At 35.1% G+C, this 137547-nt stretch overlaps 6 protein-coding genes across 6 annotated transcripts; 2 read left to right on the forward strand and 4 right to left on the reverse strand.

The window, feature by feature from the left end:
* Window positions 1-6550: 6550 nt before the first annotated feature.
* LOC117334165 (cerebellar degeneration-related protein 2-like) lies at window positions 6551-21866 on the reverse strand. The gene is made up of 4 exons (XM_033893642.1): window positions 21680-21866; window positions 8998-9110; window positions 8688-8836; window positions 6551-7775 (listed from the first exon to the last, which is right to left on the reverse strand). Exons 1-4 carry the CDS (start codon window positions 21741-21743, stop codon window positions 6752-6754), a joined length of 1350 nt encoding a protein of 449 aa, XP_033749533.1. The 5' UTR covers window positions 21744-21866; the 3' UTR covers window positions 6551-6751.
* Window positions 21867-29396: 7530 nt separating this feature from the next.
* LOC117334175 (H(+)/Cl(-) exchange transporter 7-like) lies at window positions 29397-55450 on the reverse strand. Its single transcript, XM_033893652.1, has 23 exons — window positions 55364-55450; window positions 53608-53724; window positions 51913-51975; window positions 51163-51295; window positions 50501-50616; window positions 49234-49377; window positions 48422-48505; window positions 47705-47863; window positions 47283-47393; window positions 46896-46950; window positions 46371-46431; window positions 45997-46135; window positions 42883-42976; window positions 40408-40577; window positions 39822-39873; window positions 37420-37547; window positions 36973-37058; window positions 36474-36603; window positions 35832-35909; window positions 35183-35275; window positions 32954-33037; window positions 31421-31501; window positions 29397-30781 (listed from the first exon to the last, which is right to left on the reverse strand). The coding sequence occupies exons 1-23, from the start codon at window positions 55415-55417 to the stop codon at window positions 30686-30688; spliced, it is 2328 nt and encodes a 775-aa protein (XP_033749543.1). The 5' UTR covers window positions 55418-55450; the 3' UTR covers window positions 29397-30685.
* A 103-nt stretch (window positions 55451-55553) lies between these two features.
* On the forward strand, window positions 55554-66498 carry LOC117334183 (DNA-directed RNA polymerase III subunit RPC5-like). Its single transcript, XM_033893664.1, is given in 17 exon segments — window positions 55554-55594; window positions 57862-58103; window positions 58360-58442; window positions 58606-58719; window positions 59374-59420; window positions 59422-59538; window positions 59722-59846; window positions 60237-60328; window positions 60600-60720; window positions 61088-61169; window positions 61471-61530; window positions 62241-62344; window positions 62785-62894; window positions 63295-63764; window positions 64442-64507; window positions 65206-65331; window positions 66097-66498. Coding segments are annotated over 17 exon segments (2052 nt in total). The 5' UTR covers window positions 55554-55561; the 3' UTR covers window positions 66157-66498.
* Window positions 66499-70690: 4192 nt separating this feature from the next.
* On the reverse strand, window positions 70691-78135 carry LOC117334189 (28 kDa heat- and acid-stable phosphoprotein-like). Its single transcript, XM_033893677.1, is given in 7 exon segments — window positions 70691-72557; window positions 73302-73456; window positions 75310-75344; window positions 75346-75435; window positions 75930-76028; window positions 76410-76546; window positions 78017-78135. Coding segments are annotated over 7 exon segments (558 nt in total). The 5' UTR covers window positions 78027-78135; the 3' UTR covers window positions 70691-72525.
* A 59-nt stretch (window positions 78136-78194) lies between these two features.
* On the forward strand, window positions 78195-83091 carry LOC117334198 (protein BUD31 homolog). Its single transcript, XM_033893686.1, has 4 exons — window positions 78195-78385; window positions 81104-81226; window positions 81591-81757; window positions 81911-83091. The coding sequence occupies exons 1-4, from the start codon at window positions 78292-78294 to the stop codon at window positions 81959-81961; spliced, it is 435 nt and encodes a 144-aa protein (XP_033749577.1). The 5' UTR covers window positions 78195-78291; the 3' UTR covers window positions 81962-83091.
* A 5119-nt stretch (window positions 83092-88210) lies between these two features.
* Window positions 88211-89042, reverse strand: LOC117334209 (acetylcholine receptor subunit delta-like). The gene has a single exon (XM_033893697.1). It carries the CDS (start codon window positions 88887-88889, stop codon window positions 88377-88379), a length of 513 nt encoding a protein of 170 aa, XP_033749588.1. The 5' UTR covers window positions 88890-89042; the 3' UTR covers window positions 88211-88376.
* Between the last annotated feature and the right edge of the window lie 48505 nt (window positions 89043-137547).

The raw sequence follows: 137547 nt of genomic DNA on the forward strand, positions 1-137547 counted from the left end.
CTACAATTGTTACATGTACTTACAAATGTACATATTGTTAATAAGTTAATCTAGATAATTAGAAAGTACAAGCATATTTGATACTTTGCCAAGGAATGAGTTTGACTATGACACACCGACCTACATACCTCTGAAGTATTATACAGGTCTCAGTACAACACCATTAGGAGAGTACAAAACACCAACAAGATATTAGCACCAATAATAACATAAAGCCAGACATTACTCAGCATACCAAACATTTTATTCATAAACATATAAAGTAACAAAACTGTTGACAGTAAGTAATACACTTTGTTGACCTATAAATAGTACTGTAATACTACAAAACGCTATTAAAGTTTTATTTCAACTTAAGGCCAATGACCTATAAGTATACAATTATACATATGACTGTCGATATTATTCTTATATGGAAAGAAAATATCATTTTAATATGTCCCTGCCTTTAGAGACAGTGAGTGAAGATAGGGGATTTGTTTGGTCTGCCCCATTTTCCCAGACATAACAGTAAAATATCAGTCTCACATTAATACAAGGCTGTATATATTTACCAATGAGATACAATGGTCACTATACCTAGGTATTATACATGTACAGTAATACTCAGTCTGATCAAGTGTTGGATTGATTTTGTTATCATTTCAGATCAGGTTATAAGATTTTTTCCTCGCTAGAACAGAACAGGTTATATTCTACCCTTATGCATGTAAATAATGTAGATATGGCAAATGTTTGTCTGGCACAAATACTAAGTCATAAAGTGGGAGGCAAATATTTACTAGCCGGAAGTACACAGCACAGTGCCACACGGCAGCACCACCTTATTTTCACAAGGGCAATGAGAACCATGAATGTCTATATAAGGACAAATCCTAGGTGTACAGTTAGTATTATACTTATATATCATAACAATGTTTCTAGTACAACATTAATCACATATTGCTTCACATTTTTATGGCAGTAAACAAACTCAAATCTATTGTGTAAACAATGTCTTGTCAAATTAACTAAATTACAACATTAAATGCCTGTACTTTTTCCTGATCCTCACATTTTTAATTTACAAATGTTAGGAAAAAATTCAAACATACTCAAGATTTGTTCACTAAGAATCAACGAGCACTTGTCTTTCAGATGTATGAGACACATATAAGCCTGTCACATTCTGTCAAGTTGCCAGTGGAAATTTGTATCATAATATTGATTTGGGTATGGACAATACATCACGCTTCAAACTCTAAACCAGAGAGTATCTCAACCATTAAATATTTGTCATTCATTATGCTTTCAGTTATCAACTTTATACATGTAAATTAAAAATCTGGACATACTTTCCTACATTTCAAATGTATATTAAACTACAATATAATTCAATCTTCAATGAATCAGGCAACAGCCAAGGTTGGTTTCTTATCTTGAAAAAAGAAACAATTTTAAGCAACAATCTTATAGATTCATAACATAATTGATGATAAATGTCTTATTACTAGTACATTAAACATGAAATTATCTGGAATACTGCATATCGCACCAATGTTTAATGCTTAGAAAAAATCTTTAATGATACATGTACATGTATTAAAGTACTTGGGTATAACATACTTCTTGTGACCTTTTCGTTTCAGACTAGTTCTTTCAATTCTGAGATAACCTATGTATACACTGACACAGCTCCAGACAAACAATATGTATACTATTATATTATGTATATTAATTTATTAAATGATGCTTTTTCCTACAAAAATCAAGAAATCTAATTGAATTTTCAAAATTAATCTAATAAAGGTTAAAAGACTAGTATTTGCCTGAAACTTTAATTTGGTTAAAAGCAAATAGTCTCCTTCCAATATGAGGTATAGAGAAATTATAAGGTACCTGGTATATACGTTATTCTACCACAGACATCCAGCCTAAAAATCTTAACCCCAAGTCATAAAGTAAGCCATGCATTTACATTGAACAGAGTCTGGACATTTCTGCCAAGTCCCTGGGTATCCCCTTAGGATCTAACAAAGATCTCCCTTCATTCCACTCTATCCGGTGGTAAAAGGATAAATCTGACAGTCGGGTGCTGAGAATGCGTGTTTCTTGTGGTAAAGTGAAACCAACATCAAGTGTGCAAGAATTATCTCCCTTGTCATTCCTACACCATTTTTTTCAGAATATTAACTAATTTCAGGGAATGCATTGGATCAATGTATAGATATGTGACTGACATTGCTAGGAAGTATTTATATGCCTCTTTATTTAAACCTATCAATAATTTGAGAAGCAATACTGCACCAGTAGCGTTTATCAATCTATTTGCAGAAAGGAAGTATAAATATTTTCACCAAGATTGATTTGAGTGGGTGTTCCAACTCCTCAAAACCAGGAAGATTAAGCCCTAGGTAATGTCAGCAGAATGAAATAGATTGATAACAGTAAAAACGTCAACATTATCACAGATTTATCACATTTGACAAACCATTCACACAGACCAGTTACAAACCAAGTAACATCTATAACACAGGAGTATATTATTATACACACAGCCAATACAGCATAAATAAATATTATAATGCTTCTTAAAGTTTTACTTTGATTCCAACAGTAACTAGGAGTCCTCTGGGCTTCAATTAAAGCCACTCAAGATATAATACTTAGCTATTTGTAAGCAAAGCAAAGATAGTATATGCGTAATGCAAAGTTGGCACCTGTATGTGGAATAACCAGAAAAATACTGTCGGGTTGTGACTAATTTTTCTCCAAAAAAGATTTTGTGAGCATAACTCTGGTTATTTCCACAGATATGCCAAGATTGAATAAATAACTACAGAATTACAGACATTCAGAATGAACAGCCACTACAAAAGTCAAACTTTACACAATTTGAATGAAAAATGTAGAAGTTGTCCTTATAAAGATTCTTTCTCTGATAAGACAGACTTTAGACACATCAGACATCAGACATCAGACACATCAGTTGATACCAGTAGACAGTTGTGTTGTGTTTTGGTGTGTGTTGGACAGACTTTAGGACAGACACATCAGTTGATACCAGTAGACAGTTGTGTTTTGTTTTGGGGTGTGTTGGACAGACTTTAGGACAGACACATCAGTTGATACCAGTAGACAGTTATGTTTTGGGGTGTGTTGGACAGACTTTAGGACAGACACATCAGTTGATACCAGGCAGTATACAGTTGTGTTGTGTTTTGGGGTGTGTTAGACTTTAGGACAGACACATCTGCCAAGTATACATGCAGTTGTGTTTTGGGATATCTGTCAAGTCCACTAATATCCTCAACAGCAATACATTAATGTAGCTATTATAAAATTGTTATTAACACAATGCTGTGAAGAATTAAAGAATACTGACATAATGCTCTAGTAAATACATACATGCTAGGATGCTTTGATTGTTTTGGCTCACAAAGTTACAGGTAAAAACAGTGAAAATGTACATTTAAATTTAAAAAATCGATGCCAGATACCTTAACACAATCAACACTGTTTGCTCAGTTTGTGACAACAGCATAGCAGTACTGTTTGTATATTTCTGTCTATTTCTCTCAAATAAACATAATAGCACTAAGAACTAAATAACACAAATAATTATTTGGTAGAGTGACACCACACTATTCAGAGGAGTGACACCACACTATTCAGAGGAGAGACACCACACTATTTCGTGGAGTGACACCACACTATTCAGAGGAGTGACACCACACTATTCAGAGGAGTGACACCACACTATTCAGAGGAGTGACACCACACTATTCAGAGGAGTGACACCACACTATTTGGTGGAGAGACACCACACTATTTGGTGGAGAGACACCACACTATTTGGTGGAGAGACACCATACTTTTTGGCAGAGTAACACATCACTATTTGGTTGAGTGACACCACACTATTCAGAGGAGTGACACCACACTATTCAGAGGAGTGACACCACACTATTCAGAGGAGTGACACCACACTATTCAGAGGAGTGACACCACACTATTTGGTGGAGAGACACCACACTATTTGGTGGAGAGACACCATACTTTTTGGCAGAGTAACACATCACTATTTGGTTGAGTGACACCACACTATTCAGAGGAGTGACACCACACTATTTGGTGGAGAAGCACCACACTATTCAGAGGAGTGACATCACACTATTTGGTGGAGAGACACCACACTATTTGGTGGAGTGACACCACACTATTTTTTAGTGGAGAGACACCACACTATTTAGAGGAGTGACACCACACTATTTGGTGGAGAGACACCACACTATTCAGAGGAGTGACCCCACACTATTTGGTGGAGAGACACCACACTATTTGGTGGAGTGACACCACACTATTTAGAGGAGTGACACCACACTATTTGGTGGAGAGACACCACACTATTTGGTGGAGAGACACCACACTATTCAGAGGACAGACACCACACTATTTCGTGGAGAGACACCACACTATTTCGTGGAGAGATGCCACACTATTCAGAGGAGTGACACCACACTATTTGGAGGAGTGACACCACACTATTTGGAGGAGTGACACCACACTATTCAGAGGAGTGACATCACACATTAAAATCCTTGTAAGCACTACAGTCATGCATTCTTCTATGGATCATTGCATAATTAATAAATATATAAAATTGACAGACAGTTCTATAGACATATAATCAGCTGGCAGTAAAATGTTCAGAGTACAAAATCACCCATAATACCATTCTTACTACAGCGTAAGAAATAGTCCAAAATATCATTACTGAATATCAACAGTCTTTGCATTGTAATGTGACTTTATACGCTATAGATGGATGGATGTCAGTGATTTTTGAGGAATGTAGTTATGATATACACTACAAACTATAATTATGAACAGTAAAATGTCAGAGTTTATCAGTATAATATCCTAGACACGTTGATCGTAGTCATGATTTCTGAGCCTATATAAATGCTAATACCAACACCATGCTGACTAGAACATACACTTAATGTTGCTTACTTTTACATACTTTGTTTTATAGTGATTTAAAGATGAATTTATGCATGTTGTCCACAAAAATGTAGGTAATGTATCTAGGTTACATGATAATAACTTGGACTTTAATTAAATGAAATAACCCACAGAGCTATTCTTCATTACAAACTTTTATATTTTGTTGACTATTAAAAAGTAAATTTTTCTTTAAAGTGTCACATATTCCCAGGACTAGATGATGAATGTTACAAGGATAGATAAAACACCAGCGGGTGACTGATGTGTATATAAAGTCTAATGTATTTCAGTCGAGGGACGAACAGCAAATCCCAGAGAGGTCAAGGTTAGAGCAATCAGTAACCCAAGATATATCAATATGATAAACAAAGAATCTTATACTGAATCCATTTCATATAAAACTTACAAAACAAGGTTAATTTTTTTTTCATTTCATTCTGCCTTTGTACGATTCTCCTGGACATTTCTTGCTAGTATTTGTTTAACCCACTAATTTCTTCATTTACTGTTTTCATTTTTTTAAACCTGATTTTAATCTAATATAGAGACATTTTGACTCAGAGTCTTTTCATTGGTGACAATACAATGTAAATGGAAGTCTATATGGTATACAGGTATTATGCCGTCATATTGTAATTTAGATAAACAGGTAAAAACTCTGTGGAACTTACAAATTCAGTGACACTGAGAACAGGATAGTTACTCAATAAATACATATTAATCTATTATTTTGTTCTTATGTCTTAAAACATGGGAAATTCAATAAAAAAGATCCAATGTTGTCGCAATCACCGATCTGTTAGAAATACAGCAGTTATATAAACATAACACTTTAAAAAAATTGTGTATGTATAATGATGATCTGTATTCAATTTTTTATGAGATTGAATTTTCACTAGACCACAACATCAGAGCTACACAAAGTATCGCCTAAGTTATACGTTGTAAACAGTCTATTTGGTGACATAAGATATAAACGACCTCTGATGTTGTAAAACATGTGTCGTGTAATGTCCTATTTCCCTAATATTTTGAAGGTGGGCTATTCCTTAAGTGTTGCAAAATTCTGCAGAAATATAAAAAAAAAATTGTTTGGCCCTGAAGCACCCAGGTATGTTTAATAATATCATAGACTAGAGAATTCTTAGGACCATACATAATTAGTATATTAATGATATTTAATAATTAATATTTCTACTACCTGTAATGGCTGCAAATCCTAGTACATTATTATATATATATAATGTTAAATATGTGTACCTGTGTACAAAGACCACTAAATTAAAGAGTAAACAATGATAATGATATGTACCTGTATACAAAGACCACTACATTAACGAGTAAACACAGGTAGAGCTAAGAAACCAGGTACATAAACTAATACAGTACTGCCACTGTACTCACCTGTTGGGAATATGTATTAGACATTTCTAATAGACAGAATCAGCTTGATTCAATAATGGACCCATTTACTCAAGAAAGTTGTTATGTTCAAGGAGCTCTAATTTTTGTAATTTTAGAGGACTAAATAAAAGCACAAAAAAAAGTACTGCAAAATTTATGACATGAATGCTTGTATTTTAATATCTGTGAAAAACATACCCTTTTTGCTTCAAAACCACACAAATTTTAACTATTGGAAAAAAACACCTTGACAACATTACTCCTGGCTACTACTCCTCCAAATGTACTGGTCAGACGTGTCATAATTAACCCTGTACAACCTGAGTGATCGGCAGGTTTTCTGTGACATGTTATACATTTAACTGACAGGACTTGTAGCTGGGGTAGAGTGTGATGATGGAAACTGTTCACCACCTTCCTCAATTCGAGATTTTTTCAATGTAGCAAAAATGTCACGGAATAATGATTTGTATTCTGGAGGACTTCCAAGTTCGTCAGCACATGTGGCCCCTCCGGAGGCAGTGTCACAGGTCTGTTTCTGTAGCTTCAGTAATGTCTGGACCTCCTTGTGGGAAACAGCCAGGTGACGATGAAGGGCTTCATCAAAGGTCTCTTCAGTACCCTCATACTCATGAAAACTTGATCGTTTCCTGCCCTGAAGTAAATCTTCATATTTCTCAAATAAATTCTGGTACTGATTTTCCAGTTCATTTAGTATGGACACACTGTGTGAGTCTGGTTCTTCTGGTGAGATGGGCTGGGAGTCTGGTGCAATCTTACTCACAGATTCCGTACTGCCGTACACACTTCCACCACCTCCCAGCCTCATGAGTTTCCCGGTATTCTTCACCTCTGGTTCATCATGTTCCACCTCAGCCTCGAGAGCTGACTTGGGTACAACTTTCTCCAAGGATTTACCACAAAGATGACAAACTTTGGCAGCATTCAATTTAACCTTCTGTAGTTCCTCTTCTAACCCTTCAGTTTCTTTCACTTTCTTATCCATATCTTTCACTTTATTTTCCAGAGATTCATTTTCCTCCCATAACAACTTCACTTCCGTCTCCAAATCTTCCCGTTTTCTGCGCTCGATCAGTTGCTGGGCCTTCAGCTGTTTGATTGTCTCCTGCAAGCCTTTAATTTCCACTTCATAAGGATTTAAAGGCAAGTTTTTAAACTGATCTGTGTAGGTCCAATGAATTTCACCATTGTATAAATTTTTAATGTAGTCCGTATTTTCACGCAAGTTTGCCAAACTAACAGCACGACGTGATTCCTGTTTTTGTTGTTTGTGCTCTCGTCTCCTCTCACTTTTTAGTTCATCAATTTTTTTCTGTAAGTCATCACATTTGTTTTCCATTGTATCCACTGTATCCATCAACCTGAGGAAATAGAAAAGTAATGTATAAGTAATTTTATCTAGTATCCGACTGACCAGCCTACATAACATAAAGCCCGGACAACTTAATATACAGGTCAGTGACTAGATTTATATAAAACTAATCACATACATTTTACATTTTATTATTACAATTCAACTTTCAGACCTAATTCAATTTAATAACATTATCGTAATTTAAAATGATTATCAGAAAACCAAAATTATGAAGGAATTTTGTAACATTATTTTTTCACAATAGCAATTAGACTCTTAAATCAAATTTAACCAGTAGTGGTTAGTAAAAAATAAAAATGTCACTACAGAACAAAATCAATTAATGAAATGATATATGTTCTTCCTCAGATTTCCCCCTTTACATAAAATCCTTAATTTTCACCAACCATGATACACTCTACCAAATCAGGGTGAAACTAAACAAAGTAAAAAATATGCAAACATTTTTTTTTAAATTATTAAACTGACTTGAAAAATTTCAATTTCTTCGAAAAAAATACATGTTCAAGATCTACTTATTACAGTATAATTATTGGTTGTTATTCCTACTATGCATTTCACAACAAGGACCAGAAGTTCTATAATTTAAAAACTCAATTGGATGTCACAATTGTGAGTTATCACAATGCAAGAGATGGGTTAAGGGAGACAACTCCACTGAAACTTAGTGATAGCAAGAAAAGTATTTTCCAGATCCAACAATTTTTTCATGACAAATTAATTACGTAGATTTTAAGTCTAAATCTACATTGTTAATAACAGTTCATATCATTATCTTTACAAAATTCCATCAGTATTCATGAATACAGAAGCAAAACTCATAGACTTAACTATAAAAGCTATATAAAGCAAATAGATCTATATATTATCATGTAGGTGTTAATTTTTACAGGCTTACTTCTCTATTCTTTGTTTGTCTGCCCGAGAATCAATAATAAGTCGTTGATTCTGTTTCTCCAGCTCCTGAGCATTCTTGTCCAATTCCTCATAAACACGCATTCGAGCATCACTGTTTTCACGCAGGGTCTCCAACTGTTTGTTCAGATACTGTAAATATCAAATAAATATATTATCAACAACATTAAAAAACAATTCTTTAAAACATATGAACCCAAATTTTACTGACAATGACTTAAAACAGTGTAGATCAGAGAGGACACAGTGTTACATGTTACAAAGGATTAATTAATATTAATTAGAACTAATACCTCATTCTCAAGGAGTTGGTCCTGGCTGGTTTGTTGAATCTGTAGGACATGGGTTTCTAATTCTCGATTTCTTTCCAGGAGAGCCTTCCCCAGTTCTGCAGCCAACTGCAGGTCTGAAATCATGATATAATTGAAATCTAATAACCATAACGCATTTAGAATGAAAATGTTTTCAAAGTTTTAGACTTCTTACCACACAACCCTGAGTGCAGTAGACAGATTTTAAAAATTTTGAATCATCAATGCACCATGGGATTTAGAAAATTTAATCATAAATATACTGAAACTTATTAAATTGTGTTACAAGCTTTAAATAATTTTTACATTCGAACTAATGAATCCTGTATGTCAAAGATGTTTACCAAATTACAATAAATGATACACTGAGGCTCTGCTCATCCCCGATTCAACTGTTATAACACATGTACCAGGTAATTCAATTAAATAACTTCCATTTAAATCTCAGTACATGCACTTCATGTACATCTTTCTCTATGCTTTTGTTTTTATTTATTTCATTTCTTTTGAATATAGACTATTTGAAGTAAATTAATTCATGACCAGGTAATTAGTTTAATATGTACTTAAAATCTGAGAAAGTTATATAGATTATAACAATTATAGCTAGCTTGTTGATGGAAATCGTATACCATCACGGTGTGGAAATTCTTTACAAATATTTACATGAATTATCTTCAGATGATTGTGAAGTTTGTGTGTTTTATGTCAAACTATGGGTACAATCATAAAAACATGAATTCAAACTTCAAACACGCTCCATCAACACCAAACCAATATTTCAGTTGGCAGTAAAGGTCAGAGGGCGCCATAACATGATGTTTGGGTACATTTCGGATCCTGTTCAAGGAAGCAAACCTGACCCAAAATCTTAAGACATTAGGCCAACTAGTCAACAGTCTAGCCTGGAGGCACTGATACGTCACGGTAAGCTGATGAATGGCTGACGACATCCTGTTGTGTGACCCCGACATGTTACTACTAATGAAACATTACATCATGAACTGTAAACTCAGTTATCTCAAACTTTCCTATCACAATCTAAAATCTCTAACTGTAGCTTTACTCTGTGCAGTCATTGACAAATTAAAGTAATGGATATAGCTTCCAGTTTCTTCTTCAGTGTGAATGTCAAATTGACATTTCCCCTGTCTATCAGGGCGGACTTTCCAAATTCCCTCCATAATCATGGGTACGGTTTTTCAGTACCTGAGGTGTGTGTATGTTTAAATTTTAGAATCTCCAAAATGGCTTAAGAGAAAATTTTTTTCTATATTTATTTTATTGTAATTAAGCAAAAGGATTGGTCACAAGTGATTCCATCTCATGAAGTCCTTTCCTTGATTACGTGTAGAGTTTTACCCTACTAGATCTATAAGTATAATCCCACAGGTTACATCAGACAAGGGCCAAGGAGGAAGAGCTAGGAGGAAGAGCAAGGAGAGAGGAAGAGCTAGGAGGAAGACATTTATAGCTGGTAATAATTGTGGAAGTGAAATAAAATCATGTACCCCCAACTTCCATGTGTTGGAGATGGACCCCGAGAGTTGACATTTGCAGATACATACATTATAAACTTATGGCTGGTAATTCTTTAAGAGAAACATTGGATGTATATAGCATGTACCATGTACCCTCCCTGATACATTCAACTTACACCCCACAGTCTACACAAGTCATGAGGAGTATTGTATGTACGTAATGTACCATGTACCCACCCTAAACACCCAATGTACACCCAGGGTCTAAATAGTGAGGAAGGGTATTGTATGTACCATGTACCCTCCCCAAAAGGGACTGCGGTAGCCGAGTGGTTAAGGTGTTCCGACATTTTATCACTAGCCCTCCACTTCTAGGTTGCGAGTTCGAAACCTATGTGGGGCAGTTGCCAGGTACTGACCGTAGGCCGGTGTTTTTTCTCCAGGTACTCCGGCTTTCTTCCACCTCCAAAACCTGGCACGTCCTTAAATGACCCTGGCTGTTAATAGGACGTTAAACAAAACAAACCTAACCAAACCAAACCAAACCAAACCCAAACATCCAATGTATACCCAGAGTCTAAATAGAGAGGCAGGGTATGTTATGTACCATGTACCCTCCCTAAACACCCAATGTACACCCAGGTTGTATATGTACCTTCCCTGATACATTCAATGTACAATGTACCCTCCCTAAACATCCAATGTACACCCAGGGTTCACACAGTAATGTAGGGTATTGTATGTACCATGTACCCTCCCTGATACATCCAATGTACACCCAGAGTCTAAATAGTGAGGCAGGGTACTGTATGTACCATGTACCCTCCCTGATACATTCAATATACACCCCACAGTCTACAAAGTCAGGAGGAGTATTGTATGTACATAATGTACCATATGTACCCTCCCTAAACACCTAATGTACACCCAGGGTCTAAATAGTGAGGAAGGGTATTGTATGTACCACATACCCTCCCTAAACACCCAATGTACACCCCTCTACACATCGTGACATGGAACATATTGATCCCAGGGTTTATTGTCTGTCGATTTACAACAGTACAAAAATTGGAAACTGGCATTAAATTAACCGCCATTGTATACACCAGACCTTATGTAAACACTGGCTCAGCAGCAATATAGGTTCTTTATTTACTAAATTATCATTCTCCAATATTTGATGTCATCATGTACGTGTAAATCAATGCCCTATTCTGTAGGATAAGAGAGTAACACAGAACTTATATGCTCCCACCATCTACAGGAGAGAGATTGATGGTACACCTACTGGTAACTTATCCTTCAGAGCTGTACCAAGCATTCACAACAACAGGATAGTGAAAAACAACAAGCAAGATCAAACTTGAACCGAAAACTCTCATATTATCCTGGTCCCTCATGCTTCCAGAATATTGAAATTATAAACAAAATCAAACTTTTATCATTTTAGTCCATACCTGATATGTCCAATTTCAAACTAGGGGAGATACATTAGCAATCTAATAATAGAATTCAGCTCCCTGATTCTTTGCCTATAAACATCAATTTACAGCCCCGATTAAGATATGCCCTTGGTCATCATAGTAACGGTACTTTAAGACTTTAAGATGCTATAACATTTGGATTTTTGATGATTCTGTTGGTTGAATGTCCCCTAAACCTTCATTAGAATAATGATTTTTATATTTTTCAGTTATGGTAAATCAGAATATGTTGGTTTACTTAGTTGTTTTCTTAATTACACTAGAAATATGAAAGATCATTTGGTATCTAACAGTTATATGGTAAAGTATTGGCATTATGTTCAAAATTCATTTTATTGCCATCCAGTAAATTATCACAAATCCATTAATTCTTTTTAATGCCATTAAGTTAATTATCACAAACAGATGATCTCCTTTTAGTGCCATGAAGTTAATTATCACCAATTTGTAAGTGCTAGTACACTAATTGTGACACCTGTTTTAATTAAGTCTAATACCATTGTCTATAGCCACTAATTAATCACAGTACCCACATTACACTTCCACTTCACCAATAAATCACAGTATAAGATTTCCAATTTAAATAACCTTTACACATTGACACCACACTAGTCAATAAAAGACAGTATAGGGCAGGCAGGGAAGGAGCTGGAGGGTCAGAAACAGTCTGGTCGATAACCAGTCTGACTGACCAAGCACCATCTCTGAAATCTTAAGGTCCCATCCTCAATGTATTTAGGTTCTTGGTATAGTTGCTTTATTTTGCAGGACTAATATATTGTGCTGCTTTCCAATTAGGGACTAGTTCACAGGGATTTAATTTAGCAAAAACTTCCAGATTGTTGAAAATTTTAGAGAAAATAGGTTAACATACCTATACATTATCTTTGAATAATATACAGTGTAGATATATGGGTATTTAATCTCACAGAATCTAGTAACTTGACATTGGCTATAGTGAAAATAAATCCACCTCAAAAATTTCCAACTATACAGTATACACCACATGTAAAGAGCTGAAATGCTGATGTCACTTTGATAAACATTTGAAGTGTGTGTAGTGTAAACATGGTGGATAAGGATTTTATCAGCAAACAACAATATAACAATCTATCCCGATCACACTGGCCATGAAGACATCACCGAAGACATCACGGTAGACCTTTCCTAAACCACTGTCTGTCTCCATAGGTATATAGATCTGAAACCTGTCCCCTTAACTTCCGAAGATAACACCCTGTCAGTCAGTCAGAGGTGACTTTTATACAACCTTCACACATCACAGATACATAGCCCGTTTAAGAATGTTACAGGGCATGCCTATTGAGGCGGGATGTACATTGAACATCTAAAATACAATTAGTACAGGACTTGGAATTCCAATTGTACTTAAATCACTCTCATGCTAGACAGTGGAATTTACCTGGTAAAAATGATCGTAATTCTACGCACTTTACTAAATTAGGGAATGACCCAGTGACCTGATCCACAAAACTTTAAAATAAAGGTCTACTAAAAGTTACCTTTTTGAAAACTAGGTATTATTTCTGTTTTACTGATGTTGTGGTAATGTCAACAAACATTTGAAAGGCAAATAACAAGATACAAAAAATGTACATGTAAATTGTCTCTGTGATTGATGGCTTAGGATATATAAAAACAACAAGGTGACCTAGATCTATATTAATCACCTAGTGTAATTTGTTTATTCTAAAAGAGGAACAGGATCATGATCATTACCACAACTTATACCACACCTGATGTAAATATAGGCCAACACATACAGTACCTGATATTAATATAGGCCAACACATAACACACCTAATATAAGTAAACCCACGCATACCAAACCTGATTGTGAATAGGCCTCACACATACCACACCTGATGTAAATATAGGCCCATACCTACCACACCTGATGTAAATATAGGCCCCACATACCACACCTGATGTAAATAGTCCCACACATACCACACCTGATGTAAATAGGCCCACACATACCACACCTGATGTAAATAGGCCCACACATACCACACCTGATGTAAATAATCCCACACATACCACACCTGATGTAAATATAGGCCCACACATACAACACCTGATGTAAATAGACCCACACATACCACACTTGATGTAAATAGCCCCACACATACCACACCTGATGTAAATAGGCCCACACATACCACACCTGATGTAAATAGTCCCACACATACCACACCTGATGTAAATAGGCCCACACATACCACACCTGATGTAAATATAGGCCCACACATACAACACCTGATGTAAATAGGCCCCACACATACCACACCTGATGTAAATAGGCCCATACATATCACACCTGATGTAAATAGGCCCCAAAAACCACACCTGATGTAAATAGGCCCATACATACCACACCTGATGTAAATAGGCCCATACATACCACACCTGATGTAAATAGACCCACACATACAACACCTGATGTAAATAGACCTACACATACCACACCTGATGTAAATAGGCCCCACATACAACACCTGATGTAAATAGACCCACACATACAACACCTGATGTAAATAGACCCACACATACCACACCTGATGTAAATAGGCCCCACATACAACACCTGATGTAAATAGGCCCATACATACCCCACCTGATGTAAATAGACCCACACATACCCCACCTGATGTAAATAAGCCCACACATACAACACCTGATGTAAATAGGCCCACACATACTACACCTGATATAAATAGGCCCACACATACTACACCTGATGTAAATATATGCCCACACAATACCACACCTGATGTAAATAGGCCCCACATATCACACCTGAAGTAAATAGGCCCACACATACAACACCTGATGTAAATAGGCCCACACATACCACACCTGATGTAAATAGGCCCACACATACAACACCTGATGTAAATAGCCCACAATACCACACCTGATGTAAATAGGCCCACACATACTACACCTGATGTAAATAGGCCCACACATACCACACTTGATGTAAATAGGCCCATGCATAACACACCTGATGTAAATAGACCCCACATACCACACCTGATGTAAATAGGCCCACACATACCACACCTGATGTAAATAGGCCCATGCATACCACACCTGATGTAAATAGACCCACACATACCACACCTGATGTAAATAAGCCTGCAAGTTATTACAGTATTAAAGTACACGCATTACCTTTGTTGCATCCCTCTCAGCCTCAAAAGTCTATAGGTCTACCAGAGTCTGGGCCCTTTTGTAACTTACCATGAGAGTATATAGGCCTATATATAGGTACCATATTCTGTGACCACTGTAACGGGACTTCAGTTAGCTTAGAAAGTTTAGGGACATTGTCCTGTCACTCGGACATACATAAACCATTTTTACTTCCATGTCTATTGCTACTCCTGTCACCTAAACATCAACATAGTGAACCATCAACAGTCAACAGGTTAGAGCTGTGTATATAAACTAGGGAAAGATAATAAATTTTGAGTTGACCTGAGTACAAGGAATATCAGGTAATGAACCTTAATTAGCATTCCGACATTCTGTAATAATCTTCTGCATAAAAGTTTATGTTTTTCTTTTACTAAAGACCCTTATAAAATATCCTCTTTATATGTTGTATTAACATAAATGTACTATTTACAAGAAAATATTTTATCTTAACTTAAATATTTTTGTTTCCGAACAAGATTCTCTTAATTTTTGAAAATGTAGATACATTGTGTATATGACACCACAGACTTACTAAGTCTAGTTGTGATATCAACATTTATGATTAAAATTGTATGTATTAATTTGTAACTGAGATACTATTGTTACTCTTCGAGAAATGTGAAGAAAGTCTAACCTCATACCTATCTTCATCATGAGATAAATATAGACATATTGTGACATATTTTGGCAGGATAGTTCATTAGTCACCAAACACAAGAAGCAACAGGCACAAATCGATAGTACTGGATGGAGAAATACATGCATAATTCATCTGCAATCTGTCCACCAGAAACATATACTGATTTAACATATGGCACAAGGAACTGGCGATATCATACAGAGTTTACTGAATACTGACCACCATACAGTAGTCGCTGAATACTGACCACAATACAGAGGTTACTGTATACTTACCACCATACAGAGGTCACTGAATACTGACCACCATACAGAGGTCACTGAATACTGACCACCATACAGAGGTCACTGAATACTTAGCACCCTACAGAGGTCACTGAATACTGACCACCATACAGAGGTCACTGAATACTGACCACCATACAGTAGTCACTGAATACTGACCACCATACAGAGGTCACTGAATAGTGACCACCATACAGAGGTCACTGAATACTTACCACCATACAGAGGTCACTGAATACTGACCACCATACAGGGGTCACCGAATACTGACCACCATACAGAGGATATTGAATACTGACCACCATACAGAGGTCACTGAATACTGACCACCATAGAGAGGTCACTGAATACTGACCACCATACAGAGGATATTGAATACTGACCACCATACAGAGGTCACTGAAAACTGACCACCATACAGAGGTCACTGAATACTGACCACCATACAGAGGTCACTGAATACTGACCACCATACAGAGGTCACTGAATACTGACCACCATACAGTAGTCACTGTATACTGACCACCATACAGAGGTCACTGAATACTGACCATGCCACAGAGTGGCCACTTAATACTGACCACCATACAGAGGCTATTGAATGCATAATTCAACTAAATCTGTCCACTAGAAAATTATGAATTTCCTTATGGCTAAAGGTATAGGGATCTAAAACTGAATACTCAATAAATCGGTCAAATCTGTACCATACACTTGAACAGGTGGTGATTTTATCACCTCAGTTGTTGGATTAGTACCTTAACAAACACTCGATCTTAATTTACAGAGGAAACTTGGGCTAACCTACATCTTTGTCAATGTCAAACTATCTATCAGTATAACAGCCCATTTGACAAATGACTGAGCAGATCTAGAGTCTTGTTGGGTTCCGACAACACAAACGGTTTTCGAATTTTACATTTTTTCAATTAAGTCAGGATGTATTATAAGCTTCAGGTATTATTGATTTATCAAAACTGATAAACATACATATTTTTAGTAATGGGTAGTCTTATTTATGCTCTGGAATCATAATTGCTCTAAATATAACTTAAATTACAATTTCTATATACCCGGTACTTATACTTATAGAGCAAATTATATGGGTGTTACTTAAATGTTGTGACTAAAGCTGTTAAGGTTGAAAGATGCGCTAAGATCTGAGTACACTAAAATAAGTACATCTACAGTAAGCTATGATGAAATTTCTATGACACTTGATATGTGGTTTTTGTACATGATTAATGAGTTCTGACCAACAGACATTGTGATACACCATTATATAATTATTAACATCTAGGGAGGTGAGTACAAAGATTTATCAACATAATTAAGTTAAGAAATCTTGAGATAGCAGGCCTATGAGGCCAGATAAATAGAGCCTCTTCAGGTTTTAAGTCATTAATGTTCTGAATTTTGAATAGAAATAAAAAGCAATGGAAAACTACTGATGATCTTAAAGAAATATACTTTCTTTTTAAAATGTAATAACTGGGAAATCCCCATGGTGCTATTTTTAGTGAGACACACAGACTGATGCAATGTTGCTAGCCATCGCTTACAACATTTCGGAGGTTGAATACTGATCATCATAATATGGAGGTTACTGAGTAAAGGCATATATATATATATATAACATTGAGGTTACTGAATACTGACCACCATATGGAGGTTACTGAATACTGACCACCATATGGAGTTTACTGAATACGGACCACCATATGGAGGTTACTGAATACTGACCACCATATGGAGGTTACTGAATACTGACCACCATATGGAGGTTACTGAATACTGACCACCATAGGGAGGTTTCTGAATACTGACCACAATATGGAGGTTAATAAATACTGACCACAATATGGAGGTTAATAAATACTGACCACAATATGGAGGTTACTGAATACTGACCACAATATGGAGGTTAATAAATACTGACCACCATAGAGAGGCTACTAAATACTGACCTACATATGGAAGTTACTGAATATACTGACCACCATATGGAAGTTACCAGGTACTGAATACTGACCACCATAAGGAAGTTACTGAATCTTGACCACCATATGGAAGTTATTTAATACTGACCACCATAAGGAAGTTACTGAATATTGACCATGATATGGGGGTCGTTGCATGAATATTGACCATAGTTATGTGGTAAAAGTCGATAGAGGTCTTTACTGATATGACATGGCTATTTCATTGCTCTTCAGCATAAGTAAGGCACTGTCTACGTGGTAATACAAGTTTCCATGATGAATATTGATAATTCTTCAACAATAATATCCATCCTCAATGGTCATTCATCTGAATAGCATGCATCATATAAGATTAGAAGTACCATAAATTGTTACCATACTGGTTAAGATTGATACAAGTACAAGATTTTATATCAGAAAGAACTTGTAATGAACTTGTACTTTCTGATATAGAATATTGTACTTGTATCAATCAACCTTCCCAAAACAAATACAAGTTAGAGTACCTGTCTATAAATATATATAGTATTGATAACATGCCAAGATAAAGCATTAATGGCGGTCATATATATATATATATATATACATACATACTTCTACTTGAGACTAACTTGTAAACCAATAATTGTCTATAATTAACATAAACAGTATCCTGTCCATATGATGGATTTATAGCTTACAGCTAGTGCTGTAGACTTGTAATTGTAGTGTAAAAATGGCTGATTTCATACATAAACGTATATGGTTTATAGTAAATACATTATACAGTTAGGGCTATAATGGAAAAACAATGTTTGAGGATATTCTTTTTCAATTAACGTTATTGATTTTCTTAGATCAAATAATATATCATAAATGTCTTAAATCTATATTGATATATATTTAGTATAGTACTGTTCAATGGAAGACAAAATAGCCAAATTGGCTGCTGATATATAAGGTAAAGCCTTGTGGAGATTTCATCATATAGATTTAGGTCAGTTGACTTGAGGCATCAGCTGTTTATTCCTATTAATTGTGATATTTAAACAACTCCAGGCCCCTATCTGGTAACGTGTGGCTATTAGACAAACAGAGCAAATTCTTTCCTCATACATCTGTGGAGGTCATACTGTAATGATGGGTCCGATATAAGTTTTTCATATATGTGTTACCATGGAAACAGATGTACAGTATATGGGTTAAACATGTAGATATTAGTGTTGTACATGTATAAGGAATCAGACCATCTTCATTATGACAGCCGACCTAGCTAGGTAACTTAGTAGTAACTACATTAACACCTCGACAGGACTGTAATTATAGAAACACGTCCCAGACAGACCAGTAGATGTTAATGGCTATGGTATGAGGGCTCTCTAAGCATATCTACACTATGTTATTTAGTATAAATGTGCTCCTCTCGGTATGTAGAGTTTACAGTTAGTTTTTACAAGGCGTCGTTATTTGATGTGACACACTAAAATAATGGTGAAAATATAAGGAAGACAAACTTAGATAGGAATCAAACACAGCTCCCAGATGTTTTGTAACAGCTCCCAGATGTTTTATAAGTTTAACATAAAGTGCCAATTGTTAGACTGTATTTAAGTGACAGAGATTGCATTTAACGAGTGACAGAAATTGTATCTAACGAGTGAGAGAAATTGTACTTAATGAGTGACAGAGACTGTATTTAACGAGTGACAGAAATTGTATTTAATGCGTGACAGACTGTATTTAATGAGTGAGAAATACTGTATTTAACGAGTGACAGAAATTGTATTTAACGAGTGACAGAGACTGTATTTAACGAGTGACAGAAATTGTATTTAATGCGTGAGACTGTATTTAACGAGTGACAGAAATTGTATTTAACGAGTGACAGAAATTGTATTTAACAAGTGACAAATTGTATTTAACGAGTGACAAAGACTGTATTTAACGAATGACAGAAATTGTATTTAACGAGTGACAGAAATTGTATTTAACAATTAATAGAAATTGTATTTAACAAGTGACAAATTGTATTTAACGAGTGACAAAGACTGTATTTAACGAATGACAGAAATTGTATTTAACAAGTGACAGAAATTGTATTTAACGATTAATAGAAATTGTATTTAACAAGTGACAAATTGTATTTAACGAGTGACAAAGACTGTATTTAACGAATGACAGAAATTGTATTTAACGAGTGACAGAAATTGTATTTAACGATTAATAGAGATTGTATTTAACGAGTGAGAGATACTGTATTTAACGAGTGAGAGATTGTATTTGATGAGTGACAGAGACTGTATTTAACAAGTTACAGAAATTGTATTTAATGAGAGACAGAGATTGTATTTAACAAGTGAGAGATACTGTATTTAACGAGTGAGAGATTGTATTTGATGAGTGACAGAGACTGTATTTAACAAGTTACAGAAATTGTATTTAATGAGAGACAGAGATTGTATTTAACAAGTGACAGAGATTGTATTTAACGGGTGACAGATTAATGAGAGACAGAGATTGTATTTAACAAGTGACAGAGATTGTATTTAACGAGTGACAGATTAATGAGAGACAGAGACTGTATTTGACAAGTGACATACTGAATTTATTTAGTGACAGAGATTGTTACAAGTGACCAAGGCTGTATTTAACACTATGTACAAGCCATTCCTTTTCCTTTCACAATTTTTTTTTTCACTTTTCTGTGAATTTGATTATCTATAAGTGTAGCTGATGTCATTTCTCTATCCATCACTTACAAGTCTGACATACTGATAATCATTTAGTGGTGTTTATTAATATCACTGTCTTAAACGTCATGATTGATCTCTCTCTCTTTAATTTTACTCTTTGTGTCATTTTTATGGTTAACTACATAGGTAAAAAAAAATATCTGGTAAGTCATATATAATCTCATAACAGATTATAGCAATACTCGAGCTTTGAGAAAATGGTTACATATTTATATATATATACATATTTAGATCTGTATTATACTAGTATAACTATTTATTCTCGATAGGGAAATCCATCTTCAGGATCACCGATTTGGAAACAACAATCAGATAATGAAACTGAATAACAAAATAACAATTTGTGTGGAAGAGTTCTAAAAATGTACAAGTATGTAGATGTGCATTTTTTGCTTGTCACTAGCTGTATGTAGTTACTAATACAATATGATGATTAGAGCATAAATTATGTATGTTCAGCTATTATATATTTTGTAAATATTTTGAACTGGTAAGAATTGCCACATGTCATCTTAAAACATGTACAGCTTACAACAGTTTCATAGTATCTAATACAAAACATGTTAAGAAAATCGATGACCCTGTCTAACTGTTGTGTGAGCGCCACAATATATCGAGATGCTCGGAATAGCTGGAGGGTGTCTCATACACTGTTTGTACACGTGGACCTAAAACTCCGAGCTCTACATGTTTACAATAAACTGCACATTACCGTCAAGAAACAGTTACGTCTGCTTATAAACGCAGTAGTGTGCTACACGTAAACACAACTTAGAGAATCTCTGTGAAATATGATTATTTATGATAATGAGCATGATGTTATATCGGTAACATACCGCTCTGGTACCACTCCCCATCCGCCTCTTCCTCCATCTCCCCGAGGATGTCCCCTGTCTGCATGTTACTGTCCCGGGGGTACTGTAATTCCCAGCCCCCGTGTCAGAGTAGCAGGATAAATCCGCAGCCGAGTTACACTCCTTCTCAGCACAACGTGGCACACTGTACCATAACACCAATATCTGACAGACAGCTACACCGCAGTCACATGATCGATCATGTGATTTGCTAGGCCAGAGCGCTCCGGCGCCGTTCTCGGCTTCTAACAGTACTTTCCTGTTCGACATTATTGAATTTCCCATTGACAACATAAGTACAACATAATTAAAAGATACATACGCTAATGGAATGGTTTACAGCCAAGTTAAAATTGTCAAGAATTGAATCCTACGGACATATTCGCAAAAATAAAAGATCGCGAAAATCAAGTATTTTACAGTAGGTATTTGCCATTGTCATTCGAGTGATTGTGACTTTTATTGGAATCATATTGGATTTATCTGCCGCGGGCATTTAGTATAATACATTACGCTCTAACGATGAGATACTTGGTTACAATTGATATGAAGGATAATGTGTTACTGTAGTATGTCACCGATCAATCACGCACCTGGATATTTCAGTGATTATTTCAAAACACGGACCATTTAAGTTATATTACAAATTATATACGTTTCCCATTTCCAATGGATGGCTTAGAGCAAATTTGGACCGAATCCTGTCATTGAAAAGAAGGATGATTTAAAAGAATTTCCTCTTTTAGTCACAATTTCCCTGGTGACTGACCCAGACCCATCATTTAGACAAACTGTTCATTCCCCCATGGATGCTTCAGTCGTAATTGGGAACAAATCCTATCGTTCCTACAGAAGGATTTCAAAATATTTGCCCTCCTAGCCCAATCCCTTGAGCAGAATCACTAAATCACCAATTGTGAAAAATTTATTCTTATTCCACCCAGAGACCTATATTAATTTTAGTATATAGGTCTCTGTTCCACCAAAAATGCTTCTGACAAGATCTTATCAAAATTCATTCCGTCCTTAAAGGACTTACCCGTATTTCCCCTATTGGGACTAATCCACCTTTTATGCAAATTTGTTCTTTCCCCTAAGTATGCTTCAGAACAAATTTTGTCAAAATACATTCAGTTGTTCATGACTAGAAGCAATTTTAGGACAAGTTGCTGGACGCCGTGACATGGTACATTTAAAGCTCATCCGTCCTTTTGAACCAGGTGAGCTCCCAGTAATAAATCGAATGACATTTGGTTGTCATGTGTACAACAAGGAGATCTCATGTTGTCATTCTTATTTTCTGAAATCCTTTGAAGTGACTGAAACATGACACCAAAACTATTTATACCAGGATTCTTTACAATTAAGTTGTGACTGATATATCTATCATTAAATTTACAACAAATCTCACAGTTTTTAAAGTAAACCATGAAAGGCATCTGCAAACATGAGCGAATTCCTGGTGTTTCGTAAGATGTAGTTTTTAAACGTTAATGCCCAGCAGGCGCGATCCAGGATTTCGAAGGGGGGGTTCCAGTAATTTAGTGATAATGTGAGCGGCATAGGTGCGAGCCGATTTTTTTTGGCGAGGGGTCTGGGGGCCGCCAAGGCGAAGCCCCCGGCGGAAAACGAATATAGCAAATTTGCAATCGTTCGGGATCGTTTTCTAGAGATCTAATGAAATGAATGTGAGCATGGAGGGTATAGATGTTCATTTGAATACTGAACGTAAATTTCTTTTATTTTTTTAAATTTTTTTTTTTCACTAGAAATATTTGAAAGACAGAGAAAACTTTTTATTTCTATAATAGAATGACTCTAAAGATTTTTTTTTATACATATCTTTTTAATTGTGGAATATCACTATATCACTTGAAAATAGTTGGAGCCCATTTCTAATTAAAAATTAATACATCATTCAGTTTCTATGATGGTATATTTAATTGATTAAACAAAAGACAAATATAACAATGATAAAAATGATAAAATGAATAATAGTAAGTGAAATAATAATTTTTATTTTCATTTTTCCAAAAAATTACTACAGACAATGCATATTTATTATAATCATGACAGTTTATCAAAGAGTAGACAAGTTCTTCAGCTTTGTTAGATGATGCAATGTATCATCCTAAAACATCAAACAAGACCACTGTAGTAATATATATACATGTATGACAGTATGGCACCAGAGTAAAACAGTATCGCAGAACACAGTTCAAGAAAAACCTATTTCATATCAAGTTTTTTAAGAATTTGTTGTAAAAAAAACAAAACAAATGCATCAAGAATTTCTGTCATGAAACAGACCCTGAAGATTGGTTTGTACTATTAGCCTTCTGTCATTGTGAGCTTCCTGTTAGTCGAGAGACATGCAGTGTAGTACAGTTTATGGCAAGCCAAGTTGTCATTTATTCGCAGAGCAATGTTGATCCAGTATTTTGACAAATTATATAAGATATCTTATATGTTTATGAGATATCTCATGTGCTTATAAGATATCTTATATGTTTATAAGATATCTTATTTAAAATTTAATAGATATCCTTATATAATATATAAGATATTTCATAAAAGATATAAGATATCTTATAAAGAAAAGTATCTTATTAAGAACGAGACTCTCGTGAGACCGGCAAAACCTAAAAGTTTGAGAATGACTGCTCCTTCTGTAAGGTAATTTCTGTTTCTTGGAAGCCAAGTGGAACATGCACAATCAACCCTCTTACGCGACAACGATAGGCACAGAACAGATGTTGTGTTCGAGCAAACATGAATATATGGCAATTATAAATCTGTTTCAAACCATTATATGTAGTTTCAGCTTCATCTTGGCTCCTTCATCGAATGGAGGAGAGTTCATTATCTCGGATTCAAATCTCGTTCTTTATAAGATATCTTATAATCGAATTATATAAGATATCTTATATATTTTCCTTTATAAGATCTTTTATATAATATATAAGATATCTCATATAATATATAAGATATCTTATTTAATTTTCTTTGTAAGATATCTTATATCTTTTATGAGATATCTTATATATTATATAAGATATCTTATAAAGAAAAGTATATAAGATATCTCTTATTATATAAGATATCTTATCAAGTTTATAAGATATCTTATATAATTTGGTAAAATCCTGGATCAACCTTGCTCCGTGAATAAATGACAACTTGGCTTGCCATAATATTTACAAGTGTGACTTATTAATGAGAACAGGCCCACGTTTCTTCAATGTTCCTTAACATAAAACTTAAATTTCTATAGGAAAAAACATTACAAACCTTAAGAAGGAACTCTTAGTTGAGGAACCTTAAATTCTGTAATGTTTTCCTATTACGTTAAGGAATTTTCTTAAGTATATTGATAAAACTGGCCCCTGATGGGTGAACAGAATCAAAATGTGATAGGACATTTCATTGTATTTTGACACTCTTCTTCAACAGTACATCTGGATGGATGATTCTATTTAACTACAGGTAGAATTCATTATGTTTGACTTGATAAAAATATGACAGCTGATATTTAACTACAGGGTTTGCGGGTTTGTGTTTCTCTGAGAAATGGACCAGTCTGTGCTATTGTGTCTATGTGCAAAATGCTTTACCTTAATTGCTCCGAATGACATGTGACAGGCCTCCTGTATGTTGCTCAGTGAGGAAGTCACCTACTACTACAAGGGGACCCCACCTCAAAATGACTCTAGCTGTTCACTGGGCAATAAAACCAGCAAACAAACAAACAGGTACAGCACACAACCAAGAGTTGTTGCCACATATCTATAATTTGACATTATTTGACAAAATGTTTGCAAAGAGCTGAGATCTTGATGAAGATATGAAATACTTGTTCAACTTGACACGAAACATGTTTTGAATACTATTTGTTTCTTATTTGATATCTTAAAAGCTCATACCAATAAACGATATCATATTCAATATTACCATGTATGTTAAGCAAATTGAATGTCCACAGTTTTTATTCCTTGGCAGTCAGTCATATGTATAGCACTCTATTGCACACAAAATATTGCATGACTATTAAAGCGATATTGTTCATAGTATGATGGTATAAGATGTATAAAGTCACAAAATCCAGTAGTAAACAATGTATCATACAACATATATAGATCCTGGTCTTTGTTGATAAATATATGACCAACAGCAAACATAAAATGCTAAAAATGTAAACATTAGGATTATTTTTTCTACTGAAAGCAAATATGTACTAATTATGGTAGTGTGTATGAATTGCAGTTTCTGAAGTATATTGTATAACACATTGGAATCAAAATTTGTGTCGTTATAACACTGTATTAACATTTTCTCATCTAGCATATAACATGACAAAAATTGTAGAAGTGCTAATTCATCGTATGATAATGGCACTTATATCTGTTAAAACTTCATAACGCAGAAAAGTCTTTGTACTATAGTAAGCATGTTATTTTATATAGAAAGCATGTGTCACAAATAAATAAGCATTTTGTTTGTACATTTCGAGTTAAAACTGTAATTTGTAAACAAAATATCACTCTACAAATACAGACACTAAGACTCTCGTAATCCAACACACATTCCAGACATTCTTTGAGACATATTTCAACCTACTATAACTTACATTCCTCACATGGTTAAGTTTTATTAAGGAGAGTCACTCTCCTTATGCGACAACCATGTAGTGCCTTTTACCAATGTTAAATTATGCAACCAGACATTATACATCTATTATATTATAGTTTACTTTATTCTTGTTTATAAAATCATGTCGATAACAATATAGCCATTGCTCACTGGCCCTACATCCCCATACAAACCAGCAAAGAGGAAAGAAGACTGATGTAAGTATCAGTAAATAATATATTTTAACAAAATCAGAAGAGGCATAACAGTAATTTCCTTAAGAAATAGATACTCATAACTTTATCACATATAGGCATAAGTAACAGGGTCAATGCAGAACAATGATAAATTGCCAGGAAATTTCATCTTAAGGGGAATAACACTATCAGATTAAGAAAGAGAAAGTCAGAAAGTTTGAGGAACTAGGCAACTGCATCTTATGGCAAATACTGGTAACTCTATCAAATATAGGAAAGGGGGAAAACAGGAGTTTTATGGAACTAGGAAACTTCATCTTAAGGGGAATAACTCCCTTAGATTTAGAAAAGGGGAAAATCATGATCAGGAAATTTGAGGAACTAGGCAATTTCATCTTAAGGCAAATACTGGTAACTTTATCAAATTAAAAAAGTCTGAAAGAAATTGCTTCCTTATCTAGCAGGTAAAAAAAACCTAATAAAATATTGATGAAAAAAAATCACAACAAGGGGAATAACCCAACAATATTTTCATCCTTGCAAAACATGCAAAAATGCAAAATATAACAGTAATGTATTATGGCAAGTTTGAAGGAAATTGCTGAATGTACTTCATCAGATACCCTGATAGACATGTTATATTGTAGACTGCGGACAATTTATTCCAATATTAATACACCTTACAACAAATCTTGTTGTTGGAGCGACCAGTAAACGTCTGGGGAAAACCTTGAATGGTCGGGCAGTGGATGATATAGTTGTTGGAGATTAACCCTCCAGGTGTCGTGGTGAAAGGCCAGTCATCTAGTGCACTACCCAACCAGATTATCACTTTGAGAACTACATTACAAGCATGTACATATAACATATAGGCAATAAATAAACTTATTGTTCAACATAAAAATACACATCAACAATTGTGCTTCATATACTGTAAAAGTGGAAATGTTCGCGGCATGAAAATTTTCGCTTATTTCGCGATCATTAAATTTCCGCGAAAATATCCCCACGCGAATATAATAACATATGAAAATATTGGCACGCGAATATTTCCACATCCAAGACATCCTGCTGTAAACCATGTCGTCTGTGATGTGTAACGTTGTCATGGTCGGTCATTTGTCTGAGACATTGCTATACTAATTATTTAAGTAATTGGTAAAATGATAATATTGCATCTAGTTTAATGTTGATTGATCATTAAACTTTCTTCATTTCATGATAATTACGATTGCTTCTACGATACTGTACATATCAATCACAAAGCTGGTTGGTCATTGTGTAGCTATAGGCCCCAAAACAGCACACATTTCAGTTGTGACAAATAAATAAACTTGCTTGTATTAAAAATGTTTATGTTAAGTATCCGCATAGTTATATGTTTTATTTGAATCAGAAACTATCGAGTTAACTGTATGTGAATGAATGGTCTGTTTAATATATAGGAAATACGAAAGGGCTACTATAGAAATAGGTCTATATATGTTGGTAAAATTAGGTCAGAACATCAGTTTGTCTGCTTTTTAATTGCCAAGTCGTATTTAATTACAGTGTACTACCAAACTTATTTGATACCTGCAAATCAACTATCGCTAATTGGGACACCTGGCGTTGTTTTGACTAGACATGAAAGCATAACACGTCACTCGGCATGACCGGCCGTCCGATCCTTTCAACTTGACCGCGACTGACGCCTTGCGTGGCCTGTCTACCTAGCTTGAGGGAGCAGGTTTTCGCAGCGCGAAAATATACTTTTATCATGACTGAGAGCGCGAAAATATCCACACTGCAAACACTTTGGAAGCTGACTAAGCGAAAATTTCAACGCGCAAAAATATCCACTTTTACAGTATTTGGAATTATTAATCTGGACACTTACCAGAAAGAGAAATATCCATATTAACAAGATTAAATGCTATTACAAAACATTTGTATAAAGTAGCACCATGTATACTTGTGACTCTGTTCTATTGTTATATCAAGCTGTTTTAGATATAGGTAGCAGTGTAAATATACCTGTTCTAACGACAACACTCATACAAAGTCATGGAATGATAAAATTAAGTAAACCCTGAATATCACAATGCTAATTATATTCTTACCGGTGCTGTCAACATAAAAAATATAACTTTTAAGGTTTCTGCATCTACAGGTTCTACAAGTCTCAAACGTCTGTTTGTATGGCAAGCCAAGTTGTCATTTATTTGCGGAGCAAAGTTGACCCAGTATTTTACCAAATTATATAATATATCTTATATGTTTATGAGATATCTTGTATGTTTATAAGATATCTTATTTAAAGTTTATAAGATATCTTATATAATATATCTTGTATCTTTTATAAGATATCTCATAAACTTTTATTTTTGAGATACAAAAAATGTATCTTATAAAGTATATAAGATATCTCATAAAAGATATAATATATATCTTATAAAGAAAAGTTTAAAAGATATCTTATAAAGATGAATATATGGCAATTATAAATCTATTTCAAACCATTTTATGTAGTTTCTGCTTCATCTCGGCTCTTTCATCAAGTGGGGGAGAGTTCATTATCTCAAATTCAAATCTCGTTCTTTATAAGATATCTTATAATCAAATTATATAAGATATCTTTTATAATAATTTCCTTTATAAGATATCTTATAATCTTATATAATATATAAGATATCTCATATAATATATAAGATATCTTATTCTTTTTTTTTTTTATAAGATATCTTATATCTTTTATGAGATATCTTATATATTATATATGATATCTTATAAAGAAAAGTATATAAGATATCTCATTTAATGTATAAGATATCTTATAAAGTATATAAGATATCTTATACAATTATATAATATATCTTATATAATTTGGTAAAATCCTGGATCAACATTGCTCCTTGAATAAATGACAACTTGGCTTGCCATAGTTTGTCCTACCTCAGAGTATGTACAGCTCTGTTGAAACTAAAGGAGGGATGCTAATTTTGGCCTTTCTTCCCCCTAATTAGTGATAATGCTTACATTTTGCAGGAAGATAATTTAAGATGAGCTGCATATTGTATTATGTTCAAAATATCTTTTGTATGGGCTCATAGAAAATTGGGAGGTCAAAGTGAGATGGTGTAAAATGAACATTTTTTTGTTGCAGTTCTTACAAATGAAATATTGTCAGTAAAAATTATAATTTTTGTTACAGTAAGTAGTTTCTGTTAAATAACTAGCAGATTTTAAGAATTCAGCTGAAAAAAAACCCAGTAAATAAATGATAAAGTAGGCCAAGGTCACAATTTCTGAATGGTCTATTTTTTTATATCAAATACTTTAATAAAATTACCAAAAACTTCTTAAGAAATTGGCACCCCTCCTTTGTGGCCTTTATTAACATTTAAAGCAACTTTTCATATAAATATAAGATATTTTACGCTATCAATTTTCACAATGTCTGACACTTCACACTATTCCTGTGTGATTTCAGTTCACTTCTCCTGAGTCTACAAGTTTGAGGCACAAAAACCAAATCACTTTCAATGAACTCTCACCTTTTGGAGGACCCAAAATTTAAACAAAGATAAATTTACCCTTATTTATGTAGCTGTGTAGGATATATAGAACAGTGAATGGCATACTAATAAATGATATTCAATAAGTTTTTAAGATCATGTGTCAGGATTCAAGGCTTTTCAAGGCCATAAGTGAATTTAAGGTGTTTCAAGGATAACAGCAGAATAATAAATTCAAGGACTTTTCAAGGTTCGTCATATAGCAAAAGACTGTATGCAACCTGCCAGGGGTGTAGCTGGTGGGGTTTGAATGTGCAAGCACTGCGAGCATGTGTTATGATAACATGACAGCTACACCCTTGCCAACATACTTTACAAACTCTTTGAGGACTTTTCAGTTTTGAATTTCAGTGAGGTCGTTTGAATCTCAAAGACTAAATTGTTTAAAGTTGTCAAATAATATCACAAATTGTTTGAGCATACCATTGCTCTCAACCTTAGCACTGACCCCTAAAAAGTCATTTAAATCATGAATATAATTGATAAACTTCTTTCACATCATAAATGCTTTGTCGAGATTCCAACTTTTGTTATTTAAGGTATTCATGAAGTAAATCTATTTGGGGTCCGTGCTGAAATCTCATACGGTAGGATGGTGAAGGTGGTCACTTAGCGATGGGAAGCTCCTCCATGTTGACTTTGCCAAAGTGCTGTGTAATCCTATATCTCGCTAGGTCCTTCCTCGTCACCATGCCAATAACCTACAAACGTCCAACTACCAGCTCAGAAATCTAAACACCACAATTAATTACAGCTCATTCTTCAATTCTTTTTACGTGTTATCTGCCTCATATGGTTTTTCCTGTCTGTTGCAAAAACACGTTCTTTTACAATTAAGTTCTAACATGTATTGGTGATATGACATTCAGTATTGACTAATCAAAACAGCACATCCTATTTACTATATTCAATATCAGTAGCTTTTTCTTCAGTGATGATGAAATAAGTGGATTAATTTGCTCAAATCCTCAAACCTTTTACATACAAGCCATTAAAGAAAACCAAAGAATATTGTATGAATAGCTAGCCCATTCAAAATGGTCCCAAAGTCTTGTTGTAAAATATTACTGATTTATTAGAATATGGCGTCAAAGATTACCCTTCTATTCACATTAAGAAAAAAAGTATATGATGCTCTATGTGAAAAATAACAGAATTTCTCCTGTTATTTCTTTACTTGTATAATAGCAGATCATATAAACTTCTGCTCATTGTGTCATACTCACCGAACTTAACCATTCATAAAATAATATTCCTTATATTCTACCTTCTTAAGGTGTTATAAGAGTTTAGTTCAGTAAGCCTCAGACATTTCTCTGGTAAAACTGATATGAACTGACCTGGTGTTTTCTGTTGACAACAACAACATGTCGAAGTCCAAGTGCCCTGAACAGGCGGAAAATTCTGGGAAATGATGCACACTAAAATGAAAGAAACCCAGTGGAACAAGGTTGACTTAATCAGTTGATAACACACAAATAAGAACTCTGACTCTGTCTGCACCTGAACTTCAGTGGAAAAATGAACAACAGTAGTATGTCCGAAATGAAAGAATGAATATCTACTGTGTTATTGATCACACTTCTGCACTTCCATGAATTTTTATTTTATTTTTGGAAAATTTGGGTATTGCCATCGATCAGAGATAAAGAGATAAAATAAAATGTTATAGAAAGTGTATAATTGATCAAATTTGTATAAATTTGGCAATCTTATAATTTACTCAACAGTAATAATCTAGAAACAAAGAGCTGAATTGTATTGATGATCATCAAAATTTAATGAGGAGCTTTGGTAGAAAGTACATGTATATGGGAGACGTTTCATGAAAATTCTTTCAAAAGGCATCACTCAAACTCCATCTACTAATTACATTAGCCTGACCATCTTAAATATGTTTGAATTTGGTCAATTATTGAATTAGAACCAAGGAACTACATTTGAAAATGTATAAGTGAAGATTCATTGAAATATTACTCCTTCAAATGTTCAAAAGATATCATTCAGAAATCATCGGACACTGTACCAGCAACATGTACAATTTGTCTAATCAGTGATTTGGTAATTCGTGCACTAGGCAATAACATTTCAAAATCCAATAATTTCTACAAAAGATTCATGCTATTATATCTGTGGTAGCAGTGTACAGTAAAAATGCCAAATTCTGAAAAATATGGCACATGTTTTAGATATGTAAACATTGCCAGTTAACCTTACATATAACCTCTAATAAAGTATATATATTTGAAATCTGTACAACATTTGCAATTTTAATAGAGCTCTGAAGGATAAGTAAATTGATATTTTCTGTGATTTTTAGAGCTGTGAATACCATGGTAACAGCTTAAAAAATTCTCAAAAATTGCAAAATATTATGATATTTGACCCAAAATAGCACAATTCTCTACACAATTTTTTTTCTGAAACCTATTTAAAATTAAATATCTCTATCCCAAAGACAGAATTAATCTTGTTTGGACATATGTTGTAAATTAAGTTTTTCCGCTATCTTACCTTTTCTGTGGGCTTCCATTTTGAGCTGTAGTCAAAACTAAATTTCCTGTGTAAACACATGTTCGGAAAATCCGGATATTTAAAATCCGGAACCAATTTATTGATTTTTGTTTTAATAAATATGATGCCTGTATGTACTACTTCATACTGAATATACCAATTATAGTTTACATTTATTTTTTCATTTTTTATGCATATCATAATACAGGAGTTATTTGCTTAACAAAAAAATCGCCCATGGCCAGGCTGTCTTACTGTGGTGTGCTACCTGTACAAAATCAGAATCCACTCTTTTATAGATTAAGCCTAAATATTACTGTATGGTATGTTTCAATAAAGAAAGCGACTTTTCAACTTACATGTGACACAGAATAAGCACCAGGATTCAAAAATGATTTAAGGTCAATGTGGAAATTTCGTTCTTGTGGCGAAATGTGAATTTGCTGAAAGATTGAAAATAATAGCATTAACATTTATTTGTCAGCTATCTACCAGTAGTCATATTTTTATATTACAAAACTGTAATTTTCTTAGTCTTTAATTATTGAAGAACTTAAAAGTTGTGAAGTTATATTTACGCACAACGCCAACAAAAAATTGAACTGAAAATAAATATCCTCAGCAACAGATGAATTAGAAGATACATCAATATTAGTCTCAGACTATTCGAATGATGTCAGCATCATTGAGTAATCTCTGAATATTCTCATGTACATAGGGTAGACATCCCAGGATACACACAGGGGGAATACTACCTAGGGTAGACATCCCTGTATACTCACATGTACAGGTGTAAACCTGGGGTAGACATCCCTGTATACTCACATGTACAGGTGTAAACCTCTGGTAGACATCCCTGTATACTCACATGTATAGGTGTAAACCTGGGGTAGACATCCCTGTATACTCACATGTACAGGTGTAAACCTCTGGTAGACATCCCTGTATACTCACATGTACAGGTGTAAACCTCTGGTAGACATCCCTGTATACTCACCTGTACAGGTGTAAACCTTGGGTAGACATCCCTGTATACTCACATGTACAGGTGTAAACCTCTGGTAGACATCCCTGTATACTCACATGTATAGGTGTAAACCTGGGGTAGACATCCCTGTATACTCACATGTATAGGTGTAAACCTCTGGTAGACATCCCTGTATACTCACATGTATAGGTGTAAACCTGGGGTAGACATTACTGTATACTCACATGTACAGGTGTAAACCTCTGGTAGACATCCCTGTATACTCACATGTATAGGTGTAAACCTCTAGTAGGCATCCCTGTATACTCACATGTACAGATGTAAACATTGGGTAGACATCTCTGTATACTCACATGTATAGGTGTAAACCTGGGATAGACATTCCTGTATACTCATATGTACAGGTGTAAACCTCTGGTAGACATCCCTGTATACTCACATGTACAGGTGTAAACCTTGGGTAGACATCCCTGTATACTCACCTGTATAGGTGTAAACCTGGGGTAGACATCCCTGTATACTCACATGTATAGGGGTAAACCTGGGGTAGACATCCCTGTATACTCACATGTACAGGTGTAAACCTGGGGTAGACATCCCTGTATACTCACCTGTATAGGTGTAAACCTGGGGTAGACATCCCTGTATACTCACATGTATAGGGGTAAACCTGGGGAAGACATCCCTGTATTCTCACATGTATAGGTGTAAACCTGGGGTAGAAATCCCTGTATACTCACATGTATAGGTGTTAACCTGGGGTAGACATCCCTGTATACTCACATGTACAGGTGTAAACCTCAGGTAGACATCCCTGTATACTCACATGTACAGGTGTAAACCTCTGGTAGACATCCCTGTATACTCACATGTACAGGTGTAAACCTCTGGTAGACATCCCTGTATACTAACATGTATAGGTGTAAACTTGGGGTAGACATCCCTGTATACTCACATGTACAGGTGTAAACCTGGGGTAGACATCCCTGTATACTCACATGTACAGGTGTAAACCTGGGGTAGACATCCCTGTATACTCACATGTACAGGTGTAAACCTGGGGTAAACATCCCTGTATACTCACATGTACAGGTGTAAACCTCTGGTAGACATCCCTGTATACTCACATGTATAGGTGTAAACATGGGGTAGACATCCCTGTTGACTCACATGCATAGGTGTAAACCTCTGGTAGACATCCCTGTATACTCACATGTATAGGTGTAAACCTCTGGTAGACATCCCTGTATACTCACATGTACAGGTGTAAACCTGTGGTAGACATCCCTGTATACTCACATGTACAGGTGTAAACCTGGGGTAGACATCCCTGTATACTCACATGTATAGGTGTAAACCTCTGGTAGACATCCCTGTATACTAACATGTATAGGTGTAAACTTGGGGTAGACATCCTTGTATACTCACATGTAAAAGTGTAAACCTGGGGTAGACATCCCTGTATACTCACATGTATAGGTGTAAACCTGGGGTAGACATCCCTGTATACTCACATGTATAGGTGTAAACCTCTGGTAGACATCCCTGTATACTCACATGTATAGGTGTAAACCTTGGGTAGACATCCCTGTATACTCACATGTATAGGTGTAAACCTGGGGTAAGCATCTCTGAAGTCTTTTATACTCAGTCCTTTCTTTATCTGCTGTACATCATCATGCTCCTCAAACACCTGTAATACAAACATTTTAGTTGAATGAACTAACTTATCAAATACTTGTACTGTAAAAACATAGCTGACCGGAGTATGACACGAACAGAATTGATCAATTAAAAAAAAAAAAAATAAATGGTTTATATAATAATCAATTATATAGACAGATCTTAATAAGATGCTCATAAATATTCATTGGTTTTTAAAATGAGGCTAAACTAGGCATTTCACATGGTGGCATTCATAGCCTGCAATAAGTGACATTTCACAACTTCCAGATGTTTCTTCTTCTTTTGTCTCAGATCCAGCATCTGAAGCATACTCTGTATACAAAGTACATGATCCTAAGAATCAAGAATCTGGTTCCTGAACTATCTATAGTATGTTGATCGTAACCAATCATCTTACAGTATTTTGACCTGTAATAATTTCTAATATGAACCTGACACCAAAGTAATTTCCTTTGAACCAAGTTATTGTGTCACCTGTGTTCTTAACATTTACACAAACTGTATTTGATCAAATACTCAATAAGGATGTGATGATAATGAGCTCATATAAGTTTCAAACTCACCTTAAGTTTGAGCAGGATGATGAGCTGAGACCTAAGGATAGTTCCATGGAATGTTCCAAAGGTTCCAGAGTCTGGAGACTGAAATACAGTTGAGCTGTTTCAAACTTTAATACACAAATGTTCTCTTCTCTAGAGAGTAACTCAATAAGAATATATATGTAATGAGTAAGGAGGAGACCCAACACAGAGATTCTCCAAACTCTGTGTTGGGATCACTCCTCCTTACTCATTACCTGGATTTTTACACGAGACCTCTGGTATCTTTTAGGATCCACGGCAGTTTTATCAGGATCAGTACCAAACTCAACTTATAGGGACGTTGTGTCTCCACCCCCCGTAGTAAGAATACATGTGTATATCCAAGATGGCTGCCAGATGGCTATCTCCCTTTTCTAATCATATGAATATGGACGGTATTTATTAAAGTGACCTTGCCCTAGATTCATCAACGTTTCCTGACTTAAGAAAGTTCCTTTTTAATAACTTATACTTTCCCATAGGAAAGAATTATTGGATTTAAGGAAAGTTCCTTAACAATGATTTTTTCCTTAAAAGAATTAATACTAAGGAAAAGTCTAAGTTAAGGGATTTCCTTAACATAAGACACATTGATGAAACCAGGCCTGATCTGACACGCCATACCTCCTCTGTAAAGGGATCATAATCTTCCACGACTGGAAACCCATTGTGGGTCTCATTCTTAAGGATGTCGACGATACGCCCCACTGACTCGTAGGACCTCAGCACAGTAACAGGATGGCTCATCAACTCCCTGTAACACACAAAACATAGTGTTCACTAAAGGCAATATCAGTTCAGATAAAATGGAGGATTAAAAGGTCCGGACTAAAAGACCTAGAACTGAACAAAGAATAAGAGATAGGAAAGTGGGGAATCAAAACTTCATATAAACTTACATTTGTATCCTGCAAAGGTTTTCTCTAATTGAAACTACCAGGGCAATCCAATGTACAATGGTTCAGAATATACAGCTCTTAATTCTAATGCAAAAACCATTCAATGAACAAAGAACAATAACAACTGTGGGTTATATTCTTCCTTGACTAAACATAAGATAATCGAATGTTTGTGATATGATAGGATATGATTATAATTATCATTAGAAAGTTGTAATACTTACGTGGCCGAGATATTGGATAGCATGATGGAGGGCTCCCAGCCAAGGAGTGGCACACCTTGTAGATGGACATGCATGTCATAAATACCCTGTAAACAGTATTAAATACAATTACAAAGCACAGGGGTGATCATTTATCAACCTCACACTCAGACAAGGGGAAATCTAAACCCAAGGGGAAATTCCTAAGTTGACAAACACAAAGCTTGCAGTGTTTGGAAGCTTTAAAATTTATACCTTCTGACTAGTTAGTATGAAATTACATTAAGTCATTCTTTGTCAAAAACCTTTGGCATGATGTGGGCTTTCCATGGAAGGTTATTCATAAAAATATCTAGATGCCTGAAAATTTAACACTTTTGCGCATTACTGATCATATGAATCATGAATATCACCAATAGTCACTATAACCAAAGTTTAAATTAATACGACTGAACAATTGTGACCAACCTCATTGAAGATGTCTCCAATCCACTTTGACACCATTAGGACAATCATGACAGGAAGTCCAAGAGTGATATTTCCCGTCGCCTCAGTAATAATTACCGTCAGACTAATGGTCATCCTCACGATACCACCTTTAGAAAATAAATATGCAAAAGAAGGTCACAGTGACTTGATCAACAATAATCAATATATTGACAATCGTCCTCATGATACCACCTGTAGAAAATCCATCTGTAAACAAGAGGCCCATGGGGCCTGTATCGCTCACCTGGTTGGATTTTACCAAATGTCAAAATAATGTTCATGTTCAATTTGTTAATACATTATACAAAAATATACTCTCTGAAAGACCATATGGATTATTTTTTACAACATAATGGTGTTTAAAGAAACTAAGTCCCTTAGGGTGGGGAAAACCCTTTGGCCTATGTTTACATAAGAATTGTGTTTATCCCTTAATGCCCAGCGTTACTATACATAGTTATGGGATTGAGGGTCACAGTAACCATTTATGCAAAATCTGTTCCCCCATCACCACGGATGTTTCTGACCAAATTGGGTTCAAATCCATTTAAAACTCAAATCTCTATTTCCCCTATTTGGCCCCTCCCTTCAGGCCCCTTGGTGGTCAGAGTCAATATTTATATAAACTCTCTTTCCCCCTTCCCCTAAGAATATTCCAGACCAAATTTGGTTCAAATCCATTAATAACTTTATGAATAATAGCGATTTAAAGGATAAACCCCTATTTCCCTATTTGGCCCCGCCCCTCAGGTCCCTAGGGGTTAAGAGTAAAAATTTATACAAACTATGTTCCCCTTCTACCAAGGATGTTCCTGACCAAATTTGGTTCAAATTCATTCATAACTTTATGACTAGTAGCGATTTAAAGGAGTTACCCTATTTCCCCTATTTGGCCCCGCCCCTCAGGTCCCTAGGGGTTCAGAGTAAAAATTTATGCAAACTCTGTTCCCCTTCTGCCAAGGATGTTCCTGACCAAATTTGGTTCAAATTCATTCATAACTTTATGACTAGTAGTGGTTTAAAGGAGTAACCCTATTTCCCCTATTTGGCCCCGCCCCTCAGGTCCCAAGGGGTTCAGAGTAAAAATTTATACAAACTCTGTTCCCCTTCTGCCAAGGATGTTCCTGGCCAAATTTGGTTCAAATTCATTCATAACTTTATGACTAGTAGCGATTTAAAGGAGTAACCCTATTTCCCCTATTTGGCCCCGCCCCTCAGGTCCCTAGGGGTTCAGAGTAAAAATTTATGCAAACTCTGTTCCCCTTCTGCCAAGGATGTTCCTGACCAAATTTGGTTCAAATTCATTCATAACTTTATGACTAGTAGTGGTTTAAAGGAGTAACCTATTTCCCCTATTTGGCCCCGCCCCTCAGGTCCCAAGGGGTTCAGAGTAAAAATTTATACAAACTCTGTTCCCCTTCTACCAAGGATGTTCCTGGCCAAATTTGGTTCAAATTCATTCATAACTTTATGACTAGTAGCGATTTAAAGGAGTTACCCTATTTCCCCTATTTGGCCCCGCCCCTCAGGCCCCTGGCGGTTCAGAGTAAAAATTTATACAAACTCTGTTCCCTTTCTGCCAAGGATGTTACTGACCAAATTTGGTTCAAATTCATTCATAACTTTATGACTAGTAGCGATTTAAAGGAGTAACCCTATTTCCCCTATTTGGCCCCGCCCCTCAGGCCCCTGGGGGTTCAGAGTAAAAATTTATACAAACTATGTTCACCTTCTGCCAAGGATGTTCCTGACCAAATATGGTTCAAATTCATTCATAACTTTATGACAAGTAGCGATTTAAAGGATTAACCCTATTTCCCCTATTTGGCCCCGCCCCTCAGGCCCCTGGGGGTTCAGAGTAAAACTGTATATAAACTCTGTTCCCCTTCCCCCAAGGATGTTCCTGACCAAATTTGGTGAAAATCCATTCAATACTTTATGACTAGTAGCGATTTAAAGAAAAAGTTGACGGACGACGGACGCCGGACGCCGGACGACGGACGCTGCACCATGGCATAAGCTCACCGGCCCTTTGGGCCAGGTGAGCTAAAAATAGGTCACAACGACTTGATTAAAAATATTCATCAGCCTGATAGTCATCCTCAGAAATGTAGAAAAATCCCAGATTTGAATTAAGTAGCCCAAGGTCTAAAAGACTTAATTAACAATTATAATGGTCTCTCATATTGCTTGTTAATGAGTTGGTTAAGTAAAATTTGTGTGCTTAATACAGTAAGATTATTTACCAAGCTGTGCAGCTTTCTAAATTATACAATGTTGTCAATTTTTATACATATATATGTAGATCTTGTGCAGTTATTCACAGAAAGGTACTTATAATAAAATATACATGTATTATAGGTACCTCTGCATATACCTACCTAACTGTGCAGCTCCTCCTAACAAAGCATACTTGGAATAGTTTACCCAGGTCTAAATAAATAAAAAAAAAATCAATCTAGAAAATAGAATAAATATAAATCATTTGTAAGCAATTTTATAATTCATGCAACAACTCTGCTATTAAACAAAAGTGTTCTGCTATTAAAAACAAAAGTGTTCTGCTATTAACAACAGTATTCTGCAAGTAAACAAGTGTTTTGCGATTTAACAACAATGTTCTGCTATTAAACAACAGTGTTCTGAGAGTAAACAATTTACAGTATTCTGATAGTAAACAACTTACAGTATTCTGATAGTAAACAATTTACAGTATTCTGATAGTAAACAACTTACAGTATTCTGATAGTAAACAACTTACAGTATTCTGATAGTAAACAACTTACAGTATTCTGATAGTAAACAACTTACAGTATTCTGATAGTAAACAACTTACAGTATTCTGATAGTAAACAATTTACAGTATTCTGATAGTAAACAATTTGTAGTATTCTGATAGTATGTATTTAAAATTACAAAATTATCAAGATAACTGTTGAGGGAAACGTGCATGGATCAAGGACTCACAGCAGAGGGAAAGAAGTACTTGAGTAGGACGGCCAGTAGTCTTCCCCAGGAGGCACCAATCAGAATACTCGGTATAAATAGACCACTGGGAACATATAGTCCATAGGTCCAGCAGGCCAGGAAGAAGCTGCATAAGCAGTAGACAGCAAGGGTTGCAGGTCGGAATGTACCTACAGGTACAGGTATATTAGGCCTTTTTGATTTAAAATAGTCTTAATTAACATGAATGCTGATATATAAAAGTTAAATTTCTATCCTTCCCCAAAATTGACACTTTAGATAGAGCTTTTATTTAGATAGAGTTCAAGAATAAGTCTTCATGACAATAATGTCATTCTTATATAGATATGTTATAAAACATCAGTGAGTCACCAGTATACTGTACAGTACATGTTAACATCGTCAATGTTATAAAAATATTTTTAGTGGTATTTTCATTTTTTCGTGTTATTCACACACTGGAAACAATGCTGAGCTAAAATCCTTACACTAATATGACTAATCTGTTAAACTTTACTGATACATTTGTGTATACCAAATAAACTGAACATTTACATAATTAAGCTGCCATTTTAATGTAAACAATAAATTGTATCAGGTCTCCTTGGCCTGGCCTACGACACTAATTAATGGCCTGTAACTGTTGGCAGGGAACCAGAAAATTGTTCCATACAATGACTTTCTCAACACAGCAAAACAAAATTAGGATATATTTCTGAAAAGTTTGTGATCCACCTTCCCAAAAATAGAGTCCTTATAGTAAATGAAATGGCAGCTAGGGGCAAAGTGAGTATAAGCTCTTCCCGTTTCTCAACTAAAATTTATTAATTTGCTGCAAGATTTGAAAGAGTGTCAACTTTGTGAGTTAGTCTGCATGTGAGTAATCATTTTTTTGACAGTGCATGGATTACAGCAGATTATTATTTCAAGGAGTGTGAAGTCATGGCTGTCACGTAAATTAGAAATAAAATTATATAACATTAATCAGAGGCAAGCAATAAAATCTTCCTTTTCAAGGTTGTTGGCATACTGTAAAGTGGAATTTTCATAGATAGTTTAAAAAAACATGGAAAGTATCATTTATAGAAATTCACTTCGATGACAAAAAGAAAAGTATAATGGCCCCTTAATCATTTTTGTGCAAAATATGTTCTTTGTCCTTTAAGCTTAAAAATATTAATTTAAACCACCAACAAATTTTCATAACAACAGCATATATTCAATGAGAATATGTCCAGCAAAAGATAAACAAGTAAATAGCCAACATATCCTGAATTAACAACAAGAGACCCAAGGGCCTTAACGGTCATCTGACTCTAAATCAAAGACCCTTATACCAAATTGTAGTATGCATTCTCTGTAGCGAGTATAGTGGCACTGTTGGCCATGGTGGCCATCTTGGAATTTGGATCAACCAGAGAAAAAAAACCCTACTTGATCAAGGCTATCTCGGGATCATCTCTGGAAAGTTAGAGCTGAATCCCACAGGTGGAATTTGAGAAGAAGTTTGAAATAGGTGTTGTTCATGAAAACCGCAATCATGTTACAATCATTTTACGAGGCCAAACAATAACAACACTTTGTTGGCTTTCCTTCCTTAACATCCTCACCAATTTCAAGCTCAATGGCACCAGTGGAACTGGAGAAAAAGTTTAAAATGTATTTTTCAAGATGGCGGCCATGGCGGCCATCTTGGATTTCAGACCAATCCGAAAAATAACAACAATTGTTGGGATCATCTCAGGATCATTTCAGGTAAGTTTCAGCTCAATAGCACTGGCGGAACTTGAGAAGAAGTTTAAAATGTGTTTTCAAGATGGCCACCATCTTGGATTTCAGACCAATCCAAAAAATAACAACACTTGGTCGGGATCATCTCAGGATCAGTTCTGGCAAGTTTCAGCTCAACAGCACTGGTGGAACTTGAGAAGAAGTTTAAAATGTGTTTTTCAAGATGGCGGCTATGGCGGCCATCTTGGATTTCTGATTGGTCTGAAAAATAACAACACTTGGTCGGGATCATCTCAGGATCATTTCAGGCAAGTTTCAGCTCAATCTCTCTGGTGGAACTTAAGAAGTGTGAAATGTGAAAAGTTTACGGACGGCGGACGACAACGGACGAAGCACGATGGCTATGGGTCATCCTGACCCTTCGGGTCAGATGACCTAAAAAGGGAAGGACATTTTTTCTTGCTATGTACCTTTTATTTTAAAAGTATAATTTCCAGGTGCATTTTTTCTGGTCAGCATTTATAATTATTTATAATGCTACAATGTTGTACCCAGAACTGAAACATTGATTACATATACATATATGTATCATTCAGTCATCTATATAGCATAAAATTATCAAATTAGCAGTCCTGCTAAGCTAGCACATATCTACTGCAGCAGTGCCTCTAATTATTATAATATGTTACCTGGTACGAGAAAACATAATTAAATATTTCTAATTAATCAGTATGCTTTCCTTACCAGGTATATCATGAAAGAGCTCCTTAATGCTTTCCTCAGGGGTATGGAACATTAAACCAGCATTAGCACTGTACTGGCCATCATCACAGAAAAACTGCAACACACATGGTTAGTATAGCTCACAGCACACAGTTTAACACACCTCAAGTGAAGTAGTGTTTAAAGAAAATAAAAGTCACTATCAGTTAAAAGCATTTTTCAGTTAAATACATGTACCAAAATTGCTATAATTGTATTTACTAATTAAAGTAGCTTAATTTTTGCAAGATTTGGGATTTTCCTTTTATAAGTTCTAGTGATTCTTACAGAGTTTCATATATGTTTGTGTATCTCAAAAGCATGAACAGAACACAACAACTGGTTTCGCTAAACAAGGTATCACTGATGACAGCAATCATATTTCAAATGCAGTTGGTAGAATGAAGACATCAAAAGTCTATTTATAGTAACAATGACCTTATTTTCACCCGAGGTGATTGATACACAAATTGGTACAGGAGGAGATGTGAACAAGTGTATAACAAAGCCTGTAGAATGTGGACATGAAAATTCTATTTAAAGTAACAATGACCTTATATTCACCAAAGGTAATTGATACATAAACTGGAACATGAGGAGATAGTTGTGAAAAAGTGTATAACGTTTAATGACAATCAGATTTGAAATGAAGTCTGTAGATTGAGGACATGGAAATTCTATTTAAAGTACAATTATATAACATGCAGTGACCTTCTTTTTTACCTCAATATATTGATATCCAAATTCATACAAGATGGGATGGTTTTTATCAAGTGTATAAAATAAGGTTTCCTGACAATCAGATTAAAAATATAGTCAGTAGATCAGGGACATCATAGAGTTACTAACAAGTATGTAATGTACAGGTAGATCCTGATGTCCCCTTTTGAGTTGCTAACGACTATGTAATGTACAGGTAGATCCTGATGTCCCCTTTCGAGTTACTAACGAGTATGTAGTGTACAGGTAGATCCTGATGTCCCCTTTTGAGTTACTAACTAGTATGTAATACACAGGTAGATCCTGATGTCCCCCTTTGAGTTACTAATGAGTATCTAATATACAGGTAGACCCTGATGTCCCCTTTTGAGTTACTAACGAGTATGTAATGTACAGGTAGATCCTGATGTCCCCTTTTGAGTTACTAACTAGTATGTAATACACAGGTAGATCCTGATGTCCCCCTTTGAGTTACTAATGAGTATCTAATATACAGGTAGATCCTGATGTCCCCCTTTGAGTTACTAACGAGTATGTAATACACAGGTAGATCCTGATGTCCCCTTTTGAGTTACTAACAAGTATGTAGTGTACAGGTAGATCCTAATGTCCCCTTTTGAGTTACTAACTAGTATCTGATATACAGGTAGATCCTGATGTCCCCTTTTGAGTTACTAACGAGTATCTAATATACAGGTAGATCCTAATGTCCCCTTTTGAGTTACTAACGAGTATGTAATGTACAGGTAGATCCTGATGTCCCCTTTTGAGTTACTTACTAGTATGTAGTGTACAGGTAGATCCCGATGTCCCCTTTTGAGTTACTAACTAGTATCTGATATACAGGTAGATCCTGATGTCCCCTTTTGAGTTACTAAGGAGTATGTAATGTACAGGTAGATCCTGATGTCCCCTTTTGAGTTACTAACTAGTATCTGATCTACAGGTAGATCCTGATGTCCACTTATAAGTAGTATGTAATGTACAGGTAGATTAGGAGGGACATGTGGCTGTTTTGTTAGTATCGCCAAGGAAATACTTATTAGAAATTTTCAACTTCAAATATTAAAAAGATAATAATAATTTCACACAAATTAAGCTACAACACTCTGAAAACAGTTAGCATATACAGTTTTAGATTTTTGTTTAATAAAGACACACATACATTACTGATACTGAGAAAAGACATATGTGTACATATGTAATAGGAAACAGTAATGAAAAATCTCACACTTGGATTTAACTAGCTTAAAAACCTTGCCTATTTAATCAAGCACTCTATCACTTGACTTAAGACAACATGTCCTCCATCTGATCTAGTTGGGTGACCTGTATTCTTTTACACTACTCTCTCCTTCACACATTTGTTACCCACCAACACAGCAAAACCTTACTGGAAGACTTTAGGGAAATTCCCTCAAGACTTTGACAGTTAAGTGCCCAGCTGTACTCTCTAAGTTAACTGTAAATTAATAGTAACTGTTTGCAAACCTCAATATTAGCATATATATTGTCGCCTTTAAGAAAAAATCATGGTCACAGACTGTTTATACTTGATAAACATAATTTTTTCCAGTTACATGACTTTGTCACGGTGATTATTTAGACCAACAAAGTTTCAAAGAAACTGAATGGAAACATAGAGTTAAAGTTTTAATCAGACTCTCTGTAAAGTGAAAAAAAAGCATTTTGCTCAGTAAATATAAATTATAAAGCATCCATAGCTTCACTGAAATGTACTTTAGCGAATGTACTTAAGTAGAATGGACAACCTTGCATCTAATAAAACTACACACTTGTGTCCTTACTGTATAGATCTATCTAGTTTTATTGATGGAAATAAAATCAGGGAAATTTCAGTTACTAACAAAAGAACAAACTATAGATACTGTAAAAATAGGTTACTACAATGTAGTATTCAATGTTTAAATTTGGTAATAAGTCTGAAATTCCCCATTAAGGAATGGAAAGGAGGGAAGGTCTTGTATCTTCATATTACTGATTATTATGTTTTGGCATGGGCTGACTTAAGTTAGTTTGACTGAACTAAAGTTAGGATAGTCAGGAACATTTTATAAGGCACTAATATTTTGGTTGATCACTTAACGAAAGCTCCAAAAGTTCATGATAATTAATCTCCAACTGTTAGTTTGTCTTTAGAATGTACAACATTTCAGTGTGATGACACTACAATGTGGTTTCATCATCTACACTTTATTTAGATACCATATCTTCTTATGGGAGATAAATCCGAGTCTAATAGCCTAATTAGGACCATTTTAAAAATGATAGGCATTTTAACTATATATTTTATTAATACCTGGAAAATGTGATAAAACGCCCCCTCCAGAATCATACAAAAGAATCTAATCATACTTGAACGCTGTCTTCATCAGGATCCTTCCGCATTGGTTGGCAGTCATTGTTGAAATATAAAGTGAGGTAGCTGACAGTAGCTGTTGCTATAGCAACCAAAATGGCCTCTGTAACTTGTGTTCCTCGGGTTTTGATGTACCTATAAGAAGTTTAAAAAAAATAGACATAAATCTCATTAACAACTCATCCAATTTTATCTATGATGTTAGAGAAGGACAGTTTGAATTATTGTAGCATCTCAATAAACTGAGAAATGATTACAGTTTATGAAATTAACATATTTTTTTCATATGTGTACAATTTTTGATTTCTACATTTATCTATGCAGCAAAATCATTGAGAACTAATAGAACTCAGTGGTACAATAGACTTACTTTTTACGAAATATTGTCAATTTGTAATTGATGTGATTAAATGCAGCTCCAAGAAATCCACCTGTTTGTACAAAGAGATAACCTACTAAAGTATCTTCATCAATTACCAATATAAAAACTTCTACTTTGTAAATAATGATAATACATGTAAAAACAAGCATATACATGCATTTTTGATCAATTATTACACATGTGGTATAAATCATCAGGCATACACACTGTATAATTATATAAATATCTATAAACAATAAGCAGTTTCATTTCAAGTTAGGTATTATATTAAGTTTTAGTGCATATGATATATAAAAATGAATCAAAAGTGTTCTTCAGTTAATCATTATAACTTATTACCTGGTAAACTAATTGCATTGTGATAAATACCTGTCCAGTACTTTTTGATTGTTATCATAATTGTCTAATGGATATAAATATTCAATTTGACACTGATAATTTTGTAATTCTTAAATGTAGTAAAAAGTTCTTCTGCATATAAGTCCTAATTGGTTTTGAGTAAGACTAACTTACCAAACACACCCATGAGTATAAAGAGAGGAATCTCGAGCCCAGAGTAGTCAGTTGTCTGCATATGTAGAAAAAAACAACAGAATTTCTCATTTCATTGAATAATTCTGAGCTAGAATTTGATACTTATTTTATTAGATACATCTCTGGTAATATTATACAAACAATACAGACAAACCCAGAACTTGAAGTCAGTCAAAGTAGAAAGCATGACTGTTCATGCATTTTCTATATATCAAAATTTAATTAAGTAGCAACATGTTGTTTGCTATCCATGAAGCACACAAAGACATTTTGTTCACTTTTCATCATTAATTACATTCACGAAATCAACCAGGTACTAACATTTTTAACATATCATTAAAATCAAGAAGTTTGTATCAAACTTACATCAAACTTGCCGAAGTTGAAGAGACCTGGTGAAGACAGACTCCATGGTGTACCCTTGACATAGCTTTGTACAATGTTCAAGGAGAAGGTCGACAACATGGATGCAAAAAACTGAAACAGAATGAGAATGATAGCATTATTTAATCACACCCAAACAGAATGAGAATGATAGCATTATTTAATCACACCCAAACAGAATACAACTTAATGAATCATGAAAACCACAACTTCTAAGGGATCAGATTCCAGCTCTGTTATAAAATGTAAAATTAAATCATTGCTAGTATCACTTTACAGAATTCTCAACTGGCAATGCCATATTCATTTTTTAGACTTCTGTTGAGCTCCGATTCTCCTTCAAGGGTGAAAATAACTTGAGAAAGGTTTACTTTTTGACAGTTACATGTTTGATAATTTCTTACAATTCTCCACGTAAGTGCCTGATTCCAGAAACTAGCTCCCTCCTCCAGACTGAACAGTACCCCTCCTACAGGGGCACCAAAGGCAGCCGATACACCTGCTGCTGCCCCTCCTGATACAAAGTCACGCTTCTCCTTGTCTGATCGGAAATATTGTAAAATCTGGAATGACGAACGTTCTAGAATAATTTTTAGATGACAGTATCATTTATCATAACACATTTGCAGAATACATTTAACAATGATTTCAGTGCATAATTCCCTAATGTTAAAAATGCAGCTATAAAATCATATTTTCCGTGTTTTATGTTGTATGTACTGCATTGAATTGAGGATATTAATCCTACTGCAGGCAAAACACTGGAGAATTCTCACTATACTGTACAGTAACTTTAAAGTATGTGATAAAATAATAAATGGTGTTTGTTATCTCTCTCTCTGTATCAGTACAATTTTAATATTTCATTTTGCAATATTAACTCCTGTTCTTCAGATTTACATTTATTTTATATTTCAATAAAAAAATTAGATATTATCTTTATTTTTCTTAATTTAAAAGAAAATTATCATAAAGTCGGATAAGATCTGTGGAGGGATAAATTTGCAAGGAATGAACTTTTTAAAAAGAAATCATTAATTTATAGGAAAGCTTTCCAATGGTTATGTCAGAGAGAGTTTCCAATACAAAGATCTGACAGTGGAACAGGAAGTGTAAATAACCTTGAAGTCCACATGGAAGGTGTCCGACTTGCCCTGAGAGATTCCTGCAGCCACCACTGCCCCAGAGTGGATCATTGGCCCTTCCTGTATGTGTTAACAGAGAACATTTTTAAATGAATGATAGTAAAACAGTATTAAGCTTTGAATATTTAATTTGTTATTTAGTATTGAGATTGTTAGTTTAAAGAGGTTACCCGCAGACGGACCGGTAAACGGCACATCTCCGATCACTAAATAAACTTCAGAACACGTATCTATGTGACAAAATTAGAGGCTTTCCGACTTTATTTCTTGAAAACAATTACAGAATATGTATTTAAAAGACGTTTTAAAACTCAACCTGAGAGGGAAATGTAAAGAATATAACGGCAAATCTTCTTTGTAAATCGCCGCTGCCCTTGAAGTTATCACTGTGCGGCACTGTGCACGTGCTTGTTTCTTTGATGTGTCAATCAAATTAGACTTATTGCGGGTTGCGATTAAATAAATAATATTTAAAAATGAGGTTTTAATATCACTTTTCAGCGTTTTATAAGAAAAATAAAATGAAAAACTCAACAATTCCAACAATCTGTCATGTGTAAAAAATCTTTTTCTATTAGCCAATTTTTCTGATCTCTCTGCAGGCAAGCCTCTTTAAGCTATATGTAGTGCTATTTTACAGGTGAAAGTAAGCCTTATTGGAAATGTAATATTTTCATGAACACAATTGACCTATAGACTATTTCTATTATAGTGCATTTTATTGTATAGTAAGTAATTCTTCCAAATTTTTGTTATAGAAATGAAATAAATAAAGGGAGGTAACTTACCTTGCCAACCACAAGTCCGCCACCTACAGCACATATGACCCCCAGTACTTTACAGATCAGAGTTTTTATTCGCACAACATGTGGCACTTTAACTCCATTCAGGAAGCACTTGATCTGAGGGATGCCACTACCAGCAGCTACTGGCTGGAATAATGATATTATAAATATCTCAGTTTCAGGGCAGGATTAGCTAGGTCAATCTAAATTCCAGGTATTTCAATTATGATCTTTATATGAACTGATTTTCAACCTCTCACGCCTCATGCTTTGATTTTGATTCATCTATTTCTTTGAGGTCTACCGAGTTTTGACACAAAACAATTAATTCACATTTGAAATTGTCAACTTTGAATTCTCAAACTCATTTAAATAGAGATTCACTTTCCAAATTTTGCTTGGAAGTACATCTCTCCAATACTACTTCTAAGGAACAATGAATAGTATATTCAAGGACTTTTCAAGGATGAAGACTGTATGCACTCTGAAAAGGTTTGGAGAGTCCGGGATGTGACTTCAAGCTATAAGATAAGGTTTTGGAACAGTGGTCTTAGTCCATAACAGGTTTGGGAAGGATGGTGCTCTTAAGACAATAAGAGGAAGCTTTGGGATTTGTGTGGTAATTCACACAAAAATAACAATTCAAACATTTTGGGACACAGGTGGCCTTCAGCTGTAAAAGATATCCATGGAGAAAGTATAAGCAACCTATGCAGGTGATTATAAAGTTTTGATAGCTACAAACTACAATTTTTATACTAATATGCTTCTTGCATTCAGAGGAAATCACAAAGAAGAAAATGATCAAATGCTCTAAAAAAAAATCTTCCTCTTCATTACCTCTATAACTACCATCACTACAGCTCCTAACAGGACCTGCTACTGGTGTAACTGTCATCACTACGGCCCCTAACAGGACCTGTTACCGGTGTAACTGTCATCACTACGGCCCCTAACAGGACCTGTTACCGGTGTAACTGTCATCACTACGGCCCCTAACAGGACCTGTTACTGGTGTAACTGTCATCACTACGGCCCCTAACAGGACTAGTTACCGGTGTAACTGTCATCACTACAGCCCCTAACAGGACTACTTACCTCTATAACTACCATGACTATGGCCCCTAACTGGACTAATTACCTCTATAACTGTCATCGCTACGGCCCCTAACAGGACTACTTACCTCTACAACTACCATGACTATGGCCCCTAACAGGACTAATTACCTCTATAACTGTCATCACTACGGCCCCTAACAGGACTAATTACCTCTATAACTGCCGTCATGAATGCCCCTAAAAAGACCAGTCCAGCATTGACACACACCCATATCAGAAATGGTCGCTGTAGACAGGACTCCCCAGCATCGACACAGCTATCAACAACTGGTAAATTTGTTAAGGAAAGGGACGGAAACAAATGTATAATGTTAGAAATCAATCTGTCATAATAGTCATAACCTATCTCTACTGTGTAAAACTATTAAATCTAATAATGAAAGGTATTGTTCGTATTTAATTTGATGATTCCCAATGCATTTAAAGATATTTTGTAAAAGTGGAGAGTATAGGTCACCTTACTAGCTCTGGCTAGCTGGGATTATCCTTTAGCTTAGTGGTGGGATGTTTGCCTTGAGAGCCAATGGTCGCTAGTTCGAACCCTGGTGCGAGCAGAGTATTGTTCATTACTCCTTCCTATTACAATTTCTTTCAGCCCTCTGTATACTTTAATGAGTTGATGAACAGTTAAATCATGCGGTGTAAAATCCAATGGTATTACTTTACACAAAGATTTAAGCTACACTAAGAAAGCTATTTAGTTATTTCTAATATTTCAATATACCTATATCTTACAGTAACTGTACACGTTTATGAATTACTTCCAACCGAATCTGCATGAATATGTGTTTCTGTTAACACGTAAAAGGATACAATTTTTAATGTAGGTGAACTTCAATTTTGTGGACAGGATGACCAAGTTGTCAATGACACAGGCAATAAGTCCTGTTAGTATTCCAATCAGTCCAAACACCAGCCACCGGACCACCTCCTTCTTGATATAGGCCTGTAAACACAAAGATCTTTAATTATGTCTGCAAGCTTATCCCCTCCTTTTTAATATTGGCCTGTAACCACAAAACGTTCTTTAATTACATCCTCCAATTGAATGGACCATCTCTTGAATATTGGTCTTCTAACATTAAATATTTCCTTATAAACATCAGCTAGTAAACTACCTTGGACCGTCTTGATATAGGAGTTGTTGATACAATAAAGATTTGTATTTACACTGGCCAAGACTGATTTTTGCACTCTTTGCTTGACAAAGGGAAAAGATGTTAATGAAAGCTCGAAAACACAGTTTTCAATTGCTGTTGTGCTTAAGATAAACATCTTTTTAAATATGATCCAATGCTTCTCCTTCTCAATGTAGGCCTGCAAAAACAATATATAGTTCCTTAACTGAACTAGGGAGCACATTCTTTGTAAACACAAATACCCTGAGGTATTTCCTTATTTACATTTAAACTGAACACCATCCACCCATGGCCAGTATATTACAGGAAGTATGCTGCAATGTCGCATTAGATGTAGGTAATTTAATTTCGTAGATACTTGTTGGCATTTGAATCTAATGTACATGTATATAATATCAAAGATGATGGCACATCTCTACCATACCTTTGAAGATTTTCTTTCTTCTTGTTGAAACAGCTCATTTTCACAATGATCATAATCTAGGCTCTGAAATAACAAAATTGTAAATTTTTCACTAACAACACTGTAAAAGAGCACGTCTGTCATTGCCTGATGATAGTTTTTCTTACTACTTTACATCTGTCTGTATAATAATAACAAGAGATCCCAGAGGGATCTTGGCGCCCACCATTGAATGTTCTTCATAGGTTCCATGTCAGATTGATCTTTTCTCTACTTTTCTCTTCTTCTAAGTCTTACTAATCTGTGTAAATTCAGAAGAAACCTCTAGTACTTTTCAAACAAGGGAAACCTATATATAAAATTTAAGATTTAGGCACCAAGGGGAACCTATATATGGAATTTGAGAAAGATTCCTTCAGTACTTTCTGAGAAATAGCGATAACAAACTTCAATTGTCAAAATCCAAGATGGCTGCCTGTCGGCCATGTTGTTTTCCGATTGGTCTCAAAATGCAATATGCATAACTAGGCACGAAGGGGAACCTACATATGAAATTTCAGGAAGATCCCTTCAGTGCTTTCTGAGAATTAGCGATAACAAACTTCAATTGTCAAAATCCAAGATGACTACCTGTCGGCCATGTTGTTTTCTGATTGGTCTCAAAATGCAATATGCATAACTAGGCACCAAAGGAAACCTACATATGAAATTTGAGAATGATCCCTTCAGTACTTTTTCAGAAATAGCGATAACAAACTTCAATTGTCAAAATCCAAGATGGCTGCCTGTCGGCCATGTTGTTTTCTGATTGGTCTCAAAATGCAATATGCATAACTAGGCACCAAGTGGAACCTACATATGAAATTTGAGAAAGATCCCTTCAGTACTTTCTCAGAAATAGCGATAACAAACTTCAATTGTCAAAATCCAAGATGGCTGCCTGTCGGCTAGGTTGTTTTCCGATCGGTCCCAAAATGCAATATGCATAACAAGGCACCAAGGGGAACCTACATATGAAATTTGAGAAAGATCCCTTCAGTACTTTCTCAGAAATAGCGATAACAAACTTCAATGGTCAAAATCCAAGATGGCTGCCTGTCGGCCATGTTGTTTTCTGATCAATCCCAAAATGCAATATGCATAACTAGGCACCAAGGGGAACCTACATATGAAATTTGAGAAAGATCCCTTCAGTACTTTCGGAGGATTAGCGATAACAAGAATTGTTTACGGACGGACGGACGGACGGACGGACCACGGACGCAGGGCGATTTGAATAGCCCACCATCTGATGATGGTGGGCTAAAAATATAAACACTAATTAATATCTACTCAAACTTGTCAGAAACAAAATCAAAATACTGCATACATCTCACTAGTGAATCTATGTTAATGAAATATCAAAATTAGACTCAATATATGTTTGACTGAGGATACAGGGGCTTGACATGTTCCTATGACCCAGAATGAAATATTTAACACCAGGGTCTGACCCCTAGATCACTTATTCAACCTGGGACATAGAAACCTGTCAAGTCCCTGTGACTGAGGATCAAGGGAAGCATAAGCTGGACAAGTATTTCCCATAACAATTAAATGGGACCAGCATGTACAGTGTACATTACATAATTTACCCCGATAAAAACATTTTCATTTCTGTGTTGGTTTATCTGGACTATCTTTATAGTCATGACTGCAAATATCACACTGACTTACTTCAAATCCTCCAGAAAGTATTTTCTCATCTGAAATATCTTCTCTTTCTTCATTAGAATTGTCACTGTTGATATCATCATCTGTAAAATGTATACTTCCATAACTGGTATCCCTCTCCTGAATAAACAATAAAAAAGGTAATATGTAAAATGTTTGATGTATACAAGTATAAAAAGAAACTAATTAAAATGTTTATCTGTCTCTGTGACTTGATCATGTGTGTGTGACTTGACCTGTCAGTGTGTCTGTGAGTTGACCTGTCAGTGTGTCTGTGAGTTGACCTGTCAGTGTGTCTGTGAGTTGACCTGTCAGTGTGTCTGTGAGTTGACCTGTCAGTGTGTCTGTCAGTTGACTTGTATGTTTACCTGTATCTGTGAGTTGACCTGTCAGTGTGTCTGTCAGTTGACTTGCCAGTTTACCTGTATCTGTGAGTTGACCTGTCAGTGTGTCTGTCAATTGACTTGCCAGTTTACCTGTATCTGTGAGTTGACCTGTCAGTGTGTCTGTCAGTTGACTTGCCAGTTTACCTGTATCTGTGAGTTGACCTGTCAGTGTGTCTGTCAGTTGACTTGCCAGTTTACCTGTATCTGTGAGTTGACCTGTATGTTTTATCTGAGATTAGCACACATTATCTTCCCCTTCACTTTACAAACCTAATTTTTCAACAGCATATAAATTTACCAAACCAATCCATAATAGTGATTAACCAAATACGAATGTATTGACCACCATAAATATGGTTTTATTACTGGCATTTAATTATTCATCTGTATAACTTAGCCACCAGTTATCTAAGATCATCATTCATTGCTGCAGATAATGTACTTATATATACACTAATAAGCACATACATTTGTATTGCCACTGATAGTGTTCTTCTCAAAGAAAGCTTAATTTAGCAACTAAAATAATAAGTATACTGTCATAATTTATGCATTTCCTACATGAAAATTTGTGTCCAGTACATATGACCTATTGAAATGTTTGGATATTAAGACTTTTTTTCTAGATTTCCCTTTTATGACATCATTTGGGCAAAGGGAAGATAACTCATTGTATGAACTAGTAATTTGTTTGTATTGTTGTAATGAAGCAGAAATGGGACTTGTCGGCCAGGTAACACAAATGGATACATCATCTGTCTAGAGATCAGAGGTCAAGGGTTCAAACCCCAGCCTAGTTGATGGATGTTTCCTTTCCTGTTATAATAAGAGATGCATACCATTATTAGAACTACATGAGACAGATTGATAGGATCACTTAAAATAGACACCATATTATACCCTCACAGTATAAGAATATTCAAATATCAGACAATCACATTTTACACACACGATACTAGCCCGGAAGCATTCATGCAAATGCCAGCGCCAACACTGATGACGGGATTAACATCATGAAATCATGAACAAACTATTACTTAAATCAATACTTTGAACAATTGCAAAGGAACGTCTTCTGTTGTCTTCTTGGATGATTTATTCCTGCTTATAGAAAACATTTTTTCATGTATCACCAGATGTCTTTCACGAGGTTAACTTGACAACAACACAACATGAGTTCTCCAATACAATAAGCACTAAAGAACTTGAAAGAAAATATAGTCTAATGCATATCATGATAAGGAAGTTATACCCTAAACGAAACCGGAAATTATTACGTAATTGCGCATCTCCTCTCTGATAATATCAAGGCTGTTCTATGTTTACAGATCTTTTTTTTCATTTGATCGGCTATATAATGTTTAACATTATACCGAACGAGGGCGATCAACACGAAGACTGGTTCCAGCGGCAGCATTAGTCGCCATCTTCGAGAAGTCATGTGCTTTTTTGTTGACATGAATCTGAGTCACTGCACCGCTTTACCATTCGGACAAAATCGTTTCGAATCAGAGCTTCTTAAATACAACGTCAGGTGATAGTTATTGCCCATGCGCTAAATCAGCACAGCTATGGCGGACAAAGAAGATCCGGTTGAGCATGAGGTGATTGTGATTGCTAAATGTTGCACCATACCGCTCCAAAACAACAACAAAAATATGTCAACTCGTTGATATTTAATTATACACTCCCTGCTCAAATTAAAATCAACTTAATACCTTTTATAAAATGAGCAATGTTAGGCAACTATAATTTTGGTCAGATTGGCCATGGCCATGGATTGTTTACATTTGCCAGGTCTGACCTATTCAAATGGTCACTAAACTTCAGTAAAATTGTATAAACGGGTATTCTAACATGTAAGCAGTAGTGTGCACAGAGGCGCTAGTAAAAGTCATTGCACCCACGTAGTGTTTTGTGATCAATATGTTAATTGGACTACAAAATTCTATGTTCTATATGGGATTGTATTTGCACCAAATTCTTAGCGACACCAAACAGTGTCCGATGATTCCACGTTTTCATATATAGTAGTGCGCTCTGGCCCTACACCAGACATGGTGACAGGGCCAGAGGAAACTCGGGCTAGTATACATGTAACCATGGTAAATACTAGCCGCAATATACTGCTCGGCTAGAGAGATATTCTCTTTAGCTTGATTGGTAACGGTTGAGCGTAAGACTAGTAATTATAAGCCATAGGTCCCATGTTCGATCCCTAGCGGATGCAGTGATTTAAATTTAATTAATAATGCGCTCTGTTACATTGGTGCCCATGTAGGGACTCGGGAATGATACTCATCGCTGCTTGCAAAAGTATCGCTGTTACCCCTGGAAAACTCCAGGAAGAGTTCTTTCCTGGAGGGGATTATGTAACCATGGTAAATACTAGCCACAATATACCGCTTCGCAAGAGAGATCTTCTCTTTAACTCGATCGGTTGAGCATAAGACTAGTAAGCCAGAGGTCCGGGGTTCGATCCCTAGTGGACACAGTGATTTCAATTTAATTAATTATGCGCTCTGTGTGTTACATACAGAAACGCCATTCTTTGATTTACAGCTTAACATTGAACAACTTCATGTGGTTCAATGAATTTCACAGCAACAAATCATTTGTCATTGGGATTGTTTACTTTGTTGTGTATCATTATGGTTATATACAATTAATTTACTTACTTCCAATAAATGATTGAATCCGATTCTTTATTCGACGAGGTTATAAATGGAGTTATATTTTGAATTGGCCTTGAAACAAAAATGCAGGTTGAAAGTTGTTTTTTTAAGATTTAAGTTGAAGGTTAGGAATACTAGATGCAGTAATATAAGAAAACTGCATCAGTATAAGTTCACTGTCAAATGATGATCTGATTCCAACACCAAAGTCAAATGTTAGTCTGGCCCCACATTAGACATTTTGACTGACAAATGCTGGGATAGAAAAAAACTACCATATATGATAATACGGAACTCTATGACACCATTTGGTGACTGTCAATGCTCTACATATGTCAATAAATTGATAAGATATTTTATTTATCCATGAAACTAATACACAAAATACAAAAATAGTTGTTACAAATTAACCAACAATATCTTATTAAGTAAGTACCAATGTATTACAATAATAGTTGTAACTTGGCATGCTGTAACAAATTAGCTCCCTGGCACCCCAACCCCCTATTTTTCGCATTTTCTAAGCATAGGCCCAATTTCAGGAATAAGCCCACCCTCCACTTTTGAATGTCATTGAAAGTCAATTTTATTTCCTGGTGAAAGCAATCATTTAACATGGCCGACAGGCAGCCATCTTGGATTTTGACAATTTAAGTTTGTTATCACTATTTCTGAGAAAGTACTGAATGGATCTTTCTGAAATTTCATATGTAAGTTTCCCTTGGTGCCTAGTTATGCATATTGCGTTTTGAGAACAATTTGAAAACAACATGGCCGACAGGCAGCCATCTTGGATTTTGACAATTGAAGTTTGTTATCGCTATTTCTGAGAAAGTACTGAAGGGATCTTTCTCAAATTTCATATGGAGGTTCCCCTTGGTGCCTCATTATGCTTATTGCATTTTGTGATCAATTGGAAAACAATATGAACAACAGACCGCCATCTTGGATTTTGACAAATGAAGTTTGTTATCTCTATTTCTCAAAGTACTGAATGGATCTTTCTCAAATTTCATAAGTAGGTTCCCCTTGGTCCCTTGTATTGCATTTTTGGACCAGTCTGTCCTGAAAACAACCTGGCAAACAAACAGCCATTATCGTTAAATCTCAATCTTTTAAGAAATAATCCTTTTTTTTACTTTAAAGACATTCTGTTTCTTGTATAGAAAATAGTGAAAATTTGTTTCTTTTTATAGGTCAGTGTGTATTTATCCAAAACCCTAGCAGACAAGCTGTACCTGTTCCAGTACCCAGTGCGCCCTGCCCACATGACATATGACGAGGCTCCTCATATCAACACTAAGATAAAACCTGATCAGAAGAAGGTGGAGATAGAACTGGGCCTCAACACCAGGGGAGACAACTATGCTCGTAGTAAAGGGGAACAGATTGCCATCAACGTGGATGGAAATGTTGACCCGTCAGGCCACTACAACAGGTCTTTGACATCTGCATCAACTCAATATTCTTGATCTCTATACACATGACAAAAACTAGTACATTTTTTTTCAAATTGTTAAGATACATTCAAAAGTCATTCGAAATTTTAATGTTTTCACAATTAAAGAAGACATGTAGCAAAACAAAAATGAAATAAAAAAAGTTTATGAAAGTCATACTCGCTATATTAAACCGAAACTAGATTCTGTAGATCTTTAGGAAGTATTTAAAATTTGAGTAACTGTGTATTTCAGTGGGATGATGGACAAACAGGTGTTAAGCAGTGTGACCAGTTCAGAGACAGCAAGCAGGTATGCAGTTGGTGTTTGGAAAGATGGTAAGTTATTTCAATTAAACAGCATGTAATTGGTCAAGCAGAATTTAGTATACTTAAACATATTCTAAAGCTGTAACTTACATATTAAAGTGTTTGTAATCATGATCAAGTGTTGTTTTTTCCCCTTAATTCTCAAGGACTTCAGAGTTTTGTTTTGTTACAGGAGAGGTACACCTGACCCCTCTACATGCCATTGTCCAGCTGAGACCAAATTTCAGCTACCTGGATAGTGCAGACAGCCGTGTCAAAGTAGAGGTTGGAGCAGGGGATGCTGGAGGTAGTAATAGTTTCATGAGTGATGAGTGACATATTTTGTTAGGTCATTCCTGTGGTAAAGAATGAACTATAAGGTTTCATTTATGAAATAGAAATTTTATCAAATTCTGTCAATGTATTTTAACATTTCGTGTAATACCACAAGATTTTCTTTACCACAGTTAATTGTAAAGGATATTTTCTCAGGAATTAAACATGATCTTGGAGAGGGAAAAACTAGCTATATCATGCAAGGGAAGGAGAAACAAACTATATCACTCAAGTCCATATATATGTATTAACTTTGAAATAGTCACATACCAGAGTGTTGTTGAAGGTTACACTCCAGTGTGTTTTCAAAGATTGTATTGTATGGTTATTTACAAGTCAGATTGCTTTTGTCAAAGGGGACATTTGGATCAATGTGCCATTTCAGGGAAGATTTTGTTAGGTATATAATGTCTCTCAAAATATCAGAGCAAGGACTAGATAATGTGACCATCATTTCTGAGTAATATTTTTATAGAAAAAATGAGTGTATTTCTGGATTCATGAATACTGCTACTGCTATGAAAAATACTGTTAAGGTGTATATTGATCACACTTATCAGTTGTTACATTACTGTAGAAGGATTTGTAATGAAGTACTTCATGTGTGCCTTCTATGATTTAGGAGAATCTTCCCAGGATGAAGCAGAAGAAGAGGCCAAGCCGATCACCATGAAAGTTTGCTCGCCAAGAAACGGACGAGGCTAAAGCTAGACGAATGGCATCGTTTGATTACTTACAGAAGAAACAGGAAGAGGAATCATGGCATCCACTTCAGTTTTATAACATAAATGTAAGATATACTATATAATTGTGTGCTGCTTTTGTATCCACATTATCATTAATACATACACTTATTTCTGAATTTGTTTATTTTCAAGGCCATTGTAACACACAACATTATCTCGCATAAATTATGAAGTTTTGATGCAAAGGTGATATTGGTATGGACTAAAATTGGTATTTACCACTACAGAGTGGTGTTGCAGAATCAGAGCGCCTAAAGTTGGTTTCCTCCAAAGGTGATGAGATATCCGAGTTCCAGATTCAGGCCAATGAGTATCTGAGGATGTTAGTACCTCCCCTTGGGGAGACACAAGAGTAAGTCTTATCTCCTCAAATCCTAGCTTGGTGGGACTTTTCAGCACCATGGCAAACTTGCAACGAGGGTTACTTAGAAGTTTTTTTCACCTGTTTACAAAAACTCTTACCAAATTATTTCTGGCTGTCATTGTTTTTCAGCTTTTTGTGAAATATAATTTTACAAATAATAAATAGAAGATAATTCTTGTTCTGGGTTGAACAGCAATTCAATTTGTTCAGGCCCGATAAATATTTTGACATTTTTCACAAATGTGAAAATGATATACAAATGTTTGAGTTGAAATATACTTCAGTGGCCAGTATACAGTTAAAATAATTTATAAAAATCTTTATAATTCACTGTTAACATGTTCAAAGTGATAACTATTTGTTGTTTGCCTTTTACAGGGAGAAGCCAGCCATGCCAAGTAATGTGTTATCTCTGACACAGCTGAGGACTATGCCACTCCCTGACCAGATTAAGGCTCTCCTCACTAATGGTAAATATAGTTACAGTGGCATAAGTCTTAGTGATACACTCCATATCATAGGTTGCGGTAGGTGTAATTAAAAATATTTGGTCACAAATAATATTACTGTACTGATAATGTAATTATGAATTATCGTTCTTGTATCTTTAAAAATACAAACACTTATTTTACAGCTATTTTAGAGATATCTCAGTTTAAAAATTTAATTGAATTTGTTATCTGCGATAATGTGTATTAAAATTTGTTGTCCAGTGATTAATGTAATTAAATTTGATTACAGCTAAAGTGATGAGGTTCAGTCAGCTGATGGCACTGCTTCCTCAGGGCACAGAAAGTATGGGTGCCCTCCGCTCACTTCAGCAGGTGGCTGTACTTGTTCAGGGATGTTGGGTTGTCAAAAGGTCAGATTTAATTTATGTGCCAAGAATTCCAGCTATACTATAATGACTTTGAAATTTACTGTTCTATCAGACTGTTTCAATTGAATGCACAGCTTATAGGTTTTGAAGAATACATGTATTTCAAACTATTAGCGCAGGATTTATGACTTTTTATACAAAAAATATGAATATTTGTTTTAATACAGAACCAGTTACTATATCAATATCATAAACTGTCATGGTAAAGATATCGGTAAACAACTCTCCTTGGGAGTCTTCGAGCATAGGATACTGTCATACAGGTCATGAATAGATTATATACAGTGCTGTACAAGAATTGTGATATGTATTATGGAGAAAGTTGAGAGTATTTGTCTGATTTTGATAGTGAGATCCTGTACCCCAAGGAGGCCACCAGTCCTCACAGTGGAGTGTCAGCGGATCACTTGTGTAGAGGGAGGGACTATGTGGTCAGTACTAAAGATTTAAACTTAGATATCCCCCCCACTCCCAGTTTTATGAATTGGACAATCACTATTAACATTACTAAAACTTTAAACATTGGTAATCTAAAAATATATTGTGTTTGTATTTGTGTACATTGTCAATCAATACAAAAGAGTCTTAATATTCTATTGAATAAATAATAAATTAAAGTATATGGTACAAGTTACTACCACATTACAAAGGCTCATCCACAGTATATTTACATATAAAAGTATTGAGAAATAATGATTGAAATGGCATTAAAAATGTTTCTGTTATTGACAGATGTGGAGATTTACACAATCTAGTCATGTTACCCGCAAAGACATAGCCTCCATTGTCAAGGTATGTATGGTCATTCAGTATAAACAACTGTTTGTTAAATCATATCTGATTATCTTGTATCGGGAAAAGAATTTACAATTAACATGAATAATATCATTATACAAGTATTAAGCTCTCATTATGTGAGTTATACATATTTACAATAAGCATGTATCTGTTAAATCCCATTGATATACTTTAAAATTTTAGTACACTAAAATATTTTGTAAATTATCTAGGTTGAACAAATAAAATATACATGTTGGTAAATGGGTGGACCCAAATTTGTCACAAAAACAAACACATAGAAACTAAAAGTCATTTATGATGTATATGTTATGAATGTATTGCAAGACTCAATTTAGGTTTTAAGTTAGACAAAAATTCTCAGAATGAATTAAGTGCTCAACATTGTATACAGTACCATTGAAGAACAGGACTTCATGATGCTAGTTTAACAACCCTGCACAATGGACATCTAATTAGACTGTATAGACACCTACAGTAGTTTGTCATAATGCTCATTAATACATATAATAGCCCACTTTCTTTTGTTTAAAACATAATCTGGTGGCAAAATGGTTTTTTTTTGTCTTTTTTACTTAATTGATGTTCAAAAATCATTGTCATGATCTGCATGTAAACTTTTCAATTGATGTAGTTATATGCAGCAGCATTATGACTGCAAAAATGTCCACAAAAATAATCATTGTTGTACAACATTGTTGTAGCTGCCAGCAGAGGATGTAAAGGATATTCTTGAGCAGATGTCCAGGATTAGGGCTAACTGTGGCTGGGAGTTTCTATTTGGTTATGACGCAGACTTCTGTAACAGGTAACTCTTGGTTAATATTTCTGTATATCTCTGTGGTCTTTGTTATAATTGTTGTTTTGCTTTAAATCACACATTATTCCAGCAGAAAATGTCAAGTTAGGTCTGCTTTAACTTGATAAGTCCTGTTCTGGTAGAACCAACTCTAAACAACACTAGGAATCATTTCAAATCTCAAGCCAATGCATTGTCTTCATTGTTTCTCTTTTTAAATACTTCTTGCTGAAAGCTATTGTTTATATAAGTGTTGAATGATATAAAATGAGAAGCATCGCTTGAGGAATTCATTAATTGAAAGCTTGAATTGCTATAATGATATATACTTATTGTTACTTGTAATAATTAACTGCACAGTGTTCCATTGTTTTTTCCTCAGATTTACCTGGTATTGTTATATCATTTTGTCTCAAACGATATTGACAGATCCTGCGTTTTTTCCTTAGATATCCAGAAATAGTACAGAGACAAAAGATGTTGTGGGATGCAAAATATCATGGTCTATGTAATCAACTCAAAATTCCTAAAGAACATGAAAAGAAATTTAAGGACAGAGGTGAGAGCTTAATCTTATCATATTTATTCTTTTTATTATATAATTTGATTATTCTGTATACCGTTAATTCAGACTTAACAACCTTTACTCAGATTTCCTTGTCAGGAAAATTTACATATGAGACCGATATGATATTAAATCTGTCTTACTTTTTTTCTACAGGTTACTTTTCTAGTCAATAGGTCCAATGACAATTTTGAACAAAACCCTTTTCTCTTGTACAGGAAAGTCACTTATTCTTGGCTTAGAGATGGACTGAGAGACAATTTTTTCCTGTATTATAAATGATCAAAATATACTGTCTGGTGACAATTCATATTTGAAAGTTCTAAATTTGTCTGTATAAGATAATCAAATTCAAAATTTGTCAGTGAATAGTGTTTTTATTGTTCTGTTTCAGATTCTGGGTTACCTGCTGGAGAGAAGGTTGTAAGGCGGCGGCGCAGCTCATCCACTCGTAGCAATCGTAAACGAACACTCAGTGGTCGATCAGTTTCAGACCACAGTGATGTAGAGATGGATGTATCTGTTAAGTCTGATATAGACAATAGTACAGAGGACGAGGAGCTTCCCAAGCCGGAGAGCATGGACACGGGGCCATCAGCAGTAAATGGAAACAGGTTGTCAGACGGTGCTAACTCAGCAAGCTGTGATATTTCCTCTGTCTCATTGGAGCTGAGGACAGAACTCGTTAATTTTGTACAAGAAAAGTTATACAGTAGATTTGTATTAACTGCTAGTGAACTTAAACGTCTATTCGCTGTGAAACAGTTACAGTGTCCCTCAGGCCATGTGTTTTTATCAGGAGTCACAGACAGTATGTTAGAGGAAACAGTCAAGGAAGTGGGAGGAGTGAAGTTATCTAATCAGGTAATATCTTCTTTATAGTCATCCAACTTACATTGAGGAGTTAATTATGTATGATGCAATTTTCTTTGAAATTCAATTCCAATTATTAATTTCAGTATTATTATTTCAACTTTCATAGTATTACTACAATTATTAATTTTAGTTGTACACAACTTTTTTCTGGTCAGAAATGAATACTTCAGTGTGTTTAGAAATACTGCAATATTTGATTTAACCTGTTATCACAAAATGTTGTCAAAAAGAGTTTGTTCTTAACATATAATTGATGTTATATGTGGTTTACAGTTTAGTGTTTGCTGGAGGAATGACTTGTAATGTGTGTTTCACGGAAGTTTTATATTCACTGAATATAGAGATTGATGTCACAAAAGTTTCAGTACTATGTAGAAACAACCAGTGATTAAACAGTCTATGACAACATTGGCAGAAGAAATGGTGGATTTCTGTCTGTCTGTGTAGTTTTGAAATAATGTTTTGTGGTATGGATTTGAATATTATACTTTATGATGGCTACATGATTTTGTTTTATTGAATTGCTATTTTTGATTCAAATTTTTTGTTGTGATATGACAACAGTGTGAAAGTTATGACTTGATTTGCATTGATGTCTTGTGATTTTTAATGCTGTACATTTGTATGATATTTCATTTGTTATGACAACTTTGTTATACTTACAGTGGCCTTCCAATATCAAAGCAGAACCTACTTATGCCTTGCCTAAAACAGGTGACAAATTGGATAAGGTAAGCATGGCTTTTAGTACTGGTGTTTCATCACTGTATCAGTATATATTAAATCACTCTGGTGCTTATTGAAGAAGTGAGAATGGTGATGGTATTAACTAGGTGGGACAAAGCAATATATTGAAAGTAAGACAGCTAAAATGTTACTGTGATGGGTGGCCATTTTAACTATTAAACAAGAGGCCCAATGGGCCTGTATCGGTCACCTGGCTCTACAGCAACTTTGAAGTTGATTGAGGTCATTTCTAGATACTATGCTGATTACCACTTTTTTCAAATATCAGAGTAAGATAGGTTTATTCATGTTTTCTAGTCCTTCATTCCAGCATACTATTGGCCTAATATCAGGTCTCTGTGACTCTTGGCTATCGCAAAATCATTGTTTAAAGATTCAAGCCTATTTCACCCCTGTGACCTTGAATGTAGGTCAAGGTCGTTCATTTGAACAAACTTGGTAGCCCTTCACCCCAGCATGCTACAGACATGCCCAACATCAAGTACCTGGGCCTCTTGGTTATTGAGGAGAAGTTGTTTGAAGATTATAACCTATCATAGGACTGATAAAGAGCATTCAATGATGGACATCAAGATCCCTCTGGGTTCTCATGTTACTTATAGTACTTGATATCTCCATGTTATATAAATATGAAGTTTGTTTTTCCTAAATGTAGACATAGATGTACATTTCTTTCACACAGATGAGATCTATCCTATTGGGTCTTTTTGAGAAGTCCCATAAAATATCACGGAAAGCTTTCCTACAAAGTGTGGAGGATGAGACAGGTCTACAACTGAATGAGTATGACTCCAGATTGTTACTCAAGGTTAGTGTCACACTAAATCTCCATGTCATCGCCAGATAGACATTTATGTTACATAGATGTACACTATATCTCAATATCATCCTCAGATAGACATTTCTGTTACATAGATGTGTAGTTGGAATTTAATACTCCATATAAATATTCTGTGCGAGTACAACTGTTCAACAAAAACAAGAGTATTGCTGGGTGGAACAACATGCAGAAACTGGGTGCCAAAGTGACAAAAATTCTTGTAACAGGTTTACATAAATTATGGAAAAATAGCAAAAATTATGGAAATATAGCAAGAAAAATGATTCCATCAAAATGCTGCTTTAAGAAACATATTCATAACAATATGTTATGGTAACAAATTAATCCTACCAAGTTTCATAGAGATCGATTTATAACAAAGTAAGAAGATCTCCAGTCAGATTAAAATACTGAAATATTAAACAAATGTAGTAAATTAGAAAAAACATGTTGAATTAAAATGATGCTCAGGAAAACAACTTACAGTACATACATGTATCTTGAATATAAAACCTACAAAATTTCAATGTTTTGGTTGAAAAATGAGAGAAAATATTTTGACAGACAAAATGTTTTGCCTGATAGAAACTCCATACCATGATACTCGCATTGAAATTGAATGGGCATGCACAAATTGGCATTTCAAAATCAAATATATCATTCTAAAGCATATAATTGTGGACAATTCAAATAAGATGGCATAATTTGAAAGTTTGTCAGTGATGATACCAGTGCTTCTGATTTCCATTACAGGATTACTGTGTGCAGAAGGGTCCAATGTGGTACCTGAAGGGGACACAGGGTGAATCATGACAACAGCTTCCTCTAGCGCTTATTTCAGACTTTGTGAAAAACTGTTGTACCTCTCTAGTGATGTTTGTGGAGGTGAAACTTATGAACTTACTGTTGATTTCAGTGTATCTGATTAATAAGGATATGTGTTTTCTAATTTAATTGACATGGTTATCTTAAAATATCTATCATAGACTTGTTAGTGTGGGAAAATCATCTGGAATGAAAGTAAACTACAGTAAGGTAGCATACATCCTTAATATATGACAGAAATCCATGTCACAGTGAGGTAGCATACATCCTTAATATGTGACAGAGATGCTATGTCACAGTAAGGTAGCATACTTCCTTGATATAATGTTACAGGATGAGTTGCATGTCACAGTGAGGAAGCATACATCCTTGATATCATTTGACAGGGCAAGATCTATGTCAAAGTAAGGTGGCATGCATCCTTAATATTGTGACAGGACAATGTCACACTAGGTAAGGTAATCCTTAATATCATGTGACAGGATGACATCCATGTCATAGTAAGGTAGCATATATCCTTAATATCATGTGACATGGCGAGATTTATGTCACAGTAAGGTAGCATACATCCTTCTCCTGTGATAGGGCAAGATCTTTGTCATAATAAGGAAGCATACATCCTTAATATGTGGCAGGGCGAGATCTGTCTCGCAGTAAGGTAGCATAGATCCTTAATATGTGACAGGATGAAAGAGGATAGAGCAATAATCTAAGATAGTATACACCCTTAATATGTGACTGGGTGAAAGAAGATAGAGAAATAATAAGATAGTATACACCCTTAATATATGACAGGATGAAAGACGATGGAGGAAGAGATTTCTTACTGATAGCTCTATGTTAATAGTTAGGGAGAAAGATTTCCTATAAATAGTGTTGATGAATGTTAGTCATGATAAGAGATCTCTTTGTCAGTTTGGAACTAATGAATGTTTGCTAGGATGAAAGTAATGTTAAAAGTGTTTATGAATGTTGGTGTGAGAGAAAGATTTCTTATATTCTGATGAATAATATAAAGGATGAATGCTTTCTTATGATACCAATGTAAGTTACCTATCATGAAAGATGTTATCAGTGTAGTGGTTAATTATGTCTCCCCTTCATATCACTAGATCGTGAAATAAGCTATTTGCCACTATTATACAAATAACTACTGACTAGATTATGAATAAGCTGTTAGCCATTGCTACACAAATAACTACTGACTAGATTATGAATTAAGCCGTTAGCCACCGTTACACAAATAACTACTTACTAGATTATGAATTAAGCCGTTAGCCACTGTTACACAAATAACTACTGACTAGATTATGAATTAAGCTGTTAGCCATTGCTACACAAAAAACTACTGACTTGATTTTGAATTAAGCTGTTAGCCATTGCTACACAAATAACTACTGACTAGATTATGAATTAAGCTGTTAGCCATTGTTACACAAATAACTACTGACTAGATTATGAATTAAGCTGTTAGCCACTGTTACACAAATAACTACTGACTAGATTATGTATTAAGCCGTTAGCAACCATCATACAAATAACTACTGACTAGATTATGAATTAAGCTGTTAGCCACTGTTACACAAATAACTACTGACTAGATTATGAATTAAGCTGTTAGCTACTGTTACACAAATAACTACAGACTAGATTATGAATTAAGCCGTTTGCCACCGTCATACAAAGAACTACTGACTAGATTATGAATTAAGCTGTTAGCCACTGTTATACAAATAACTACTGACTAGATTATGAATTAAGCTGTTAGCCACCGTTATACAAATAACTACTGACTAGATAATGAATTAAGCTGTTAGCCACTGTTACACAAATAACTACTGACTAGATTATGAATTAAGCTGTTAGCCACTGTTATACAAATAACTACTGACTAGATTATGAATAAGCTGTTAGCCATTGCTACACAAATAACTACTGACTAGATTATGAATAAGCTATTTGCCACTGTTACCCAAATAACTACTGACTAAATTAGGAATCACCGGTAAGCTTTTAGCAACTGTTACACTAGTACTACTGTGTAGATTATGAATTACCGGTTAAGCTATTAGCCACTATTATACAAATACTGTTAGAAAGAGGAGTTCTTACCTTTATTGAATATATCTGGTTAACTTATGCAAGAATGTGCATTATATTGTTCAGCTCTATGAACAATTTATGAATAAAATATTTTCTAAAGCATTGTGTGTTTAGAAGATTATTGGTATAATAGAATCAACTATTAGTAAATGACCTATCAGATTAATCTATGAATCGGTGCATATTCATAAGTTTTTTTTTCCTGATTTTACAAATGTTATAACAATAAGTTACCAGAGTTATAAGTCCATTCTCTTAATTTAGAAAAGATAGATTACTCCCAGCTTGGTACAAGACATATATCGGCCTTAATACTGTTGCAGTCAGAATAACAACTTGATTAAGTCTTGTGCTGGTGTAGAATATCTCGCAACACCTCTTTGTTTATGTCTCCATTTGTGAACAGATTTGTTTGAAACTTTGAATATCAACGACCAGTATGTGAAGTTGTTCACGGAGGGCAAGTGAGTTTATACCATGTGACAACATAGCCCTGGACAATGGATGGATGATTTCTGACAGATGCTTGTCGCCTGCTGTGGAGTAGTGTAGGCAGGGTATGAATATTTGTTGTAATGACGTGGTATGGTGTCCATTATGGGGCGCCGTTTTACTATTTATTAACAAAACTGGATATCCATAATTCGAATTTATGATATCATTAATAATTTGGATATCCAATATTAATTTTGGATATCCAAAATTAATATTGGATATCCAAAATTCGAATTATGGATATCCAAAAATGAATTATGGATATCCAAAATTCGAATTATGGATATCCTAAATTCAAAGCATTTTAAGATATCATAAATTCGAATTATGGATATCCAAAATTCATTTATGGATATCCAAAATTCGAATTTTGGATATCCAAATATCATTTCTTGATATCATTAAATCGAATTTTGGATATCTTAAAATGCTTTGAATTTAGGATATCCATAATTCAAATTTTGGATATCCATAAATCGGGGAAATGTTAATATTTTACTGTCTAATGATTTCTCCCTGCTACATCCTGTTCCCGCAGGCGCATATTTTCGTAGGATCGGAAGTCATCGGACTTCACTACTAATGTCTCTAGATGCTTGTCGAAGATCTGACAATATTGTGTTGCAGCAAACGTCGTCACATGATAAACAACGTTGCGCTGCCAAAATCTTCCCCCTAATGTGCCGCAGTATGTCTGTCGCCATGTTCTGTTTTGTACAAATTCCTCCATTGACTTGTCGGAGCACCCTAAGTAGTAACTTTTGGTAAATGTTGTATGTAAGGGCCTAACTGTCTGGGGAAGTTTGTCCTTTTGAACTCCTCTGCTGTATTCTATTTCGTAAATGTTGTTTCCAGTCCATTACGCATAATTACAAGTTCGTAACAAGGGTCGGTTTTGACCGGTAGTAGTGCCGGGAGCAATCCAATTTGATAACACTGAGCATTTTTGGATATCACAAAATCGAATTATGGATATCCAAAAATACATGGAATTTAGTATATCCATAATTCGAATTTTGGATATCCAAAAATGAATTATGGATATCCTAAATTCGAATTATGGATATCCAAAAATGAATTAAGGATATCCAAAATTCGAATTATGGATATCCTAAATTCAAAACATTTTAAGATATCCTAAATTCGAATTATGGATATCCAGAAATGAATTATGGATATCCTAAATTCGATTATAGATATCCAGGTTTGTTAATAAATAGTAAAACGGTGCCCCATAGTCCATTGTCCGTCCTATGTCAATTTTTCCTTGAAACAACATCTTCTCAATAACCAACAGGTCCAGTTACCTGATATTGGGTCTATAGCTGGGATGAAGGGCTACCATTTTTTTAAATGAATGACCTTTACCTACATTCAAGGTAACTGATCAAACAGGCCAAAATCTTTGTCAATGAATTCTTTTCAGTAACCAGGAAGCTCTGAGACCAGATATTGGACATGTACAAATGTAGCATGGTGGGATGAATAAACCCAGATCAACTTCAAATTCGAATTTATAGAAACAGATTAGCAATACAGGCCCATTAGAACTCTTGTATGTACAGCTTTATAGAAGCTGTTCAAAGTGAAAAATGTTGAGAAAGGCTATTTCAGTAATATGCATCCAACAGAAGGATACCAGAAATAAAGAAAATGTATGCATGGTGGGTGCTGGAAAAATATAACTTATTGTATGGTTTGAAATAAATCACTTTCATGTATTGTCTATATTTGACCTGGATTCCTCCTTTTTGGTAGATATTCTACTGTAATAGCCCCAACCTGTTTTACACAAGTGACATTTTTAGTAAATTCATCTTTTTTCACTACATGTATCATATAGTAGATTATAATACATACAAGTCATTATTTTGTTTAATATATAACAAGCTTGTACTGCAAAAAAAAATGCATAATAACAAAACAAACTTGAGATATTTTATTTAATATAGCACTTAATCACCATGGTAATAGTAATCCTATTTTCACAAAATACAATAAACATGATTTATAAAGGTACATGTAATTGAATAATGCAGTTCACCTTGTTAAATGCATGTGACAATGCACTTCATTTGAGTAAAGTAATTCCAATCCAACACTTTAATAAACATATCTTTTCAGCACTTTAGACATATATTGTTCTGGATACAAAACTGATCCAAATATATGAAGACTTCAGTATTATTGCATTCATTCTCAGTACAACTATGACATCTGTTTCAATACTTTATGCTTGCAATAAACAAATGTGTTTTCAGTTATTTCAAAATAAAAAGTGTTCCTTTCTACTTTATTAATAATTCAATGGAATTTATCTTTCAGTAAATTAAAGAGTTTAAGCCTTGCATTAGTAGACAGTTTGGCTTTGCTGTAAATACACTTTGAGAAAATTATATTGTAATCTACGAGTTCATGGTTCAACGTAATGAGGATATTCCATTTTTCAATGATGATTCCCCAGTTATTTTTGGGTGTTATGCCCATCATGATTGTGGTGATACATGTACAGATAAATTTACTGGGACACATTATTCATTTTTCTCTTGACAACATGAATGTGCTTTCCAAAGTCGATCTGGAGTTCAGATTTATTTTTAGAACCAACAACTAGAAAAAAGCAACTTACAATACTTCACTAATTGACTGTTAAAATGGATCTCCTTGTTTTGAAACAGTAGATGACTTGACTGGTTACTTTATCAATTGTCTTAATGTTAAAAGAAAATCACTTCCACTTCATAATCCAATCCCAATGACAATGTTGCTTTTCAGGTCGACAAATTCTTGGATATAGATCACATTATTCTGATCAGAGAAAACAGCATATGCATAAATCTCGCAGGAAGTCATTCAGTTCAACCTGAAGACATTTTCTATTCCACAGGCAGAACTATGTTAGTTAGATTGCATAGTTGTCCCATACCTGCAGCAATACACATACCATGTAAAAGACTATTGTGATAGAACGTTACACTGCATCTACTAAACTGGAATTGCCATATGATACAAAGTGGGTATTGGAGGGTATTACAAGCTAAGGCAAAAAGCTGTACCGTTGGTGGAAAAGTTTCATATGTATTTGTTTATTTACCTTCCGATATAACCAAGTACTACATATTTTCAATAAATTGCCAACTCGCATAGAGATATCATGACAAAATTGGCAGTGACATTTGAATTAAAGAAATCATTTTTTTTTTTAGTCTTAGGAAAATTTACCAGGTATTGAAATTTTAGAGATATATACAAGATATGATAATATGAAAGTGTAAACATTTGCAAAAAAAAAAATAATGATAATAACATCTCTGATCTGCCTAAACATTACACTCCCTTGATGGAGAAGAAGTTCTATCAGTGTTACAGAACCTAATGTACAACAGGGATCATCATTTATGCCACCAAATCAGACATTAAAATACATTTGCAAATATTACAAAAAGTAAATTGTCATACAGTGGTAAATATTAATTAAATTCATCATTACATAAGTACAGTAAATCTAGATATTGTAATTGTCTACCATGTGTACATTTCAAGAAATTTTGGGTAACAATGAAAAAGATTTTAATACAGAAAACAAAACAACCAACTGAAGGAAGCTGTTAGCAGTGGGTCTGGGTTTATCTAGCATGCCTTGGAAGGCGGTCTTGGACCTCACCTCCACCATCTGTCACCTCAGTATCGCTGTTTCCCCAAATGTTCTTCAACATATTCAGTCAATTAAATTACATAAATCGTCTATTCGTAGCGACATCAGGATTTTTTCTTGGATGCTGCTTCTTTTGCTGAAATATATAGAACAAAACCTTTAATTTTGGAAAAGTTGAAAAATGTAATGATAACATTGAAATTCATGTCAGAATTCTGTATTAAATATTTCAAAACTTCATTGTTATGCTTATGTTGATCAGATAATTAAGGACTGGAGTTGTTTAGCAGCTATTTCAAAGGGGCATGTTACATCTCTGACAAAAGAGAAATTCTGATTTTGACACAATAGGATGTTGCATATATATATTTATTAAATACAAAAAGTAACGTACCTAACACTATTACCAACTTTCCAAAGTTTGAGCTTATCAGATTTTTTTTAAATTAAAGCAAATAGATTAACTTATCAAATGCATACCAAAGAAAATCTAGTGTACTCTGCCTCTTTATTTGGTATGTAGCTTCCAGTTATGTAGGCAATCAATTTTAGGATGCTGTTGTTAATTTTGTTGGTGTTTATTTATTGGTGTTAATTTGATATCTTTCTACACCATGGGTGCCATTTTTGTGTGACAAGCCATGTATACACTACTGGCAGTGTAGCATCTTTCTAGACTCGTGATATCAAGTAGATAATTAGAGTTGTTTAGTAGGTAATTAAGGATTACAGTTGATTAGCCAATGATTGAGGGTTTGAGTCAATAAGATGACACTGAAGGACTGGAGTTTTAATCACATGATTAAGGATGACATATCTCTGATTCAGCATGTATTTAAGGGATAATGTAGATAGAGATTAACATATTTCTGTTACCTACCTTTTTCACCCTCTAGATCACGTTTCTTAGCTGCCTCCTCTCTCTGTTTGCGGATGATTGCCAGTCTGGCCAGATCAGCCCGCGCCTCCTCTGTCTTACCAGCCAAGTGCTGCTTCTGGTAGTTTTCTCGTGCCTGTTGCTTTTCTATCTCCTCCCTGTAATGTTGTAAAATACAGTCAATGTTAGATTTCTATATCTTTGTAGTGTTGTAAAATACAGTCAATGTTAGATTTCTATATCTTTGTAATGTTGTAAAATAGAGTCGGTGTTAGATTTCTATATCCTCTCTGTAATGTTGTAAAATAGAGTCAATGTTAGATTTCTATCTCCTCCCTGTAATGTTGTAAATAGAGTCGGTGTTAGTTTTCCATCTCTGCTCTGTAATGCTGTAAAATAGAGTCAATGTTAGATTTTTATCTCCACTATGTAATGTTATGAAATAGAGTCAATGTTAGATTTCTATATCCTCTCTGTAATGTTGTAAAATAGAGTCGGTGTTAGATTTCTATATCCTCTCTGTAATTTTGTATAAATAACGTGTCAATTCTTTCTGTTAAAAACTGTTTCCTGTAAAATTGCAAATATGTGTCAACTGGTCAACCCTGTAATATTCTCAGACCTGTATATCCCTGGTATCTGCCTCATGATATGTCTTGTGCAAATGCAACAAAAACTGAGACCAATTCTAGTCTATGTAAATATTAGCTTGTGTAAAGTGTCTGGAATTTTAAGTGTTGTATGTATGATAAAATAGTATGTTATGGATGACACTTTCATTGAGCTTTCATTTTTTTTATATAACAGGTAATACAATGGAGGGTATTAAGGGAATACATGAATCTAAGATTTCCTTTTGAATACAAAATCAAACGAATCTAAGATTTCCTTTTGAATACAAAATCACAAATATGTAAGAACTAAGAATACATATATATATATACAGTAATCCCTCGACCTATCGCCACTCGATAATACCGCCACCCTCGCATACCGCCACCTTGTCCCCTAGAACGGATGTTTGCACTCTTTAATTCCCCCGTTAAGTCCGCCACCCTCGCATACCGCCATCCGCTATAAGGTTTCAAGAACAAATGTGCCGAATCACTGTATATATTTCCCTCGATTTCACCGCCATGTTTTTATCGCCGTGTCTATTTTTAGATACTGGTGCTTCCCCATTCAAGCACAGGTGAAGTTACGCTTCAGTGATTCTATTCGCTGATCGAATATCATCGGTATTGACAAGAGGATTGTTTGTTTTGTAATAAAACAAGTTATGAATTCTACTCACATTGTGTATGTGTAAGACTAACTGTCCGACAATTTGTTGACGCCGATAAACAGACAGAAATTACCGAAGTGCAGACAGAAAGCGACATCATTGACTCCGTTACAAGTTTTGACGACAGTGAAACGGACCTTAACACTGACGATGACGATGACGAACCACAACATATTCCGAGGCAAAAGCCGCTATAGAAACGGTAATGCGATTTCTAGAAACGTCGGACAAAACAACAGAGTTAGAAATAGAATCTTGCAGAATGATTTCAAAAAAAATTATCGGAAATTATCACTGACAATATGCGACAAAAGAATATCAGTGATTTTTTTTCCAAACTACAAAAACAATAGCCATGTTTAGACACTTACTGTTCAGTACCTGAAATTGAAATGTTTGCGTTTTCTGATTTGATCACAATGAAAGACATTGGATTCCTACATTTTTGTTTTTGTCAAATTCGATACTACCGCCACCCTCTTTATACCGCCAATTACAACAAGAACAAAAGGTGGCGGTATAACGAGGGTAGACTGTATATATATATTTTTTACTACAAGTATGATGCATGTGACAACAGACTTCTGTGAAGAAAAAATCAGACACCTGCACACATACTACACTACTTGTTTCTGAAAGTATTAGTTACATGAATTATGAAAAAAAAAAAGATTGTATTGGGTATCCTTAAAATAATGTTTCCAAGAGTGATAGTATTTGACTGACCTTTCTCTCCTTGACAATTCTGTCTTGGTGTTTCGCGGCTTCGTCCGTAACTTTCCTCAGCTGTGACCGATTTGCACGGTTTGGGTTCTCTATTTCAATAAGATGTGATACTCCTTTTGGCTTTGCCTATAAATTATAAGTAAAATTTTGATACACAGTTATTGAGTTAAAATGTTTGGAGCAGTGAAATGTAAAATAAAGTAATGTCCCAACTTTTTCCTCATACAATCAAGGTTATGTTAGAAATTAGCAAAATATAATATCTTTGAATGCATAGCTATATCTGAGGCTGGTTCAAAACCATTTGACAGTGGATACAATGTAGGATGGTAGTTTACATCATTAATCATTATGTCATCGTATGTAAATAAATTTATGACGTGCATATGTAGGCACTTTCACTGAACTCCATTAGATATCATTGGTGGGATTAGTATTGGGCATGGGTTAGTAACGATTAAACATTGAAGTAAAATGCACTCTCCTTCTGAAAACCAAAAAATAATTTTCAAGTTTATTTTGCTTTTTTTAGCATTACTTTAGGGATAGTAATGAGTCTAATGAACTTTTATTACATACATGTTTGATGACCATTTTTCTGAACATCTTTAAGATATTACCAATTCATCGTCAGAGTCTGTCTCCTCAGACTCCGAGTCAGAGGGAGGGAGATCTCCAGGCTGCACTCCATCACCAACACCAACCTCTCCTCTTGCTTTCTACAACAAACATTGTACATAACTTTTAGCTAAAACTATCAAATGTTTGTAAGACATATAAATTTGCCTCAATTCCCACTCTGATGGAAATAGGGCTTAAGGAGGTTCAAAGCTCTAACCTTGATCATAAATGAGAGATTGACAATAAATGTTTCCATCCCAATTACACATCATTCTGTTCACAGTATATTGCTTCTACATCCAACTTAAATGTAGTAAACTGCTATGAGTTTTCATGTTTGTTGTTATTAAAATATATTGTATATATGGATTGTCATTGTTATACTTAATATGTGTAAATTGTCAAGGTAATCTCAAGTTCAGAAATGAAACATTTCGGAGATTTACATTTTCTGTCAAAACCTTATGGAAATGACATACCCGCCATTGCTGCTCACGCTCTGCTTTCTCCATGTCCGAATTAATTTGGTCTTCATTTGTAAAATGTCGTCTCTGACCCTTGAATATACGCTTAGCTCCTCTTCCGCCTCCTCCTCCTCCTCCTCCTCTTGCACCTCCTGAAGAAATAGTTGTTATAGTAATAGTTTACAATGATGCCTTGCGCATGCTGACCCTTAATATAAGTGTGTGTGTGTGAGAAATTGGCAGACTTTGTGTCCAGAATTGGCAGTTCACAGTGCTTTCATCATCATGTAATAAAAAAGATCTGATATAAGGACAAACCCAACACTACCAAAGTAAGGACTAGAATTATACAACCTATAACTTTATGTAAAAAGGACTTTGTTTGACTAGAATTTGTTTTTTTATATAAGTAAGTCAACCATATTAAGCTTCTATAAGATACTAATGACTAACATAGTGAAACAAAGGGAGGTAACTTTGACAGATCAGAAGCGGTCTTTATGACCTTGCAATTGAGTATGCCACTAACTTTATTAAAATCATTTAACATAAGTTCAATCCCATTTCAATAAAACATACAAAAAGTCTGAAATTTTGATGTTTTATTTAAGTCACACCGAGCCATTAAAAACCACCCAATGAAATCTTGCAAAATTGACACTGTCTCGACTTTCTAAGGCCTAGCGGAAACATGGGTATTTTTAAGGCCTTGATAATATTGTTGGTCTTATATGTATGTGTAGGGCATATCATATTCAAATAAATTGTACAAAATTTACTTCTGTTACATGTCTCCAGGGTCTGACTGCACAAAGTATGTAAACCTAAAAATAGTACTATATCAACAGGTTGGGGAAAACCAGCAATTTGCATGCATATATATTGCGCAAACTCTGTTATAGTTATTATTCTGAGTATGTCTTTGTCAATTCACTGAAATAGTAAATTTTGCAATATAATATTAAAAGTCAAATTAATTTCATTGATGACAAGGTAACTAATATTTTACTGAACGAAATTTACAAGTGTTGGCTGCTTACAAAATTTATGTTACTCTACCTTAAGTATTCATAATGTTTTGGTACTTTCTATTTTTTTGCACAAGCAAATACATTTCACTTTTGAATTTAATTTGAATGATGTTTAATTTCATGGATAAATAAAATATAAATGTGACTTGGACGAAAATGTTTTAAAAGTGATTTTGGCAATTTTTAGTAACAAAGTTTTATCTCGATTAGTGTATAATTGGCAAGCTTGAATATTATACGCAACTTTGTGGTTTTCCCCAGCCAGGTTAAATAACGTCTAATTATAGACATACAATGATAAAAATAGTAAACACTTTATATAAAGAAAATTGAATGGTTCCCCGTTTAATGTAACATATATACGATAATAACTAATAATTTATGTAATCATTTATATAACCAGTATGACTGAGGCGTATTAAAACCAGTATACAATACATTGTAGTATATTATGTACTACAGTGAGTAGAGTAACAACGTGTGGGAGTCAAAAGGTTTGCCACATGTGTTTTTGCTAATGAACACATTTGATGTGAAAGGTGTGGGGTATTTCTTTTTAACAGACAGAAAATACAGTGAATTATCGACTACCTCTTGGCATTATTTCCGTAGGAACTGATCAACTCAACAAAGAACCTTCTCAGGATTTTGGCTCCTTCACAGACCTCGGCTGGTGTTTTACAAACCGGAAGTGCAACCGACTCTGTCCCCAATAATACAGTCGTAATCTTTCGGGCATGAAAAAACGAAGTTGTGAGCGAGAAGTGTTAACTCATCGTGTTCACCGTGTTGACCCGACGTTTCCCGAGGATAACACCAGTGAACTGAATAGCGCACAGTGGTAGTGTCTACATCGTAATAACACCATGCCGAAAGTAAAAAGAAGTAGGAAACCTCCCCCAGAGGGATGGGAGCTTATAGAACCAACAATTGACGAACTCGATCAGAAAATGCGGGAAGGTAAAAAGTGAATGACAATCGTTCTCATTATGAGCCTGAGTAAAGAAACGATCTGACGATTTTGTCGTATTTTTGGTTTTTAGAGATATTTCTATATCCAAAGTCATCAAAATAGAGCAAGGTTTACAATTATTTATAATTAAACAGTAAACGCTTATACACTATATTACACAACAACTCGCAAAAAAAAAAAATGTAAATACGGGTTGACTTGTAGGATGGTCCACAGGGGCATGTCTTAGTCTTTATATTAAAAAAAGAGCCAGAAAGTATTCTGGCTATTTTTTTTTTATATAAGACTAGACATACCCCTGTGGATGGTCCGAAAGGTTTTGACCGTCTACAATCAAGACTCACCATCTGATAATAATTCCTGATTCGCTATGAACATAACAATAAATAGTAGGCGATGGAGAGTCAGCAGAACCCTGTGCAAGTTGTAGGACTCCTACCACAGGAACCACAATAGGTAATTCAGGCTGATCTCAAACTGGTCAGAACAATAGATTAGGCCACTCCCACTGGTCTTAATTGGCTTGGGTTAAGCAGAGATGTATATATCAAAATGAATGGTACATGATTTGGTACATGACATGTAAAATTTGGTCAAAAAGTAAGTATATGCACAGTGATACAAAGTCAAAGCACCGAAGCCAGACCACCAGTGGGAGGGGATAAACTGGACATAGTGACATCACTAATCACTGTATGAAGGAGCAAATGTGTTTAGCATGTTCATAAGTCTTAATTATATATATATGTATACATTGATTTTGACAAATACTGTACCTGCTGACCCCATTGCCTGGTCGTAAGAGGTGATCATATCGTTTCACTTCTTTCTATAGCACTTCCTAATGTCTCCCTAGCGTGAGACTGAGTGTTGACCCCTGTGCAGAAGGCTATGGATTATGTCCCCTGGCCGAGAAATAACCAGCCTATACAAATTGTAGTTGCTACTCCTGCTTATAATGCTCAGCATTTATTGGAGTGGGACAACTGGTGCACCCTATGTCAGAATAATGAGACTGAGTGGGGTGTTCTACTGAGTGTCTTTGGCAGTGTGCTTTATTGAGGTAAATCTTCAAAATCAGCATCAGTTCTGCGCTGTCACAAGGAAACAAAAAAGAACACATATTCACCACATTCATTGATCTCACACAAGAACAGCCATCCTAAAACAATGCTAAACTAAACCAGTTCACAAAATTGGGTAATTTCATTCAAAGTGTCACCAGATTTTATCTGGCGAAGTTTTTCAAACTTTAAACTGACACCCATATATAACATCAGAATAGTCTAGTTATTTTACAAGCACTTATATCACAGATTGATGATTTTCCTATAGTTGGGTACAGTCGAGAAAATTTCAGCATACAAAAGTGTCTATATATTTAGTAAACAGAAAATCAAATTATCTAGATCTATACATTAAAAAAAAAGACATAGTCATTATAACAAGTTAAGTGGCCCCCTTGTGCTCCTCTGGGATGTTTTCCTTTTCCAAACCAGGTAGATTAATAGAATCTTTCACCCCTTTTGGGGTGAGATAGGGGAATCTCAACCCGAGGGGGAGATTGTTAAATTCCCAAACACAAGGCTTGTGACTTGCTAGTGTTTGGGAACTTAACAATCTCCCCCTGAGGGTTGAGATCCCCCTATCTCATCCCAAAAAGGGGTTAATGATTATTTTTCTCTTACTCATTTGTTCTTTTTGAATGTCAGATATCGGTATTATTAACAAAACAAATTAAAATAAGTATTAATTATCAGAGTTAACTGAGTGTTTGGTGTTCTTTTTGACAAGCTTATAGGAATTGGTTTGTATGAAATCAACATGTACATCGTAAGGTGTAAAGCGTCTGCTGCAGCCTTATCACAACAGTCATCCGCCGTCCACATGTTGTTGTTTCTATACGTTTGGATTTGGTTCACACTACGATTGGAAAACAGAGTAAGAGAAAGATAATCATTCACCCCTTTTTGGGATAAGATAGGGGGATCTCAACCCCAGGGATGTTGATTTCATACAAAATATAAATTTCAGATTAGCTTGTCAAAAGGAACACCAAACACTCGGTTAACTCTGATGATTAATACTTATTTTTAAATTTCCTGTGTGAATGATATTGATATTTAATATTCAAACGTTCCGGGTCAGGTCATAGTGATGTCACTCTATCGAGATCAAGAGCACATTCCAAGAGCATGTGTAGCTTGTCTTTTTCCTAGGGCGAGATCAGAAAATCTCACTCCTGTAAAACTGCGGATATCCCTGTCCAGGGTAAGAGAAAAATGTATCTAGGCCACCTCGACCACCATCTTCATTATCTTTAATAACATAAAGAGAGACATTTCATTTGATGATCATATTGATATCGAACATTTTTTCGATACAGTAATAATTAGAATGGTCTAAGGACTGAACCTTGTAAACACCAGCTCATATATATACGGTATGCTTAATAGTTGAACTAAACCATAGAAATGACAATGAAGGTCATGACCCATGCTGTTCATAAGTAGCCAATTTAAACAAGTACATTACTAGGTATATTACTGTGAAAGAGCAGAAATGAAACCAAATAATGTACATGTATCCAGGTACAAATAAATAAAAAATATTGTATGCTACATGTAAAAACTCTTCCTAATGTATGAATTGTCCAGTTATATCATGAATAATTTTTTGAACATCTTTTTATTTTCCAATTACAGCTGAAACTGATCCACATGAGGGCAAAAGAAAGGTGGAAGGATTGTGGCCTATATTCCGTCTCCACCACCAAAAGTCACGCTATATCTATGACTTGTTCTACAGGAGGAAAGCCATTAGCAGAGGTAGTTTATAGCTATCTATATGTAAAGAATTATTAACTGATCTCGGAAATAATCTTTATCTTTCTTTTCTGATAACAATTTCAATACATTATACACATGATTATTTTCAATGAAGTAAACATTGCACACAAAATATCTTTTCAGTGCTTCATCTGAAAATTTCTTTTAATACTTTCCCTGAATTTGGACTTTTTAGTGACAAAAATTAGGGCACGTTTTTCTATTATGCATCCTTCACAGCACATGGTATTACAGAATAGGTGCAATGTGCTTCATTGATATATATATTTTGACATCAACATGAACATCACAAAAAAGGCAACTGTTGTGACATTGTTAACTATTTATTTGTATTATACTTCAGAGCTGTACGAGTACTGCCTTAAAGAAAATATTGCTGATAAAAATCTCATTGCAAAATGGAAAAAGCAAGGCTATGAGAATCTCTGTTGTTTGCGGTGTATTCAAACCAGGAACACAAACTTCAACAGTAATTGTGTCTGTCGAGTACCAAAGGGGAAGCTGGAGGCTGTAAGTAATGTCATACTTTTGTTTCTTGGTTACTTTTAAACTACAGATAAACTGCTTATACTGTAGCGGTATCTTAAAATGTGATTTCAATTTTCATGTTATCAGGTCATCAACATACATGCAGACTGAAGTTTTATTTTCCTTTTTTTTCAGGGTAAAATTGTGGAGTGTGTGAACTGTGGATGTCGGGGCTGTTCTGGATGATGGAGGGACAAAGTTCTACCTTTGAGTTTTCCAAGTAGGGCAAAAAGACCCTCAATATATTCACTCTTTCAGTTAGCAGACTAATGACTTTGAAATGAAGATAAAGGTCATTAAGGTCATTGTTCATGTGGAGCCCACTTGTGGTGGCTGGAAAGCATTTTACATTGATTTCAATGCTGCATACAACAGATATCCAGTTTTGTCCTTGATTGCTATCAAAATCTTCATCCATCATTAAAACATACTGTTCATGCTTTTGAAGATCTGTTAATCAAGAAGACACAATCATGTATACAAACAACTTAAAAGCTTTCAATATTCAAAACAATAAAAGAGATCACTCCTGATTTTTTCTAGCCCCCAAAAAATTCTGACACATAATGATTTTTTTTTTGAAAAAAAGATGCAGTTTTCTGAAAGTTTAGTTCAAAACTTGGCAGATTGATCTTTTTAAAATTACTGGTACATGTCGTTTTGTTTTCACTAAATCATTATTGACAATTTGACATTTTAACTAATTTGCTCTGTACAAAGTTTTAGTTGTGAATTAAATCATTTTCTGCTCCTTGGATTTAACAACATACTAGGTTTCCATGAGCGAACTGTAGGTTACAGTATCAATCTTGTATGTACTGTAAATTGCTGTTGTATGCATATATGTATTCATCGAAAGTCAGTTAGAGGGTAGCTTGTTCATTATGTTTGATCTCGTGAGAACCCAAACATTTTTATCTTCCAAAATTTTCCTCATTTTGATATCTGTTTAGTTGGCATGTTGACTCGAAATCTCATTATTTTACCAATGAGATTATTAAAAAAAACATTCTTTTCTTTATCAGTTCTATTTTCTGGATATCTGTTTTTGACAATTTCCTTGAATCCTTGAAAACAGCGAAAAATGTGCTACTACTGTAATAAATTGTTACTAAAATGACAATTTTTATGAAATCTCTATGTTTTTTTCAGATAATTACGAAATACAGGAATAAACCAGATACAAAATTTGAGTGTTTTTATAAAGATGAAACCGTAATTTTAACTATGAGGTGTGATTGTACTTGGATGTATGCTGATGATACCAATTTACAGGAGTGTGATTAATTATTGTAAATAAATGTTATCATACTGTGTATATATGTGTTTTTGTATATCACTAGGTGGTTTTATTGGGTACATTTGGGGGGGGGGGGGGGGGGTGCTAAATGTGAGCTTATGCCGTGGTGTAGAATCTGCCATCTGACCAGTATTCTGTCTGTCCAACGTCAACTTTTCCTTTAAACATTTAAACAATTCCTTCTCCATAACTAAAAGACCCAGATACCTGATATTGGGCCTGTACCATGCTGGGATAGATGGATGTTTAAATGAATGACCTTGACTTCTTTCAAGGTCACAGATGTCAAAATATGTTTGGTATTTTTAGGTCAACTTACCCAAAGGGTCAGGATGACCTATAGCCATCGTGTTCTGTCTGTCTTCGTACGCAGTGCGTAAGACTTTTTATTTCAAAACCCTACTTCTCCTTAACCTTTGCATGGATTACGTCCAAATTTATTTTGAAGCATCATTGGGGGATAGCGATCATATTTTATATAATTGAGGCTGGTCTGACCCCTAGGGACAGAGGGGCGGGGCCCAAAAAGGCTGAAATTTTGCTTCAGAATCCTACTCCTCCTTAACCCTTTGGTGGATTTCATCCAAATTTTGTCCGAAACATTGTTGGGGGGAGGGACTATAATTTATATAAATGAGACTGGTGTGACCCCAGGAGACGGAGGGGCGGGACCCCAAAAGGGGGACCTTTGGTGAATTTTTGTTTAAAAACCCTAATCAATCTTAACCCTTGGGTGGATTACAACCAAATTTGATGTGAAACATCATTGGGTGAGGGCAATCATATTTTATATGAATGAGGCTGGTATGACCCCCTAGGGCCAGAGTGGCAGGGCTCAAAAAGGGGAACTTAGGTGACTTTTTGTTCTAAAATCCTACTCCTCCTTAACCCTTTGGTGGATTACAACCAAATTTGGTATAAAACATCATTTGGGGAGGGCAATCAAATTTTATTTAAATGAGGCTGGTGTGACCCCTGGGGCTTGAGGGGTGGGGCCCCAAAAGGGGAACTTTGGTGAATGTTTACTTTAAAACCCTACTCCATAACCAAATTTAATATGAAACCTCATTGAAGGAGGGAAATCATATTTTATATAAATGAGTCTAGTGTGACCAATATGGCCCTATTGGTTGGGCCTCAAAAGAGGAAATTTGCTGTGATTTTGCTTTTAAATGCTACTCCTCCTAAATTGTTAAGTGGATTACAACCAAATTTTGTGTGAAATGTCATAAGGGGATGGTAATCATATTTTATATAAATGAGGCCCCAAGGGGTACTTAGCTGATATTTTGCATTAAAACGCTACCCCTGCTTAATTTCTTAATGGATTACAACCAAATTTGATTTGAAATATCATAAGGGACGGCAATCATAATTTATATAAACGAGTCGGGTCCGACACCTGGGGAAAGAATGGCGGGGCCCCCAAAAGGAGAACTTAGGTTAAATATTACTTTAAAACGCTACTCCTAATTGATTACAACCATTTTTAGTGTGAAACATCATTGGGGAAGGACAATCCTAATTTATATAAATGAGGCTGGTCCGGACCATGGGGACATAAACTTAGGTGAAATTTTGCTTTAAGATGCTAATCTTCTTTATGCCAAAATGGATAAAAACCAAATTTGATCTGAAACATAACTGTCTGCAAACAGACAATTTATGGTAATGATGCTGGATTGAGGGGTGTGTCCCTGCTGTAAGTGTTTGAAAGATGACCGTTTAGGCCCATGTGCCTCTTGTTTTCTAAATATGCAAGAGAGCCAGATTCATGGTATGGGCTAGCTGTGATATGGCTCTGAGTTTGGTCGTCAGAGCGTATAGAGTAGGCAGGGTATTGATATTTGTTCGGGGTTTGTGACATTAGTATGCTGAGGAAGGAAACTTTTTTTTTCGAAATCAGTACACTTGGGGTCTACTGTCACATTGGAATGAAGCATCAACATTAATGACAACGATCAGTTTAAAAGTATCATCGGTAGGTGAAGGATACAGGCCCATTTGACCTCTTGTATGTACTGGTGCTGTTTTCTGGAGCTATAAGATAATTAAAAACAAAACAAAAAACATCCTGCTACACTCACAATGGCGCGTTGTTTGTCATGTACAATGGTGTTGATGCTTATTCAGTGGACTTTGCTTGGAACCATCCTCCGTACATGGGATTCATGAAAGTCATCAATTTTGACGTACATTTCAAGAAACATTGCAGATGGCGCGATGGATTTTGTTTTCTTAAAAACTTACATATGCTTGCAAGTATGAGAAAAATAATCAAACATGGATCTGTTTCGCGAACAAGTATATCTGATGCCTTGTGCGCAGGGACATGTCTTTGTCTTTATATATAGGTATTTCTGATTATTTTCATATATAAGACTAGACATGCCCCTGTGCCTCGTGTAAGAGTTTGGCTGACCAGCTGACTGGCCAGAATTCTTACACTCAGGTCCCTGTCCACGGAACAGAGTAGACCCATGTTAGATTATATTATATTATTCTCGGATGTTGACAATTTGATCACGAACACGTCAATTAAAATTCGGTCAAGTTACGGCAATTTTCATCGGCGAATTATACATTCGTTCATCATTGAACCACAAAAGGAATGAATTTAAATTTGTATGCAAACTTAAGTTTGCCAAAAATAGTATTTTGGGTAAAAACCTCAAATAGGGCCTAGAGAATTTTTTTTAAAATGAAGAAAATACATGGTTGAGAGACATTTTGTCAGAAATTAGGCAGGGTATGAGAGAAAAAGATTCTTTCATTATGTGTGTATGTAGGATAGGGATATTCCACCCTCAGGGTCACAAAATGTGGTAAAAAACCTCGACAAGCCTCGCGTTTCACCTTATTTCGGTTTGATGAATGATCGAGTCTTATAATCTTTACTTATTAGTCTTGCACATTTGAGGGCGTAATGGGAACAATGCGTTTCACTGACTGGACCAGTTCGGAGATTCCTAAACTGTAATGTCTCATATAGCGCGCAAAACACTTCATCTACAGGAGAGACGTATTGATTAACAGTACCATTTTAACTTATATTGATGTTAAAAAGTGGCACCATTTTGATGGTTTTTATTTAAATAACATCACGTGCTAACGATCGAAAACCATTACGGATTGTAAAATATAGAACACTTATGTTCTATTGGCATACCAATCTGCAGGAGCAATGATAAAAACGTCCAATTAATTGTCATATATCTTTCTTTCAGTTTTGTTACGGCGATGTTTGTCTCTATTATTCTAATATGTGAATGTGAGTATCATATATCCTCTTCCAAATGGACATTTAAGTCATAATGATACTTAACGTTTAAACGTAACCACTCTGATGTAACGTTTTTGAAAAAAAATCTATGTGGTGTTATACTTATCGCCATACACCCGATAAAAACATACAAACGATATTTACCGTATACAGGAAGGATGCTAGAAACGTCAAAACACCACAGCAGGTCAACATACATAGAGGCATAACGATATTATATATACACAATACTTAGTTAGAAAATTATTTTCGAGATTGTTCATAGTTCGAGAAAGTAAATCAAACGCAATCGAAGTCAGCGTTTAGTTTTTGTTGTTGGAAGTCGGCGTTTAGTTTTTGTTGTTGGAAGTCGGCGTTTAGTTTTTGTTGTTGGAAGTCGGCGTTTAGTTTTGTTGTTGGAAGTCGGCGTTTAGTTTTTGTTGTTGGAAGTCGGCGTTTAGTTTTTGTTGTTGGAAGTCGGCGTTTAGTTTTTGTTGTTGGAAGTCGGCGTTTAGTTTTTGTTGTTGGAAGTCGGCGTTCAGTTTTTGTTGTTGGAAGTCGGCGTTCAGTTTTTGTTGTTGGAAGTCGGCGTTCAGTTTTTGTCGTTGGAAGTCGGCGTTCAGTTTTTGTTGTTGGAAGTCGGCGTTCAGTTTTTGTTGTTGGAAGTCGGCGTTCAGTTTTTGTTGTTGGAAGTCGGCGTTCAGTTTTTGTTGTTGGAAGTCGGCGTTTAGTTTTTGTTGTTGGAAGTCGGCGTTCAGTTTTTGTTGTTGGAAGTCGGCGTTCAGTTTTTGTTGTTGGAAGTCGGCGTTTAGTTTTTGTTGTTGGAAGTCGGCGTTTAGTTTTTGTTGTTGGAAGTCGGCGTTTAGTTTTTGTTGTTGGAAGTCGGCGTTTAGTTTTTGTTGTTGGAAGTCGGCGTTTAGTTTTTGTTGTTGGAAGTCGGCGTTTAGTTTTTGTTGTTGTTTGTTTTAGGTGTTAATCCTTTTACTTGCAAGCTTCCATCAACTCATCCAATTTGTTGTTGTTGTACACTTTCATCTCTTTACTTTGGGCGAACATATTGCATTATAACTGGTGATATAAGAGTTTTAGTCTCTAAATGAAAGTGGCCCAATATCAGAAGGAACTCACAATATATGAATGAAATGTGAACGGCGGCTCCATAACTTAAAACTAAAACTATAGATATGGAATTTATAGTTAGTAATGTAATCATGTACGTCCTTTACTGTGATATATCGGAACATGTATATCAATATCAAAAATAACGTTCCGTAAGAAGTGTATCTATATTACAATCAAAGGCGCTAAAAGCGGCAATGCTGATAGATATATCTTACACCTCAAAACGAGACACGCTGCTTTGACTTTGAGCTCACGTTCACACTTTCAAGTTTGTCATAACTTGATGATACTGGTGTAAAACCACATCCAACGACTTGTATGAACAGTTCGTGGTTGTTTTCCCTGACATATACATTTATACTAAGTATTAAGTATTTCTTACAGACAGAACTGTATTATCTAGGCGTGTTTGATAATTAATTGAACTCTTCTTGAAAGGTTTTCTAGAAAGATAAAATCCTAAAAACTGAACTACAAACTTCACAAATCATACTTGTTGAATTGGATGGAAGCGCACGAAGGGTCTTACTGTGGAACGGAAACCGAGTACCAAGAGAAAACCGCACACGGTACCCTCCTACCTTACTGACATCCCCCATGGAACCGAAGCCGAGTTGAAACAGATCAGCCAATTGCGTTTTCATTGGATGTACTTTTAATTGTAACAAGATCTCGATGGAAAAACTGACGGCCATAAAGTTTACGAGATACGGTTAATATTTCATTTTAATTGTATACATACTGACACGCAAAAAGTATTTAGATAACCTCAAACAAATCATATCACGCAACCTTACTTAAACGAGTCATTATGGGAATTAAATAACTTTCCCGTGCCGTCAGCAACTGCTTGTGGCAAACGTTCGTTTAAAGGTATTTGGCGAAATTCGCCCTGGCTGAGAACATTCGTCGAAGATTCAATGACGATTCATAATGATAGTTAAAGACACAACTGTCTCGACGGTCGACATCACGGTGAAGAATACGAGACATAGTTTGTCCATGGCGTCAGCAACTTCCTTCCAAGTAACTTTCCTTCCGAGAAAGTCGTCGCGCTTGAGACTACCCGCCTCATGTTCGTCGCTCTGAGTCCCCACGTCGGTCGTCGAGTCTTTCTGAGAAGGCTTTTTCATGTTTCCTATCTTTCTGTTCCGTAGAAAGCATGAAGTGAGTTGTTGCATCCTGAACGGTATTCTGCGATCTTCATCATGGTAGATTACCTTTGAAATGACTATACAACAAAGTGCTATGAGACAACTAGTGCACAGTTTGATCAGCAATGAAACACTAAAGACAGCTATTGGTAGGCTCAATGGAGGGATCTTATCTGAGTATACCGACAGATATACGGCGAACGTCAACAGTACTGTAATGGCGTAGGATATCTTCTCCCCTGATTCGGCTGGTATCAGAAACACAAGTAGATTCATGAAGTTCAGGGCGATGATAGGTAGAACGAGTGTAAGAAGAAGGAACGTCGGTCGGCGACTTATTGTGAGGTAGAACTCTACCTTGGAGTGTTGTCCACTATAATCATAATCCACCGAAGTTGACTCAACATTCCAAATCAGATTTGGATAATACGTTTTCATTATGACTCCAAATGAAGAAGTAAGATTGATCTGATCCATACTGGTCAATGGTGCTACTTCTATTTCACATGTGTGGACGTCATTAGGGTAATATAAGATACCAGCATGGCAAACAACATCAAAAATTTTGAAAGTTCGTAAAAGTGCACGTCCATCACGACTATATATAACTTCAACGGAGTCGCTTTGTTTATAAATGCTGGCTTCATCCACGCTGTTACTGAGAAAAACTTTGGGTACCCACACGTGTGACGAAGTGAACACCATCGAATATATACCGTTAGCGGACACAGGATTCCATTGTAAAAGTTCATCGGTCCAGGCGAATGTGAAAATTCCAGACATAGAAAGCTTGCCAGAAACCTCGTCAAATAAATTAATGCTGTGTAGCATGATGTCAACTGTAACATTTACAGATTTGGTTTGGTCTAACACCGGTCTGATGTTGCTGCTATAGTTGAGGATGAGGTTGTTGTACAGATCCATCACCTGGCTGTGTGAAGCTGCAGACACCATAGCTACTATGCCACATATTGCTACCACAACGCGCACCACGCTCATTGACATTTTTACTTTGATGTGTGTGGTCCGAAAAAGGTTAAAATGGCTTATTCCACATCAAAAGTAAACGAATACTGTTTCTATACACCAGTGCTGGATTCGTTTTATATTTCCATACATTCAATGTGGGCATGGACGTACAAAGATCAATTAAACCTTTTAATTCACACTAGAAAAAATCTACACAATCCATTGGATACATGATGTCACGTGATGGTAATTTCTATTTCTATAGTCGGCAGTGTGACAATAAAGATGGCAATACAGCCACCGACATCCCTATGGCGAGCGTCGTTTGGGCACTTTACAAGTCTGATAAAAAAATTTTTTTCATTGCAATCATTTAATGATGTAGAGGAAATTGATTAAATTGAATGTCTGTCTACGGCATTATAGAGAGTCATCAGAAATATGAGTCTCGGATTAGAATTTGACTGGCCTCCTATGTTTCCGTAAGCTGACAGTATTAAAATGACTAATAACAGACGTTTGTGAAGCACCAATGAGTAAGTTTTTACGTCCTATTGGTCTGGGAAACATGGTTGATACATTAACACGATACATGTATTGCGTATATGTTGCCTTTAATTGATACAGTATGATGGAGCAGTATTTATGTTTGTGATATACAATATTCGGATATTCTTGTTAATTTCATCCAAATAGCATACACGCAAATGGTTTTTCGAAAAAAAGCGAAAACATGTTATCTGTGTAGTATCTGAATAAAGTTTCAACAGAATAAGGTATTTTATACCTTGTAAATGGTAATGATAGTGTTATCTGTAGCTCTTGATTTATTTTAAATCTTCGTATGTTATGAATATAGCAAAAAGAATACCAGTTTTATTGAATTTTTATCATCATTGTCTTATTGTTTAAATTGCAGAATCAGAGCCTGATTATTTTCAATGCCTTTGTATCATCAATGTCCTATGGTCAATAATTGGTATTGAGAGCCTGACTATTTTTATAATCATTGTATTGTTGTTTACACTGGTTAATGGGGGTCTGACTATATTTTATTAAATCAACTATTATGAAACAGGTCTTTACTAATGGACTTTAGTAATATTAACATGTTTGAGTTGCCTCTCTTATAACAAAAAAGTCTGTGAATGCATGATTTTTTTTCTCAAAATAAGAAGAATTTATCTATCGATATTATATATTGTTCAAATATGAACAAGATGTCGCTATAAGTAATTTCTGATAAATTCGATACCCACCATTACCTTTATATTCATTATGCAATAACGTAGATCTCTTTCAAAAATACATGTCCCCGTCCCTATTCACGTCCGATCAGAGAATCGAGTCCCGGCTGCCTCGGTGAACTTAATGTGTTACTACTGTGTCACCTAACCACCCAATAATACATCATTGACATGTAAACACAAGTCTTAATTTAATGTAACTCTCTCTGTCACAATCGTATTTTGATGTGTATGTATGTGTATTAATAAAAGACCAACAAAATGAGAAGAAACGTTTAACACAGGTCGAAGTAGTAAGTCTAAAAATAGAACAATAACCTGAAGTATATTGGCAAACGATCAAAATAAAATAAACTCAAGTAGTATCTTCTATTTAACATCAAACTCTGTGTAAAATCGTGATAAAATCAAATAAAACAATAGTAAAATGTGAACATTTACAAAATGAAAAAGCACATGACAGAAAAAAATGTTGTTTCGGAAGATGAAGCAATGTCTAATTAATTCCACGTTCTCAAAATCAGGATTGCAACGTACCATTGGGCGTAAAATCGAGCAACAAAAACCAAATCTTCACATTACACAATTGAATAAAATATTTTCCAATTAATTGAAAACTGCTGAATAATTTTTGCAATCTTTATCTCCCGTGTGTCTTTTGTTGCAATTCTTTGAGATTGCAGGTGGTACACACTGCCGGTGGTCATCGAGGATTATCGTAACGTTGAAGCCAAGTTTAACTTCATTTGAATAGTGACACTGTTCCGAATATCTATACATGTATATTGTGCTTGACATTATTTTTAAGTCGAAAACTTGCAATTCACAAGAAATTGCGTTTTGTTACTTTCTTTGTTAGAATTCTACATTCTTTATGAACACTGCGTTATTGGCAACAACCTATGACTGTAGAATACGTAGTAAATACTGCTAATAAAAGGAAGCACATATATGCTATCACTATTGAACTAGCCCGATTTTACACCAGACATGGTGTCAGGGCCAGAGGAAACTCGGGCTATATCGAACATATATCATTAAAAGGGAAATTGAGCTCATCACGCTTATCACACAGCTTAATGTTATAAGCATGTAGAATGTCGTGGCTCAGATATAAACTCACGAAAAATATATACACCTTTTCATATATTTCATAATTTCTACAAATATTACATGTTCAACATTTTTTTTTTGCCAAAATCGGAGAAATTGGATCATTTAACAGTATAACAGTTTGTGATCGACCTGGTAAATATGTTGTTGTATTAAGACTATATGTTGTGCTTCATTCACACATATGTTCGCCCCTGGTAGCCTCCCTTTATACATCCAAAATGGGAATTGAGATGTCTTTTAGTTTTTTTGTTTTTTTTAAACTACATATTCAGTCCAGGTATTGTAAAATCTATTAGAAATTTCCAACCTTAACCATATAGTTATACCACAATGATTCACAGAATAAGATGTCAATTGTCTTGTCTAGCCGTACTAAATAGCGGATATATTAAACACATTAAACATCCTTTTCTAAAAAGGATTGGGTATCCTTTCCCCATATAGACGATAATAGTGATCTCCCGTACCAGATAGGCCCACGCTCGGAAGGGGAATTTCATTTAGACTTATCATACGCCATGCAGACTTTGAATATTATAATCTTATCCATGTAAGTATCAACGTCTTGCAAAAATAAAAAAAGTTTTTCATCTTCAAGCCTCCCAGTCATAGGGCTGAAGAAGGGTAGCACGAGCTATTCTATCAAAGGAACCCTTCCAAATTAAATAGATAAAGTGATTTTATTTATTTTTTAAATCATGAACCCAGGTTGATTATGAATAGTAAGAATTAGATGTACAATTTTGGAAGTTATTCTTCCCACTGTTAATTGTTGTTTCGGGTTAGTATCTCAAGAATATTTTCCGATATTAGGATCAAATCAAGAAAATTTTAAACTGGTTAAGGAGACATAAGGTACTACAATCTCAGTGATTTCTCACTTCCATCCAGGGTAATACATCATCTAAAAGCTGCTTCATCCTGTATTCATAATTAGATATTCTAATACCTTGATATTTCTGATTAATATGGCAATTATTTCTTCACATAGTATGAATAAATATGGAGCTAGAAGGTCACCCTGTCGCCACTCGCGTTGCACTGGAAGGGACCGTGAAAAACACCACTTTGAAGAATGCATACCTTACAGTCATTGTTAAATATTTTGACCCATTTCTTCACACTTTTTTAGGAAACTTAAAATATGATAAAACATTATAAAGAAATATCCACGACAATGAGCTAAAAGCTTCAAATATCGCTAGTTAGGGATGGATGGATAGATGTAACTATATAGAAATTGAATATTCTCAAATCAATATATAGCTTAGTTGTAAGTTGTTCTTGCTGATTACGTTCTTAGTAAAGATCGACGTAAGCGGCGGATGTTGTGTCCTGGATTTCATGCTCAGGGTACATTTGATCGCCCTTACCATAAAGTGTTTGGTTTATTAAAAACAAAACATCATCAATGCATTAACTAGCGAAACTGAACCACTGTTCAATGTCACTGTTACCTGATATGCTACTCTCTTCAACATAATAAGCCCTGTAAGATAATAAAACAAGTTGGCCTGGAGTAGGACTAATTTGTTCTCATGGCTATGTCAATATTCTGTTAGTAGATCATTAAGAGAGGATGTGTTATCGACTAGAAATCTGGGTCCTGAGCCATATGTTTAACGTAATATACGACAATATAGCTCACGGTAAATGTATCTTAATGTCGTTTGGAAAATAAAGCTCTGGTACCGTGGGGACGAATTCGTTCCTTAATTATCAACAAGCGTGGTAATTTAAAAGTCATTTCCTTTTATTTAATAAATACATGCAAAGCTATATATCATCATATATCAGTAGATCCGTTGGAACCTATAGTTTATAATAAAGGTACTTAATTATGTAAATAGTATTGCTGTTAAATTGCATTTTAAAGCAGCAATTTTTAACATGTGCCCTTGTATCCATTGGATCTGTATGTGGAAAGAGGACTAACATTATCCCTAATTTATTTGTATAAGTACATTGTAAAAGCTTCAAAGAAATGACAATCTACACTTTTTAATACAAACCACACACTGAAAGATATTTCAATGTGTGGAAACATCCATTTTTCTAAGCAAGTCCTCCATATCAAATAACGCATCTGTGACGTTGTATCAGATAGGATATACTATTGACAAAATTATAGCTATACCTGTTCAGAGTGTATGACTTTCCTATTGGTATTTTTTTAGTTGGATATTATGACATTGAAAAGGGTATTGAGGAAATCTGAAAATTCAACGTGTCACTAAGAGAAATAAAGGCACGAGTTTGTCCGGGTAGACGACACATTAAACAATTCAAGAAACGTTAAGTTCGTAAAAAATGCATTCTAATCACCATTGTATGGTACTAAAAATTATTTCTAAAATATAATTTAATTTATCATATGAAGACCGCCTTATTAATTGTATGGCTAATTTGATATGCATTTATAAAATTCCCTTTTCTAGTATGCACATGAATTATACGACTACATGCAGTATTTCTCTTCATTGCTTTGTACAGTGTACCAAGTCTCCCATAATCTTGGAGTTATCCCCCTTTGCACAGTATATCCGGTAGGCATATTTGGAAAAGCTACTGAGAAAGGCAAATCCCCACCCTTCCCTCCCCATTTTCACACCTTTTCTGCTTTGGGCTATTCTGTTCTATATTGCAGGCACGTTCTCCAATTCGTCAAGACTTCGACCACGACATGCAGAGGTGCTGGCGGTATTTTTCTGGTAGACAACAGATTGCTCTGCTTTTTTGGAAAGTTTATATCATTTTGCATCACATTATAGTATCAGCTTTTGAGTCTGGAGGAATATCCTGTTCATAAGTAGTAAAGAAATTGTTATCTTTGTTCTTTGTTCAGAGTGTCTTCTATCTGATAAATGAATGGAGTCATTCATCTACGCTATTTCTTAGGAGAACTTTGGGATGCCATCCTAAAAATCCAACTGTCCGGGTAAAAATAAAATTCCAGACATGGAAAGCTTACCAGAAACCTCGTCAAATAATTTAATGTTACGTAGCAGGATGTCTACTTCAACCATAACATGTTCTATTCGATCGCAGGTCTAATGTTGCTGGTGGAGTTGAGTATGAGTCTGTCGTAAAGATCACGTTCTTGCAGTGTGAGGCCGGAGACGCAAAAGATTGTACCAGAATTTCATATGGAACAACGATAAGGGAAGCATTTATAATGCAGCTAAACTGAGCAAATATATGCAGAAACAAATCTACTCTCCATGCAAGAGTGCTGGCTTCGCGTTAAACAAACTATATAACCTTGGATTGGATGCATATAGGTGGATAAAACCCAATATAGGTCCATTAGGAAGAACAGGAGATTATCATTGTTTTACATCCGAGACTGGTACGGACAACAAATAAGCAATGGCATGGTGCAATGCATTAGCAAATAACAAGAATCAATACACTGCCAAACGATATTAGATTATCGCCTCAGGTACAGCTTCAAATAATATTTCATAGGTTACCAATTTTAACTTAAACTTATATAACCCAAATTCTGAAATTCACAACGTACTTACCACTGCTTACAAGATTCACCATTTTTTCTACTCATTTCTCTTCCTCCGCCAAAGGTACTAAGTATTATTTTGAACTACCAATAAAATTACACTTGTTTTATCAATGAATGCATAATTATTTAATTTATGATTTAAAGAATATGATTATTTATCATCATCACGGGAATCGTGACATTGAGACAAGACTTTTCACCTTTGTTGAACTGGGATATGTAAATATCGCAAGTTGCTGATGTATGGATGTACCAATCTAGAAATGCCCAATTTACAGTAAGGAAATGAAATTGAATAATTAACAACTATTATACAGCTTACTGTACTTGTAAGTTGTCTGCTGATTCAACATGAGCGGCTGATATAGAGTCTGCAATGTCCTTGATTTAAGGTACACCCGACGGACATGCCAAATAAAGTATTTTGTTATTTACGGACAAAGCATCATTAATATCAAATATCTGGTCTAGAGTAAGCATAATTTGTTTCCATGATAATCTGTTGGATGAGCAGAAATCGGGGTCCTTGGCCATATGTTTAACGAAATACGCTCCAGTATAGCTTCCAATAATACATTTGTAATGCCGATTTTTTTCGGAAAGTAAAAGAAAGCTCTCGTCATAAGCTAAGGGTCAAGAGGTGAAAAGCAGTTTTGATAGAAAAGGCATTTTCTTGAGCGAATGTTCAATATTATATCTTTAACTGCCATTGTGCTTTGTTGTTCTTCCAGTTAAAAAAAACTGGTCATGATTAGACTAATGGACTGATAACGACTCATTACCGATACTTACCATTACATTACGCAATGACATCGATTGCACAACAGCATACTGTGTATATATGTATAACATGTTGAATGCTATGTAAACAAACCAAGATAAATAGTATCGAACTTTTTATGACGTAGCTGGTGATTGACTTCCTTTGTTTGTGACTTGTATGCCGACTTTGATTAGCAAATGTCATTAGCAAAGCAAATATTTAGATCAATACCACGCGCGGTGTCCCCTCTTAATATTGATGAACATACGTTACATTACAGCGGCAAATTCACACGATTAAATAGCAGTATTATTTTCATTTTGACGAAGCTTTACATTGTCAACAGTGTCAAAGATAGTACGAATGATATCAGTGTAAATATTAATTTAATTCGTGCATTTTTCTAACGTTCGTTTGTGCGATCGGCGTATACACCTCGCAATGCTCTGTGTTAAGTTTGACTAAAACGAATAATGAAGCTACGAATATCTTTATTATGTGAATAGAAAATTGTTAAATATCATGCTAACAGAAAGATACAGAGAAGCTGGGTTCTAAGTTAGATTTGACAGGAAATATTTCAGCACACTTCATTTGGCAACTGTGATTTTGCGTAATGTTGTTCGTGCTAGATAAGCTATGTTAATTTGTTGAGTTGGTGGATGCTATTAGTATTCAATATTGCATAAAAGAATCATCACTCTGCAACAGTGTCTCATTTCGCGCATTAAGAATAGTGTTTTTAATATCTATTAACTGATTTTGATAAGTTACAATTTTTCAAGAGTTTAGTAATTTTCTAAATGATATAGAGCTCTATCTAAAAATCTACCGATGTTGACAGTTTGTAACATGTATGTCACATTTCAATTCATTTGGGTATTGACACGGCTAAGAATGTACACATGTACTCCACGTTAAATGACTTATGGGATCATTATAACCTAATTCCCAATGATATATCTACCATGCTAAATGCATAACATATTCCTAAATAAAGTTTGATATAGCTCTGTTCCTGGAATTATCACTGGACGGTATGACGCCGTACAGGGAAGATACGCTGATGGGATATTTTTGTTACCCTCATGTTGCTCTGAAAATACATCTTATGGTTTTATTTTGTATTTTCGTATCGACCTTCTCTGATAAAGCTCTTTCCCATTTCATCCAATACAAAAATAAGCAGCATAATCTATCAGATGATATTTTGCATTATAGAATCATGTGATAAAGTTTGCACAATTGGTATACTTTGTTCATATGATATATATATATACATGCTGAATGATTGGAAAAGAAATTCAAAGGGAAGCATCTTTTTTTATTACGTAGATGGTGTTGAACTTTGTGTCTATTTGTGACATGTGTGTAGTCGTTGGTTGGCAAATGTTATTAGCAAAGCAAATATTGGAAGCATCGTCACGCGCTTTGATATTGTTATACCGTAATTGCAAAGACTGGTATTTTCCTCTTGACACTTCAAATTATATCAAGTGATACAGTTTAACCAAATATGGCTTTGGAAAGCCAATATCAGAACATTTACGAATCCTCACCTTGCAATTAACGGCAGATAACTCCGATAATATCACACGGGAGTTGATAAGTTCCTATTACTTAGAATGAGCTTTTAATGCTTGATTCCTATTTATAGCTCGTTTTAAAGAAAATGCTCTGACGTTTTCAGTGAAATTTAACATTACATATTTCTAGCCAGGCGTTTAAAACTACCACAGAAGTCGCGACATTTTCCTTCCACTGGTCACCGGTGTGGATTCCCTAATGGACATAGTTTTATTCGTGCTGTCACACAAAATCAAACTTATCACATTCAACAGAAGATGTATACATATTCATTCACCTACCATGGAATGGTCTGTTTATAGCACATCATCCATGGATCGCTCAATGGCAACAACACAGCTTCTATGTTTGTACTGTTTGTCCTGGAATGTTAACGCCTTTCCGATTGGTCTGGGGCATTCCCGTAACCAATCAGAAAACAAAATGATGAGACAATTTCAAGGAATGGCTTATTTATTTTAGAGCAATTACGAAACAATTTATATCGTCTTATACGAATCACTCTTGTTTGTTCTGATGGGAGTGCGTGAGGGGTTATTCTGTGGGAGGAAACCGTAATACCCGAAGGTAGCGGTGTATAGTAGAAATGCCCAATTCTGTGTAAAGGACTCACAGTGCACTGTACATGTCAGGGTTACTGTCTTTCGAGTACCCGTGTGCTCTTATATGCCATTAAACCTATGAAATAACAACATTTATCGATAGAAAAAACTTCAAACTTTAATTTGATATAAATTTCACATCATTTTAACTTCAAACGAACGAATGAAGTGATTGAGTAACTAGTACTAACATATAGTAAATTATTTAGTTTTGCGAGTCCTAAACACACTTTCGGAAAATCTGGAAATTTATTATCTCGAATCCATTTTGATTGTTTTCTGTTAGTCTGCATATGTACTTCATAATGAATATATCAATTATAGTATACATATATTTTTTTTGATTTTGTATGTTGTATATCATAATGCAGGAATTATTTGCTTAATAAAAATAAAAATCTCCTATTGTCAGGCTATCCTACTATGGTCTGCTACCTGGGAAACCTACGTGGTTCGGCATATGACACCCATACCTATTCAATTTCGATCCGGGTTTTTTAACGATGGTCGCCTAGGTGAAAGGTGAGTGTGTCACCCTGCACCTAATACTGTTTATGGCTATGAGATCGCAGTTTTGTTTACACTTGACAGTATTATGATTAGTTTATAGGAAAATCATAAACGCAGCTTAATATCTTTAAGTGAACAGTAAATCATTGTTAAAGATCACGCAAGATACAAGATACAAGAAATTGTATTTATAGTCGTATATATGAAACAGACATTAGCCCTGAAAGCTATTATTATGAATAACATAAGGAAGGATATGAAAGTAAGGTAAAACGATATAAAATTGCTATTGTTAAGTAAGGAGAGATTAAATTAAGCATATACTAGAATACATAGATAAGAGCAAGCTTAAATCAACATAAATATTTGCTGACTAAGAGCACATTGCAATATGTATAAAGTGTAACAATTGTATGGAGTATTTTTAAAGAAAGTAAAAATTAAACATAAGGTGACAATAGGCACTACACAGTACATAGTTAAATAGCTATAGTGCACAAAACAGCAGATCACATGGCTCCAAAGCACTACCAGTGATGTACACACACTATATCCTAAATGGTATGTAATAGACAGCAAGGCACATAACATGCAAAGCACCTCCGTCACGATGCATAAAAAAGCCCCATAGCATAATGGTAAAACAACAATGAGGATGAGAAATAAATAAGCAAGTAATAAAGATAAAAATGAGCAGTTCTAAAAATAACCTAACGTAAACACAAGAAGCAGTTGTTCACCCAGGGTACCCAGCAGTCTGAAGAAAACTGAAAATGAAAGAGTTGTCTTCAGCTCATTTTGCAGATTATTCCACGCCCTGGCTGCCTCAAAGAAGAATGATTTCAAGCAAAACCTGGTGATGTTCGCTCTTGAAATATCGGCTTTGATTTTTTCCTTGAGAATATAACAAACATTTTGTCTATTTTTAGCAACAAATCCATACGAACTGGCGTATAATACGCAAGTCGGTTTTCTCCAACTTGTTTAAAATATTTTCATCAATATGTTCGCAGAGGAATCTTTCGGCTCAGTGCGCACATAGGATGGCGACAATGCTTTGTATGAGTCTATATCACAACATGTCATTCCTGGGCTTTGTAACGCGATAATCACCCAATCACATTATACAGAGAACGGAGGTATCCCTCACGACCATTTATAAGCTGAACGTTAATCAAAAGACAGTAATCATGATGTTTTTTAAATATGGTTTGTTTCGGTCTGGTGACAGAACCCATTGTCCTTTTTGGGGAGACGCATAGGACAAACCAGTATTTGGCTTAGTGAGGCGTTTAAAAGATGATCGAATGGAAATACCATTTCAAATTTTGCAATGGAGAAAAAGCCTTCTCTTGCAGGAAGTTACCACATTAGTCGCCTCTAGAACAGTGGATCAATACAGGCGTATTCTTTTCTCATTTCCCGACCAGCAAGGTTGGAAAAGTAGTACTAAAATTGACATTAAGGATGAAATGTATTTACCACACATGACAGTCGATGATAACACAAGTATACCAGGTTAAATACTTATTAGTACGAAATATTATAACTTTTATACTAATAAGTATTTGTGCCGCTGGAATAATACTTGAGTTACCGTGTTCATTTTGTTAACGAATCATATTGTATTGTTTGTAATGTCTTTTGATTGTGTTGAAAATCAATAAAACTTGTATGATAAAAAACCCATAGAAGTGTATCACAAATACTTTGGTTGTATTTAGCAATACAATAAGGGATGTATTGACAGTACATATAAACAAGTTAAGTATTTGCTTAATATCGATGTCAATCTAGTTTACGTTAAGTGAAAATAGTAATATGAAAGGGCGAAATTAACACCGGTGGAAATAATGTATAATAATCCTTAAAGTGTTTTGTAGTTGTGGATTTTGTAGAGTTGTAGAATAATGACGAAGTCGTAAATTGTTGGTTCCTTTGTTTATTAATGCAGGTAGGTATATGTTGTGTCTGTACGAAGACGGGTAGGAGTGACGTGTCCGTGCAAAGCACGGCCGAAGGAGTGACATTAGTATGAACGGAAGGCTACTCTTTTATAATAATCATAATGTGCACAGGCCGGACAGATAGATTTCCCCCGACTTAATATGGTTATAGGGTTCGTGACCTGAAGTCTACATGTAAATACCACATTAATTAGAACTACACGAAGATAATTGAATACAACCAGTATTACATGAACATGGTTTAGATAACATCCAAGTTGTTTAGAGAACCGAGGTCTATCTAATTACTGACAAATTAGCTAACGTGTACATGTAGATATGATGATTTACAGGTTCTATGTACAATTATACAAACTGCTAGTGGACATATTACAGTACAGAACGTTTCCCCATAAAAAGTTAAATGAAATAATTATTCTTTCTTAGACGGTACTGGAATTTACTCCTTCTTTCAACATCGACGTCAGTATTCGTGTACTCATTGTCAAAAATACAATACTTAAGCGTACTTAAAAAAATATATTACTGAGATTACGGCAGTCATACCCTCTAGCAGAGCTTACTGCTTACGTATAGGTTTACTAATAAGTTGGTTTAGGGTGAATATTAAGGTCAGTTGATTTAATGCCAAAACCAGTCACACAAAAAGTTGGACACATATAGACTGTAACAGTCGGTTAGAAGGCCGACAACGTAACCTCAAAGTAAGATCTAAGGCCCGTAGCTCCCTACCCGCGCGGGTTTATTTTTCTCGGGACGCTGAGAAACGTACCGGTCTGTGCTTTCGCGGTTGTGTTCTTTAGCAAGCCACTTTACCATAATTACTCTTGATGGCATGCGATGAGCCTCCCCTGTGTTGTTCATTGAACTATAAGGAGATCCCGCCTTAAAATGACGTTGGCTGTTAAACGGGGCAATAAACCAAGAAAACAAACAAACATACAAACTAAAACTGTAACATCATAACCTCTTTTTCAAAATTATATTTTCTATTGAAGATATCTTCATTTCCCCTCTTTTAAAGAAAAACATACATAGAAAAAGTACTTCCACATTATACTTGATGAATATGTGTTTACATGAACACTAAAACGGGTGATAATCGCGAATCCTTTTCAATCATTACGTCTTAAACGTGTTGATCAAACCCAGATTTTGAGCTCAACGAAAGTCAATAATTCATGAAGATTTTGTTTACAACATTCCTTATTTAGTGATTCTAATGGACATATATTTCTAATAATTGTTGATTTACTCTTTTCAAATCAAACCAGCATGTATCCATATTCAGTTGATATTGAGTTTAAATGGAACCGAAAATTTCGTACATTAAAGTCGATAAGAAATTCTTACATTATTTACAACAGTTTCGGTAAGAATCGTTATAAAATAAAAAATAAAGAACGCCACATCCAAACGTTTTCCTATAGACTGCCACGTAGCAACAGTCCTTTTAGAGTTAGAATCCGAAATATCAACAACAACATCCTTCTTCTCATCCTGGACACGTCCTGGCTTTAGTTTACAGCAGATGACTAGCCATTTAGGGATTGGTTTGTCCTCATTTGTGTTGTATACACACAGAGTAATAATCACGGACAACACAATCAGAGCGCTGATGATCAGTTTAATCATAAGAGATATTGTCAAAATGGACACTGGGTCACTTGTGTTTGGAATACTCTCCGACATTATAGTCATGTACATTGTCAGGGTCAAAAGCATTGTAGTAGCGAAGGACACTCTTTCCCCGGAATCTGCTGGCAGAATAAACGCCAGTAGAGTAACGAAATTCAACAGGCAGACTGGAAGCATGATTGTGTATAAGAGGTAGGTTGGTCGCCTCTCGATTGAGTATGTTATTTCTACCATTGCAGTATAGTTGCCAACAATATATTTTCTGAGTCCACTTCTCGATATTATCCAAAATAAGTTGTCGGTGTTTTCGAAGTATTCCACCTGTGGATTAATATTCAAATCGACAACCGTATATGGTTCCATTACTGTAAACACAAGGATGCAGTTGTGTACATCGTACGGGTAGTAGGTTATATCCGGGGAGCATGAAGATGTCACAATCTTAGAGTAAATAGCCGAAGTGTATCCGGAACTTAAAACAGCGACTGAGGATGTTGCGGAGAAAGAATCGCTGTTGATACTGCTAGATAAGATAAGTTTTGGAGTCCATACCTGAGCTTCAGAAAAATATGATGTTTGGATATTCCCGTAATTGGTAGGATCCCAGGATAACTTCCCGTCCATCCATCCAAGATAGATGGATGACAACACAGTGAACTTTCCTTTAACAGTATCGAACTCAAGAAAGTACGGCATAGAGAAAACAAATGTTATACTCATAGCGTTGTCCTGATTTAACACAGGACGAATATGGCTTGAATAGTTTGACAAAAGTGTGGTATGTAGCGATAACATGTGATCGTAGGATCCCGCTTGTGCGCTCACAAAGAGGTGGCAAACAAGTACTGCCAGGATATGGCCTTTCATCATTACTACGTCCTCAACAAAACATACAACGGAAACAATTCATTCGAGCACAAAAAATAAACTATCGCCTGTCTAATCAACTTTGAACTAATCGTACTGCCTCGTTGTTTGTGGTAGTGTTCTAATAACGAATATAGATTAAGCAGCTTATATTCAGCGTAGGGTTATCCACCATGCTTCATGTAACAAGATTTATACAGCTCATGAAGGATTTAGAGTTCCCTAAGATAGGGTTCACCTCGGTGAATACAAAACCGATGGCAATTACTACTAAAAAGGTAAATGGTATCATTAATTATATTGTCTTGACGAGCAAAGTAACAATGCAGACACAGTGGTGGCACGTGCAACTAGTTAGTAAATACTTTACTAAAAAAATTATTCGCTTGACCACCAGTTTAGTTTGATTGGTTTGAAATGTAATATAAACTTATATTAATAGAAATTCTAGCATTGCAATGGAATGCTTGTTGAGATTCGGGTAATATCATCTTATATATATTTAAGTAGTTTCAAAAGATATACACATGTTGGTAGCTCCAAGGTATTAAGTAAATATCCCTGCAGGTACGGTGTACGATTTATACTTCCCTCGGTTTATGACTTTTAAGAGGCGAGATCGTTTTGGATGTAAAAAACATCTTCCTAAAATCGCCCCTGTTTATCTCGCCCTTTTTTGCGTTAGTAGAGTTTTTGTCCCTTCAAGCAAGGTTATGGGTTGTGGCAAACTAAAGTATATAAAATTGGTTCTCACTGCTGCCTGATTGGCGTTCAGATTTCAAGTTAGCGGGGAGGATTCTGCTCTTGTCACTAGGATGTGACCGCATGATGTATCAAGCTACTTTGGCCAGAAATTTCAGTATGATGACGCTATAAAAATCTACCACATTTGCCTCATCATTGGTGGCCACTGGCCTTAAAACTTAGAACAATACCAAACAAAAATGATAGAACATACATACCTTTAGAAGAAAATATAAACCGAGAATGGAAAATTATACAGGTTAAAGGTCAAACCCAATACATAGTACAACAGGAATTATTGAACAACTGCGCATTCACAAGAATGACACCTAATTATTACGGTTAAGAAAATCAAATACTAATATGATGATTGGAATTAATCTCAGGTGTGGTCTTACAATTACTCACCAACAACAAAATAAGGCTGAATATAATGTTATTCCTAACTTTGACATATCCGCGAACATGATCAGGTTACCTGTAACAAATTTAACGTCAGAAGTTATTCACTTGTTGAATATATTATCTTAATTGACCTGTGTATCATTAACACTTGGCTTTCCTGCTGAATATATTGTTCAAAAGACCTACGATCTACTTCACGTATATAAGTAGTAAGATGTTGAATACATTTTGTATAAGTAAGTTCTTTATCTATATTTATTTGATCATTGATTAAAGAAGAATGTGAAGTACTTTAATATCTTCATCAATCACGTACCTAGCCTACTACTACTGATTGTATTCTGGGCGATGACTTTATCAGATTTCAATTGTGTCTCTGTTATTCTTTGCAATAAATCGAACTATAATATTTACATTGCTCTAGTCAATAACGTTAGGATATATTTGTATACCCGTGTCGTTTCTGATTAATACTACAATAAGTGATATCTCTAATGCGTCATCCGTCTTGGTGGAATAGGTCTGCAAACACCCATCCCATTATCACATTACTGCCGCGGACTATTGATGTGTTAGGGTTTAAGTCAGTACTTGAATCACATGACTTACCAAATATGCAACTAAAACACATTTGACCATTGTTAATTCATCTTTTCGTCAAATATTGCGTAAGATGATGTAAAATAATACTAATTGTTCCCTATATAATAAACTACATGATGTTTGACATACCTTTTCGTATATTTTTCAACTCTTGTTGACGCATTTGTGAATTTAAAAAAGGATTACCGTCCAACACTACCGGATGTTACAATTATCAAAATGTTTGTTTTTCAAACCTTCCCATCTGCCCCTCGTCAGGCACTTAGTTAGGAGACAATTAAGTAAACTACAAAAATGTACCTAAAATTACAGGTAAGGGTTTAAGGTAATATACGCCAGTCGCAATTGATCTGTTGACTAATACATAATCATAATTGATCTGTATACACCTTCCCTTCAAAGCGGTATTAAAGTATGATATGTTTTGTTGGAGGCTGTCGTGGCGTATGTAGAGTCTCGCGAATAAGTATTGGTGCCGTATATTATAAGTAGAAGTCCGAACAGGACTCTTTACAAAATATTTTTCTATTGTCATTAGTGAATTAAAAAAAAATGCAAATTATTCAATTTTTTTCATTTTTTGAATAGCTGTTCACTAGTGTATACCCATGCATAGGAGGTACACGATTTTGTTGCCATTATAGTGTCACTAGTTATGTAATTCTGGTTTATAACAAAATGATGTTAACAGTTAGGCGATTTGGTCATAGTTATACGTTATAATATGTTTTATTATACCTTTACGTTTTTTTCTCTATATAAAAGTAATGTGATAATTTGACTATCAGCCTCGAGAGGATTGCGCATGTGTTTCCAGGACTATCACACCGTGTGACAGTTCGAAAAAACTGTCACACTGCAAACTGTCACACTGCAAACTGTCACACCCCTGTTGTAACGTCGTCAGAACGTTTGAAAGACACAACGACATGCAAGCGCTTAATTGACACAGATGGTTAAAAATGTAAATGTTCCAGAATTCGATATTTCTCATATTGACTTTCTGGATGATGATGCTGTAAATGATCTTCTGAGTAAAATAAATGAGGGTTCTTATGATATAACAGAAAATAATCAAAACTCAAAGTCAGTGTTTCATCGCGAACCATGTTATGACTCGGGACCACCTCAACAAGGGGTTAACGTGTACAATTCAGTTGTTCATGTTTCAGAATAGACTGATCTTAAATTTGAGATATTGTTAGTTGTTGAATAAAATTATTTTGTTGAGTGTAATAGAGTTTTGTCATTTCATGATAAATAGTTTTAAAACCCGTAAAGGTATAATAAAACAGTTATCAAATGGGGTAATTCGGAAAATAATAATATTGTCAGCCCCTCATCAACAACTGTTGCCCTCGTGCTAAAGCCCTCGTGCAACAGTTGTTGCTTCGGGGCTGACAAAATTACTATCGCCCTCGTACCCATTTGATAACTGTATATAATAAGTTCACGGCTCTGACAGAATGCTTGTTAAGTATTTCTGTTTACACAACTTGATACATAGAAGTGTCTTAGTTGTTCCAAAGAATTTTTGCATAACCTGTCCTAATAACATCTCTGATTATATAAAGCTGTTCTATAGATGGAAATGAAGGGTAAATAACTGAAATCATTAACAAAAGGTTGAACAGATTGTTATATAAGATTTACACTCTATAAACTGGTACTGTAGTTTTAAGGATTGAATAACAAACATACACATGCAAATAACTTAGTTATAACTTAGATGCATGGATGCAAATATTTGAATTCGACAGTGTAAGCACCATCCGAATCAACTTTGGAAAATTGTTTTATTTTGTCAGTCTTCATTATCACTTCTATTAACAAATTTCTAAAACGCGCTATACCATTACTTCACAGATTCTGCGATTGGTTTTTATGTTGCAAATTATATTTCTCCGACTGCCATGTAAACAAATAAATATATATATAAAAAACGTGTCTAAGGTCATTTTAAGACAAAGCAAAAGTTTTACCTTAAATATAACTTTACACTCACGAACGTTATTATCATTTCCCACGAAATCATTATATCATATTATACAGTAAAAAACTGACGACACTATAGTATACTCACGTCGTGGTTTAATTTATTGTATAATCGCGTAGACTATTCATCCTCATATTACCATTATCTATCGGATCCATACAAGACAATTAACCTCTTTGATATTGATCCGTTACATATATTTGATATAATACCGATATTGTATATAGATATTGGAAAATGCTCTATCAAAAATTGCACGAATAGCATCAATTTATTATTATGTAATGACGGGTCTGAATGCTTATGAAACGTGTTCTAAACATCATTATAAAGTAGGTTTGATTCACTGTTATAAGCATTGAATATTCATATAGATATTCAATAACATATTGCCATAAGAATTGTGTTTCAACTACAACATCTTTACGGCTTGGTAGACATAAACTATTATTATACCTCAGACTTGTATCACAGCTTCTGATTGGTGAAAACCATGTCACGTGATTAAAAACATTCGTTATGTCAACCACAACTTTCCAAATAATTCATTATTGACTTGCTGTCGCTTTCGAAACATCATGTCACCCTCTGAATATCATAATGTCACCCTCTCGTGAGCCCTCCAAAATCGTTATGTCACCCTCTCGTGAGCCCCAACTCGGAACTCTCTTCCGTAACGTCTTCAAAAGTAGTCGAATCAGAGCAGTTCCGAGTATTCTGCTTGACAACAACAATGGCTGCCGGCGGACGCTATCGTCTGCCAACAGAGGAGGAATTGGCGAAATTATTGCAAGAAAAGGATTCTAAAAACACCAAAAGGGTCATCAATGTGGCCGTGGATTCCTTTAGACATTTCCTATCTGCAACAGGTAGGCCTAGACCAAGGATTGTGAAAACTTCGACGTCCATACATTGAAAGTTCAACTGGGAGAATTTTATGCCGGGTCCAGAAAGACGATGGGGTACCTCTTAAAAACTTTTCTTAAAAACTGTTGATAGTAATAAATAAACTTATTGATACCAAAATTAATTCACTTATGTTTTTTTCGGTATAATAAAACAATTACTGCCCTTGTTCCGAGTTGACATGAATATTTGCCCACCCTTGAGGTGTCATGTCACCCTCGGGCTACGCCCTCGGGTGACATGACACCTCTCGGGTGGTCAAATATTCATGTCAACCCGGAACAAGGGCAATAATTGTATAATATCACAGCGTCGACATAATGCTTTACCTAGTATTTTTTATGAAAATGGTGAAATAATGTTTCTAAATATTGAATATTTGATATAGTCTTTGTTCATATTTTGCCACCGATAAACCAATTTTGAGTTTAGTTACAGCTTTGTTAACACACACGATTTCTTTTCTGAAGTGAATTAACGTGAATATCGTACATTCTATAACTTAGAAAAGCTAGAAAGAAATGTCTTTCCGAGAGTTACCATAAAAGTATACTTATATACTCAGTCCTGTTTACCCCGATGGAAGCGCGCCACGAGTCTTATTATGGGAGGAAACTGGAGTACCCAGAGAGGGCCAACGTGGTAGGGCAGGAGAAAAAAGAAACAGTGCATGTCGAACCTGTTCATGGGGCATACAATGCTGCAATGTATACACTTTTCTGTTATCCCAGCTTATACCTATTCAGCAGAACATGAAATGAAGGAACTTGCATTTTATTGCAATGTTGAATATGTATCAACTCCAGCAACGGAATTCCACATAACAGCCCTCACGTTGACCCCTCGTAATTAGTTTGAGTCCACACTAAATCTGACGGTTGTCACGTGATCCCACTTGTTGCTTGTAAATAGTTGACACATACCGTCAGGATTTCAGGTACATAATTAACATGTGCAAAATGTAATACCCAAATAGCGATTTACCCACAGCATTTTCAAGTACCTTCAATGGATCGAGCAGAAATGTGGATATTGATATTGGTCTTTGTATTTAACAATGGTCTGATTTCATTCAATACGCTTTATTAATTACGATGATAAATATTCTGGTTGTTGTACAGCGTAAACAATGAAACTGGTCTTCTACAGTGCTTGTAACACGAACAGGATCAACGGAATGTTAAATGTGATATTTCGTTGTTTGCGATGACTTCTACAAACAGACGCGTCCCAGGAAGCCTGTACCTACAATGAAATAATTAACCACACTTCACTGATCATGACGTACATCATAGTAGAAAGATAGATATTGCCACCATATGTCACCCTCGATATGAGCTCGATACCAGGTAGTTGTAGCGATCTGTTATTGCAGTTTAGGGACAGGTGACCATTCCTGTCGACAACTGCTTTACCATTGAACTATTTCCCTTTAAATGAGTTGATGATGAAGTTAATAAAAACCAGAAACAATAGCCTGCCTTCTATGAATAACCACTTAAGGGAATCGAAAGCTTTCTTGAAACCCAACATTAAAACTCATCGTCGGTAACCCACTGTCCTGACGCTCACGAACAGAGACCGTACGACGATTGCTACACGGAATCTCGTTTCGGCTCTATAGATAGAAACCAATCAAACCACCATGCATGCGTATTAAATTCGGATCTCTTTTGTGTGAAATATATTTTTGAGTGATCCCTTTCGTGAGGGCCGTCACCAAAATATGCAATTTATGTGCTACTAATGGTCAGAAGATCTAACGTATTCTTTTTGTTACATGTAACAAACGTTACAGACATAATAACGAAGCCATAACCAATTCAAAGTCGATATACAAAATAAGAATAGATATATGTATTTGCATTTAGATCCTTGCAAAAAGAGAATAAGATAATATGCCAATCATACAGCATGTGTTCATAGAGAAAAAGAAATGCTATATAGTTAATAAACTTAAGCTGACATGGACACCGGGTCATTGTAATTGTACTGAGAGGCGTCCCGAGATACCAATCGAAAAACATATATGATATTATTTTAACCTCCTAGTGGGCATCCATAAAAATCGTGGAATAAGACATGTGGATTTCTACAGATGTATTTCATGATTTAGTCAAAATGAGGCTTTGCTGGACTTACCAATAATTTAATATCGGGAAGATTTCTTGACCGATAATGTATAACACACTATTTTTTATGGAGTGTTTTATTATTGAATGTTGTGTCAAATGAATGACAAATTGGTAACCCGAACCCTTTAATTAGTTTGAATAAAGGTATTTCCTTCCAGACCACATGTTTTATCAATATTCTAAAACTGAAAGATGCTACAGCACCAACAAAGAATAAATTAAGCTGAAATGAAAGCATGGATTAGCTGTTGTACTACACTCAATAGACCCATTATTCCAGACACGTTGAATAACCGGCTGCGATATTACATACAAGAGAACAGTGACAGGTGTTAAAAAATCGTAATTCATCAATATTGTATAATACAATAATATAAAGCTTTCTGAGCACGGTCCCTGTATGTGTCACACACTAAATGTACCTATAAAACAGGTACAAAAACGAAGAAAACAACAACAACTCCCGTCGTTGAAATGTAAACAGGTTTATTTATTAAATAACATTAACTAGTTAAGGTTATCAAACGTACAATTGTATTTGCTTATTTTACTTATCACATTCAAAATCGAATGCTCTTTGTCGTTAGAGTATTTCGCTGAACGTTGTCTAAGTCATTACTCGAGTAAATCAATTTAGCAGCAATTAAATATAAAAAAAGTAAAAGAAGAACAGATACAACAAATACCAACAAAACATGTACACATTAACAATATTCCAACAAAAATTAACAATTTATTAACCGATTAGTATATATTTAAATTAACTAATAGGATAACGTGCAGATAATTACATAATTAACGAAAAAGTTTCTTGCGCCTGATGGGCCAAATCTTAGCGGGAGCGAGGATAATTAGGATAATGTGCAGATAGCGTTATAGAGTTGATGAAACAAAAGTATATGAAAATTATTTTCTACTCCTCCATTGATCATAATAACATCATTTTTTTCTTATATTGACTCTGTGTAACCTTTGTACGTGAAAAATCCAATATGCGTAATATGCTTTTACACTTATATTTTAACCGTAATATCAAAATGATCTCTTTCATAACTGTATTGTGATATCCTGGTTTCCCCTCTTTTTAAGAAATATATATATCTATATATATATATATTCTAGTGTTCTAGTGTTCTAGTGTTTGAACATGATGCAGTCACGCTAGTATCCGCCTTCGGCCCACGTTTGCCGAAGGGTTCATTGTGGTTTCTCCAGTTACTAAAACATTATTCTTATTGTATTTTATTGTATTTCCAGTACTTCTTATATATATTATGTGATTGTATTTGTGATTTTTTGTGTTTTGATAAAGGGGCGGATTGCCTCGAAAATTTAACAAACCTTATTGTTTACACTGTTTGAATTACTTCTTTGCCCCATATATATATATATATATATATATATATATTGAGTCCGCCTGAAGAAGCCTGAGAGGGCAGAAAGGCCTTGCGGCAAAGTCTGTTTTTTGTTATTTTATATATATATATGTATATAGACAAAACATTTTCATATCATACTTGATGAATATGTACTTATATGAAACTGATTGATATCTTAATCTCGAATTCTTTTCGGTCATTACATATTTCACGTGTTAACTAAACCCAAATATGGAGCTTAACAGAAGTCCATAATTCATGAATATTACTGTAGTACACCTTTCGTTATTTCGTGATAATTATGCACATACACACTGATTCTCGTTGATTTACTCTTTTCAAATTAAACCAGATACAACCCAACATGTATCAATATTCAGTTGATATTGAGAATAAATTGAACCGAACACTTTATACATTAAAGACGATAAGAAATTCTTACATTATTTACAACAGTTTCGGTAAGAATCGTTATAAAATAAAAAATAAGGAACGCAACATCCAAACGTTTTCCTATAGACTGCCACGAAGCTACAGTGCCTTTAGAGTTAGAATCCAAAATATCAACAGCAATATCCTTCTTCTCATCCTCGACACGTCCTGGCTTTAGTTTACAACAGATGACTAGCCATTTAGGGATTGGTTTGTCCTCATTTGTGTTGTAAACACACAGAGTTATAATCACGGACAACACAATCAGAGCGCTAATGGTCAGTTTTACCATTAGAGAAATTGTCAAAATAGACACCGGGTCACTTGTGTTTGGGATACTGTCCGACATTATAGTCATATACATTGTCAGGGTCAAAAGCATTGTAGTAGCGAAGGACACTCTTTCCCCGGAATCTGCTGGCAGAATAAATGCCAGTAGGGTAACGAAATTCAAAAGGCAAACTGGAAGCATGATTGTGTATAAGAGGTAGGTTGGTCGCCTCTCGATTGAGTATGTTATTTCTACCATTGGAGTATAGTTGCTAGCAATAGATTTTTTGAGTCCAGTTCTCGATACTGTCCAAAATAAGTTGTCGGTGTTTTCGAAGTATTCCCCCTGTTGATAAATATTTAAATCGACAACCGTATACGGCTCTAATACAGTAAACACAAGGGTGCAGTTGTGTACATCGTACGGGTAGTAGGTGATATCCGGTGAGCATGAAGATGTCACAATTTTAGAATAGATTGCGGAAGCATATCCGGAACTAAGAACAGTGACCGATGATGTTGCGGAAAGAGAATCGCTGTTTATACTGCTGGATAAGATAATTTTTGGAGTCCATACCTGAGCATCAGAAAAGTATGATGTTTGGATATTCCCGTAATTGGTAGGATCCCAGTTTAGCTTCCCGTCCAACCATCCAAGATAGACAGATGACAACACAGTGAACTTTCCGCTGACAGCGTCGAATTCACGAAAATACGGCATAGAGAATATAAACGTTACGCTCATTACATTGTCCTGATTTAACACAGGACGAATTTCCTTGGAGTAGTTTGACAAAAGTGTAGTATGTAGTGATAACATATGATCGTAGGATCCTGCTTGTGTGCTCATAAAGAGGTGGGAAACAAGTACTGTCAGTATGTGGCTTTTCATCATTACTGCGTCCTTAACACAACATACAAATAACGATTTACTCACAATGTGTAGCCGTGGATGTCTCGAGCTGCAATGTCGGTCTCAATGCCCTACTGGTCTTTAAAGCAATTATCGTGACTATATCAATACTCCATATCATTCAACACTGGCATTGAAAAGTAAGCAATAGTTTACCGCGGAAACAATTGAATCGGGAACAGACGATAAAGGTACTTCTGCCAAATCAACTTCCTACTAAATATACTGCCTCGTTGTTTGTGATATGTTCTTAATAGATAATAGAAATGGGCTAAGCTGTTGTATCTAGCGTAGGGTCATTCACCACGCCTCACTACACACAATTTACACAACTCGTGAGCGATTTAGAGTTCCCTAGCATAGGGGTCACCTCGGTGATTACAAAACCAATGGTAAATACCGCTAAAAAGGTTAATAGTACCATTACATACACATTCATAGGCTACGTATAATGTCCTGACGAGCAAGGTAACAATGAGGAAGCAGTGGTGACGCATACTGGCAATTAGTTGTAGGACAACTAGTTCATTAATACTTTAATGGGAAAATTATCCGCTTGACTAACTGTTTAGTTTGAAAGGTAATGTAGTATTTACGGATGTATTGATAGAAATTCAAGCATTGTAATATAATGCTGATACACACATATCTCAGGTATGTAGTAAATAGCCCTGCAGGTACGGCGTACTAATTGTACTTATTACCCTCATTACATGATTCTTACGAGGCTATATAATTAAGCCATATGATGTGACCATATCGTTTGTCACACTACCGTCCAGGTGTCGCATTTCAGTGTGGTGACACTATAAAAACAGTGTCTTACTGGCCTCCCCGTTGTTGTACACTGGTCTTCAAACGTTAAACAATACCAAACAAAAATGGTATATTATCTATAGCTATAGAAGAAACTATTAACAGATAATGTAAAATTATTAAGGTTAAAGGTCAAAACCGATACAAAGTACTTTAGGAAATATTGAACAATTGCGCACTCACAGGCACAACACCTAATTAACATGGGGTAAAAAAAATCAAATATTGATATTATATTCTAACAAATCTTAGATGTGGTATCACAATTACTCCTCCTAATAACACAATAAGTCTGTATACATCGTTACTCTTTATTATATATGGGAGGTCCACGAAAATTAGGTACCATGAAGCTATCTAAACAACAGAGAATACCCACATTGAAACGAAACTGTAACGCTAATTCAATAAAAGGAGGGCAGACACAAAACAAACAATCACCCCCCCCCCCCCCAAAAAAAAACCAAAAAAAAACAACAACAACAAAAAAACAAACAAACAAAACAAAAAACAAAAACGCTCATCCTCATTAGAGGAGGGTTTGATTAAATCATTTAAAACTTAAAACTTTCTTATTGATTGCATTGTTCAAAAGACACACAAGATACAATGTGTATCAGTAGTTCAATGTCGATGAAATTTTGTGTAGGTTAATTCATTATCTCAATTTAATAATTTTATCATTGTTTCTTACGATTACTGTTTAATATGAATTGTCATTATTTTAAGAAGAACGTGAAGTAGATCTACTTTAACATTTACCAATAGGTAAATAATAAATGTCTTCATCAATTATTGATGTACGTACTTTAATTTACCGCTACTGATAATGATCAGACCTTGATTACAATAAAATGTTCCGGGATATGCCTCTATCAGCTTTTAATTGCGTCCCAGTTATCCTTTGAAATCAATCGAACTATGATATTTGCATTGGTCTAGTCATTAACGTCAGGATCTATTTGGTCGCTCAATTAATACTACAATAGACGATATTTCTAAAGCGTCATCCGTCTTGTTGGAATGGGTCTGTAAACACTGACCCTTTATCATATTACTGCCGCGGACTATGGTTTTGTTATGGTTTAAGTTAGTACTAAGCTCACGTGACTCACCAAATATGCATTTAAAACACATTTGATCATTGATCATCCCTCTATTTGTCAAATATTTCGTAATATGATGTCAAACAATACTAATCGGTTCTCTATGGATAAAATACATGATATTTGACATACCTTTTCGCACATTCTCTTGTTGATGCATTTGTGAATTTAAAAAAAGGATTATCGTCCAACACTATCGGATGTTACAGTTTAAAACAGTTTGTTTTTCACTGTTTCCCATACGCCCCTTCGTCAGGGCACTACATTACGAGACAATAAAGTAATCTGCTTAAACTTATAGGTAACTGTTTAAGAAAATATACGCCAGTCGCAACTGATATTTTGACTAATATATAACTATCATTCATGTGCTTACACCTTCCTTCCAAAGCGGTATCAAAATAACATTTGTTTTGATGAAGGGTATCGCGGCGTAGTACCCAATGTATGTAGATGGATAAGTATTGGTGCCGAATATTGTGGGACGAAGCCCCGACGAGATTTTTCGCAAAATACTTTCTGTTGTCATTAGTGATTTCTGAAGTGATTTGGTGTCCCGAAGACCGCGAGTTTGCGGTCATTATATACACTAGTGTATGTCATTCTGCTTTTTGATAATTTTTACAGCTAGGCGATTTGATATCTTAGCTTATAGGGACCACGGAACCAAATGATTTCCCATAGACGGTAATGTTAACGTTTATCACTGTACTGCTTAAATGGAGTTTTCAACACTGGTCCAGTAGCGATAATTTTGAAGTATGTCATCTCGGAAACCTCTAAATTGAATTATAAAAAATTCTACCAATTTGAACATTTTTTATATGGGGGCCGCCATCTTGTATTGAATTCAGCACCAAAAATTCATCTAAATTAACAACAAAATACACACTTACTTAACTCCCCATGACAAAAACAGGCTAGCAAAAAAATAACTGTTTTTCTATATATTTTACATCTACATGCATTGCCCAACCCACATATTAAAAATTTGGAAACTTCTCTCATCTAAATATCCAATTAGTAGGCCCCGATGTATTCACCTTCCTATTAAATCTTCTGCCCAAACGGGGAAAACCCACATTCTATTTTTGATTTGGTTCTGTGGTCCCTATAAGTTCACGGCCCAGACTGAACACGAGTTAAGTATTTCTATTTACACAACTTGATACATAGAAATGTCTAAGTTTTTCCAAAGGTTTAATTTTTGTAGAACCTATTGTTATTGTAATTCACCTAATAGTATATATAACTGTTTAAATCTGTTCTATAAATGGTAAATACAGGGTGACAACTGGAATCATTAACACATTGTTATATAAAATTTACAATATATATATACTGGTAGTTTTAAGGATTAAACAATAGAAATAAATATGCAAATAACGTAGGTATCAGATGCGGATATGTAAATGTTTGATGCTGAGAGTGCATGCACCATACGAAATCAAATTGGGAGACTTGTATTATTCTGTTTGGCCTTTTTATTCAATCGTGCCATAATATTCAGTTTGAAAAGTTAAATTATTTTTTTTAAGTTTAATAAAAAGACAATATATACAAACAAACTGTAATGGCATCAGACACAGTCAGTTTCCATTATCACTTCTATTCACAAGTTTCTAAAACGCACTATACCATTATGTCACAGATTCTGCGGATAGGTTTTTATGTTGAAAATGATACTGCTCCAAATGCTCTGTTAAACGAACAGCCGTATCTGAAGTCATTCTAAGACAAAGACGTGTTTAACCTTAAATATAAATTTTATTTTCATTTTCCACGAAATCGTTATATCATATTATACAGCAAAAAACTGACGACACAAGAGTACGATCACGTGGTGGTTTGATTTATTGTATAATCATGTAGACTACTCATTCTTACTTTAACATTATCAGACCCATTATAGACAATTAAACTCTCAGATATCGATCCGCTGCATTCAACACAGTTGATACACTACCATTATTGTAAATTTGTATTGGAAAATACTCTATCCAAAATTTCACTAAAAGCATCAATTTATCATTATGTAATGACGGGTCTGAATGCTTGTGAAACGTATTCTTAACAGCATTACAAAATAGGTTCGATCCTAGGCCTTATTTGTCCTGAATATTTACATAGATATTTAGTAACCTATTGTCATTATAATTGCGTTTCACCTACGATATCATTGCGGGGTAGACTATGTTAACATCACAACGTCAACATTTTGCTTTATGTGATAGGTAAAAAAAAGGTTAATAATATTTCAAAATATTGCTTATCTGGAGTATCGTTTTATCATATTTCGCCTTCGAATAATCAATTTTGAGTTCGATTTACAACTTTGTTCACACATTGAATCAACTTCTGCGTGAATGTTGTAAATTCTTCAACAGAAGTGTTAGTAAGAAATGTCTCTTGTTGGCCCTGTTGAAAACGCGCCATGGGTCTTTTTATTGGTGGGAACTGGAGTACCCGGAGACAACCACGTGGTCGAGCAGGTGACCCCATACCTTTTCACCTCGATCGGGAAATCGAACCCCGGTCACCTAAGTGAAAGGAAAGTGTGAATACTATTTGTGATGATCCTCTCGAACCCGGGTAAGGCGTAAGATCAGTAGTGATATTACGTTGTTATAGGAACCCGTTTGTGTGGTGACAAAGAGCTGACACATACTTTCAGGATGGCAGGTCCATAAATAATGATTTCAGCGTTTATACGTACCTTCGATGTCTTGGCTAGTATCGTCAATATTAATACTGGTCTTTATATTCATCATCGGTCTGATTTAGTTCAATACACTATATCTATTACAATAACAATTTGTTTGGTTGTTGTACATCGCATCTGGTCATCAACTGTGTATGCAACAGGGACAAGATCAACTGAACGCTAAGTGTAATATCTCGTTGTTTGCAATGACTTCTACAAACAGAAGTGTACCTGAAAGTATGTACTAAAAATAGAAACCATTAACATTACCTCATGACGTACATCATATTAGAGATGTAGTTATTGCTACCAAGAGACATATGTTCCATCACATACTCTCAGTATGAGCCCGTTATTAGGAAGTTGTATTGGTCAGGCGTACAGGCACTTTATATTTAACGGAACTTATGGACAACTTCCGAATGGTAGTGTGTATGGAAGTATAATCTAATTGCGTGTTTTCCGATGGTTAGGTTTATATACTTTGCTATATTTTACCAGTGAATATTTTGAATGTCCACTTAGCTAAAAACTTCATGACATGACTAGAAATGAATATGACGTCGAAAATTATGCTATTGATTTCCACGCTAGATTCTTTTTCTTCATTGTCTTTAAAAAAGCAAAACGTATGGTCCAGCCAATATTAAATCTATACATTGCATTTGTATGTCACAATATACCGATATTTTCTTTGAAATCATTGATATTCTGCTATACTCTAAAACCATGCAATATCGTCTTTGACGTGATTAATTATTACTGCAAAACTTCACGCAGCATTGTAATAGTGTAATTGTGATACCTAGAGAGATATACATATCTCCTTATTGTTCTACATGGTTATGGCAATATCAAAGAATATTTCTCCCATGTAAAGTAATCATAATAGTATAAGAACATGCAGACATGTCCTGAAACTGTATACTATTAATTGTGAATGTAATTTAGTCACGGATACATGCATATCTACGATTTTATTATATGGACAAACGCTACATAGAAACATCTTCCTGGCTCTAATCTCAACTCGGGGAGAGATAATCAACGTGTCTTAACGATATCGGATATCGATTCCAAGAAAACATACAACGTTGTAAGTACTAGCAGCGTGAAGAGCTTTTTCGGTCAATTGTTTCTATTTCTAAGCCGCATTTAATTATGACACCTGGCAGAGTATTTGACGTAGCATACTGTAGATATGTTTAACATACAAATAACAATGTCTGGTTCGAATGATTCATTGCATCTCAACTTTGGTGTAGCCAAACTTAAATTGTAATCGATATGTGAATGATTATCTGTTAATTAAAAAAATCAGTAATTTGAGAAGTCAAAATACCTTCACTCTTCTTAACATGAACGTATTGTACAGACAAATTGATGCAAACATTCTCAAACATATCTTTTATCTCTGAAGTAACCAAATTATCATAAAGCCTCTTCTACAAATGTGATTCATCATTCCAAATGTCCGTGGTACCGATATCCTGTGACACACGCGGTAAAACCTAAGATAAGACAATCAATAGAATTTACTGACTGAATCAAATAACTGTCAAGGGACTCAATGCATGTTTTAGTTTAATTTGTTATTCCTCATTAGAAGTGGAACATAAGGTTTATGGCTAGTAGGTTCTACTCCTTGGTAAGCATTGGTGTTTTTTAAATTTTATTCTAATGGTCTTGCTGTTTGCAGAAAGCATTGATGGCAATGTAAAACGTTCTGTAGTTCATTTTTACATGTTTTCCCTTATTCTTTTGATATCAGCTAGCATTCTGTAATTAACACAGAACAGTTCACCAGTAAATGCTAATGCACAAAACTACGGATTTTACTTTTTTTGTCTAGGTTATCTGTGATAACTATCATTTTGAGGGATTGTGGCAAGAGTTCGAGGTGGTTTGAATGAACTTGAATCTTGCACACAAATTATTCACGGAGTATAAACGGTAGCTGAATTGTGACACAAAAAGGCGATGTACGTCAACAATAAAGCAAGGTGGGGGAGGGGAGGAGGGGGGGGGGGGGGGGGTATTATAACGTTGATCTAATCCGCGAAAACAATGGACACCATGTAAACTAAGTTACTGTAACTTTTGTTATTTTTATTTATATTTATATTGCGTTGTTTATACACATGTCTGACAACAACTATCAATGTCTTTAAAACTTGTCTGTAAGTGTTTAGACAAAGTTCAGAATACACTGTTAACAAACGCTACAGGCATGATAACGAAACCATAATTCCTATTCAAAATCAATATCAATAACACAAGGCATAAATAAGAATAAATGTATTTCTACCACAATATATGCATTTTATTCAACTCCCAAGGCATTAAATAATCATTACAACTGTTGAATAATATTACGTTTATACCACACTTGGAATAAACCCTTAATGCGTTTTGATTAGTTAACACGGTGACCTTTGAACGGGACTATAATTTATTCACGTGATTCAATGCGATCTGATTGGCTAACACTTGAAAACCGCTTCACGATGTCCCAGAAATGATAACGCACAAGAAGTAGTTCGCAGGTTTTTTTTTTGTGTGTGTTATTTTCCCTGAAAAAATATATATTTAGACTAATATGCTATACGGTTATTAAATTAGAAGACATGGACACAAGATCACTGTAAGTGTTTTTGTATTTATTATTTTGTATCGATCAGTCATACACATTTCAAGCTGTAGTGCTACACAATGATTGAAAGCCACGAAGAAAACATTTTATATCTAACTTCGTATTTAAAAATGATTTTCATACACTTACATTTTGTAAAAACCATTAAAGCAGAACACATAGCACTTTTAAGGTTTACTTGAATATATATCATTACAAACAATGAGGGCCATCCTTTAGGGACATGAGCTGCCGTTACAGATCTCAGTGCTTAAAAACTAATTGGCGTATAATATTCCGAAATAAATCGATTGGTGATATTTACTCTACAGATAAACATTGACATCGATCTACACACAATGCATGAAAACCTTTTCTCACTACCGCAATTTTGTCAATGTTTTAAATACTCAGAATAGTATGATGTTTGCTTTTTGGTTAAAAGCAATGCTTGTCATTTATTATGATTTCTTCTGATATATCGATTAAACGACACATGTAAGGCATTCATATAGCGATTAAACGACACAGATAAGACATTAATATATCGATTAAACGACTTAGGTAAGGCGTTCATATATCAATTAAACGAGACAGGTAAGGCATTCATATATCGATTAAACGACACAGGTAAGACATTCATATATCAATTAAACGACTTAGGTAAGGCATTCATATATCGATTAAACGACATAGGTAAAGCATTCATATATCAATTAAACGGCATCGGTAAGACATTCATATATCAATTAAACGACACAGGTAAGACATTAATGTATCGATTAAACGACACAGATAAGACATTCATATTTTCGAAGTATACGCGTCGTCAATATAATTTTCACTGTATTATTTCACATTAAAATCACTTCCGAAATGTTACCCTATATATGAATACTTTGGAAAGTACAATGAAAATATATGTATTTAAAAGTGGTTGTTATTGACACAAACGAGTTGACTAATACAAATACTTCTTTCTGATTAATGGTTATTTACTTACCATATAGAGTATCATTTCACCCCTTCGTAGTATATTGAATGGAGGGTCAACAATATGTTAAATGACTTGGCTTGATTTTGTCTTGGCTTACAATCTTACAAAAACTTTGTTGAGTATAGTGATAACCGTTTTCCAGCAGACAATTCGCATACTAATAGGAACAAACCAAGCTATTTAAGTGCTGATGTATTATAGGAATGTATTCCATGTATGTTTCCAAGTAGGAGTGAGCTAGGCATCCACACACTTGCTCCAAATGAGATAGATTTCAAAATTTAAGCAAGTAGGTTAGAGTGTAGCAGGCCCATTTCAAGATAGAAAACTAGAAATATTTCCACGGCCACAATAATGATCTTAGTTTGGTCTTAATGATTACATCAGATGGTCAACTGGAAATCATCGAAACGAAACCAAAAAAAAACCAAAAAAAACCCAACCACCAGAAAATACCAACATGTTAAGATACCTTCATTTTAAGTGAGAAGCGAGGACAAAACACGAAAAAAATATTTTAGGCGGAGTCCCTTGAATAATACCAGGAGCTCCGGGGGTGTAAGCGTCCTCTGCTTCAACGATACCCGTCATATGTAAATCTACGTTGGATCGCGGTTAAATAATATAAATCACCTCCTGAAAGCGAAAAAAAGTGGTGAAAACGGACCAACCAGGTATATAAACTAGAATTAGTTTTTCCGTCTTTTGTCGACATCTGTTACCGAAACACCATATCTTTGGGGAATATTTTGATCGCTATGACATCATTTCCTGTATGGACACTTTGTCATAGTATCGCCGATGTCAACTCCACTGCTATGTTTGTACTTCGTAGTATACCAATGCTGTTTTGCGATGATGACAGAATGTCTTAAGTAACAAACACATGAGCATAATGAAGTGCAACAAATTTAGTATTTTACGAGAAAAAGTGTTATAATTTATGTCACAGACGAGTTATATATTAAAACAATATACAGTGTATAGTATATCACCATAATGGGCATGACATATTTCATAAAACAGAGAAATCTTTTTTTTGAGACAATGATTTTCAGAAAATTAAATGTGTACAGCTGTTGTATGGAAAATGTGCAGTTTTCCGTGCTTGTTATTTATATTCTTATAATAATGTGAAAATTGTTATTGGTGTAAGACCATATTGTATTATTGTTAACGATGTATCTATTACATGTACTTATAGACGTATAGACTTGAGATTTGAGAAGCACACTTAAATGTGAATTTATTATCCATACAGTGTATGATGAGTTACGAACAAATGCAGTATTGCTACACAATTCACTACTCACAATTACGCAGATATCTATTGATGTATTTCATAAATTTGATACTCTTTTAGTTTTTTTTTTCTAATTCATAACATTTATTCTAATCATGCGATATACGAAACGATGTCCAAAGAGACATACTTGGTCTTCTGTACCCTTTCGTTCCGGAGTAAACATAGTACATGTATTATTAAATAGTACTGACACACATGCATTTGGTAACCTGTCCTGTTATTTCTAACATTTAAAGAATTTTACAATTTAAATAGTTGTCATTTACAATAGGTATAATGTTGTCGTTTTATTTTGGAACGCTGTATCATCAAATCAGATATCAGTAAGTAGAAGATGCTGGCTCTGTCGGAGCACCTTGTCTTAGTCTTTTACTTTTTACAAAAGTTTCCATACAAATCTATAGATCTTTTACATGTATACATTTAGCCCCCTTTTCATCGAATTTTAGGTTGAATAATGTTTTTGTTGTTTCTTTGCTATTTCTGTTGACTAAAACTTTAACATTTTCGACAGACATGTCAATGTTTAAGATTCGATGACCATTGTTTATATGTAATCCATCGGTAAATGAAGCAATATGTCTATGATGTACTTTAATGATTTTATATGTTATCTTCCTCGAAATGCTCAATTTACAAATAAAACAAAACGTTCTCTGTTGAAATAAAACACGTATAATTATTTGAAATTCAGATAGAACATTACAACTTGCAAATAAAAACAGAAAATATATGTCAATCTTAATTGGTCTCAAGATTGATTTCTTACACTCTCCTAAAAGCTCCCTTTAACTTATTTACAAAATAATTACCATGAGCTCAGTCGATGTCTATACATCAGATACTTAAATGAATAAGTGTCAAGACAATGACGTACATCATAGTCGGTAGGAAATTCTCACAACATTGACAATAGTCTCAGTAAGGGTAGCAACAGAATAGAAAACAACGAACGCAACGTCCAAACGCTTCCCTATATGTAGCCAGGTAACAACATTATTTTCACCAGGTAATTGCATCATATCCGCCTCGTTCTTCTCTGCCTCCACTCGTCTCGGCTGTAGTTTACAACAGTATAGTAACCAGTAAGGGATTGGTTTATCTTCATTGTTTTTATAAGCGCACAGAGTTATAATCACGGACAATACAATCAGAGCGCTGATGATCAATCTTACCATTAAAGAAATTGTAAAAATAGACACCGGGTCACTTGTGTTTGGGATACTGTCCGACATTATAGTCATGTACATTGTCAGGGTTAAAAGCATTGTTGTTGCGAAGGACACTCTCTCCCCGGAATCTGCTGGCAGAAAAAACGCCAGTAGGGTAACGAAATTCAACAGACAAACGGGCAGCATGATTGTGTATAACAGGTATGTTGGTCGCCTCTCAACAGAGTATGATATAACAATGGTTGCAGAATAGTTGCCGGGAATATATTTCCAAATTCCTGTTCGCGATACAATCCAAAACAAATTTTCAGTTAAGTCCAAGTTTTCGGCTTGAGGATTTATATTCAAGTCAATAACTGTATACGGCTCCATTACTGTGAAATATAAGCTACAGTTGTGAACATCGTACGGGTAGTAGGTGATATCCGGTGAGCATGAAGATGTCAAAATTTTATTGTAAATAGCAGCAGAATATCCGGAACTGTAAGTAGTGATAGATGATGTCGCTGTTATCAATTCACTGTCTACACCACTGGACAAGACAATGGCCGGGCTCCAAACCTGAGATGTAGAGAAATAAGATGTTTTGATGTTGTCATAATTGGCAGGATTCCAATATAATTTTCCGTCCAACCATCCTAGGTAGATAGACGCCAGTACAGTGAATTTTCCCGCAACTGCGTCGAATTCGTGAAAATACGCCGTCGAGTACATGAATGATATGTCCATGGCGTTGTCCTGATTTTGTACAGGGCGTATGTTCTTGCTGTAGTTTGAGAGAAGATCGGTATGGAGTGATACCATATTGTCATAAGATCCCGCTTGTGTTTTTACAAAGTGGTGCCAAACAAATACTGCCAGGATGTAGACTTCCATAGTTAGTTCCTTCTAAATACAATCCACGATTTACCCACGAAGTTTACCGCAAGTGTCACAGACGTTATGTCGACCTGACTGCCGCACTAGTGTTTATACGATACATCACTTATGATAGTCAATATTTAAGCATCGGTTAACATCGCCTACAATAGCACTGAACTCTGACTGTGTAGTACCTATTCCTTGCAAAATCAACGCAACACCTAATACAATACATCGTTGTTTGCAATAGTCATTATAATTTAAACGGGTCCAAAGCCTTATTACCGATATTGATGTACACAGCACGATCTACATAGCCGTAGTGGTATGTTCTTATCTCTGCAGTATAATGTGTATCTGAAATTCACATTTATTACCATTTAAAAACATAAAACATACACTACAGCCTTACCGATTATAATACTCTTTGACCAAACAGGAACTCCTCGAAGTTTGAATCATAATAGTTTATACTTCTCTGTTGGCAATGCTAGGATTTAGGTTATTTTCTATCAAATATATATTTATCTACTTAACAAATAAGACCACATAAGACAAATGTCTTTGAAAGATCGGGGTTTTAACGGACGTTTTAATAGTATCGCACAATAAATGTCATGCACTAGACACGTTAGTCCCGAGCCGGTCAAATTATAAACTGACAACGGACAAACTAGTCGTCACCGCCAACCTAACTCAAACTGGACATCAAACAAGGCAAACCATCAAATATGACATACCTTGGTTAACCACTCAGTCTGGATACAGAACCCTAAACCCGCTTGCAGGGGCGAACGCCCAACTAAAGCATATATCGTAAAATGCGACTAAAAGTGTGATTCCTCCGATGGCTTTTCCTCAGGGGAAATCGGCTAACCTAAGAATAAGGTTTGACGTCTCCCAACATATTTCGTTGAATATGTAACCAACATAGATTTGCTAGTCCCATTACTAGATTTGGAATTTTTATCTTTTACAATCTCTCTTATCTTTTCCTTTCTGTGCTCTTCCATTGAATTTCTTCTTCATATTGTCCTTTTTCTTGGAATTTGAACACCGTAAAAGGAAACAAACAGATTTTATGCAGAAAGGAACTTATTTTAACGCATACGTAATGTAAACCATTACATATAGTATAATGGCTATGATCTATTGATGTAGGCACTTTGAACTTTTATTACATTGAGCGACGCTTAAAAGCTAATTGGCGTATAATATTCCGGGTGGAGCCTACGTTAGCTTTGCATAATGCCGGGATGATTCTTTGAAATAAATCGAAAGAGAATACACATGGTCTTATCCATTAACATTAGAATCGATCTAGACAAGCACAACATTAACGATTATCTCGGCGTGATCGTCAATACGCTATTTATGTAGGGATCTACAAACAATTTCTTATGACCACCGTTTTGTCAGTACTTTTAGTGCACGTTTACCTCAGAATATCGTAGTGTTCTATCTGTCTGAGCTTAGCAAACATGGTGAATAAAATTAAAAACATAAGAAACGTGATCATTTGTGATTATTGCCTTTAATTCAATTGACATAGCTTTGCTTTGAAATGAACAAAATGTTGAATGGTTGTGCGATATGTTTGGTCGTTTTACCCATGACACTCGAGATAATCAGCAATATTGAACTCAAGACAGAAAAGGATTTCGTGGGAACATATCCTTCTAAGGCAGATGGAGCGCTTCCCTTGTAGTTTTTAATTTCGTCGTTTTTTGTTATGTCCGCACGGTATGTTTTGCCCATAGGTGTGCCTTGTGAAGTTCACAACTAACCAGTTTCTCGCTTTGATCAAGTAGCATATTAAACTTAACTAAGATTTGCAGGGTGTGTGTCGTCAAAGAAACACTTCTTGGGATCCAAAACACTAGGTTTTACTCGTGTTTTTACGTATCAATTTATTTTCTCATTAAGACTTTATATTTTTGCGTCGCCTTGTTTCGTAGATGTAAAAAAATCGACAAAAGTCTATTTGTAATGTCGATGTTATTTCTCTTTATATAAATATCCTAGGAATCAAAATATTTTTATTCGAATCTGGTAGTAATGTCTGATTTTCTACTTTATTTTTTCATAATTAATATTTAGCATCTTAAAGAGGAAGTTTCAGTATAACTCTCATTGCCTTGACATCCAATTTTGAAATAAATTGATATACTGATAGGGTTTGATTGATTTATCGATGTACAAACACAAAGGCTTACCTATAACAAGATTGAATAAAAATGAGAACATTTTAATTTGTCAATAGATGTATTTCCGTTAATACATTATTATGTTGTGCTATAAAAGCAATGTGCAGTGTAACTGAATTTGCCGCTACCATTTTTTCCCATCCGGCGGTTTTCAATTTCCATGATAAGATTTAAACCTCATGTTTGAAGATCTAAATTACTTTTAAATTTCCACTATTTAAAACAAAAGTGAACAATATTGTAAAAGTCAATGCATTGACAGTTATTTTGAAACGTCCTGTTTGAAATGGTAAAATCCTTCCGTACAACAAGCAAAACCATACTTATAAACAGATATGATTTAAATGATCATTAAGGTTTTTAAAATATTTGAAATTTCTGTAACAAGATGCAAATTATAATGGTATGCCAATTAAAAGTGGCCATGCGGATCTTTATGTATTTTGAAATTTCCGATAAAAACTCTCTTTGAACTTAATCACCATGTAATTATTATGACCAGTCTTTGTTCCTGTATTTCATACTTCATTAAAGGCAAATGCAAAGAAGATGTTACATCAAAGTCGAAGATACAAAGAAGAAAAGTTACATCACAAACGGTAAGAAATCTTCACAACATTTACAACAGTCTCAGTAATAGTCACGACAAGGTACAAAATAAAGAATGCTATATCCAGGCGTCTCCCTAGGGATCGCCAAGTGGCAACAGTACCACGTAAGCTCAACTTATCATTAGTTTACATCGTCCTTCTCTCCCTCCACTCGTCCTGGCCTAAGTTTGCAGCAGTATAGTAACCATATAGGGATAGGTTTGTCGTCATTAGTGTTGTAAACGCACAGAGTTATAATCACGGTCAACACAATCAGAGCGCTAATGATCAGTTTAATCATCAGAGAAACCGTGAGAATGGACACTGGGTCACTGGTGTTTGGGATACTGTCCGACATTATGGTCATGTACATTGTCAAAGTTAAAAGCATTGTAGTGGCGAACGACACTCTCTCCCCGGAATCCGCTGGCAGAATAAACGCCAGTAGGGTAACGAAATTCAACAGACAAACGGGCAACATTATTGTGTATAACAAGTATGTTGGTCGCCTTTCGAATGAGTATGATATAATTATATTTGAAGAGTAGTTGTTCAGAATGTGCTTTTCTATTCGATTCCTCGATGATACCCAAAGCAAGTTATGAGATCTGTCATTGTTTTCGCCCTGTGGATCAAGTTTAAGGTCAATGACTGTATACGGTTCCATTACTGTGAAATATAAACTACAGTTGTGGACATCGTACGGGTAGTAGGTGATATCCGGTGAGCATGCCGATGTTACCATTTTAGAGTAAATAGCGAAAGAATATCCGGAACTGGCAACTGTGATAGATGATGTCGCTGTGATAATTTCAGTGTCTACACCACTGGACAAGGTAAGGACTGGTGACCATACCTGAGATGTAGAGAAATAAGATGTTTGGATGTTTCCGTACTTGGAAGGATTCCAGGTTAATTTTCCATCGAACCAGCCAAGATAAATAGCCGCTAGTACAGTAAATTTTCCCGCGACTGCATCGAACTCGTACAAATACGGCATAGTGTATATAAACGTTATACTCATGGTGTGATCCTGATTTAGTATAGGACGAATATTCCTGGAGTAGTTTGACAAAAGGGTGGTATGAAGGGACGCCATGTTGTCATAGGATCCTGCTCGTGTGCTTACGAAGAGGTGACATAAAACTACTGTCATGAAGTTATTTGCCATAATTGCTACGTTCTAAACACCACATACAAATAAAGATTCACCTAGAACGTTTGCTGTCAAAGTCGTCAAAAGCAGTGATGTCGATCTTAATTTGATACTGGTCTTTATATTAACACCAATATCAATACGCTTTATCACTTACGATGTTAAAGAATGGGATATTGGTATACACCGCAGACAATTGATCTGAGGACAGACAATATAAGTATACCGTAAAAAATCAATTCAACTCCTGAAATGCCTCCGAAACAGGCACCTTCGATGGTAATTAGCAGCAACAACGAATTGTACCTCATAACATAATAGGTTTTATTTTGCAATTTAAAGGGATAATATCGACGAAATCGACCAAATTATCTATAACGTAAAAGACTGTCAGTGCGTGTAACCTAACAATAATTGAAGTTGTAATTAGCAGGATTAATGATTGGTCTTAGATCGTTATGTTTTGACAACAAAGGTATACGATAGACGTGTGTACACATAAAAAATGGCGATCTGAAGATAAACTGTACATCCTGTTCGAGTGTGTTAGATACGTTTCATTTAATTACAATCAACATATATAAAATTATATTAGTGTATTGAGTTATTTTCGTGTACAGAAAATTTGTACATAATGTACATAATGTACCTAAGGCAGTATCATACTAAGGTTTAACTTTCAAAACGGTCGTCAAAATAGAACTATCAGTAGTTTATTTGCCTTTAGATCTTCGGTTAATCAGCAATAATCACCTCATTAACAAAAGATTTTAATTGATAGACCTAGGCAGATTTTTTCATTTACGAATCCTAATAGAGCAGAAAATAAACCAAATATTTTTTCATACTTACGACTTAGTACGTAATCAATTTCACAAACTCGCATGCATACATCAATACCACTCACACACTGACATACCAATAGAAATTGTGAGTTAGATACAGTAATAAAAATAAATTAAAAACAAAAAGGATCCACATGTAGCACACCGCAGTTTTTCCCTCATACTTAACCTTATTATTATTCCATGCGGAGACAAGATGAAAATAAAATGTGGTGGCAGCGAACAACTACATAGAAAAATAACATACGAGGACACGTGTTACAAAGACCACCACCACGCGGAGTCGAAACAAAGTACTCTGGAGGTTAACGAATTGCTGTTACATTTTATGTTGTTTCTACAGCTTTCCCTACTCTCGACCGACCTTCAACCCCTACTGGGGACATTGGCAAAACCTTAGATAAACGCCTGTTCTATACCGCTGGATGTTTACCGTGGGAGGCGACTTAAAGTGTGCCCCCTGCAGAACCAGGGTTTCTTGTGCCGTCTGTTTTCAGTGACATTAAACAGTCCAACATAATGCCGATACATGTATGCATCACTTAGGACCTTTGATATTATTTGTTCGCTCTGTTCTTTGTTTTCTTCCGTAAGAAATAAACAAACAAAACAATAAACAAACACACAAACAGTTGTACGTATCCTATCAACGTGCGGGAGCTAACTTCAGTTGGTACTTTCCACAAACTGTTTAAAAAACAAACAAAAATTATAATTTATTTAGTAGTTTAGAGCTTGTCTGTTCTGACAAGATTTTCTAAACGATTGTAGTTTACAAACAAACCAGAGTTGTTCGAAAGATAAACAATAAGTAAGCACCTTAAAATACCAATTTAAGATTTAGATACAGGAGAGTAACAATGAACTAAACAGCACCATTTAGCTGTTTCATTCTTCTAGGACTCGCCAGTGATGCTACCGGCCAAAAGAGATGATTCCTAGCATTGGACTAAAACAGATCGATGGAAATGTCCAAATCTAGATAGGGAAATGTTATAGACCTGTTATTTAATAGCTTTGATATTTCCAATATTGGATTTCCAAATATCGTCAAATAAATGTGCATATTCCGAGCTGTGTAACTAGTTAAATCAATTAGTGTGTGACATACAGTTTACAGAAAACGTTTGGCACTAAGCAGGGTCTACTTCCTTTTAGACTGGAAAATGAGAATTACTCAAACGGAATATAATAACTTACTTACTCTAGTAATGTCATACCGTGAGGTAAGCATTTTATGTTATAAGTAAGTTAAATGTCATCATTACGTCTTTTTGCTAAAATATATCGTAAATAGATATTTGATTGGAAGGATATAATATCGTGTCCCTTCCATATTCTGTCTTTAAACAACAATTACTAGGAAAATGACATCGTAATTTCATCGTTGCTGTTATTATATATATCTATATGTCAATTTATACATTTTTGAGAAGCTCTGTAAAAATCAATATCAAAGATCAATCTTATTGGTAATAAATTCTTTAGTTGTGTTAAAAACATTCATAATTTGCACAACTAATTCCTAAATTGATTTGTACGTGTGTATTGTATTAAAATGTAATAGTTTGATATTCGATTGAACTATTTTCAGAAAAGATAATGAAAATGGATAATTGATAAAAATAGAAATGATCAGATACATTAAAAGAAATATGCATATAAACTATGTGTATAAGATAAATATATTTCGTCAATATGATTCAGGTGTTATACCAAATTGATCACTGATTTGCGACCCTAATCTTTATTGTAAAGCTTCAGTGATTCTTCTATGAGTACGTAAAATATATTGTAATTTGCATTAAGGGTCAACAAATATTAATTCTTAATGCCAAACGAACCTACCGTCCCAATTGCAATATTCGAAAGGGACGACTTATTTTGAACCCCTTTCTCTTCTTACTACACATATTTTTCTTCTATTTTCTCCATTACTACTCTTTCATCATTTGGCCTTTAGCTGAGCGTTCCCCGCTCTGAGGGAGGTCATGGGTTCTGTATCTGTTTCTGTCTGCTTGTTGTGTATCTATAAGGATTGAAAAAAAGATAATTCGATCTTAGTACCTTTCAATCAAAAAATTAAAGGATGATTTAGTTGACCGAAATGAATGAAACTGTATCAAGTAGCCGTTTTGTTCTCCTAGGACTCATCAGTCATGATGAGGGCCTAAACATGACAAAGACACATAGTGATTTAATAATTGTTTTCGCATTAGTATTTGTATTCTGAATATGTAAAATAATATACCATTTATCTTGATGGTAAACAAAGAAGAATTCTGAATACTAAACGTTACAGCATATATGTACCAGCTGTATAACACCCCCCACCCCCCCCTGGCAACCGTGACACTACCTCAAGTTTAGTCATTAATTGCGCGCTCACATCTGTTAGCTAGGTTACGGATTCATTCTCCTGGCCAGGACAATGCAATGTCTACAAAATTGGTTCTTGCTACTCCCTGCTTGACATTCGGCTACAAACCTGTGTGTAGGGATTGGTTCGCCGATATAATGTGACCAGGTTAAGTGTAATGCTACAATGTCCAGTTGTGTGTATTTCAGTGTGACGGCACTTTTTATTGGACCATATGTCGTTATTTAATTACCTGATTGTGTTATTAGGTCGTAAAACAACGCTAAACAACCAAAATCATGCGTGATCATAATTTAGTGGAATATTGTCAGTGTGAACTCCTTTGAAACAAGACTACCACTGAACTAGACAGGTCTCACAATTGGTAGATTTAGACGATATGTTATTCCTACTATATTAACTATTGTCTCATTAACAGTCTTCACACTGAACTGAACAATACGGAAAACAATACATCAAATCGTCTCCCGATGGAAGGCCAGGTAGCGACCTTACTATACGATCCAATATGTCTACGGGGTGTTTCCTCTCAGGCTCCACCTTTCTATCACCGATAACTTCTTGTTGCTTCCCTATTTTATAGCAGTAAACCGACCATTGTGGTACCGGTTTGTCATCGCTTGTATTATATATACAAAGCGTCGTTATCTCTGCCAGGACAATAAAAGCGCTGAAGATAAGTTTAATCACCAGGGAAATCGTGAGAATGGATACCGGGTCACTGGTGTTTGGGATACTGTCCAACATTATTGTCATGAACATTGTCAATGTTAAAAGCATTGTAGTGGCGAACGACACTCTCTTCCCGGAATCCGCTGGCAGAATAAACGCCAATAAGATTGCGAAATTTAGCAAGCAAACTGGTAAAATGATTGTATATACCAAATATGTCGGTCGCTGCTCTAAAGTAAATGACGCTTCTACAGTTGAGGTATAGTTTATAGTGATGTAACCATTTCGTTTTAAACTCCAAAACAAATTTCAATATATTGAACATCTATAACTTGTGAATGAAAATTGACCAGAGTATACGGGTTCATCGCTAAAACTATAATTGAGCAATGATGGACGTCATATGGATAGTAGGTTATATTCACCGTACAGGACGAGGTCACGATCTCAGTAGCTATAGCTAAGCAAACCCTGAAGAAAATACAGTGATAGATGATGTCGTTGTAAGAACCACGTTGTCCACACCACTTGCTGCAGTTATAACAGGAAAGGAAAACAAACACCAATGTTGTACATTTGCCTGCAACTGCGTCAAAATCTTGAAAATATGTCATCGGGTATATAAACGTCATACTCATCGCATTGTCCTTGCTTTGTATAGGACTTATGAACCTGGAATAGTTAGAAAATAGATCGGTTTTGGGCCTTGCCATGTCGTCATAAGACCCAGCATATGTGCGCACAATGATGCCCAATAACACCATTACTAACGTGCCATTCTTCATTCATATCTGAATGCTGTAACTCAACCACCACTTTCAAGTAAAGAGTGTCACACTAGAAATGGGGGAATGTAAATACTAGGTCGTACACATTGTTTCTCTGACTTTATATGGTCCCCTTGTTTCAACTTTTAGTAAAGGGTGCATGTACATAAAAAAAACAACACTTTAAACTATTTGCAATACATCTTCCATGTTATCCTTGATTGAGCGAAAAGAAAGTTATCAAATGTCATTAATGTGCTTCAGGAAATTTTAAGGGAAGGTAAATAAAGTCGTTCTCGCCACAGATAAAATCCAGGAAAGTTGAAAGGAAAGTAAATAAAGTCGTTCTCGTCACAGATAAAACCCTTGACAAAGAGAAATATCAATGACGACATTTCTGAATTACAGGTCTTTCACAGAGCATTCTAAGCTTAATGTAAATATATGTCCATGAAAGGTAACTCTAGGATCCAGACGTAAGCCACTGCTTTTACATCCTCCGGGTGAAGTTTTTTTCACATATCGAATGGTGCTAGATCGGCTGATGGCGTCTGGTACCTTTGTGTTAACTAACAATATAGATTCAAATTGTGTAAATATGTAGTTTGTGGGTCATTAATGAAATGAGAACATTAATGTTGTATCAGCAGCATGCTATTAGCCTCATTTCAATATGTTAGTCAGTATTTGGTACTTCTGTTGTCTGCTAGGCAATTACAGTAATCTACATCTCAACATAAAATCTATGGTATACCATATGTTATAGAATGATTCCTGTGTCGTTGTACAATATATTTGACAATCAATAATTATCTTAAATTTACAACTACCTATCGGTCAGTCAATTCAGAGATATTTCTGCGCCAAAAAGAACCAACCAACGCATTAAAATGGGATCGTATTCCAATTACTCATATGATCTTATTCCAATTACTCATTTTCCAGGTCATTTGATATTCAATTTGATCGCACCGTTCAATCATACGACATCTGAATTGATTGTGCAAATGCTAGCTTTTCACGCCAACAGAACAATGACTACAGTCGATAAGACGGAAATTAGCATTGGTTGTAGTCATGTAAACGGTAAACCAGTAACAAACTAATCCCGTCAAAACATTGACTACAATCAGTGAGGCGAAACCTAGGACAGAACCTAGACAGAACACTGACTAGAGTCAGTGGGAAGAAACCTAGAAATTGTTGGAGTCATGTAGGCGATAACCAGTAACAAACTAATACCGACAGAACATTGACTACAGCCAGTGAGACGAAACATAGAAACGGTTGGAGTCATGTAGGCGGTAAACCAGTAACTATGTACCGCCGACAGAAGACTACAGTTGGTGAGACGAAACCTAGTAATGGGAATGTAGGGGCGGTAAACCAGTAACTAACTAAATGCTATTATCAGATCATGAAGAGTTAATATGTTTGTTGGGAAAAAAAACAGAAAAAAAAGTATAAACATTACAATTTATGAAGTAATATAGTTCAGATTGCAAAGGAGGAACCATTTAAATCGAAGGGAAACGTTAAACATGTTGTATTTGAGAATATTTACGTCATTTAAATAAAACATGAGTTTGGATTGTTAATACCGCCTGAGTTTGGTAGATTTAGACGATATGTTATTCCTACTATATTAACTATTGTCTCATTAACAGTCTTCACAGAACTGAACAATACGGAAAACAATACATCAAGTCGTCTCCCGATGGAGGGCCAGGTAACGACCTTACTATACGATCCAGTATGTCTACGGGGTGTAGATTTGCTAAACTATGCTCTCTGGAGCAATGAATGCCCCCCCACCCCCCTTCAGAAAATTCTTTAATGACAAATAGTGTCAGGTTATTCTTAAATCGCCAAAGAAAATCGGAAGGATCTCGATTGAGGATCACTGATTAGATATTAAGAAGTACCCATTATTGTATATCAATGTGTTTATGATATTGATTTGCCTATTGTTAATTGATGATTAGGAAATTTAAGAACCGCCAAAAAAGTGTCATTGTATGTATATACATATGATGCAAGATGTTATTGCTGTTTTACAAAGCACGTAATGCGAACAAAATACACTGTATGCACTTCATAAGTACACTGATACAATCAATCAATCTGTTTATTAAAGTACCATATATCAGAATATCATTGTACAAGTATATAGTTACAAAGTATATCTAACCAGTATAAAATACTGATATGCTAAAAAGAACTGTTACACTAAGTATTTTTAGATAAATAAATCCAATCACAAATTATAATCCAGAGAGCAGGTGAAAGATAATATGTTTATTTGGTTTTAAATGTATGTACATGTATTGTTTTCCCCCTTGGTTTTAATATTTTCATGTCAATCATTTAACAGTACACTGATACAAATAATGTTCATATTGCATATTGCAAAAAAAAAAAAAAAACAGAAATCTATTCCCAATAACAATGCCCAATAAGTGAGGATAAACACTAGTTTTTTAAGTATATATCACTACTTGAATAAAGGAAATATGGAAATGGCTTCCATTGTCTGATGTGTTTGTTAAGTTATCGAGCGAACTGATGTCATTCAGCATTGATTTCTGTGATCCTTGCTCTATATTTACACACATGAAATGTTATCCACTGTGGGTTTCCGTGCAACACAATATATTTTGCTTTACTAAAGGCGGTATGTGTTAGAATTGGTAATATGTGCGAAGATGATGAAACAAGTTTTGTTATAAACATTCATCTTGCTTTCCTCATTAAGTTCATATGGAATCTTGTCAAAACGTTATTATTGTAACATTATCTAGATTGTATTCATATTTCTTTGAATATAGGAGATCACAAAGGAATCTATTTGGTTATATAACAACACCCTTTCAATGCACGTATTATTGTTTCGAATATACATTTTTCTTTGTGCTGCTTTGATTTAAATCTTTGATAAATGAAGAATAAAACAATGTCAAATCCATGTTCCGTACTTCTATTAGTTAAATCGATATATATACATAATATATATCATACCTTGAGATATTGCATAATTTAAACAGCGTATCTGAATTTCATATACGCATCCTTTCTAGTAACAAATGAATGTCGGTCACGTGACTGGGGAAACAATCGAGTTATTTAGCTGCCAAGAAAACTGCGAAATACTGAACTCCGAAGTAGGAAAGTCTGAAAAAAATGGGCTGGTGTACTGCATAGCAGCCCCCTACAAGACCACATACAGAAAATAACTTCAAATTCGGCGGATACACGGCGTAATCAGCGTCGGAGAACAATGGCGGCGTCCCTAGAAACGCACAGCGAAAGACCCGGGGAAGACTTCCTGGATCAAAAAGCGGATCTAAAACTAATCAGGAACCACTGTCAACAGGCTCTGACTTCGCCACCAACTTTAATTTGCCAACAAATAGCGATGAAGAGGATATCGGATGGACATGCAAGGATTGTAGCACCCTCTTTGACGACCCGAAAGCCGAAATGCTAGAATGCGAACGCTGTCGTTCCCACCACTGCATTGGATGCTTAGGGAAGTCAAAACAAGAATACAAGATTCTGCAAGACTCTGACTACATGTGGTTTTGTAGTGCTTGCATACCAAAGGTCAAGAAAAATATCGTTACGGATATGAAAATTGAAGAGCTGTGCCAAGCTATCTTGGAGAAATGTGAGAACAGGATATCAGAATTAGAAAGAACGATGAAAACAAAATGCGATGAGGATACTGTGCGTAAATTAGTGAAGGATTTGAGAGGCTCGGATCAGGTAAACCCAGTCGAATGGCCAAGGCCACAGGAAGCAGGAGCGACTAAGTCGCAACCAACTTCAAACATTACAAATATAATGTCCGAAATCAATGAGAGAAAATCTAGGGAATGTAATATTGTAATATATGGCATTCCAGAACATGAATCCTCAAACAGGGACGAAAGAATAGCACACGACAATGGAGTTGTCAAAGATATTCTTAGTACATGCGACACCAACATCAATGAAGGAGAAACTGTCAAGTGTTCCCGACTTGGCAAATACAACAAAGAATGCACAAAGGAAGAACGAAATCATAGACCTGTGCTGGTATCGCTGGGTAACCTGGAAACCAAAAAATCAATTTTCAAAAACATGAAGAACCTAGCTAAAGAGGAGAAATTTAA

The sequence above is a fragment of the Pecten maximus genome, chromosome 1, assembly GCF_902652985.1.
Source record: "Pecten maximus chromosome 1, xPecMax1.1, whole genome shotgun sequence".
Taxonomy (NCBI): domain Eukaryota; kingdom Metazoa; phylum Mollusca; class Bivalvia; order Pectinida; family Pectinidae; genus Pecten; species Pecten maximus.

Bases quoted from the DNA above. Each gene is read 5' to 3' on its own strand.
- LOC117334165 (XM_033893642.1), bottom strand. From the start codon at position 21,743: ATGCAGACAGGGGACATCCTCGGGGAGATGGAGGAAGAGGCGGATGGG. The intron at 9,111-21,679 runs GTATGTTACCGA...TCATGATTTCAG, and splicing joins TGGGGAGTGGTACCAGAGCG to ACCTGCAGTTGGCTGCAGAA. The intron at 7,776-8,687 runs GTAAGCCTGTAA...CTATTTCCTCAG, and splicing joins GACAAACAAAGAATAGAGAA to GTTGATGGATACAGTGGATA.
- LOC117334175 (XM_033893652.1), bottom strand. From the start codon at position 55,417: ATGGCGACTAATGCTGCCGCTGGAACCAGTCTTCGTGTTGATCGCCCT. The intron at 53,725-55,363 runs GTATAATGTTAA...TTGTTTATTCAG, and splicing joins GTGTTGATCGCCCTCGTTCG to GAGAGGGATACCAGTTATGG. The intron at 33,038-35,182 runs GTGAGTATACAG...TCAATCTTTCAG, and splicing joins CCAGGTTTACACCTATACAT to CAAATTCACATTTCGCCACA.
- LOC117334198 (XM_033893686.1), top strand. From the start codon at position 78,292: ATGCCGAAAGTAAAAAGAAGTAGGAAACCTCCCCCAGAGGGATGGGAG. The intron at 78,386-81,103 runs GTAAAAAGTGAA...TTCCAATTACAG, and splicing joins CGATCAGAAAATGCGGGAAG to CTGAAACTGATCCACATGAG. The intron at 81,227-81,590 runs GTAGTTTATAGC...ATTATACTTCAG, and splicing joins GAGGAAAGCCATTAGCAGAG to AGCTGTACGAGTACTGCCTT.
- LOC117334209 (XM_033893697.1), bottom strand. From the start codon at position 88,889: ATGAATCTACTTGTGTTTCTGATACCAGCCGAATCAGGGGAGAAGATA.